Source organism: the organism of the source record quoted next, unplaced genomic scaffold (genome assembly GCF_019419815.1).
Source record: "Pyrus x bretschneideri cultivar Hongxiangsu unplaced genomic scaffold, Pyrus_bretschneideri_v1 Contig17, whole genome shotgun sequence".
Lineage (NCBI taxonomy): Eukaryota > Viridiplantae > Streptophyta > Magnoliopsida > Rosales > Rosaceae > Pyrus > Pyrus x bretschneideri.
This window is the reverse complement of record NW_025999468.1, coordinates 5,789,666-5,930,218: the sequence shown is the minus strand read 5'-3', so window position 1 is coordinate 5,930,218 and position 140,553 is coordinate 5,789,666. Positions and strand designations below refer to the sequence as shown.

At 36.3% G+C, this 140,553-nt stretch overlaps 14 protein-coding genes and 1 pseudogene across 24 annotated transcripts; 5 read left to right on the top strand and 10 right to left on the bottom strand.

The window, feature by feature from the left end:
• Positions 1-8,160: 8,160 nt before the first annotated feature.
• LOC103926918 (peroxidase 43) lies at positions 8,161-10,285 on the bottom strand. Its single transcript, XM_009335797.2, has 4 exons — positions 9,764-10,285; positions 9,473-9,655; positions 9,186-9,348; positions 8,161-8,619 (listed from the first exon to the last, which is right to left on the bottom strand). Exons 1-4 carry the CDS (start codon positions 9,962-9,964, stop codon positions 8,201-8,203), a joined length of 966 nt encoding a protein of 321 aa, XP_009334072.2. The 5' UTR covers positions 9,965-10,285; the 3' UTR covers positions 8,161-8,200.
• Positions 10,286-13,140: 2,855 nt separating this feature from the next.
• On the top strand, positions 13,141-27,276 carry LOC103926554 (probable manganese-transporting ATPase PDR2). The gene is given in 23 exon segments (XM_048581593.1): positions 13,141-13,381; positions 13,540-13,846; positions 14,354-14,446; positions 14,631-14,830; positions 15,543-15,615; positions 15,740-15,912; positions 15,996-16,167; positions 17,341-17,445; positions 17,577-17,608; positions 17,610-17,685; positions 17,776-17,862; positions 17,948-18,130; positions 19,037-19,087; positions 19,175-19,300; positions 20,225-20,304; positions 21,207-21,315; positions 22,143-22,271; positions 23,190-23,255; positions 23,343-23,414; positions 24,320-24,471; positions 24,689-24,800; positions 24,882-24,998; positions 25,813-27,276. Coding segments are annotated over 22 exon segments (3,567 nt in total). The 5' UTR covers positions 13,141-13,381; positions 13,540-13,597; the 3' UTR covers positions 26,923-27,276.
• A 1,345-nt stretch (positions 27,277-28,621) lies between these two features.
• On the bottom strand, positions 28,622-31,297 carry LOC103926543 (putative clathrin assembly protein At1g03050). The gene is made up of 2 exons (XM_009335349.3): positions 30,467-31,297; positions 28,622-30,004 (listed from the first exon to the last, which is right to left on the bottom strand). The coding sequence occupies exons 1-2, from the start codon at positions 31,131-31,133 to the stop codon at positions 28,860-28,862; spliced, it is 1,812 nt and encodes a 603-aa protein (XP_009333624.2). The 5' UTR covers positions 31,134-31,297; the 3' UTR covers positions 28,622-28,859.
• Positions 31,298-36,103: 4,806 nt separating this feature from the next.
• LOC103926530 (NAC domain-containing protein 104-like) lies at positions 36,104-37,515 on the bottom strand. Its single transcript, XM_009335339.3, has 3 exons — positions 37,221-37,515; positions 36,650-36,954; positions 36,104-36,514 (listed from the first exon to the last, which is right to left on the bottom strand). The coding sequence occupies exons 1-3, from the start codon at positions 37,381-37,383 to the stop codon at positions 36,374-36,376; spliced, it is 609 nt and encodes a 202-aa protein (XP_009333614.1). The 5' UTR covers positions 37,384-37,515; the 3' UTR covers positions 36,104-36,373.
• Positions 37,516-40,389: 2,874 nt separating this feature from the next.
• Positions 40,390-47,517, bottom strand: LOC103968140 (dynamin-like protein ARC5). The gene is made up of 16 exons (XM_048581592.1): positions 46,827-47,517; positions 46,587-46,709; positions 46,288-46,509; positions 45,863-45,996; positions 45,678-45,770; positions 45,411-45,474; positions 44,916-44,964; positions 44,681-44,763; positions 44,162-44,319; positions 43,957-44,017; positions 43,603-43,665; positions 43,393-43,493; positions 42,159-42,216; positions 41,224-41,568; positions 40,854-41,018; positions 40,390-40,739 (listed from the first exon to the last, which is right to left on the bottom strand). The coding sequence occupies exons 1-16, from the start codon at positions 47,355-47,357 to the stop codon at positions 40,662-40,664; spliced, it is 2,328 nt and encodes a 775-aa protein (XP_048437549.1). The 5' UTR covers positions 47,358-47,517; the 3' UTR covers positions 40,390-40,661.
• Positions 47,518-48,497: 980 nt separating this feature from the next.
• Positions 48,498-51,593, bottom strand: LOC103968133. 2 transcript variants are annotated; one of them, XM_048581591.1, is made up of 5 exons: positions 51,321-51,593; positions 50,943-51,160; positions 50,666-50,906; positions 49,257-49,316; positions 48,498-49,163 (listed from the first exon to the last, which is right to left on the bottom strand). In XM_048581591.1, the coding sequence occupies exons 2-5, from the start codon at positions 51,146-51,148 to the stop codon at positions 48,816-48,818; spliced, it is 855 nt and encodes a 284-aa protein (XP_048437548.1). In that variant the 5' UTR covers positions 51,149-51,160; positions 51,321-51,593; the 3' UTR covers positions 48,498-48,815. The 2 variants fall into 2 exon arrangements, with proteins under 2 accessions (XP_048437548.1, XP_009379750.2); XM_009381475.3 differs by having other exon boundaries at positions 50,666-51,160.
• A 7,700-nt stretch (positions 51,594-59,293) lies between these two features.
• LOC103968119 (uncharacterized protein At5g08430) lies at positions 59,294-66,680 on the top strand. 4 transcript variants are annotated; one of them, XM_048581587.1, is made up of 10 exons: positions 59,297-59,638; positions 59,860-60,043; positions 61,252-61,331; positions 62,250-62,437; positions 63,669-64,485; positions 64,764-64,870; positions 65,233-65,292; positions 65,534-65,584; positions 65,772-65,842; positions 66,244-66,680. In XM_048581587.1, exons 2-10 carry the CDS (start codon positions 59,892-59,894, stop codon positions 66,386-66,388), a joined length of 1,671 nt encoding a protein of 556 aa, XP_048437544.1. In that variant the 5' UTR covers positions 59,297-59,638; positions 59,860-59,891; the 3' UTR covers positions 66,389-66,680. The 4 variants fall into 4 exon arrangements, with proteins under 4 accessions (XP_048437546.1, XP_048437544.1, XP_048437545.1 ...); XM_048581588.1 differs by having other exon boundaries at positions 59,297-59,644; XM_048581589.1 differs by lacking the exon at positions 65,772-65,842 and having other exon boundaries at positions 59,294-59,638; positions 66,217-66,680.
• A 5,737-nt stretch (positions 66,681-72,417) lies between these two features.
• On the top strand, positions 72,418-73,209 carry LOC125476041 (annotated as a pseudogene).
• Positions 73,210-74,073: 864 nt separating this feature from the next.
• LOC103968097 (hornerin-like) lies at positions 74,074-78,320 on the bottom strand. 3 transcript variants are annotated; one of them, XM_009381434.3, is made up of 3 exons: positions 78,165-78,320; positions 76,924-77,149; positions 74,074-76,419 (listed from the first exon to the last, which is right to left on the bottom strand). In XM_009381434.3, the coding sequence occupies exon 3, from the start codon at positions 76,157-76,159 to the stop codon at positions 74,237-74,239; it is 1,923 nt and encodes a 640-aa protein (XP_009379709.2). In that variant the 5' UTR covers positions 76,160-76,419; positions 76,924-77,149; positions 78,165-78,320; the 3' UTR covers positions 74,074-74,236. The 3 variants fall into 3 exon arrangements, with proteins under 3 accessions (XP_009379709.2, XP_009379717.2, XP_009379725.2); XM_009381442.3 differs by having other exon boundaries at positions 77,040-77,149; XM_009381450.3 differs by lacking the exon at positions 76,924-77,149 and having other exon boundaries at positions 78,165-78,318.
• Positions 78,321-82,521: 4,201 nt separating this feature from the next.
• LOC103968089 (beta-xylosidase/alpha-L-arabinofuranosidase 1) lies at positions 82,522-88,033 on the bottom strand. Its single transcript, XM_018642382.2, has 6 exons — positions 87,118-88,033; positions 84,794-85,081; positions 84,511-84,680; positions 83,947-84,395; positions 83,425-83,835; positions 82,522-83,297 (listed from the first exon to the last, which is right to left on the bottom strand). Exons 1-6 carry the CDS (start codon positions 87,547-87,549, stop codon positions 82,726-82,728), a joined length of 2,322 nt encoding a protein of 773 aa, XP_018497898.2. The 5' UTR covers positions 87,550-88,033; the 3' UTR covers positions 82,522-82,725.
• Positions 88,034-97,898: 9,865 nt separating this feature from the next.
• Positions 97,899-105,978, bottom strand: LOC103968079 (BRASSINOSTEROID INSENSITIVE 1-associated receptor kinase 1-like). Its single transcript, XM_009381413.3, has 11 exons — positions 105,514-105,978; positions 105,288-105,420; positions 105,094-105,165; positions 104,795-104,938; positions 101,754-101,825; positions 101,573-101,644; positions 101,393-101,469; positions 100,790-100,918; positions 100,367-100,708; positions 99,635-100,029; positions 97,899-98,568 (listed from the first exon to the last, which is right to left on the bottom strand). Exons 1-11 carry the CDS (start codon positions 105,614-105,616, stop codon positions 98,254-98,256), a joined length of 1,854 nt encoding a protein of 617 aa, XP_009379688.1. The 5' UTR covers positions 105,617-105,978; the 3' UTR covers positions 97,899-98,253.
• A 1,960-nt stretch (positions 105,979-107,938) lies between these two features.
• On the bottom strand, positions 107,939-113,281 carry LOC103968057 (protein RAE1). 2 transcript variants are annotated; one of them, XM_009381389.2, is made up of 12 exons: positions 113,136-113,281; positions 112,931-113,004; positions 112,723-112,809; positions 112,415-112,492; positions 111,390-111,580; positions 111,099-111,240; positions 110,708-110,788; positions 110,088-110,216; positions 109,273-109,350; positions 109,022-109,093; positions 108,350-108,430; positions 107,939-108,260 (listed from the first exon to the last, which is right to left on the bottom strand). In XM_009381389.2, exons 2-12 carry the CDS (start codon positions 112,985-112,987, stop codon positions 108,213-108,215), a joined length of 1,044 nt encoding a protein of 347 aa, XP_009379664.1. In that variant the 5' UTR covers positions 112,988-113,004; positions 113,136-113,281; the 3' UTR covers positions 107,939-108,212. The 2 variants fall into 2 exon arrangements, with proteins under 2 accessions (XP_009379664.1, XP_048437542.1); XM_048581585.1 differs by having other exon boundaries at positions 112,931-113,032; positions 113,136-113,240.
• Positions 113,282-122,754: 9,473 nt separating this feature from the next.
• LOC103968032 (aminotransferase ALD1, chloroplastic) lies at positions 122,755-125,865 on the top strand. Its single transcript, XM_009381364.3, has 9 exons — positions 122,755-122,992; positions 123,103-123,128; positions 123,277-123,344; positions 123,823-123,939; positions 124,067-124,129; positions 124,359-124,463; positions 124,579-124,629; positions 124,735-125,265; positions 125,346-125,865. Exons 1-9 carry the CDS (start codon positions 122,913-122,915, stop codon positions 125,637-125,639), a joined length of 1,335 nt encoding a protein of 444 aa, XP_009379639.3. The 5' UTR covers positions 122,755-122,912; the 3' UTR covers positions 125,640-125,865.
• Positions 125,145-128,761, bottom strand: LOC103968042 (F-box/kelch-repeat protein At1g22040). 3 transcript variants are annotated; one of them, XM_048581583.1, is made up of 4 exons: positions 128,577-128,761; positions 126,624-128,085; positions 126,116-126,172; positions 125,145-125,271 (listed from the first exon to the last, which is right to left on the bottom strand). In XM_048581583.1, exons 2-3 carry the CDS (start codon positions 128,025-128,027, stop codon positions 126,146-126,148), a joined length of 1,431 nt encoding a protein of 476 aa, XP_048437540.1. In that variant the 5' UTR covers positions 128,028-128,085; positions 128,577-128,761; the 3' UTR covers positions 125,145-125,271; positions 126,116-126,145. The 3 variants fall into 3 exon arrangements, with proteins under 3 accessions (XP_048437540.1, XP_048437541.1, XP_009379649.2); XM_048581584.1 differs by lacking the exon at positions 125,145-125,271 and having other exon boundaries at positions 125,957-126,172; XM_009381374.3 differs by lacking the exons at positions 125,145-125,271; positions 126,116-126,172 and having other exon boundaries at positions 126,388-128,085; positions 128,577-128,760.
• A 5,511-nt stretch (positions 128,762-134,272) lies between these two features.
• LOC103967999 (protein SODIUM POTASSIUM ROOT DEFECTIVE 2) lies at positions 134,273-137,535 on the top strand. Of its 2 annotated transcripts, XM_048581787.1 has the most exons (4): positions 134,273-134,408; positions 134,573-135,008; positions 136,158-136,233; positions 137,133-137,535. In XM_048581787.1, the coding sequence occupies exons 2-4, from the start codon at positions 134,592-134,594 to the stop codon at positions 137,252-137,254; spliced, it is 615 nt and encodes a 204-aa protein (XP_048437744.1). In that variant the 5' UTR covers positions 134,273-134,408; positions 134,573-134,591; the 3' UTR covers positions 137,255-137,535. The 2 variants fall into 2 exon arrangements, with proteins under 2 accessions (XP_048437744.1, XP_009379608.1); XM_009381333.3 differs by lacking the exon at positions 134,273-134,408 and having other exon boundaries at positions 134,421-135,008.
• The last annotated feature ends 3,018 nt before the right edge of the window (positions 137,536-140,553 follow it).

Sequence of the window (140,553 nt, the reverse complement as noted above, 5' to 3'; positions counted from 1 at the left end):
ATCTCATCGGAGCTCAATAGCTCAAACATCATATCATAAATCATATTCATAAATATCTCAGTAAACATAAATTTGATAAGGCATGATAATTCATAAAGCGTAAATCCGATTTACTCATAAACGTAGTCATAAAATCATGTTTTTCTTGTATGCATTTCTAGTAATTAAATCATGCACTTTGAAAGGGGTCCATTCACAGATACTCCGTCACCGAATAGTCGTTCGAACTAGGTAGGACAGAAACGCCACTAACAAAAGCACCTAAGCACATAAAAGGACCAATTAATAAAACTCTACTAAAACAATTGAATTTGGGAAAACAGAGCGCGAATTTGGAATCAGGACATCAAAATTAGTCTAGGAGGGGTCCCGGGCGAAACCTGAAAAAGTCAGCGTTGACTGGAAAGTCAACGGCTAACTCAGCCAAGCCGAGCCGAGCCACCGGAGCTCACCGAAACTAGGGTTTTTGGCCGAAAGTTTAGGTAATTTTCAAAACTTCGTAACTTCTTTGTTTCTTAACCAAATTCAATCTATAATCTATCAAAACGAAGTTAGGAAAGTATAGAACAAGATTATACCTATTTGGAAGCCCAATGGTTACCAGAGATGGTCGAAAAAATAGCTTGAAAGGTGACTGGTCCGCTGGAAAACTGGGGAACTCGCCGGAAATTAGGTAAACTTTAAACGTTCATAATTTCTTCAATACTTAACAGTTGGAGCAGTTATGGTTTTATTTAAATATTCATATATATTTATGCTTTGTTTTATTAGAAAGATTAAGTATATAATTGCTAATTGCTATTAACGTTATCAATTAATAAGGAGTAATTGGCACCACATAAATATGTTTTGAGATTCCTTCTCTGTATAGAGAAGAATAACAAGTCTTTATCCATAATCATTTCATGTTGATTTTTTTCTATTTTGATCTCTTCCGTTTTGTTTTTCCTTTTGATTTCTTACGGTTTTCAAGTCCCAAATAACTCAACCCTTAACATCTATTTCTTTGTAATATTAATATATATATATATATATATATATATATATATTAGTCCCGAGAGTCGAAAAAAAAAAACTACAAGTTTTACATATATTGAGTCAATAGCAAAATATTAAAAGGGTGTGAGTTCGAAGGTTCTTCTGTTGTGCAAGGAAGAACCTTATTAGAAGAAGAAAGTTCTGGGCAGTTTTATCCTAGGAATGACGTGGTAGTTGTGAACTGTTTGCACATATTGGGCAGAACAGCGAAACATCTTAAAAAGAGCGACTTAGTCAGCGACTCATCCCAATAATCATTCATCACTCAAGGCTTCTACATTTTTTCGGGTAACTTCGTTCCTTTCTACTTTAGTTTACAACAATTTTAAGACGTATTCAATCTGCCATGGATTCTGAAAACAATACCACACCCGACCTTAACAAGCCTTCCAAGTTTAAGGGTCTCCACTTTAAGTGTTGGAGACAGAAGATGTTAACTTATTATTTCTCACCACAAAAAAATTGGCTTCCTTTTCACCACTGTCAAACCAACTTTCCCTGAAGAGCCCACTATTGCACAAACCAAACCTTCACAAACTTGGATTGGAAATGATTTTCTTGCCAAGAATTATATTCTTAATGGATTGTTTGATGACCTTTATGACTGCTACTCTGATTATGGCACTGCTAAAGATTTATGGGAGGCACTTCAGAAAAAATATGAGACTGAGGAAGTTGGGGCTAAGAAATTTGATGTTAGTCGTTATTTGAAATATAAGATGGTTGATGATAAATCTGTTGAAGCACAATCTCATGAATTACAGAAAATTGCTCGTGAAATTATTTCTAAAGGCATGGTTTTAGATTATCAATTTTAGGTTGCCATCATCATTGATAAGTTGCCACCAACTTGAAAAAATTTCAAGAACTCACTCCGCCACATGACAAAAGAGTTTTCTCTGGAAAGCTTGATCACTCGACTTCGCATTGAGGAAGAGGCCATGACACAAGAATTGAAGATGGAAATTCTGGTCGTGTCAAACAACAAGAAGACTACCAACTTCAACCAGAACCGGACTCTAGCTGTGTTGAAGCCAAATGGGAAGAACATGAAGATTCAGAACAAGAATCATAACAAGCACCTCAACAACAACAACAACAACAAGGTTCAGAATCGAAATCCCTTTCATCTTCAGAATAGGTACCAACCCCCCTCAAGTGCTGCTTCTGATTTGAGACAGTTTGAATGCTATAACTGTCATAAGCTGGGCCATCTTGCCCAGAATTTGCAGAAATAAAAAAAGCCATGCTCTACAGGCAAATCTTGTTGAAGAACAATTAATTGCAATGATATTAGAAATCAACCTAGTTGATGGATTCGAGGTGTGGTGGGTGAACACTGGCACTTCTCATCATGTTTGCTATGATCGTTCTCTTTTCAAGACCTATTATGTGGCAAAAGGAAGGAAGGTGTTGTTGGGTGATTTGCACTCAACTGATGTTGCTGGTACTGGAGAGGTGGAGTTGAAGTTCACCCTTGGAAAAACTATGATACTAAAAGATGTGATGCATGCTCCAACGATAAGGAAGAATCTGGTATCGAGCTTTCTTCTCAACAAGGTTGGATTCACTCAAACCATTGGAGCATATACATATACTCTTACTAAAAATGGGATATTTGTGGGAAAGGGATATGCTACTGATAGAATGTTTAAATTGAATGTTGATGCTAATAAAATATCTGCTTTTACTTACATGTTATCTTCTTTTAATACTTGGCATGCTAGACTTTATCATGTTAACAAACGCTTGGTTAAGAACATGAGTAACTTAGGCTTTTTACCCAACTTATCATTGAATGATTTTGAAAAATGTGAATATCATAGTCAAACTAAAATCGCTAGAACTTCGCATAAATCTGTCAATAGAGAATCTGAACCACTTGACTTAATTCATTCTGATATATGCGAATTTGATAGAATGTTAACTAGATATGGAAAACGTTATTTTATTACCTTTATTGATGATTGTTCATATTACTACTTTGTCTATCTTACGAAAAATAAAAGTGAAGCTATTGACATGTTCAAAACTTTATTAATTGAAGTTGAAAATCAATTTAATCGTAAGATTAAAAGATTTCGTATTGATAGAGGACAAGAATATGAATCCACTTAATTTGTTAATTTGTTCAAGTCTCATGGAATTATTCATGAAACTACTGCTCCTTATTCTCCTAAAATGAATGGTAAAGCAGAAAGAAAAAATTGAACACTTTGTGAATTGACTGTTGCTACTTTACTTAGTTCTGGAGATACTTCTTATTGGTGGGTGAAATTGTGTTGACTGTATGTTATGTGTTAAATAAAATTTCTAACTCAAAAACGAATATTTCTCCTTATAAAATTTGAAAAAAAATAAGAAATCAAATGTTTTGTATTTCAAAACTTGGGGTTGTTTAGCTTATGTTCGTAAACCTGATCCAAAAATATCGAAATTGGCTAGTAGAGCATATGAATGTGTTTTTATTGGTTATGCATGTAATAGCAAAGCATATAGATTTTATGATTTGAAAAACCATGTCATAATTGGGTCACTCGATGCTGCTTTTTATGAGAATAAACTTCCTTTTAATCTTCGAAATAGTGGGGGTTCTAAGTCTTCTAGAATTTATAAACTTGCTATTGTAGAACATAGTGAATCTGCAATAGAACCTAGGAAAAGTAAAAGAGCTCGAATAACTAAATATTTTAGACCTGATTTTCATGTATATAACTTACAAGAAGATCCTAATACAATTCAAGAAGCTTTAACTTCTTTAGATGCAGATTTGTGGCAAGAAGCTATAAATGATGAAATGGACTCCCTGGAGTCAAATCAAACTTGGCTTGGTGGATCTTCCACCTGGTTGCAAAACAATAGGTTGCAAATGGATTCTTAAAGGAAAATTAAGACCTGATGGTTCTGTTGAAAAATTTAAAGCCCAGCTTGTTGCCAAAGGCTATAGGCAAAGAGAAAATATTGATTTCCTTGATACTCATTCACCTGTGACTAGAATAACATATATTCGTGTATTCTTTGCTTTAGCTTCTATTCATGATTTCGTTGTGCACTAAATGGATGTTAAAACATCTTTCTTAAATGGTGAATTAGAGGAAAAAATATATATGGATCAACCAGAGGGTTTTATTATTCCAAGACAAGAAAATAAAGTTTGCAAGTTAGATAAGTCTCTTTATGGATTGAAATAGGCCCCTAAACAATGGCATGCAAAATTTGATGGTTTGGTTACTTCGAATGGTTTTAAAATAAATGAAAGTGACAAATGCATCTATTATAAGTCTGAAAATAATATGTGCACTTTACTATGCCTATATGAGGATGATTTGCTTATTTTTGGCTTGAACATTCATGTTGTGAATAACGTCAAAACTTTGTTATGTGCTAATTTTGATATGAAAGACTTGGGTGAATCTAGTGTAATACTTGGTTTTCTTTAGATCAATCCCACTACATCGAAAAAGTTTTAAGAAAGTATAATTATTTTGATTGTAAACCAGCATGTACTACTTATGATCCTAGTGTAAAACTGTTTAAGAACACTGGTGACAATGTTAAACAATTTGAGTATGCAAGTATTATTTGCAGCCTTCGTTATGCTACTGATTGCACTAGACCTGATATATCTTATGTTATAGGAGTTTTATGCAGATTTACTAGCAGACCTATTTTGGAGCATTGGCATGCTATAGAGAGGCTTATGAGATACCTTAAAAGGACGATAAATTTCAGTTTACAACTCAATGAAATCAAGTGATTCAAAAACGAAAATCACACTTCTCAACGAGACGAAGAGAATGGTACCTTTCTCGACAACTAACTCGTCGTGGTTTGGCCTGAAAGATCGCGGCCCAACTTGAGTTTTGATCCTGACGATCCGGAAGGAAGTTCGAGTTAAGGTTAGGTGTTCCGGGCTCGTGAGGACGAGACGAAGCTTGTGGTGCTCTAGGTTTGGGCGATAGTGGGAGTGTTGTTGTTGTGTTTGTGTATGTTAAGCTCAAAGAGAGAGTAGAGGTGAGAGGGAGAGAAAAAAAGAAATAGAGAGAGATGAGGTTCACGAGAAGAAGAAGGTAAAAGAGAAAAAGAGAAGGTGGGTAGGAGACCAAAACAAAGGGGTGGGCCCCACTGGCACACTAAACAAGATCAAAAAGCAGACATTTAAAATAAGTATCCAAACCAAAGTGAAATTACAAAATTTCTTAAAATCCGGAACGGGTCGTTACACCCTATCCGCACCCCTAATATGCATCCCAAGTTAAGGGAAAAATTTAGCCATGCATGGCTAGAGATGAAAAATATTTTAGCCTTATAGTATACTTTAAAAATAATTTAGCCCGATAGTATACTTTAAAATATTAATTTTTTAATGACTAAAACAAAGTCAAAGGCTCCATGACTAAAGATGACCTAATTTGGTAAGGTTTTGAGAGGAATCGGTTTTGAGAAGAATCAAATAAGAGAGAAATCAGCTTGGGACAGAGTTTGAACAATGTTTTATAAACTAATTTTGAAATTGGGGAGATAATGCTTCGTGGCAGTGCCAAAAATCAATCATATTTATGCATTCTAGTGCAAGTTTGATCTCCTCCAATTTTTATTATCTCTAACAACTAATTATTTAACTCGTAACGCTATCACTCTACTAAAAGAAATTGAAATCAACTTTTGGACAAAATTGATTGTAATTGTTTGTAAAACTTTTTATTATAAGTGATTTTGATAGTTTTAATAATTGTTTGACAATTAAGGGAAAGTTATTGGGAAATTTGGAAAAATCCAAAATTTAGACTCTATATAGAATTATAGTCACTCTTTTAAGTTTATGATAAATATAATCAAAAGTTGATATGAAATAACTGATATACGCTTAAAATGAGTTTTCCCATAACAACCAAAAAACAAAATCCTACAAAAACACTCAAATGTTGATAGTTTTCATTCTTAGGATTGTAAATACGTGTAAGAACGCAAAATCCAACTGTCTATATATGTGTGTTTTAGATTCCCGGAGTTTCTCAGCAACCAAACAGAGTATAACAAGGACCCAAAAGTCATATTAGTTGATATCTCTTCTCTCAATTTGTGTTACGTGGATTTTTTTTCTGATAGTTTTCTTGCTTTTACTTGTTTGTTCACATGTAAGTCCCTAATGCAGTGCGTCGAGGGATGATAAGCCCTTCTCAAGCTTCTGCAAATGCAGCAATTCTACTTTTTTGGTGCAAATGAGAAGAGAAAAAAAAGCACACATGCATAAAGATATGTATGCAATAGATAGAGAGAGAGAGATAGAGAGAGAGAGAGTGAGAGAGAGAGAGAGAGTTACAAAGACAATGGTGGGCTGTGCGCTAGCTTCGGTGGAGATGACGGTGGCTGCGGAGTTGATTGTATCAACGCTGCTATCCGTGATTGCTTGTGTGATCCGATAAAGCTCGTTGCTTTGCTTTTGGAGATAAATTCCTCTTCTTTTTTCTCAAATAATCAACTCTATCGAAGATTGACTAAATGGGTTTTGAATTCCCTGCTATGTGGTCGGAGAATGACAGTTTTCTGGCTAGATTCGACCGACATGGCAGATTCGATCTGAATGAACATTTCTCGAACCTGAATTTTGGTTTTATAGGAAAACTCATTTTAGGCGTATGTTAGTGATTTCATGTAAAATTTCAGTTATAATTATCATAACTTAAAATGGTGGCTATAATTCAATATAAGGTCCAAAATTTGGTTAATTTTGCAAATTTCCCAAAGTTGTCCCTTAGCACTATTAGGGGCAGGCGACTCATCATGGGTATCAAAAAAATATTTCAAACTTCTTGCTCCAAGCAGCATAGTTGGTTCCACAAAAAAAAAAAGGGTTCTTTAGATATAGACCCTTGAAACTCCTATTTTCCAAATAAAAACCCATCTAAATTTAAACATTCAAATAAAACCCAAATTTCAAATAGCCTACCATGTAGACAAATATATGACCAACTATTACAATACAATTACAACTTATGCCATAGAATCCTAATTTGGTCAATAAATGTTATTACTCATCCTAATTATGATGAGCAATTAAATCCATATGGATATTTTACCTTTCTTGTATCATAAATATTAGCAACATATATAAATTAATTTACCAAATTTAAAAGAGAAAGACAATCTTGTATGGAAAAAATAATATTGTTTGAATTATGTAATTACTTACATACAAATTAATTTACCTACTTATAAAATATTATACTAATAAACCTGCATTTTGAATCATGTAATTACCTACATATAAATATTATACTAATTTACCAACATTTAAATTAATTTACCTACTTATAAAATATTATACTAATTTACCTACATTTAAATTAATTTACCTACTTATTAATATTATACTAATTTACCTACTTATTAATATTATACTAATTTGCCTACATTGAAATTAATTTACCTATTCCAAATTATGAAATTAGTATTATTATTTTTCAATTAGCACGTTATAACAATTTGAAAGTTAATACATTGAATATACAATGAATGGCATGAATTATTTTGTAAAATATATAAAATTAATTAAATGGATATAACAAGTAACTGATCCAAAAACCCCATCCAAGTATTAATAGGGGTAGTTTAGGCATTCAAAAAATACACAATTTGAAAAGTCAAACTTAATTAAAGAATTTGTTTGATTGAAGGTTAGTCAATGGGCTTTATTCAAGAAAACAAAAGGAGATGGGTTTTAGTAGAGGAAAATATAGTTTCAAGGGGTAATATCAAATTTTCAGAAAAAAAAACAAAGAGGCTTGGAAGGGGAGGCTTGTAAAAAAAAAATGCAAGGATGGGTCCGTCTACTCCTTTCATCCCTTTGCCCATGCAAAAAATGATGCAGGACGGGCAAGGGTGTATCGAAAGAATGGGATATAGATGAATTGAGATTTGCTCAGCCGAGAACAACAGAGCTTACTTGACATTCGTTATTCATGAATTCACTCAGAATCAATACAACCAAACCTAATACTTGTTTTAAAGCAGAAAATCACCCTTAGATTAATTTTTCATTCACTAATTATATGACTTGCATATAGAGCCCTTTTGAATAAGGACATTAGCTACATTGATAAAAGCATCACAAAAGCATATGGTTAAATCTTTCTATATATTATACACGAATATCCTTGTACTAAAACCTACCACAATTTCTCCTAATTACGCCTTGGAATCCTGTCTTGACACTAATCTGACCCATTTTTAGAATTGATTCGATGAAATCAGCCTCAAAAGATGGTCCAAAGGGAATATTGAACAAAGGAAAGTAGGAGTCCATTATGCTCCTGGTCATTGCGTCCTCGTTAAGCTTGGCATCAGATTCTAACACAGCGAACCCATTTCTTATGTTCTGCAAAATATGAAGGTCGAATATTTGCTCGCTTCCTTCGTCGATCGGCAGCCGGACGTTGACGTCGCCGTTTTGAGGGCACCTTTGTTTCAGTTGAGGGAGGAGGTTAGGGTTGATGCTTGGATCAGGTCCCCCTCCTGGGAAGAAGTTGTAGAGCCTTCTTGTTAAAAAGAAGCATGCTGTCGTTCCAATTGTATGAGCAGCTGAAACAAGTAACATTACTAGTAAGACTTCTCAGCGAAAAGGCAAAAAAAACATGATTAATATGTCTTATATATTGAACCTTTTATTTTGTTGATATGACACATAACTCGTACTATTAGAGACAAGTCTATATATTATAATAACTTGTTTGGTGGACTGAATGAGATTGGATTGGATTTTAGGGATACGATTAGACTGCAGAGATTAATAAGGTTATATAAGATAAGACTTGTAACGTGTGTATAATGATAGGTTATAAAGTAGATTCATAATACATCATGTCTAGTATTGAACATTTCACATTTTAACAAAACAAACAAACAGACTAAAAGTAAATCTATTTTACTTGGTCACAACATATCCAAACCGGTCACAACCTGTCCTTGAGTCTAATTAATTAGATGTAGGATTATACTATGTACTTGCAGTGATGACTGTTCACTTGGTCGAACTGGTCATGCATGTCAAGTTAACCACACGTTAACTTGGTTTTTCACCAACCTTGGCTATCATCCAACTTTCATGAGAGAGAGAGAGAGAGAGAGAGAGAGAGAGAGAGTAGTACCAGTGAGAAGGACAAGGTCTTTTTCTGTGAGACCCTTTCGCATAAACTTAGCCTTGAGTTGTTGGATTGAATCACTGACATCCGGCATATTGTCAGCCAGAGACATATTTGATACCACACCATCTCTTCGACCTGTACCCACTTCATAAGCAGGGCCACCAGCCTACATGTATATTCATCATACGAACAAAATTAAAAAACAAGAGTTAATCTTGGGCGCTAAGTGTATAGCACACTGATCTAACCAACTGAATTAAACTCAAGTCTGCAAAAGTGAAACTACCTACCAAGGCTATAGCATCTCTAGCTGCCAAGGCCACAATGTCTGCACAAGAAACGACGCCTTGGCATGCAGCCTCCAACTGTGACTTGGCTTTCTCTATCACTTCGAATCCCCCAACGCCTTGGTGACCAAATGCATGTCTCTCCGCGTTTGCACCATCCTCAATAAGAATTGAACCATCACACCCCTGATCTCATCATGGTATATCATATATATATATAACACAAGTACACAACTTAATTAACAATATGTTAACTTAATTATCATAAGAGATGGTGAAAGATGGATGAATCACCTGGACGAAGCAGTCGTGAAAATGGAGTCGGAGCAAGACTGCTGCAGTATTGGCATCGGAGAGAAAGGCATCTCTAACAACGGTACGAACAATGGACTCGGCTTCGGGGCATGTTTCGCCGTAGAAACCCACCATAAGCTGCCCGTCAGCCTGAGATAGACCAACCAGAAAGACAAAAGCCAAAGCCAAAACCAATGCCATAACTTAATTAACGGGGCTGACAGATCGAGCAGGTGCAGTCGGAAAGGCTACTGACTGATTCAGACGAGAAGCAAGGTAATTTATATTAGTCAAAACGCATGCACCAAGCTAAAAGCCTAACATGCATATTCTGCTTGACAAGTTTTTTGAGGATAGGACCGCATGCAATGTGTCAAATAGAATGCATGAGCATTTGTCGCCTTGCTAATCAATTTTTCGTTTTTTTGTTTCTTATTTATAATGAATAGTCATAAATTTGTATAATTATAACCCAGCCTTGGTTATTTTTTCAACTCATTGCGTTTCATGTTCAAATTCAAATTTTTTTTTTTTTAAAATTTTTGCTAGTGTGATTTCTACTTCAATGGGAAGATGTAAATTTGGGATCCCTTTTTTTTTTTTTTTTTTTTTTTTTTTTTCTTTCTCTTTGACTGGCCACACTCAACTCCAATTTATTTACATTTTCCGACCAAGATGAGTATTTTACATCCTGCCTACTAAAAAGCATTTCGACCAACCAAAAATGTGAATGTCAATTGAGCATCCATGCTCTAGCCGACTCAATCAACTTACCTAGGGAAACAGTTTCTATTGATCAACCTCATCAGCAGTGGCGAAGCCAAGATTTACCGAGGGCAGAGGCGAAATTCAAAAGAGTGCAACCTTCAATCGAAGCGGTTACTTTCACATTGAAGAGTGCAAAATTTTGAGTAAATATTCATAGTAGAAAATAGTATCTCAACCAAAGCAGTTGTAAGTAAATAATATCAAAGTCAACGTAAGAAGCTTAAATTGGCTAGGATTAGATCCTAAAAAATGTTAGGTGCTAGTCAAACAACGGACTGTGACCTAGCAACTAGATGCCTAGGCGAGATCTAGGCAAGAGCCTAGATGAATTTAAATTATTGTAAAATAAGCATTAAACAATAGTTACAGTGTTTTTAAAATTAAAAAGTAATACAATATTTATAAATAATGTGAGAGTTTAAGATAAATACGGTGGGAGTCTTAAAAGAGAATAAAAGTACATACAAGAATTATTTTTTTTCAAGGAGAGAAATGAGTTAATACACCACAAAAAAAAATGGTGGGGTCAGAAGAGAAAAAAAGGGGGAGGGGTGGGAAATGGGTAAACAAACAAGTGGGGCAAAAAGATAAAAGACTAGAAGAGAAGTGGTGGGTCAGCAGGATAATACTTAGGTAAGGTGTTAGTACCCAATTTTTACTGACTTAGGTGGCCCAATAATTTTCCAACACTTGTCTTTAAAACTCACACCCAAATGATCATACTTGGATACTGGCTAGCCAATACCCAATTTACTCACCTTCTTAAGTGGCCCAATAAAAATACAATCCGTCTTCCACCGCACACTTGTTATATTGGTAACCAAACACCCTTTCACCTTAAACCATAAACCAAACGCTCATCTTCTTCTTCCTAGATGCAGACCTTCCACATTCCACACACTTTCAAGGAACCTCACTAGTCACCTCCCACTACCCACTCCCATCTCTCCTCCAACCTCTGTCTTCCGTCGATCACACCCTCATACCGCAATCCATCCTCCAATGGTCGAGCCAACCCCAGACCTCCGATATCTCTCCTCCATCTTCACCCTTTTGGACCATTGATAAAAACCAAACACCTATCTACTTACTCCCTTCCCTATGCCAGCCGCTCCGTCAATCCCAACTTCATCCTTTCAACCTCTACCCTCTATCTTTGTCATTCCTTTGCAAATCCAACCAAACTATCACCACTCCTCAACAAATTCGACCAAGCCAGTGCACTGGCCAAAACTAATTTTTTCAAGTGCCATGAATTCCGACGAGAGCGGAGGGGATGAACTAGTGTTCCTAGACGTGTTTTCCGGCGAGGGGAGGGGCGGCCACCACTCCTCAGCCTCATGTAGCTTTGCCACTGCTACGTGTACAAACTAAAAATCCATAAGGAAATCAACACAGTTCAATGCCCATATTATTTGGGTTTGGCTGAAGGCACAAATTAAGATAAGTGTGGAATGTTGGTAAATAACCTTCATTCTTGTCACTCAGTACTACGGTCTGGTAGTATTCCTTTTTACTTAAAAGTGAAAGGTCTTAAGTTCAAATCTCGTGGATGGCGAATTTGATACCAAATTAGGTTGCCCATTGTGCGGCTTAACCGAACTCTTCCTCCCCTTAATGTAAAAATATATCAATGTACTAAAAAAAAAAACTTTCATTCTTGGTGGCCCGTTAATTAACGGGTTGGCCTGGACTACTTACTAATCTAGTCCTACGTTTTGGTCGTGCTGATACTAAATTAAATGAGACTAAATGGGACTCGTGTGGACTAGAGGCCTCGCTAGAAGTTCTTAGTGAGACCCTCCCTAAACCATGAGACTTGTTATGACCCTCTGATTCTCTGCTCCGCTTTGCTATTTCCACCTCGTGCTTAGCCCTTCCCATCTTAGATTTCTTGCCGTTCAGAAAAACCCCAAAACCAACTTCTAGTCATTTTAAAAACTAGCTTCTCAAGGGAAAGAGAGTCGATGTGTGGTCAAGTGTGGTGTGGTATGGGTGAGGTCAAAGTCGAGACTCAATGGATGAATTAGCCATTAAGGGAAAAGAAGAGGTTGTGTTGGGCAAAGCAGAGGAGAAAACGAAGGTCGAGAGAGTCGAGACTGAAGTGAAGCTAAAGAGGTGTCGAGTGAGATAGAGATGGTATCAAATCAATGGTTGAGATTAAATCTCAACCGATTCAGCGACTTTAATAATTTTTAATTTTAGAGAGTTTTAACGAAACACTTATATTACTATTCACTTTTAACGAAAAACCATATTTTTACCTTTCCTTGTACTATTCACTACACCTTGAATTGTCATTTTTCATTAAAACTAAAGTTTTTTTGGATTTTTTTTGTTAGTTTTCCTTTAATTTTATATATTATTTATAATTAAATATATATATATATATTAATATTTATACCAGTTCGGTACAATATTACCGAACAAACACGAATTCTATACTCATTTCCGTACCAAAAGTTTCGTTATTGGTTTGTTTTAGGGTACCGAATAGTTCAGTGTATTCGCTTCGGTATATATTCGGTTTGGTTTTGGTAATTAACATGTTAACACGAAAACGACAAACACAATCGAATTGTGATTCTCGAATGAGAAAAGAGAAAAAGGAAAAAGAAGAAAAAAGAAAAGGAGATATGAGGAAGAACAAAGTGTAATATTTGGGCCGGTAGTCGGGTTAACAAGGTTTAACTCAGAAACTGAAGTGAATTAGGGCTAAATGACTTAGGAATCCGTTTTCAATCGCTGCTTTGATACGCATCACCCTCATCCTCCTCGACACCTTTAAATCCCACAGCGTACAGGAACTTGTTGCTTGCGATCGCCATTGAAATCCAAAGGACTCATCAGGTAATCGTAATTGCGATTTGGGGTCGCAGAAAGATTTGATTTTTGCCCAAACCGATGGAAACCATCAAAGAAATTGATTTCGGATATAATTTTCGTAATTTGTTAATTTAATTTGTCAATTTTTTAATTTTTGTTGAAGAGGGTTTGTTAGTTTGTAGTTTTGTTGAAGAGGGTTTGATTTGAATTGAATGGTGAATGTAGTAGTGATAGGGAGGAATGTCGAGGCTCCATGTGGGAGGGAAGGTGGTGGATAAGGTTGATTTGTTGAGGACTAAGAGCTTGCTGTGGCGATTCGATGTCTGGCCTTTCGCTATCCTTTACGCTCTCTGGCTTACTACCATTGTGCCCAGCATTGACATTGTGGATTCCGGGATTGTTTTCGGTACCCTCGTAGCGCTTCACATTCTCGTTTGGCTTTTTACTGTTTGGTCCGTCGATTTCAAATGCTTTGTACATTATAGCAAGGTATGTATATACTTTTCATGTACGCATCTCAATCCGTGTATGTATACTACTCATCTATGTGTGTGTGCTTTACCGTACAACTATATAGTTGCTCCATTGGATAGTGTAGGTTGTTGGTTTGGCATGAAACAACCACTCTGTTGCGTGTATACGAAAATTGCCACTCTCCTTAGAGTGGGTGTCTCATGCTGCCGCTTCTCATGTGTGTTTAAAATATGTCGTATATATATGTATTTATATACAAGTATATAGCGACGCTCTATTCTGAGTGAGGATTTGGCATGTCAGTGAGGACCGTATACATAATCATCAACAATTTTGATGGCGATAGGAGAGAGTCTGGAAAGAAAGCTTTTTTCTGGGCCTCAATAATAGAGACTAGCAAAATAGCATTACTCTTTAATATATATGTATATCCTAACTGGTATGGGAAGACATGAATTGGAACCTAACTTGATGGCATTCTTTTGATGATTTGTTGTAATTGGTGATTCTTTTGGTCTTCAGGTAAATGATATTCACCAGGCAGGTGCATGCAAAATAACGCCAGCAAAATTTTCTGGTTCTAAAGAAATAGTATCACTTCGTTTCCGTAAGCTTGTAAGTCAATTATACAGTTGAATACTTCAACTATGCATTCTTTTAATTTCATCATAGATATTCAATTGATAATATTGTTCTACGGTTCCTGGTTACTAAGAACTATCTCTATTATTAATTACTTTTCCCCACTATGGGAGCTAGCCCTTGATTTGTCTGGTGATGTAATGCATGAAATTTTCAGGGAGGCTCCTCATCCTCAGTGGATGTTGAAGAGATTTACTTTGACTTCAGAAAGCAACGTTATATCTTTTCAAAAGAGAACGATAACTTTTGCAAGCTTCCTTACCCTACCAAGGAATCATTCGGTTACTATTTAAAAAGTACTGGCCATGGCTCTGAAGCTAAAGTTGTTGCTGCTACTGAAAAATGGGGACGGAATGCGTTAGTTACCTTTCTTATTTCCCCTTTTCCTTCTTGAAAACGTATTTGTTGAATCATCATCTTTGTTTTGATTTTTCTTGCTCATACTTTGGAATGCAGTAATGTTAGTCTTGACCATCCCTTATCCAATTTTTATAACATTAGCAAAAATAGTGCTGGGAAACATTGTTGTCTGTTTCATTCTAACCTGTCAATGTGCATGCTTGCAAACATAAGGAAACCTCATTTGGTTCCCTGTAAATTGAACTAAGTTATATATTTAAGAACTCAAATTCCATGACTGTTTCAAATACTTAAAATGTTTTGACAAAAATTATGTGATGAGCGTATGATAAAGCATGGTCCGTTGAGATGATTCTTACTGCCCCTGATAAGTTAGATGGAATGGTCTCAGCAATTTTCAGAAAAAAACTTAAATGTTCAGTATTTGAAATCTAAGTCTAGAATGATAAAATTTGACTTAAGGGTAAGGGTTTTTGAAGCTTTACAGCTGAGGAGGAGGTGGTGCTGCGGGATAGGCTCCTTCCTGGATGTATTCTTTGGCCCACTTTTAGATAGAATAGCTGCTATTGTTTAGGAATGATTCTGTTATTGTCATTTTTTCCCATTTTTTCCCATTTTTTCCTTAGTGGAGCATGCAGTACATGAGCATGATCCGGTTAATTTATCATTTTTAACTGGTCCTTGTTGTACACTTTTCTTGGTTTTGCAGATTTGAATATCCACAGCCTACATTCCAGAAATTAATGAAAGAAAATTGCATGGAGCCCTTCTTTGTCTTCCAGGTTCTCTCTCTCTCTCCCCCCCTCTCTCTCCCTCTCTCTCTCTCTCTCTCTCTCCAATGTGAGAGTTCCTTTTCGTGCATGCTCCCTTTCCTTAACTACATTCTTTTGTGCTCCCTGCGTGTAGGTTTTCTGTGTGGGTCTCTGGTGTTTGGATGAATATTGGTATTATAGTTTGTTCACGCTTTTTATGCTGTTTATGTTTGAGTCAACAATGGCTAAGAGTCAGTTAAAGACTCTTACTGAGCTAAGACGTGTCAGAGTGGATAACCAGACCCTCATGGTGCATCGCTGTGGAAAGTACGTTGTCTACGCGGCAATTATTTATTTGTCATAATATTTAAGCTGTTTATGCTTTATGCATTGACTGCTGTAAATTTTAGGTGGATAAAGCTTGCTGGAACTGATCTTTTGCCCGGAGATGTTGTTTCTATTGGGCGAGCTACTGGTCCAAATGGAGAAGATAGGGCTGTGCCAGCAGATATGCTTCTATTAGCTGGAAACGCTATTGTCAACGAAGCTATTCTCACAGGCGAGTCTACTCCCCAGTGGAAGGTGTTCACCTCTTGTCAACTTATAAAGTGTTAAATGTCTGTCATTGCAGCACTTTGGTTTCTTAATTTATGCATGTGCACACACGCATATATTTATGCATCTCAATGTGTATAAATTCTTCGTGGCGGTGATTGCTTGGCTAAATTGCTTTGGTATAGTTTTCTCGTTTTATTTAATATTACTCTTAGTCTTATCTTTGTCTACACTTTCTCCTTTTTCCTTGAGGCTTGATGCAGTTACAAAAGCTTAATGTTCTTGTATAAATTTGAAGATGTAGGGTTGATTCAAAGTTTGTGAGGATAATTAGGGTGTGGGTTGATGAATCATTCTTGGCATGAGTTGGACAAGGAAATTAGAACTAAGAGCCTAAGACTGCAAATAGAAGTAAAGGTAGGTGAATTGAGAGGCAGAGGAAGAAAGAAGAAGAGGGACAATATTAGGAAGTCACGACTCATGGTAAACTGGTCCTGAACTGAATGAAACTTCATTCACTGTCTGAAAATAATGGGTTTTAAGTTCACTGTGATCTTAAACCCTATATTTGATGAAATTTGGTTTAGGAAAGTTTGGAGATTCTGTGCGCTGGAACGGGATACAGTTTTGTAAGAAAGGGTAGTAATCAGGACTTTCTGTCTGTAAAATCTGGATATAGGATTTATAGGTAGCAGCAAAGTTTGTAATTTTTATGATTACTTTGGTGGTCATTGTGAGGTTGTGACGAATCGTCCCACGTAGGAAAGTTAAGAAACATTGCAAGGGTTTATAAGGAGTTGGGGTACTTACCCATTGCCAATTGGTTTTGGGGTGGAACCTCAACTTTTTTTGCAGCATTTAATGATCTATGTCCTTTTTTACCCAATCCTTCTTGGATAATATGGAAAGCTGCAGTACCTTGTAAGGTACAAGGTCTTGCTGGGGTAATTTCTCATATGTAGGGATGAGTACTATCCAACCCAAGGAAACCTAATACATGTCTGTTATCCTCTCGTGTATTTTATCTACAAAAGGTAGCATAAAATATTGATAATTTATATCCATTTTCCTGTTGCATTTAGAAAATGGGGCTATTCTTCAGGCAAGCGTGCATCGGCACTTATGGCTTATTGTGGAGACTGTTATTTGATGAAACGTTGTAGCTTTGCTGGAGCAATATAAGTATAGGATTATTTTCAGGTATCAATCATGGCCCGAGGAACTGAGGAGAAATTATCAACTAAGCGAGATAAAAGTCATGTCTTATTTGGTGGGACTAAGATATTGCAGCATACTCCGGATAAGGTAGTTTATGTTAAAAATATGTTTAAGCCAGCCAACAAACTTTATCATTAATGTTTTCTTATTGAATATCATTAATGTTTCATAATCTCATGGGTTCTGTATTTATGCTTTCCTTATTTCAATGGAGTCAGGGCTTTCCTTTAAAAACCCCTGATGGTGGCTGTGGCTGTTGTTCTGAGAACTGGGTTTGAAACAAGTCAGGGGAAACTTATGCGTACAATTTTGTTTTCTACAGAGAGGGTATTTTTGCAATGACTACTCAACTCTATATACATTACTGTTTACTTCACTTTTACTTTATATAGTGTATTTACATACGATTTACTGTAGGTGACAGCTAACAGCTGGGAAAGTGGGTTGTTCATTTTGTTCTTGGTCATATTTGCAGTGATAGCTGCTGGTTATGTACTAAAGAAGGTAAAAGTGGTCCCTTAATAGGTAGATGTGAGGCTTGATGCTTGTGTAGTGTTATTTTCTGACAACCAATACGTCTATGATGTAGGGGCTTGAGGATCCCACTAGGAGCAAGTACAAGCTTTTCCTTAGTTGTTCACTCATTATTACTTCTGTGATTCCTCCTGAGCTGCCAATGGAATTATCTATAGCTGTTAATACATCTCTGATTGCTCTTGCACGCCGTGGAATATTTTGCACCGAACCTTTCCGAATTCCTTTTGCTGGAAAGGTATGTTGCGACTGCATAATAATGTCTTCCTTTTTTTTAATTTCTCTTTCACTTGTTTAAAGGATGCTCTTTTGACTATACCGCTGTAATCTTTTTCTTGGTTTGTAACTGATGTATCTAGTTATAAAGATGAAAAGCACAACAAAAAAATACCATCCACGAAGCTATCTAGCTATCTGATCTACAACTAATAAAGATGATCTTATATTATAATGAAACTTTATAAAGTAATAGTTTATAACACAGAACTCTCCAGTCATTGAAAGTATTGCAAAATGAACTATCCATCAGCTCTGAAGAGAATACTGACGCCCAAAGTGAGCAACCTCCTCATCCCATTCATTTCCAACTGCACCACCCTGAAAATTGTGAGACCAGCACCGGGCCCCACTTTATCCCTCCAATGAATTTGTAACTCTCATACAATAAGGCATTGCATGAAAATTACCCAGCTCACGTTGTTCTCTCCCTGAACAGTTTGCCCCAGGGTCAAAACAATGGGACAATGAAGCAGCAGTTTTTACACATCTAACACCATAAGACTGGATAGAGTTTCTTTATTCATGATGAATTCATTTCTCTAGTGTGCTAGACGACAAATACAAGTTTTGACTGCTTAGCCTGCATCATTCTGACATCTTCCTCCTTTTCAAGCAGAAAATGTGTTCTAGAGATTTACATAATGTGATACTATCCTTAAAATTAGTAGAGGCATCAACCATACTTTACTCTTCGGTTACACATCAACCATACTTATTCGATACTTGTACCTGACTTTTACTACCTTATTTTCACTGTTTGTTTGTACTGACGAAGCTGTTGCCCAATATGACGTACCGTACCATACAGTCTAATTGTGCTGTACAAAGTATATTTTGATACATTTATTTACTGTTTTCCGTGCAGGTTGATATCTGCTGTTTTGACAAAACTGGAACACTTACATCAGATGACATGGTAGTCCATCTTAATTTAGTATATGCTGCTCATTAAATTGCCTTGGATTTATACAAAATTTATTGCTTTTCTCTTGCTCTTCTCCAGGAGTTTTGCGGAGTTGTTGGGTCGACTAGCAGTACAGATTTAGAAGCTGAAACAAGTAACTTGCCTGTGCGCACAGCAGAGATCTTGGCTTCTTGCCATGCCTTGGTGTTTGTGGATAATAAGCTGGTATGCTAGTGTTATCATCCAAACAAGCAGTCTGTTTTAGGTTGTATTCTGTTTTATGTAGCATGTCGGATGCAGTATGATTGTTGATGATGCGAGCTCTTTTAGTATTTGATTACTTGTATTGTTAAAGGCATGCTAATCACAAAGGTAAAATTACAAAAAAAAAGGAAAAACTCTACCTATCTATAACCGCTGGATATCTTCTCCTTTGTAATCATAATGAAATGTTTGCTCCTGGGATTGCAAAAAATATAGGAACTTCAGAAATCAATCATTTTTGCAGTTTGTTAATGACTGGTCAGAAAAAGTATGTCTTATGTTTTTTCTATTGTTCAGGATTCTTGGTCTGTTATGGATATCCTGCATCCGTTTCCCTAATTCTGTTTGTTTATTTTAATTGAAGTCTGTTTCTTATAATAAAATTGATTTTTTTTTTTTTTTTTTTTTTTTTTGCTATAAAGCCTTTCCTAGATTTTCTTCTCTACTGAATCAGTTAGTTTTTTTATGTGAACAAAAAGGAAGGATAAAAGGGATCTAGGCTCTTCCTTTTGTGTTTTGGGTTTGTGTTTCTGGAGTTATCCAAAAAATCTAGTGAACATTTTTCTTTTTGGAATTTTGTCTATTTTTGTTTTGCTAACTGCATCATCCAGTCTGAATTTAATTTCTTGAAAGTGCCTTCTTTATTTAACTGGATTTTCTAACTTTCAAGTCAGTCAAGATCAATTTATCATGCTTGTTAGAAAATTAATGGCTGCATTTACTGAAAGATGAAACAAGAGATATTTCAGTGAAGAGAAATTTTATCCGTAATATTGAATTGGTTCAGGATGGTGTTATGTTTTCCATCAGGATCTGGTGACAGGTGGTATTGTTTTCTCAATTTTGTTTGGAAATTTTTGAGTGATACTGCACAACTCCATGTAGGTTGGTGATCCTCTTGAAAAGGCTGCACTTAAAGGAATAGATTGGACCTTCAAATCTGATGAGAAGGCCATGCCAAAAAAGTAAGCTGAAGCTGCAATCTTTTGTCTTTTTGTTTATATCTATATGTCAGCAGTTATATTTGCACTCCTGGATTAATCCAGAATATCCTGTGATTCATTTGATGTCATATATATTTTTCAACGTTTTTTCTCATATTTTCCCATAGGCTGGTTGTTAAACGGTCATCCTTGACTCCGTTGATTGAATAGTTGAATTCAATGGGAATGATAATGTTTTAAATAGACTGAAAGCGAGCTAATCCTTTAGAAAATTGTTTAACCAAAGAAAACCTTCAGCAGGACATTGATTAAAGTACAATCCAGGATCCATCTTGATATGAATTTGCCATTTATATGGTATTTTTAGTAGAATGTCCAACCCAATCGTTAATCCTTAAGCCAGTTAGTTTCTTAGGGAAACTTTGTTATCGTCATTTGCCCTAATTTTTTTAGTCAATTTTTTTTGTACAAAAGAACATCAAACTCTGTTTATCCTTAAGCCAGGTACAGTATGAGAGGTTGTGGAGAAATTAGATTTACCAGGTTGGTCTAGTGAAAACTCAGTCTGCGATGTGCTAAGATATACAACAACAACAAAGCTTTATCCCACTAAGTGGGGTCAGCTGTATGATCCTAGAATGCCACTGTGCTCGGTTTTGCGCCAAGTCATCCATTAGCTCAGCTGTATGAATCCTGGAATGCCACTGCACTCGGCTGTAAGATATAAATTTGATACTTCAAAAAATGAAAAATGGGCCGACATATTAGTTTCTTATTAATAGATGATCAATAATTTGTTAATCTGAAGTTCGATTATGTTACTGTTCATTCTTCTTTTCTGAGGCAGTCATTCCTCCTCTGTCAATATGTATGAGTGATAATTCTTTTTACATCGTACTTATTGTACTCTTCACTAAACTCAGGGGAAGTGGTCAGGCTGTGCTGATTGTTCAGAGACATCACTTTGCTTCCTACTTGAAAAGAATGGCAGTTGTAGTGCGCATTGAAGATAATTTTTTAGCTTTTGTGAAGGTTTGTCAGTCATTCATCAGTACTGCAGTGCAATTTATGATACCTGACTACCATACGCATCAATCTTGTAACTTCCACAATCAATTGTATGAAGAAATTGTATCATTTTTATTCTTGTCATATCTTGTTATGTCTACTCTTAAAGTCAGATGTGATTTGGATTTCTGCACTTGTAGAGCTCAATACATGTTATTTGACACAGAAGAGGAGACAAATATGTTGGTGTTAAAGTGTAGGGAATAGGGGGAAAGTAGTAACTGATATTTATTGTCTTCTAGCTTTAAGCTTGTGGCTGAAACTATTTTGGGAAGCAATTTCAATCTGGGTAATCCCAAATTTTTTGATTATCAAGTGAAATAATACGGGCTTTGAGTGTGGGAAGAAGGCTAAGGTTCTTTTGGGGTTGCAGTTGTCTGCAATATAAGTTGTTTTGATGCAGAGTAACAGGGAAACTTTTGAAGATTATGGAGGGGTGTGGGTGGAGGATCTGCTAGGTAAATCTGGGAGCCTCAGTTTAAAATGAGTTTGGTGACTGTTCTTGTTGAATGTGAACTTGGAAAGTAATTTCTTAGGCTCCTTTGGTGGTTTTAGCCTGTCCTTGGTGTTGCTATTTGTCTGTTTGATATATATTTTACAGTCTAGTTTCTTTGAGCCTCCTTCTGGTTCACCGTTTTGTACTATTTCCATTTTTTCCAATTTCAGCGGCTATTTCCTATGTAATACTAATACGATACAATCAAATTACTCCCTTTGCTGTATCTTTGCAGTAGGAAAGATGTTCACTCCAGTATTAATAGCTGTAAACAATGATTTTGTCGTCTTTTCAGGGTGCTCCTGAAACTATTCAGGGTAGACTCACTGAGGTGCCATCATTTTATGTCGAAACTTACAAGAAATTTACTCGACAAGGGTCTCGCGTTCTGGCCCTTGCCTATAAATCTCTTCCTGACATGACAGTAAGGTTTCTGGATTTGTTATTTCTCAGTTACTTTGGATAGCATTTTCTTAATGCATAATGTTTATGTAGCAAGCTTACTCGTTTTTGTTTAGTTTTGAAGGTATCATAGTTTTGAGATCTGTTAGAGAGGTCATGTATGAGGGAGTATCTTTGCATTGAGGACACACGTTAGTGTCGATGATACTCTCTTTTTGTTTTTGTTATTATAGGTCCTGGTGGTTTATGTTAAAAGAAAATAACTTATGTATGCTTGGCATACCATGTCATATGATTAAGTGTTGAAAGGTAGCCACACAACATGGTATTAAATTGGGTTGGATAAGGAAGAGTTTTTGAGCCATTAAGTACAGTACTTAAAACTGTAAAAAATTGTTGCCCATCTTATGGTCCTTTTTCACATGTCTTACTTTTGAGTTTATGTCTTGACTCTTGAAGCTATTAATCATAACTACAGAGTTTTTAGGACACTCTTTTTCTTCCTTAGCCAAAATCCAACTTTTGGATTTGATGCTTTGATCTTCTACAAAATGCATGTTAAATTTCAAGCAAACCTTATTTGGCATATGATCAAGTCAAGAACAGACTAGAATCAGTATTTTCCTTACTTTAGAAATTTAACCTTAATGATGAAATGGTTTAAAATATAGAATTAGTTTTGTAATTTGACGTGCATAATGATCTCAAGTAAAAACATGAATTAAACAAAGCTTGTCTATACTTTTCTACAGTATTGTTACATACATATGTATAATATCTGAGTAACTGAAATTAAATTCAATGACACTTCTTATACTTGAAAGGTTTTGGTCCGAGAAGCAAATAGTGTGTTCCTTCTCTCTCTCTCTCTGAAGAAGTTTTATAGGCTTTGTTTTCTATATTGTATTTGAGGTGTTTTATATCTTTTTATTGCTTGAAGGTTAGTGAAGCCAGAAGCTTGGATAGGGATGTGGTGGAGAGTGGCCTTACCTTTGCTGGTTTTGCGGTGAATTAATCGTTTGTATTAGTGTCTGGTGTAGCTTTTGGTTTCTTCCTGCTTCACGTCACTAAATTCTCGTCGTTTGAATTTCAGGTTTTTAACTGTCCTATTAGAGCAGATTCAGCCACTATTTTATCTGAGCTAAAAGGATCCTCGCATGACTTGGTATGTGGTTTTCCTGACTAAAATAGTCTGTGGTCTATCTGTATAAAGGAATAAACTTGTAACTTGGCCTTAACTACCATCACTTAAGATGCTAGACAAAAAGAAACTATGTTTGTAAACCATTTATTGAGGTGTAGAAATCATTTTCTTGATTTAATAGTTATATTTGGCCATAAACAATTAGAAGCGAGTCTATGGAAATATCATGGATCACGTTTCATTTCATGGAACTATTCCAATGAAGAAATATTGCAGACTGTAAGAGCCTTTGTATGGTGATAGCTGCAGAATTCAGCACTATGGACTTCTAGGTTCTGTGTAGCTATTCTTGAATACTCTCATTTGATTAATTCAAACCACGTTTTACTGTACAAGGGTCATTTTGACCCTTTTACAGAAAACCATTCTGCATATCTTCTTAAGGATTTTTGACCAACTTCTTGCTTTTGGGGTGTTGATTCTTTTGTGATGTCTGTATAAGCACTTTGGACTTCTAGATTGGAGTTTGGTGTAGCCATTCTTAAATACTTTCGTTTGATAAATAGAAATCATGTTTACGATTGAACACTCACGCATATCTTATTTTATTTGATAAACTCAAACCGTGTTTTTGCTGTATAAGGGCCATTATTACCCTTTTATAGAGAACCATTCTTGCATATCTTTGTAAGGATATTTACGAACTGCTTGCTTTTGGATTGTCCTGATTGTTTACAGAATTAGTGTAGTTTGTTTTATTGTCTTTGCCCACGGATCTGTGGTTTGGTGTTCCTTTCCCCCGTATTTTGTTGTCTTCCTTTGTACGGTACAATCAGTCTCATTCAATTTTGTAATGAACAGAGCCGCTGTGTGGGCAGATTTAAAATTTAAGTATATATATTTATTTGGAGTTTTTCTTTTGTTAGGTGATGATTACTGGTGATCAGGCCCTGACAGCTTGCCATGTTGCTAGCCAAGTTCATATTATATCAAAACCAGCATTAATTCTTGGTCCAAAGAGCGGCGGGGAAGGATATGAGTGGATATCCCCTGACGAGACTGAGATGATTCCTTACAAGTAAAGCTGTTCTTGTTAATGGATTCATTTAGTTTGGAACTCTCGATGTTTTGCTTGGCTTTAAAACCTACTAAACTTGATTTGGAGGTTGCTCCCCATTTCGGTTTTTATTTATGTTTTTGTAAATTTTTTTCCTGTCTGCACTCTTTTTGCTGATTCACCTGCGTATTTCTTTTTCCTTCTTTGCTCTGACTGGAATTGTTGAAATTTATTTTAGTGAAAATGAGGTGGAAGCTTTGTCTGAGACTCATGATCTCTGTATTGGTGGCGACTGCTTTGAAATGTTGCAACAAACCTCTGCTGTTATACAAGTCATTCCATACGTCAAGGTGCTTGTTTATAACCAATTGTGAAGCTTATCTTTGAGTAGTGGCTTTATCTTGACGTTGCTGACCAGAGTATCTTATTAGGTTTATGCCAGAGTTGCTCCTGAGCAGAAGGAGCTGATTTTGACTACTTTCAAAACAGTGGGGAGGATAACATTGATGTGTGGAGATGGAACCAATGACGTTGGAGCGTTGAAGCAGGTAATATGTTTTATGGATATTCAACTATTTATTGTGTTGTTTTTTCTCAGCAAGACAACCGACTTATTTGAAATAATAAATCCTTAAGGTTAAGTATTAAAAGTCAGTTATGGACATAATGGCAATTAGTAAGGATAGTAGAATTGGATTAGTTTATTTCAGTCCTATGTTTTGTACTCAAAAGTAATAGGGATTGGATAGAAACCAAACTCATCAGTTTTGTTCTTGTTTTATAATTATTCCCACCAACCCTGAACCCAAGACCAAAGAACTGGGTCCATGAACTCGGGTGTTACTAAAACTATCCTATTCTTATACTCAAAAGTTGCATGTAAATTATCCTATCCTTATAAGAAAAATTAAAGTTATCCTATCCAATCTAGTCTATTCCCTTGACAACAATCCACTTAAAGCCTGGGCACCAGACAAGGCTTCAGGATGTTTTCCTCTGTATTCGCTCCAGAACTATTGGGTTTCCATCAAACTTTGAAGTTAGTTATCATGGCTTCAAGCTACATAAGACTAATTAAAGTTCTGGGGGTAGCAATATGTTTCACTCTTCATAGCGTACTCGCTTACACACGTTGACACTTGCACACAGGGTACTCGCTTACACTCTACAAAATGCAGATTAAAGATGAGTTGTTTCACTTTTTCCCTTAATAGCTTTTTAGATATTTATTAGTACTCTTTTTTGTTATTTTAATATATGGATTTAATATAAGAAAATCAAGTTATGGCTGGAATTGTGTATTTCTTTTTCATAATTAAGCTGTGAAATAATAAAGTATGTGTTTTGTTTCTCGCCTGTCAGGCCCATGTGGGAGTTGCTCTATTGAATGCGGTGCCTCCAACTCAGAGTGGAAAGTCGCCCAGTGAAACATCTAAAGAGCCAAAGAAGTCCAAGTCTGCATTAGATGTTGTAGGTAAATCTACTAGTGTAAATGGAGAAGTCTCTTCAAAGGGAAAAGCCACTGCAAAATTGGATCCCACTAGCAACCCAGCTGGTAACCGGAATCTATCGGCTGCTGAGTTGAAACGACAGAAGCTAGTTTCATTGCAAAAGAGACTAATGGATGAGATGAATGAGGAGGGAGATGGTCGCTCAGCTCCAATTGTAAAGCTTGGAGACGCTTCCATGGCATCACCATTCACGGCAAAGCATGCATCCGTTGCTCCAACCACTGACATAATTCGTCAAGGTCGCAGTACTCTGGTGACTACCCTCCAGATGTTTAAAATACTTGGCCTTAATTGCCTTGCGACAGCTTATGTGTTGAGTGTTATGTATTTGGATGGTGTCAAGCTTGGTGATGTGCAGGCTACAATCAGCGGTGTGTTTACAGCAGCCTTTTTCCTGTTCATCTCACATGCGCGTCCTCTTCCAACTCTTTCAGCTGAACGGCCTCATCCGAATGTCTTTTGCTCCTATGTCTTGCTTTCTCTGTTAGGACAGTTTGCAATCCACATATTTTTCTTGATATCTTCTGTGAACGAAGCTGAGAGATACATGCCGGACGAATGCATTGAACCAGACTCTGCTTTTCATCCCAACCTTGTAAATACAGTCTCGTACATGGTAAGCATGATGCTTCAGGTGGCCACCTTTGCTGTGAACTACATGGGTCATCCGTTCAATCAGAGCGTCACAGAAAACAAGCCATTCTTGTATGCCATCGTGGCTGCTGCTGGTTTCTTCACAGTTATCACTTCTGACCTATTTAGGGACTTGAATGACTGGCTTAGGCTGGTGCCCTTGCCAGTGGGATTGAGAAACAAGTTACTGTTATGGGCGCTTCTCATGTTTGTAAGCTGCTACTCATGGGAGAAATTTTTACGGTGGGCTTTCCCGGGCAAGATTCCAGCATGGAAGAAGCGACAACGCATTGCTGCTTCCAGTCTTGAAAAGAAGAAACAACTGTGAGCGAGTACAAGCTTGATGCCGGGAAAAACCACATTGACATTTTTGGCCAATGGGCCGTGCAGAGTTATATACAGCAGATGGAGTTCTATTACGCCACAGCTCACATGACAGCATGAACCTGGAAGTTCCATCCCCCTCTTTGATAGGAAATTTTGATCAAGGTCAAATTCTAGGAGGATTATTTTTGGGACCTGTGATCTTTAAACAAACTGTATTCCTAATTAGTTGCTTTTACACATTGTTTAACCCTTCATCTCCCTTGTAGTTGAAATTACATGTCAAAAACTATATATCATGTAGCCCGAATTCGATCTGGAATTTCAAAAGCTAGTTCTAATTTATAATTGTTTGTCATTTGATGTCAACTTCAAATAATACTAGGTTTTCATGCTCAAAAAGTGAGGTTTTTAGGTTCCATTTTTGACCTCCATGGAACAAAATCATGCATTTAGTGTTGCATTTTAGAGTTGTTGGAATGTTGTGGGAACTAAATTGTTGTTCAATTTGGTTGGTTGTGTTCCGGGCAGGGCAGCCTTTAATCTCAAAAGTCAGCAATCTTGTTACTTTTATGTTTAGTTATAGGAAACTTTAACGAAAAGCTTCCAGTACTATTCACTTTAACGAAAAATTACATTTTTACACTAAAAAGTTAATTATGGTACTATTCACTTTACCTATTATTTTGTTCTTATTGATAAAATTCAAAGTTTTCAAATCATTTTCATTAGTTTTCCTTTAATTATATTTTGTGCTTTCAAGGTGATTTGCTACCCACCCGTGGGGGAGTGGGCGTATTAGATAATATCCTTTCCATTGGCATAGTTACCACCTTAGGATTGGAACGCCATAGTAGCGATGAATCTATGTCATATAAGTCATTTTATCAATTAGAGGACTTGGAAGAAACGGGAAATTTGGAAAAGTAACCAAAACTTAGAGCCTACATAGAATTATAACCACCCTTTGAAGTTTATAATAATTATAACCAAAAGTTGATATGAAAGTACTAATACACCATTAATGCAACAAATTTTATTCCTTGAAGTCCCTGGATGTCCCCCTCCTTTTATTTATTTTCTTTGAACTACAAGTGTAGTGCGGTATTGTTTATTGTGTCTGCTGAGCACCTTGCCATCTATTTCCTTTTAATCCTAGAATTGATGTGCCATTTGCTTTATTGGTTACCATTTTTATTTTTGATAAGTTGCATAGTGCCTCCAGCAATGGAGATGAGGTCTTGAAGGTAGAAGCTGCTGCTAAGGTTCATTCTCGTTCCCTAGGCAATAAGGTTAGAGTTAACAATAGCTCATCGGTTGAGATCCAACTCCAGTTATTAGCATTTAAGGTGTTCATTGATCTCTTGTTGGTAACCAGCTTTTGGGGAAGGGACGAGCTAGTGCAAAGAGCTATTGGATGTTCTAGGTTTTTCACAGTTAAGAACATGAGGAAGTTTAAAACTTTTCACCCATTAGGGGTATATTAGTACTTTCATATCAAACTTTGGTTATAATTATCATTAACTTAAAAGGGTGGTTATAATTCTATATGAGGTCCATATTATGGTTATTTTTCCAAATTTCCCATTCATGTGGGAATTCTTGGGTCCCAAGCAACAACAGTGATTGTTGATAGTTTTAGGTCCCAGGCAACAACAATGATTCTAGTGTGATTCAAGACAATGGTTGCCGAGGGGGTTAGCTACATGCATATCTGTAAATATAAACGTTTCATACATTGAGGATACATCGATTAAGTGAAAATGTGTGTTTATATGTACCAGATAAATGCTACTAAACGAACCTCACCTATACAATTAAAAAGGAAAAAATTAAACAAAATGTTCAAATTAATACACATGCATGCAACCCCTAATTAATGATCTTTAACAACTGAAACTGCATAAGTCTGCTTATAATTAAGTGTTAATTAAGTGATGATTAGTAGGTGTGTGTGTAACCTCCCATGTTTATGTTATGATGAGGGTTATGTTGTAGTTTTGTCAATCCAATCTGTCCTTGCATCCCATCCCTTGCATACTGATGCCACATCAACTGCTCGCCCATCAACAGCTTCTGCTTCCTCTCCAGGTCTGACATTTGCACGTATGATGGCGGCGGCACTACTAACGATGCAGCAAACGGGTCCACGTGTACACTTGACTTGCTTGGATGATCTAACGATGACGATGATGATGATGATGGTGGTGCAGGCAATGCTAGCATTGCAGGCCGTCCTGCAGACCCTAATGCAACACTGCTTGCACTCCCACTCACTCCGTACCCTGGGCCTGCCATCGTGGCTGATACCTCCGCTTGCTGGTACAATCCGTCCAGCAACAACAAGTCAAAACCTCCTCCGAGGGACGCCTTTTGATTTGACAAGTGGCTTGCCGACTGGACTAACGCGGTTTCCCAATCAGCTTCGTTAGCAAACGCTTCCCATGCCGGTGGACCTGCTGGTGCTTGTTCAGTGGCGCCGTTGAACAAAGCCAATGCCAATTTGTCAGCGTGTTCGTTGCTCGACACAGCGTCTTCTCCCAAGTTCAACAGATCGCCTTCTTCTTGTTGTGGTTTCTTAATTTCCTCTTCCTTTACTGGTTCTATCTCTTTGTTATTGTTTTCCTCAACGAAACCCTCGGGCGGTGGCAGGGCCTTCATTGCATTCATGTCTTCTTCTTCGTCTTCGCCATGATTTGATTCTTCATCTTTGTTTGCCTCATCAATCTTCTGCTGGTCTAGTAGTTCCTTTACCGATCTCTTGCCTTGTGCCAAAGCCGACTTGTCGCGTATGTACTCGTCCATCACCTCCAGCTTCTTGGGTGTAATCCTCTCAACCTCTGGGTACTCTGAGGAGCGTGAAATCCCGATTTGTTTGCACCACCCATAGAGCATGTCCAGCTCATCGAATTGCTTTCCGATGCGACAGAAGATCTCGTACACCTTGGCACAGTCGGGGATCTCCAGCTCCATGAAGCGGTCGATTAAGATGCCCATTATTTCTGTTATGTCATAATATACCTGGAAACTCTCTTTGACTATCGGGTATAAGGCCATTATTACAATTCTATTGTTCTTTGCTACGCCTGTGATTAAAATTCATGCACATAACAAAAACAAAAATGTTAGAAATGCTTAATTAATATATTAATTTTTCTACAAGGAATGTGTAATTCTCTGTGAAAAAAGAAGAAAAAGAAAACAAAAGTACAAAAGACGTAATTCTAGAATAGAGAGTGATTGGCGGGTATCGAATGACAATCTACAGTGTATTCAATAAAGTATCAACAAAAGATGATCAAATGTCAATAATACCAAATATAATGTAGTTTATAAAACATGATACCAAAATAAGATTTCCTCTATATTCTAACCGTGTATGTATTTAATAAGTCGATCATATAATGTGGTGATGATTTTCTTGTAGAAATTATACAATAGAATGAAAGAATTGAATATATCATGCGTACGTGGCCATGCATGCAGGGATGAAATATTTGCATGCACGTCTGTTAGAGTTGGGTGAGGAAAAATAAAATTGATCGAACCTGTTGGGCGACATGCTAAAAAGCGCTCAAGGAGCTGCTGCAAATGCTGCATCCTAGAAAACAACTTGTCGGCTTTCATTTCATGCACCGGCGTCGCTTTCGGACATGATTGCTGGTTGGTAAAATTATTGGCCGCCTCCTGAGGATCTTCGAATTCATCTTCATCAAACCCGAATGCACTACGTTTCCCGCGCCGGCTTTGCATTCGGAACTCAAGCCGTTCGTCGAGATACAATGCATACGTCCGCACAAACGCAGAATAGTCCCACGAATTGGAGCGTGAGGTGTCGCGAAAATCAGACATGTTGAGAAAGCGAGTGCCGCGCCTTGTGGAGAAAAATATTTCTTGTTCGTAAGCAGGGTCGCCTTCGGACAGTAGCCGTTGGACTAACATGAGGGTCTTGAGGGCGACGATCCAGTTTTTGGTCTTGTTTAGGCGCCGGGAGATGGTGTTGATGCAAGCGCTGATGAATTCGCGTGAGTAGCATGTTAAGCTGAGAATTTCTCGTATGTATTTCTCCTCGGTTGGGTATTCTTCATGTCTTGTTGCTTTCACAATTGCTATGTCTAGGTCCGCCAAAGAGGCGCTGCTACCAACTTTGGCGAGGCCTATGCTGGTTTGGTCCTTCACGGCCCCCAAAGCTCTTCTAAATTTGCTTGAAGCCATGAATATTCTATATATTTTTCTATGTATACACACCTAGCAGTAGGTGTCACAAATCAAAAGAACCTTATTTGCAGTATTAAAAAGATCGAGGAAAAGCAAAATTATTTGATAAAAATTAAGAAAAGAAGAGAAGATTGTCCTCTCTTCTCCTCTTTTGTTGTTTGTTTTTTGTTTTCTTTGTTCTTCTCCTTTCTCGGTCCCTATTTCCTCCCTTACTGCTCAAAAGCTAAGTTTTTACGCCTTTCAATGTAACCATGCATTCTTGTGCGATATTGTTGCATCAAAATGTGGAAATTCAATGGCAGTGAAAGAGCCACGTGTCACATGATGATTGCCAGTTTATTGTTACTACTGCTTGAGTTTATAAACATAGTTTTTATTTACCTGTCTTTTGTTGGGGGGTCAAAGGACATTCTTAGCCTGTCATGGCAATTTTACCATTTAAACGGTCTTGGGACCAAGAAATGATTGGTGCGTCAAAGGTGGTGTTGAAAAAGCAGCTGGATCTTCTAAATTTTCTTCTCCTATTTTTCTCTCAATTTCCACAAATATTCTCGATTTACATTCAAAAAATCCCTGGGAACCAAAAAAAAAAAAATTCTCAGTAACGAAAACGATAGGGGCCGAGAGATTCAACGGTGATCAGCTACCTGAAAGAAAAATTGCCTGAAAGTTTGAGGACAGGGATTGAGATCTACTTCAGAACTGTGTTTGGAGATGCGAACCGAGAGATCTAGATCATTCAATTTCAATCATACAACCCCTATTAGCTTATCTCACTGATTCACTTTACAAAAACTCAAAAATTTAAATAGCCTCGATCTCTTTTTTTTTTTTTTTAATGGTCCAAATATCTCGATTCGCAGGCTTCGAGCACTAAAATTTAGAGGGGATCTCATTCCGACCTATAAGGACCATACCCTACCCAATTAAACAGATTCAACGGTTGATTGTTGCTGGTTGAGTTTTGTCAACTAGGGACTGAAATTGTCAAACTCGAAGGTTTTAGTGGATAAGAGTTTCTTGCCTTCTATAAGAAGTACTGATAAACATAAATATTGAGTAGATTTATTTATTCAATCATACACCAACAGTATGATGGGGATCCGGGGGGTCTTTGGCAAAATTTTCCTTTTTCGAATTGATCTACTATGTCCGGAATTTTTCAACTTAAAACGTGGATGAACACAAACTACGACGAGAGACGAAACTGTTGAGAAATTAGTTAATATCTTTAGACCAATTTCAATCTTACGAGGAGTACATGATTATTTATTTAACAAGTTAAAGCCCTACTAAATGGGAAAAATTCGCGGAATCTAGTTCAAAGCTCCTTTGATGCCTTCTTTCAACTTGTGAAGGAGCTTGATAAACTTGGTATAAGCTCTCTCAACTGTGTTCGAATGCAGTGACACTCCTAGGATGAGTACTAACTTGGTATAAGCTCTCTCCAACTTAAAACTAATTCAAATTATCATTTAAATTAACTAGTTATGCAAACTAAATTCTGCACAAATATTCAGCATAAATATAAAGAGTGCGCATATGATGTAGGATTTAACGAGGCAAAACTCATCACTGGGAAAATCATCGGGCTACCAAGCCAGGAAGCACTAGTACATAAAGACTTACAAAAACTCATCAACTAGACACCCATACTAGCTGGCAGCTTTGTCTTCGGGCTTTGCTACTCGATTTTTCTTCAGCCTTCAAGTTGAAGTGGCACGATACTAATGCGGTCGTCAATCACTTTTCCCTCGAACTTTGCAAGATACTAACTCGATCATGCATAATGTATATATGATGAAGTGTTTGTTGAAAAACAATCAATTATGAAAATCACAAGGTACATTTTCATAATTGACATTCAATTAAAAACTCAAATGAAAGCAGCATGAAAAATAATATTTTCTCTTAAAAACACATGATGTCGAAAACATAAGATAGCAGTAGTATAAAAATTATTTTTCTTGGTCAAAATACAAAGCTGCTACTTTTTGATTCTTTTGTTAAAAAAAAAAAAAAAAAAAAACCAATGTTCATGCACCCTTTCTCCAAAGACCTGACTTCTAATTTATAGACAAAAATCACCGAACGGCAAAACCTTTTCAACATCCAGATAAACAATAAGTTTATTTTGAAAGCATGCAATCAGATAAATCCCACCAACAAAAGATGTGTTTTAATAATAAATGTAGAAAGGATAACTCATCTTAAAGAGATAAAACACATGATGGGTAAGAGTCTTATCCCAAATACAGTAACATGGGATATCTAATGAATGTAGTTGGATGCGTGCGTGCAAACGTACCTGAATAAGTATCTTGTTTATGTAACATCCTTGCGATTGAAAGTGTGAGAGACATCCTTAGACTTAAACAATTACAATTGAAAATATATAACAAATCTAAGCTATTACAGGCTTAGGCATTTTGTCATGAATTGTCAATTTTGCACTAACATACAGTGGTGAAGCCACATGAGGACCTGATAGGCCTGGACCTTTCTTGCATTTTCTTTATTTTGTAAGCTTTTGCTTGTATTTGTTAGATTTAACTTCAGTTTGTGTGCTTTTGGTTGAGTACTCCATGGTTAATTCATTACTTTGTATGTATAGAGTGTTGTTAAATTTGTGTGCTTTTGGTTGAGTACTCCATAGTTAATTCACCATTTTGTATGTATAGAGTGTTGTTAAAAGAATTTATCTTCAAAGAAAAATCTCACAATTGCAGTTTTAAGTCATAATAATTATTGTTTTTTTGTAGCAAAACTGGTAAAAATGTCGATGCTTATGAAATGACAATCTTTATATTTTGTATCTCTGTTCCTGTCCTTCAATTAAAATTTTTCATTCCTATACAGAACTCCGCCCCCCACCCCCCCAAAAAAACCCCAATCTTTTTCTCGCTTAATTGATTAACTTATTATTAATTCATGTGATATTAAATCTCTTGATCCCAAGTTACATCCTCAATTACTTTGTTCATTTTTTGTTTCCTTCCAAAACTCAAGTTAATCAGTGTACAATTATGACGTATTCATAAGACAAATAAGATGCCACAGGTCTAAAAACTATATTATTACAACTTTTGAGTTTCTTATTCGACAAGTAAGTAAAACATGAATATAAGAAAATTTTGTCTAATAGAGTTTACTAGACTTACTTTATTAAAAATGGAGTAGGATTCTCTCCCCCTCCTATTCTCATCCCCTTCCATCCTCTCCTCTCACACATTACTTTTAGTCTTATTGGCTCTATAAAAAAATCAATATAAGATGTTAACATGGTTTAACCAGAACTGTTCAAGTAGGAGGGAAGGGAAGGGGAGAGAATCATCCTCCATTATAAATAACATACTTATCTTAGCTAATTTACACCAATTTAACTCGAGACTAATCATTCTCTAAAATATGAAGGCATAATATGTACTGATTTTCGAAGATTGTCAATTCTTATTGATGATAATCCTATGATCAAGAATATTTTAGAATATGAATGTAAAAGAGAAAAAGCCTTTTCTATCTAACTTTTTCATTATCATATACATATATATTACTAGAAAATTCATTTGTATTAATATATGTTAATCAATTTAGTTTACGAGTATATTTAATTTCCTTGAAATCTTTACTTACAATTGATACCTGGTTAATTTGACACACAAAATTAATACGTATGCTAATAATTTTTAATACAAGTAGATCATACTATTATATGTGAACCTCACTTTTATTAAAGAATACATCAATCAGTGTATCAATTTTGTATGTCCTAATATATGAGATCGAAATTATTTACCAACAAAGTGTGCATCACTCCTAAGCATGGAATATTTGCATCATGCATGTGTCATGCTCCCCTAAGCAGCCACCCGAAAACTCAATTGTTGCTTGGGATTGTGCAAAATATTACCCAAATGCTATAAAGCAGAAAAAGATAGAGGAAAGTTTTGAGGTATGCTCAATGGCCCTTTGGCTGCAAACTTACACATTACATTACAGTGCTCCCTGGGCTCCACTTCCCTCCCTCACGTCTCTCCTCCTCACAATAATTTCTACAAGTGAGCATTCCAAGTCCCACTAAAGGACGATCGATCGAGGACCAACACTACCCAAAAATCTCGATGCAGCGTGTAATTAAGCACAAGTCAACTCCTCTTGATATTCGTTATATCAGGTTTGTCTTCAAAAGTTCAGCCTATTAAGTAGTCCGATCTTTTAAACAATTTTTATAGTTTAATTTTTTTAAAGTTAATCTCTACCGTTCATTATCTAAACTACTCAGTAGTCGTGGACTATTGCAAAATAACTTAATATTACACAACTTATTATGCCAAATTTTGGTTACAAACAAATGTATCTATTATGTATTTGCCTTGAGTAAACAAGGTTGAGTAGGTCCAGACACAAAACAAAGACAAACACTGCTACATGAGGCTTTCACTGTGAGATTCATATCTAAAGACACAAAACAAAGACAAACACTGATACGAAGACAAAACAAAGACACAAAACATATGTATCCGTTCTGTATTTGCCTTGAAATTTTCTGACCATGAGTGAATGTGGTCTTCATTGTGGGATTCGCATATATTCATGGTCAAATAATGCTTAAGCGGCTGCATGCCACTTCACATCGAGAAGAATATGGTTACTTTAAGAGAATAGATCAAAATATGTAAAACGTGTAGGATTGCTTACTCCTCCCTATGTGACTGCCAGTGTTGGAAAAATAGTAAAACAGATCGATCTCATTGTTGACATACTTTCTAATATCTTTGAGTTCTACAATCAATAATATGGTCCATTTCTATTAAAAATATGTTAGATATGAAATTTGTTGTGTGCAAAGTTTTAAAAAATATTAGGCGCTAGTTGGCCGGCGAACTAAGGCCTGGCGCCTAAACGGCGTTAGACGGGGATATTTAGAACAGTCGTTGTGTGTTTAATTAGCATTGTTTAGGAATGTATGAAGGTAAATTCAATGTATTGAACAGTGAGGGGGCGAAACTCTAAACTTCCGTACAATTTTTTTGCTTCAGTTTGCAACGCGACATATAAGTCTACCCACTCGGAGTGTAACTTATGGAGATTGTTTACAACGTTAATCTAGCTACAACTTGAAGTAATGAAATTATACAATTGGATAAAGCTCATCAGTAATAATGGAGCACTAGTTAGGTCCCTCTCTCTTCTCTAGTTTCTCTCTTGATGAGTTCTCTTAATTACTCTAATTATGATTAATTTGGCAAACTTATTTCATCAAGATCGTCCAAAGATAAGAACACTTCGTCCAAGCATGAAAGCTCTGTCCCATCATCATCATCATCCTCCTCTTCATCACGCTCGTAGACTCGACATAGAACATATCCACTGTATTCCTAGAAAGAAAAAAATATATAGAAATAAGAATAACCGAAAATACAATTTTTTTTTTCATATGTACGCAAAATGATATAATTATTTTGCTTCTTGACGTAATATAGTACGTGAGTTGCCACGCATGCATTACTAACTGTTTTGGGTTGCCCTCTTCTTTTGGAAGATCTGGTGGTGGTGGAAGAAGAAGCACAATCTGAGGCTGACGAAGATAGACGATACTCATGCATTATCCAATTAGTTTTGATGCCTGAATTTGGAGCTTCTCCAACATAAAACGTCAAATATCTTTTCATCCCAACTTTGCTAGTTGAATTAGAAGATGAGCTTGAAAAGATAGGTTCTTCAATGCCTAATGTTTTCCAGTACCCATTACTCGTGACCCGATTCTGTGCCCTCCTGCTGTAGAAATACCACTGCTTGCCCTCGCTCAAAGCCTTACCTATATGTGCATATATACAGTGAAAAAACTCATTAATTAATGTACAAAAATTGTTCTCTTACCAGAAAATTTGACAATATTCACTAATTATATTGCTAGTCTGAATATGTACGTGAATCAATCGGATACTTGCGTGGCAACGTATGTATACAAGTTTGGCAAGAGAGTCATGTAATGTGTGCTAGTTGTATGTACATCAACTATTCATTGTCACCTATATATATTCAATTATTCATTACTATGCATGGTACAAAAAACAAGCATACCATTTAGTTCCCACGGATCATATGGGTAGAGATGGAGATCGGGAATGACATCGGGATGGAAAGGTAAGAGAGTCGCCTTACGTTGAAGGAAATGGACTACAAGTTCTTCGTCCGTCGGGTCAAATCGAAAACCAGGAGGGAGCTTAAACTGGTTATCTCCCATTAGGATCAAATATCAAACAATAACAAGAAGAAGAGAGAAGAAGAAGAAGACGACGAAGTTATGTGATACAGTATCTAAGCTATGGATATATAATTCTTGTAAACGAAGTCTTAGCTGAAGGTGATACTTATAGCTAGCCATAAAGAAAGCAATAATAGATCGAGATGAAGAGAGAAAAAAGATAAAAAAATAAATATAAAAGAGAAGTGAGTGAGTGAGCGAGTGACGTGACGTGAAAAAGAAGGTGGGTTTTCATCAGAAATGAGAGTTGAGTTGATGGTTTGATTGATGATAAAGGTGCTTTGATTGATGATATGCAAGGCGGCGGCCAACGAATGGATTGGGGGTTTGGAGGGACATGTCTGCGTGCAACACCCCCCACAAAAAATAAAATGAAAAAACCAAAAATACTTGATTGTAAGAGTAAGTGGATGTGCCATATACACTTCTTTTGGACACTAACTTATGTAGGAGTCATTCTTCTTTCAATGACAATGTAATATCATTGTATCAAACAAATATTATAATTGAAACTATTCATTTTTTAGGAAAAATTATTCGATTAGAAAATTTTAATCATTTATAAGAATCAAAATAAATTTACGTTTCAGTATAAAGATGTTACTTGTACGTTACGCCAATTTGTTGGACACATAGAAGAATCAGAGATATATGAATTGAACGAATTTTCTTGAAATGATCTTTAGATGGTTGAAGAGAATAGATAATTCTGATTATAACGTTTATACAGTAAAATATGTCACACTGTCATTGAAAAAAAATCATCCTCACAAATAAGGAGCAAAGTCTAATATTTTTATTTGTTTATATATTCAATCATGTTGTATATTTGGAATTTGATAAAATCAGAAAATTTGGAAAATATATTGTGGGTCTTCATCATCCCACTTCATGCTGATATCATGCACCTCATCCACGTGGCACACACGAATGTGGGTTTGGTCGTGGACCAATTTGAGGTTCGAATTCGATGGGCCATCTTCCTTTTGGAGTGTGCCGAAACACCAATAATTATCATTAATAATTATTAAAAAGTGTTTTAACTAACTCGTGGCTTTTGCTTTCCCTTGCTTCTATTAAAGAACACTAGTCATCAATGTCCCCAACCCTAAATTCACAAATCGGAGTCTTCAGAGTCAACGCAAAACTTTTTCTTTACTTTGGGAGTTTCTATTTTTCAAGTTTATCTCATACATTCTCTTTAATTTCTATCATGTAGCTTTTTTTTTTTTTTTTTTTGTTAAAAATGATGGTTTTCAACTCTTTATCTCTAACTTACTTTCACGTATAACTTTATCCGCCTTCATCGTTGGGCTAACCCTAATGGATTCTTCCTCTTTTTATTTTATACTCTCTCTCTCTCTCTCTCTCTCTCTCACATCTGGAGTAGACTCGAATTAGTAATTTTACAGATTTTTTTTTTTGTTAAGAATGATGGTTTTCAGCTCTTTATCTCTAACTTACTTTCACGTATAACTCTATCCGCCTTCATCATTGGGCTAACCCTAATGGATTCTTCCTCCTTTTATTTTATACATGTTCTCCTCTCTCTCTCTCTCTCTCTCTCTCTCTCTCTCTCTCTCTCTCATCTAGAGTAGACTCGAACTAGTAATTTTTTAGATGTACTAAAACTAGCTCATCAAAAAATATTATGTCTAAACATACTTGAAATGGTGATTGAAGTTGTTCTTAGAAGATGTGTAGTAATTTGGAAGCTCAGATTTATTATTGAGGATATTTGGATGCCAGCTTCTAATAGGGTGGTGCAGTTTTGAGATCATCTTATTCCCGTTGGAAACGCCATGACTTAACCACTTGCCTTGTGGTATGTGACCAAAACGGCTACATAACCAAAGAGCCAAACTTTTAAACCAAATTTTGCAAACCAAACAATGTATTACCAATAAAAAAAAAAAGGAGTTTTGAACGAAACACTCCTGGTACTGTTCACTTTAACAAAAAATGATACTGTTCACTTTAACAAAAAATGACATTTTTACTCTAAAAAGTCATTTTTGGTACTATTCACTTACAACACATTTTTGTCATTTTGATTAAAACTTAAAGTTTTCAAGCCTTTTTCATTAGTTTTCCTTAAAAAATAAGCACGTTGATTAATGCTTAAGTAATCATTCAATCATCAACAACATATCATTTAGTTTGCAAATTTGGTTTTAAAAATTTGGTCTTCCTAAAATTACCCTATTTTTTATTTTCTACGTAGTTACAAGAAGTGAGTTTATAAAAATTTAATATTGAAAAAAACAAGGGAGCAAATCTTAAAATCTAGAGTAAATTGTAGCAATAGTCCCTTAACTTCAACTCAATTGAAGCAATAGTCCCTCAACTAAAAATTGATTACTATTGATCCCTCAACTCATCAAAACGTGCAGCTATGGTCCCTTAACTAAAAATCTATTACCATTGGTTCCTCAACTTTAATCCAACTGGAAAAATGATCCCTCAACTTTAACCCAATTGAAGCAATAGTCCCTCAACTTTGACCCAAATATAGCAATGGTCATTCCAACATAACTCATTTTGACAAAATTCTAACGAAGTTGACGAAAATGACCATAGCTGCACACTTTGATAAGTAGAGGGACTCCAATTGTAGCAATGATCCTTCCAACATAACTCATTTTGACAAAAAGAATCATAGCTACACATTTTGATAAGTTGAGGGACCAATGATAATGGATTTTTAGTTGAGAAACCATTACTCCAATTTGATTAAAGTTAAGGGATCATTGCTACAATTTACTCTAAAATCTAATAAGAAATAGGAAATTAATCAAAATCCTTCTCCTATAGTAGAAAAAACGTATGATGATGCCATTGCCAATTCAAAATTCTGAAGCCTGTTCAAGTACAAAATTTCGATGTCTCCAATTAGAAAAGAAAAAAAAAATCGATGTCAATATCAATGAACTTCCGAAAAAAAATAAAAAAAATAAAAAAATCGAAAAAATTATAGCTGTCAACTTAAACTAACAAACAAGTGATGTGAATTGAAGATGACACAAGTCGACATCAATCCATCCTAGATAGCAACGAAAGCATGACTCAAGTGTAAACGAGAAATTATAGTTTACAAAACATGGTCCACGCAATGAAATAGAATCCTCTTGTCCAGATAAACATGTAAGATTGTTCCAATAAACTTCTCTAAGCCACCACACATGTCATTATCATAAGCAAACTATCAAAAAGAAAAGAACTTATCCAACGAATTTGACCTCCGATATCAATGGTAGTCAGGAAAAGGCAGTAATCGCTTGAATCGAACTAAGCTGCTTATGTAGTGATCTGAACTTATCATTGAGCCTCTTGATCTGCAAATTCAACAGTATGTCAGGCAAATGTGTGCAAGCACGCGTGAAGTGGGTAAGAAAGACAGAAATTTGAGAGGTTATAAGTGAAATAGAAACAAGGCATAATTGAAATACCCTTTTAATCTCAATTTCTGCATCTCGCTTTCGCTGGCCTAATGAGCGTCTCAGATTGGTGATATCAAAAATATTATCCAAGTCATCCTCAAAAGCAGATTTTAAGTCTTCTCTAAGCAGTGCAGGCAACTTATCTACAACAGGCATCAGAAGAAAGCAGTTGAACTGCAAAACAAAGGCACAAGTTATTATACAAAACAAAAAGTCCCATTAGAGGGTTGATAGTGTTTATATGTGTGTGTGTGTGTCTGATTTAAAACTAACGAAACAAGTCATTATTCACTTCGCCTGAAACATCGACCAAATAGCATCCTAGTTACCACTTCACTTACTCAGTTACATTTGGAAAGAAGCAGTTTATATTACAAACCTTCAATTCTGCAGAGGCTAAGAAATATTCCTTTATGCCATGAAATATCTGCTGCACCAAAGCATAAACGATCCTTTCAGATGAAGGAGCAAGCCTCCTATTCCAAAGTGTACTATCTAAAAGATCAGCCAGCCTTGTTTCTGTTGAATGAATAGAAGATGTCAAATCCGTGCCAGATGCCACATGACTGAGCTTCACATCTCCCTGTGACTTTGTATCCTTCTCACTGGTGACTGACCCAAAGGATGAATCTTGAGAAAGACCAGCAGATGCACCACTACCACCTGTCGTGGCATGTTCTGTTCCAGTGAAAGAGTCTAAAAATTGACGTAACCCAGCTCGATTCTACTAATTAGGCATCAAATGACATCAAATTATTAGAGCAAGTAGATTTGATAGGGAAAATCATGCAATATAATGAATCCTGTAGAAATAATAAGGTTTGAATGCTCCCTTTTCAGGTTCCACAATATAAAAAAAAATATATACATAAAGCATTCGTATGTGGGTTATTAGCTATATTAACAGCATATTAATTGGAATATTATGTCCATTTCCTTCTGATAAGTTATTTTAGGGGGTTGAGATCATACCTAGCGTTTATATGGCATAAAAGACAATTTTTTTAAATCCCCACGGACTTTTAGTATTTCAGATGTTAATCTATTTATCCAAGTTGGTCTACAACAGTAATCTTCTGTTTTTTTTTTTTTTTTTATCTTTTTCTCAGCCAGAACGTGAGAAAGAAGTTATCTCCTCGTTTCCAGGTAGTTCAACTAGAAATGAGCCTTCGTTAACCGTTTTCACTGCTACATCTTCCTTCTAAATCTATTTCATCACTGCACAATCAAACTCATTCAAAATTTCGTAAACACACCAATTTGAAATTACAGCATAAGACATGTAAGAATGCCTTCATAGTCAACTATAATTACCTTGTTGTGAAGAGACCAGGTCACATAACGGGTGGTGCTTACTAAATCCTCCATGCATCTGCAGCAAAAACACATTTAACAGAAAATGGTTCAGGTGAAGAAGAGCGGGATATACAAGACATACACATTCTTGGGGATTGCATCAATTTTTAATTTCACTTGAACTATAATCAACCAATAAACTGCACATTAATGTTTTCCTGCTGCATTGAATGAAAGAATATCATATTTAATTACCTGAACAATGTTTTTATGTGTCCAGTTTGAAAGATTGACTGAAAATAACCTTAGCGGATAGCATTAGCCATGTACAAGAATTCTAGCTCATCAGTTCCAACCTAGTTGTAATTTATGTAATTTAGAAAATGCAGCATCTGGGGAATCGGTTAGGTGTGGTTCATTGCATCCATGCAGACCAGTAATTGGGTATTCCTCCTAAATTTCCACATTTGTTTCTTGGTTTCCTCGTGCAGGTTGGATGAATGCAAGACATTTCCTTCATGAACTGAGATTAGATCTTTAGGTGAAGCTGGTTTTTGGTAGATTTTAATGGGAGTCGAGATGTTTGTTTTTGGGCACTTTTTCCTCTTAAAATTTCCCTAGCTCCATAGTGACTAAAGGTTTTTCTTAAGAGAGGCAGTATGCATTTCTTGGATCAATGAGTGGCATTCCATTTGGAAACCTCTCAAAAGGCCCTACATTTCCCGAATAAATTTTGATGAATCAGTAAAACATATTACCGAAAATTTTATACGTTTTATCATTTGTGATTCTAAAGAACAGGAAATTTGGTGTAACATACTGTTTTAATGACTAAACGGAGACCTCTGAAAGATGGTTTGGATGAACAGTTAGAATTTGCTATAAAAAGATTAGGTAACGTAATATTTGTTCCTTGTATGTTAGTAGCTGATTTAACTGGTTAATCTACCATGTTGGATGCCTTGCAACTATAATTTGAGACATTTAATTCTTTTAGCACACATTGATCATGTGGTGGCTAACACAAATTTAGAGAAGTCAGCGCTTCAATAGATCCCCCCATAACTATTGACGCAAACTAGAAGATTAACATAAAATCTTCTGTCTATGGTCGTAAACTGATAAATTTTTATTCCTTTGATTTAGTTATGACATGTTTGTTTTTATGTATCAAAAATGAAAATTAAAAAAAAAACACAGCAGGTACTCACTTACTAAAATAGTAATATAAATAAGTAACAAAGTGGCTTACTTTTCACGACAAGCCCTTTCGGTAGATTCTGCAAAGTCATTGAAAGCAGAAGCAACACGCCTCAGAAACACCTCATGGCCACTTAAATACTCACCATCTTTCTGTAGAAAGCAAGATAGAAATTGCAAGAATTAACTGCATAGAACTTGAGGAGTTTATATGCACACAAGATTTGGAAACCGCTAACCTACACAACGGTGTAGTCCATACCTGAAGAAGATAGACTGATATAGGAAGTAATCTCTTCAGAATGTGCAAGAGCCTACAACCTAACTGCATAAGTAGAAATATTAATTTTCTCACAGATGGCTAAGAACATGATGGTCATAACAAGATATTTACTTGTGAAATAATATGTAGTCTGATTCACCAAATATTAATTTTCTCACAGATGGCTAAGAACATGATGGTCATAACAAGATATTTACTTGCGAAATAATATGTAGTCTGATTCACCACAAAAAAAGTATAATTTGAAGCAGCACATCGCACACACAACCTTGTGTATATGGAAGGAATGAAAAATGGGATATTAGTAAATTACTGAGAGAAATTATTCATCACCTGATGAAGGAAAGGCTCAAACGTATCACGTGCCTTTGCAACAGCTATTACACAAGCTGTCCTGATTTATCAAAAGTAAATTTGAAATGGAAAAGGGATTAGTATTAGAAAGGAAAACAAAAACTTCAAGAAAAAATTTGGACCACAAATATTGCAGCTTAAAAATCAGAATCACAAGTATGACATATAATAAAATCATAGATACCTTGAGTAGTTTGTTCCATCATGTAAATCTTCCACTCCACATGAATTTACAATTTCTTCCCTCGTAATTGGAGGGCATTTTATACCTCCAACTACAAAACGGAACTCAGCCATGGCACGATGGTATTGTGCACCCCCATATAGACGCATTCCTGCATTCTGCACAAATGGGTAAACAGTGCTTACATGCATGTATATGAAACTCTATAAAAATCAAGTCAGTTTGGGTCCAGAAGACAAGAAACAAGTCTACATTTTTCAGCCTAGTAGAAACTTTAACCTAGATGTTTACGAGAGAGACAGAAAAGGTAGCATCGCACGGTTTGGTGTTCATATTGGAAAGGACAGCAAGAAGCCAGGCTGACTCCTACATTTAGAAAGAAAAACAAAACAAGCCACAAAACAGGGGGAGGGGAGAGAGAGAGAGGGAGAGAGAGAGAGATTTCAGTGTGGCAATGTTTCTCCCACAAGCCATGCAAACGCAAAAGAAAATTTACACTCTGATAATTCTATAACTTACAGGTATAAGCTTGTAAGGGAACTGAAGGCCATCACTGCCAACAAATGCCCCTCCATTAGTCCTCTCATCTTGTAGCGTTTCACCTTGAGAAAGGAACGGTATATAAATGAAAGTAAAATAGCAAAGACTCCAGCAACACAACATGAAATAAATTCCCATCACTAGTCCTCTCATCCTGTACTGTTTCACCTTTAGTAACCATATGCTTAAATAGTTTGTGATTAACATTATTTACCAAATTTATCTGGAGGTGCAACAACTGTTCCTTTTAGTAGCAATGATAACTGAGGAACAAAGCAAACTTTTGTCAGTAAAAACACACATAAAACCAAACAATAGTTTTTAAAACATAAAATTTCAAATGAAAAACTAAAATCTAAAACAGCCAAACTAATGAAAAAAAATAAACGATAACACAAAAGGTTTCATAAAATTATGAGACTTCTATTGTAAGCACAAACCAAACACAGCTGAGCATTATGAATAGTCACATGAATTTTTCCGCCCCAACAATTTGAAGGGAAATAAAAGGAAGACCCTAATCTTCTTTTGACCGATGTACTTAGAGGGAGATCTCAATGTGGTCCTAACCTTTAGAACAATTGCGTGAGGCCATTCTACTGCCCGTAGATAAAGTACAATACACCAGCCACAGAAGATTCAGATACTAAGATATGAATAACAATAACAAATGACTACTCAAAAATGACAACGTCTAAACTACAGTAACCTTTGTCAAGAACAGATCATGAAATATTCTTCCTTTCTCCTTTAGTTTTGGTTCATCCAAAGTGCTGCATAAAAAAAATAACACAATATAACCAACCAATATACAAGAAATCAATGAGAAAACATTTATAATATCAGAGAAAACAAAATTTGCTTAACCTTCCTGGTCAATGGTCTGATCAAAGTTTAAGCAAATAAAGTGCCATAAATTTCATCCAGTCTGTATACTGCCCTAAAGGAATGTGCTTTGTAAGTTAAAACTGTGGACCTGAGTTCTTGATTTATTTCATTCATCTTTCTTGTTGCGCTACGGAGCTCCTTCTCAAGAAGTGGAATGATTAGTGGCACATTATCCATATACCTTGCAAAATTTGATTCCCAAACTTTTAGCCATGGAACTTAGCAAGTTGTCATTATTATTATCAGAATAGGAAGGACCGAAGCATTAATAACCTTTTCTGTAGCAATTCTTCCAAAAACAACCTAAGTTTGCTTACACCTATTCGATTTCTTTCTTGCATTGACAGTGACCGGCCCATTTTCTCCTCCAAGCTTGCAACATCTTCCATCTCTCTTAATGATATTGCCTGCATAAGAAAATGGTGCAAACCGGCCATCATTTAGAGCCATAAAGAAGCAAACTCTGACTTCAAACGTTGCTCTGAGGATCAGTGGATTAAATTATCACGCTCAATGAAATACAGTTACTAAATAATACTGATCTACTTTAAAGCTTAATGTTTGTATCATTAAATGATAAAAACAATAATCTGCAGCGGAATATTGGCAACCATCAATTAGGTTGCCGAATGAACATCACAACCCTTCCTCTCTTTTTTTTAACTCTCCGAAAATGAATAGAGGGTGAGCATGAATACCTTTTTGAACTCGTCATTAGATCTGTAAACCGAATCTTGGCCAACACCAACTCTTCCAGAGGGCACAGAAGTGAAAAAGGGAGAATCACCCAAGATACACCCATCGAGCATACAAGTGGGAGGTGAGAGAAATACTTCCACGTCCGAGGCACGAGAAAACTGGGGTATTTTGGTATCAAGTTTTGTTGAGACAATCACAGTCCTTGAGAGCTCGGGATCAATCTGCACACAATGACCAAGGTAAAGCTTGACCGGAATCAATACAACACAATACATAAACAGAACAAAAGAAGCAATACCTGCATTACAACCCTTCTTGTAGTTGCATTACTCCAGTCACTGCAATCTTCAAGACACAAAATTATAAACTCTTTATGCTGCATTTTCGCTCGTACAAGTGCTTCGACAGCACGAGCCTGGCCCTGTCATCATCATCAATTACAATTTACGATGCAACATTATCGAAATTTGGAATACAGTCACCAATGAAACCATCATGTTTTCGACTCGAAATTCAAACATTATTGACAATGGGAAACCTGTAAAGCTCGATTCTTTGGACCAGGAGCAGGAGCGATTAGTCCAGGAGTGTCGATAATGGTAAGATTTGGGCAATACTTGTACTCCAATCGAATTATGATCTCCTTGGAGGAGAAGAGACAAGGCTCCGTCTCCAACCTCATGTTCTCAGCTTCAATGTAGGCTTGAATTTCTTGGAGCGAGAGAGGCTTTTCGTAATCGGAACTGGAATCCGAGGGGAGGAGGAGGCGGCAGACGGGGGAATGGGCGTGGGGATCGTACTTCATGTGAAGGGTGATGGGGCGGCGGGTCTTGGTGCCGCCGCCGACGTGGTTAAACTGGAACCCCATGAGTGCTTCCACCAAGGCGCTCTTGCCGTCGGTCTGGTGGCCCACCACAAGCACCGCTGGAGCGTCGAATGGAGTGTCGAAGGCCTGCGCAAGGCCGTGGAGTTCGTTGTAGGCTTCGTACAGACGGCACTGCTCCTCCTCCTCCTCCTCCACCCCCCAATTATTTTCATTTTCCGCCGTTTCCGCCTCCTCCCTCGACATTGCTGCGCCGCTGCTTCTGTTACTGGTAGAGTGAAGTGGCGTCGGCCAGTTGATAGTGTACGTACGGTTATTCAGATGGAAACTCGGAGTCGGACGTTTCAAACGTTATCTCTTTCTACTCGAAATGATTTTGTTTTTGTCTTGTTTCTGTCTCTCAAGTGTCGACTACTTTTTGTTTTATGTTTTTAGCTTAATTTTCGACACAGCATTATAAAATATTAAGTATAAAAAATATAAGATATCGAAAAGTCTATTGAGAGTTTTATTTTGAAAAAGTCTTCTTGGTATTTCTTGAAGAAATTATATCATTAAATTATAGTGTTCGAACTAATATTTTTATTACCGATTATGTATATTTTTCATCCATTAATAGTAGTTTATTTGTAATTTTCTTATTTTGTTGGACTAAATGCAAACAAAGGATTTTCAAGGGGAAATTTGGAGCTTATATAGAATTATAACAAACTTTTTAAGTTTATAATAATTATAACCAAAAATTAATATGAAAGTACTAATATACTATTAATGCATCAAAGTGGAGTTTTGAGATCTTAAAGATGGTCTTTGTACATTCAAAGTAAGATCTCGAGATATCAAAACGATGTCTAAATCTGACAATTTGGATACTCTGAAATGTGAGGGTTTATGATTACTAGTGGGCTGTCATTTATTCATCTAGAGGAACCAAATTGAACACCATATATGGCTGGAAAGCTAAAGAAGTCTTATTTTCAGTGGTGTTGGAATCATGTCAATCTGATATTCCTACAATAAAATATGATCGTTTTAGTGACTACTGTTCGAATTTCTAGACAAGGTTAACTTTGGTGATTTGAGCCAAAGTTGTGGAGTCCATTTAGTTGGACTGCACAATATTATACTTGGTATTCCCCATCAAATTGGCAAGTAGACGGTAGAGATTTGACTCACCATCGTAGTATGGTGGTGAGCATGACCACACTGAGTGCGATTAGATGAGTGTCAATTAATTTATTGGGGCATAAAATGTCAAATTTAATTTCATCCAATGGCAATCAATGTCGCAGTAATGCTCACCAGTCACCGTATCTCAAACCGCGGTGAGCAGAAATATTTTCCTACCACCAGTGCCAAAAAATAAGGCAAGAGTCACGAAGAAGATACAGGCAGAAGACCTCATTTAACGAATATGGCCTAGAAAACCAATTAGTTTTCACAAAGCGTAATTACACTGGGAATTTGAAGTTTTTATAGCTAATATATCATCCATTGTTGTACAGTGTACTGGGGTAACAGCATCGATAATGCCCCGTCAACAAGTATTTCGTTGACAAGAATTCGTGCTCGATCGAATCCTGTTCCGTACTACAATATGAGCAGCGAGTCGGAAAAAAGTTGAGACTGAAAGAAGAAGAAATCGGAAGAATGTACATTGTTATGCCTTCGGTCTTAAGTGGAAGCTTCTCCGTACCAATCAGTTCACTGCACTGCATAAATCTCAGCAAACACTCGTAATCTCCTTCCTTTAGTGGGACCACAAAGAACGCCGCTGATGTAGGAATCTATATCTTCCCTTGATGGAGGTGTTCCAGTTGATGAATGCGGCAATACAATCTCAATGCCGTCATCTTGGGGTGACCAGTCCAGGCAGATGGTGGGGGTAGCAGGGATTGATATGGTGTTTTTGGGGGTAGTCAATGAGGCCGCTTGTGTTGTGGCTCCTGCTGCTTGTGTAACTGCAGATGGCATGACGGGATGGATAAATCGGGACTTGGGGCTGGGTGGGCATGGATAACTTGTGGCAGTGTATGACTTGCACATATGTGCCTGGACAAACCAACACACAAGAAACAATGGCATTTTCAGTAGGTGAGCTATATCAATAGCCAACAGCTAAAAATGCACTGCACAGCTGTTCACCTCAGGTTTGTTCTTGACAGGGCAACGAGTTGGACGCTGCTTTTCTTTTCCATGAGCATACTGAAAGATAAAAATGGTAATTTATCAATACAAATCTGCAGCAAATTGTATTCTGGTTACATACTCACCATCGGGAAAGAAATTTCTGCACAAATCATCTTGAAACACCAAATACCATTATCATAAAACATACAAGCAGCAGGAGCCAACATATTAAAACACACAAATCACCAAAAGTACCGCAACACAAACCAATTTGTAACAATAACTAAAAGTACAAAAAACCAACATCTCAAATAAAGCACCAGCCAACAAATCAAAACAAAACCAAGTAGAAATTAACAGCTTTCATTTTTCTGCCAAAGATACCAGCTTCCTTTCACTATCGAAAAACTTGTTCAATTAGTTAATTCCAAGACTGTATGATGAAAAAAGGTAGTCATGTCGACAGCAACCAACACAGCTCTACTTAATGAAATATAACTTTACTGCAACGTTCATATGAGTACAAGGAAAACACTCGAACACTAGAATTGACTATGGCCTATAAAGGCAGAACCAAGAATGCAAAACTTACAGTACTTCCTCATTTAACGAGACTGCAACTCAACCCCAACTGAACCTTTGTTCATTTGCATAATCCAATGAGAAAGACGTAAACTTTAGAGTTTAACTTCATCCAAACAGTCAATGTGGAACAGTAAACCGGCTAAGTTTGACAAGTACAAATCTTCGAACAAGTCTCAGACTTTAACCTCCACTTTGGAACTATCTGCTACTTCAATATTTATAACAGATGGTCAAATTTAAGTTCTTTTTTGTACACACCTTCCAACATCAACGGAAGTTCATAATGCATGGACCATCATTTTGATTAACCATAGCATTATCTGCAATCTCAAAGCATTTTTAATGTTGGAAGATATTTTTCGTGTATGTTTACCTATTTCGAGGAAGCAATTAACAACATTTTCTGCTTTAGTCCTAACATATTAATCAAGCGAATATCGCTTTTCTAAGAATTTAGAGTTTCTCAATCTAATCCAATCCTAGAGACTGAATGAGGCCTTAGATTTATTCTACCAGTTAATAAGTACATGCACAAAAACGGAGGCGAGAGTTTGAGGAAACTACCGAAATCAATACGCGAAGAAGCAAGAGGTGTGGCATGGATACAGTACCAGCATACAAGATTTGTCGAATTTCAATTCCAAAAACAGAAATCTTTTACTCGAAAACAACGAAAAAACAACAACAAAAAAAAGTAATAATTTCACACCAATCTTCTAAAGAAACAATCATAATGCTGCTAAAACAATAATCCAGGCATTAAACATTCCTCCTTAGCAAATAAACAATTAAATATTAAGAAAGAATCGATGAACAAGAAGAGAGAGAGAGAGAGAGACCTGATATTTGGAAGTGTAACTTCGAGAATCCTCCCAGGACCTGTAAAGATCAGTCTTGCACGGAGTCTTCCCCAAATAATCCGAAGATGATGCGGACCTCGAACTCCTCCCTCCTCCTCCGGTGACCAAAACACCGTCCATCACCAAAACCTCCTCCCTCTCCACCGCTCCTATCGGCGTTCTGTAAACCGTCGGAGGCGGCGGCCTCTGCATCAGATTCTCCAGAGGCGAGAGCGGCGACCTTTGCATCAGATTCTCCACAGGCGAGAGCGGCGACCTCTGCATCAGATTCTCCAGAGGCGAAAGCAGCGAGTGGTGGCGGCGACGTTGCTTCAAGGTGTCCGTCGGAGAAAGTGACGGAGAGTGAGACTGAGCGCACAAGTACCTGAACAACGGCGTGTTGACGTCCACATTCTCCAAGTTCCCTCTGAGCAATCGTGTGTCCAATTTCGCCATTTTCGAGTTGCTGTGAAGGTTTTCCATCGAATTCACACTCTGCGCAAAAACAATCACACACTCAACACATTAGATTCAACGCAGTTCATACGAATTTCCATTCCCGCCAAATCTCCGATTATCTTGAAAGAAAAAAAAAGAAAGATAAATTGCAAGAAATTAAAGTAATAAAAATCGCTAAATCGTTTCCGATTCGTACCAATTGCAATCGGAAAATTAGGGTTGTGGACGTAAAATCGCAGAGGAAGAAGACGGAGAAGAGAGGTGGCAATGGCAGAGAAGAGAAGAGGCTGAACAGCGCTAGGGCTTCGTTCGTTCGATTCTTAGGTTTAGGGTTTGAGCTGGAAATGCATCGCCGTCGTTCTCAATTGGCTCGTCTTCTCCGGCGAACAAGTAGTCGTACTAAAGTTCTCATCTTTTCTATTTCTTGGTGAAACCCTAGACTCTTACCCGCCCTTTATACGTTCGTTCAAAAAAAAGGACCGGGATGCAATTTCGGGAGAAATAAAACGGTTTTGAAGGGTTTTTTGGACCTGAAAAGGCGATTTTACCCTTCCCTTATAAATGACAGTAAAATCTATGAGGTTTTGGCCACGTACCATATTAATTAAATAAGGGGAAACTTGATATAAGTCCAATTTTTTGAGCCAATAGTAGGAATAGTCCAGTTTATTAAAAAAAGTCCAATTTGTTATATTTAATTATTTAATTATCAATAGTTATCTGTTCAATGATAAGATTTATTATAAAAATCAAATTTCTTCCCAATTATCTCTTTGCTTATTTCTTTTTATTTATCTTTTTGTTATTTCTCGTTCTTCCTCATACTTTAAACCCCATTTATAGATTTTATTTTTAATTTTTGTAATCGACCTATATTACAGGTTAATTATATTTATCTACCTATATGACAGATTCTTTTTTTATAATCAACATGTCACATATTAATGTGTCTTACTTGTAGGTATGTTATGTTTTTTCTACCCTTTAATTAGGTTTCATATCTCACGTGTAGGTATATTATATACATTCATATATTTGTTATAATTACTTGAGTTAGGGTAGAATGTTTTGCAGATAAATTTATTTTAGTTGTTTTACAAGATATTAAATATATTATTTTGGAGTTGGAAAATGCATAATATTAGAAGATTTTAATTGATTTTTAATATTTTTAGAAAATATAAAATGAGTATGAAAGAAATAAAAACATATAATTAGATAACTAGACTCACTCCTAAAAACACTCTACTTTTTTGGACCTGGATCTAAAAGCCCCATTAAATAATGACGTTAGGAAACTTTAATAGAAAGGATTTGGCACAAATTTATTTTAACAAAAAAATCGCTCTAAAATTTTCTTTAATCAAAAGGGCTTAAATATTAATAATAAGGACAAATTCTAAAATTTGAACATGGGCTGAATTCTCTAAGCCCAAAACATTAAAAAATCAATTTACCAAAACATCCCTAACGGAAAATTACAGAGCCAGCTAAAAGTTTCATAAGTTTACAATACTGTCATTCTCTGAATTCGCACCATCAATTCCCACCAAACTCAACCCTTAAAAATACCTAAAATTTGAAAACGGTTGTTCTTCCACTGTAAACCAACCAGAAACCCTAAAATTTGAAATTTGAAGCTCGAAATCCAGCAACGTTCAGTAATCGGAAGAACAAAATCAAGTTGAATACCTCTAAAAGTCGAACAAAAGCCAGAATTTTCATCCGAGCACACTGTCGACGAAGAGGTATATATTTGAATGTTTGTGATTCCATAAATCTATGAATTTTACTTCAAAAAAACACTACAAAATCGATTAATTTTGTTTTGGAGAAGATGAGGATGGATTTCCACAGGGACTTGGAACTGCAGAAGAGGCAGATTATGGAGAGAACACAGGCTAAGATAGCAAAAATACAGCATGGCGATGAAGAGGAGAATGATCTCTGCTAGGTTCTTCTAACTGGATGATCTAACAAGATTTGAATCACATATTTTTAGAGGTATGTAATCACCAAGACCTGCTTCTTATATCATATGTTAGCATATCTATACAATATCACTGCAGCATGACTTGTTTTGCAGATTCAATGCAGTTGTACAAGCCGATGCTTGAATAACGCCAAGATATATGCCAACAGTCGGCAACAACTCCATTTTGAAGTCTCATAAAGCTTTATATGGACGGTAGTGTATAAATCAGTGTTTCAAGCCTTATCTTGAGGCTGATCAAAAATACAAGCCACCTATCAAAGGTATATGATCATTGACACTGATGTAAATCGGTTTTTCAAGCTTTTGTTTTTATACACTATCATTGAAGACAAAAAAAATGGGCAAATTCGACCTCGAGAGTTTATCTGGTTGAGCGTAGACTCTGCAGTAATAGAAGTATCGACGGATACACCACTATAAGTAAATTGAGCTAGTTTACCATTCTTCGTTCTTTTTAAATTGAGCTAGTTTAAACAGAATGATGTATATTATTTAAACTGAAATCACTAACGGAAAAATACAAACATAGAATAAAAAGTCGTTAGGGGTAAATTTGGAAAAACAACAAGGTTGTTTATGTTGGGCCATGTTGATTTGACTCATTAAATGTTGGACTTTGTACTAACTATTACATAAATTTATGGCCCGGTTTTTTTGTTAAAATATAAACTTTTTGAACTCTTTTCATTAGTTTCCTAATAATTAAAGATCAACGATATATGCTACTCCACTCGGGCGCAAGCACCCTCAATAATTGGTAAGGTGACTGGCTAGATGAGCATATGCCCTTTACACAATTGCCCTCTCATTTTTTCACTGTTGGAGCAAGTTTTTTTGGGGAAAAAAAAAAGCAATTTCACTCAATTACAAGGGCAATTGAAAATTGCCGGAGATGCTCTAATAACACCTAGCGTCAACGTTTAGGAGACACTTTGACATTTGAGCACTAAATTTACCTACTAAAATATTTTTTATTACAAAAAAAACTTAGTTGGTGAGTTTGTTTGAATGTGGTCATATGCAAGGTAAAATTCTCTATAGCCTCTCTGAATCCGGAACGGATGGATAATGTAACTTGTCACCAGTTGTCTCCCTTTTTCAAAAAAAAAAAAAAAAATCTTCTATATTTTTCAAAGTTTTATATACGTTATAATATTTTAATTAATTATATTATTTAGGATTAAATATGTAAAACCTCCAACTTTTTTTGGTGATTTCAAATTAGTCCCAACATTTTCAAACATTCCAAAAGAGTATCCAACGTATAGGAAATATCACGTCTGTTAAATTCCAAGTTAGGAGAACCGTTAAGTGTTTACGTGGCATTCTTGATCATTTTTTTTAGGGAATTTTAACGAAAAGCTCCCGGTACTGTTTAGTTTAACGAAAAACCACATTTTTACACTAAAAAGTCAATCCTGGTACTATTCACTTTACTCTTTATTTTGTCATTACCATTAAAACTCAAAGTTTGCAAGCCTTTTTTTATTAGTTTTCCTTTTCTTTTTTTTTTCTTTTTTTTTTAATGACGTGATGTGGCATTCATGGTCAAATTTAGGGGTGGGCAAACGAGTAGGTCGGGGCTGGTAATCAAGGTTCAGGGCGGGTACGGGCTAGTTCCTAATTTTGTAAAAACAGAAACAGGGCGGGGCGGGCCTTTGAAATTTTTGGTTCGGGCCGGTTCCTGAAGTATAAGAATCGTGGGTACCCAAACCGGCCCGTTTGTAATTAGAATAGACAGATGAGATTGATCTCCATCCAATCTTAATTGTTGATTTTAGGTTTCCTCGTCCTCGACCCATCAAATTCGACTCTGTCACTTGAGACTCTCCTCGCCGTCTCAAGTGCATCGTCCCCTTCCCTTCACCACCCCGACATCATGACAGCCCTGGCAACCACCATCTTCTCGATTTGTCACCTCTCTATCACCTCTCTCTCGCCATCTCGATTTGACATCCCAGACTTACAGAACCCAGTCCCCCCATCACCCATCTTTTCGATTTGTCACCTTTCTCTCGCCATCTCGAGTGCATCGTCCCTTCCCCTCCACCACCCTGACATCACGACGGCCCAGCAACTTTGACGACATCCCAGACTTGCAGAACCCAATCACCCCCACCACTCATCTTCTCGATTTGTCACCTTTCTCTCAGTCTCACAGGTAAGAACCAACCTCTGTGTATATAATTGATTTGCATTTCGAGTTCTCTGCTTTATTTCGGGTGTTAAATTCATAAATATTATATGGGTCGAGTTTGATTTAGTTGTTTTTCGGCATTTCGTTGTAATTTGAATCACTTATTGTGTTTATTATGCTAACTAATTACCAGATTAGGTCAATTTTATGTGATTAGTGCCATCATTTTAAGGATCTGAATCTAATACTCAGTCTCAAAGGTAAAAACCAAACCCTTATTTTCTTCTCTACTTTATCAAATTTTGTTTTGAAATCAATTGAATTAAACCTGTATTTGTTCATCCAAAATGTGGATGGATATGTGGAATTCTTGATTACAAGTTTTAATAGGAATGTAAGCTGTTAGAAATGTAAGTTGTTACCATTGTTATTCAACTTCTTGTTAGAAATGTAAGTTGTGTTGTTTCTTGTTATTCAATGCCTTTGTATTAGTTTCATGTGTCTTTGTATTAGACACATGAAACTAATTAATACAACTGTGCTGTTTCTTTTCATCCTTTTTTCTGGTAGTTTATTAGTGTTGGTTGATGATGCCTTAGGGCATCAACAATATTATTTCATAGACAAGTTTGCAACTTTAATGAGAAAAAAAAAAGGTGCAAGAAAGACAAAACAAGGTGTCATCTTACTTAATAGTACCATAAGTCTATATTGATTACATTGAGATTCTGACCATTCTTCTTATTTTGGGTTTTTTCAGTTTGCCACAACCTTAACAACAAATGATATTGATGAAATACAAAAGTTTCTTGATGTTGCTATGAGTTCAAGGTATTCACTCCATTCTTTTGACTTTTCAGGGGGCAAATGGATATGAATGTTATTTTGAATGTTTCGGATTTAATTTATCGAACGATGTTGGACAATGTGATGTTGTTAATCTATGAACTTGGATGTTGGACTTTGTATTTGGATTGGATGTGATTTGTGTAGGGAGTAGTGCAAAATCTACACTGCACTGATATTTGATAGTGAAGTGAACTGTGAATCTATGCAAATGTGAACTGTTGGGAATGAATTTGAATATATGGAAATGTTAGTTTATATATATATATAACAAAAAAAAAAAAACCAAGGACCCGTGGACCCGGCCTGTTTCAACCAGGCCGGGTTAAGTTTGGTTCCTATATTAGAATCTGTTATCCCTGGTTTGGCCTGGCCAAGATTCGGTTCGGTCTGGTCCCTCCAAAATTCGGGACGGCCTAGCCCGTGCCCAACCCTAGTCAAATTAGTCTCAACATTCAAAATTTCCTCTCTCTCTTTCCCTTTTCTCCCAAACAAGAGAAAATTCTTTTCAAATTTTAGTCTAATGTTATGGTGGCATCATCTCCATGCCTTGTTAAACAATATCAATTTAGCTATGTACAAAACTATTTCAAGACAAAAAAAAAATGATTGAAATGTCACGTAAGCACCTAACGGTTCTCCTAACTTGGAACTTGACGGAAGTGATATTTCCTATACGTTGGATACTCTTTTGAAACGTTTGAAATGTTGAGACTAATTTGAAATCACACCAAAATTTTAGAAAGTTTTAAGTACTTAATGCTATTATTTATGTTTCGTTAAAAAATTTACTCACGTGACCAGTGCATGCATTATTGACAAAATTTGGTTGATATGTTAAATTATGTAAAGTCCCCATTGAGCTATTTCAGAAAAAAATAATCCCTAAATATGCTGAAAAATAATTTCAACTCCAGTTAATACTTATAGGGGTACTTATTCTTAATATCTCTTTTTTTTTTAAGTAAATTAGGCTTAACATCCTTTGAAACCAAAATTTTACACTTTTACTTAAGGGTGGTATTGGTACGATTACCGTAACAAAACCCATATACCAATTATCATACCAAACTTTTGGTATAACAAAATCTATTACCATTACCATGCCAAAATTTTGGTATGCCAAATAGTTTGGTTGGCATGGTATGATAATGGTAATTACTATTTTGTTTTGGGCCAAAATTTGATTTTTTTTCCAACCCAATTCAAAGCCCAAACGTGTTTTGACCACTTCATTTGGATTTCTAAAACTCTTTTATTTAATTATGAGAATTTTATAGAGATTCATTTAAGAAACAAGAAGTAAATAGAAGGAAGAATTGATGAAAGAACCAATATCCCTAAAAAAATGGTACAAATATTCCTAAATTTCATCTCTACATTCTTTAAAATTGTAAAAAAGTTAGCTTGATAGACGTAGCCAAGGAGAAAAATATCCCACGTTGATGAAGGAGAAGATGAGATGGACTTCGGAGAGAGAGAGTCGTCAGAACTGGAGCAACATAAATGAAGTCGGTGGCGAGATGAGTGAAAAGATGAAGAGTCGTAGCACAAAAAGGTTTATTTTTTTAATTGGAAAAGTAGAGGTTAGAGGGTGAGATGATTGGATAAATGACTAGAAAGAAAATATAAAATGCATATATAATGATAATAATATCTAATTATATATAAATGAATAAATAAATGATATAATATTAATAGTTGTGGTACGGTATAGTAGCCCACTGGTAATGATTTTGAATACCATTACCGTACCAAAAATATATGATACAAATTTTTTAATATAACTTTAGTATGGTAGGATTGGTAATTTGATTGGTATAGTAATTTGGCAAAAAACTCTATCCCTACTTTTACCGAAAGAAAAATTATAACCTTTTAGACTTATAATTTAATGCTCTGGAAAAAGACAATTTAATTCGAAAACGACCCTGACAACTGGATTCCTAATACATGCGTCATAACTATAGTATTTCTTTCTTAATGGAATTGAATTTCATGGGAATTCATTTTGTTGGGATCCTTAGGTTTTGCACATTTTAATCATTCATCATGTATTATGCGATAAAAAATTATTTGATTTTTTTATTTAAAATTAAATATAAATAGTATCTAATGAAAACTGGTCACACGATGTATAATGAACGGTTAAGATGTAAAGATTCCTAGGATTTCCACTAAGTGGATCCAAAGAGAATCCTTTTCATTTCTTAATTTAGTTCGTGTTCAATTTACAAAATTTTGTATTTATAATAGGAATCGTGTATATATATATATATATATATACATTATAAATTACATTGTAAGATTATTTTTTATAAAAAATTAATTAAAACAAATATTGTTTAGTTAATCAACGATAGCAAACAAATTGACCATTCATAATGCTTTTACTGATTATGTTCATATGATTTTGTGTGGTTTGACAATTAAAATTGATTTTTTTGTATAAGTGATCAAGATAAAATGATTTATAATATCAATGATTTTAATCATAAACTCGAAGTTTCATAAATTAACCTCAAAGTGAAATGGAGGGGAATTCCTTTTCAACCATTGAAGAGCAAATTAATTCCGTTATGTGGTTATAATCGAAATACGGATTTCTGAAGTATAATAATCAAAATATTTAAAATATAAAACACTCAGAATATCTCATTTCCGACAAAATCAAAGACGTCCTCAGATGTAGTCGTGTAGTGGGTGCATTGGAAAGGAAATATTGAATGGATAGGGGACTGGACAAGACAGACAATCCGAATGAGATTGGATTTAGAAAAAATAGGTTGAAGATTGAAGAGACATTCACTTTGGGAAGAGCAAATAATGTCAAATCACAAACTCTCTAAACAGTAATTAAGATGATACTATCTACATACTCATTTTTACATCTCATATATTACTCTGAACTTTCAATTGTCATATTAAATTAGAGAAAATTAATAAACAAAAATTAAACCTTGTATCTCAATCAACAAGAGAAAATTTTTGATTAATCTGATACAAGTTGGTACATCTCTACACTTATATTATGACATGTAAAGTAGAAGAGGATCATCGTCAAATTTTTTTTTTAAGAATTCCTGAGATTCTTCGTGGTAATCGTTTACCGTACATCGTGCTGTCAGTTTCCATTAGATACTATTTATATTTAATTTTAAATTCCTTTTTCATTTTCCATGTAAAGAATCAACTTCTACCTCAAGTACTTTGGAAAAATTTCTCCAACCAAAGACCAAGGGGGTACTATTTGGGATTCTCAACAATTTCCGTTTCTTCTTTTTTTCGTTTTGTTGGAATACGCAACCTCGTTTCGTGTCTAGCAAGAGTGCATCAATTTTTTCCTTTTTTTTTTTTTTGTTTGTTTTATTGGTAAGAAGGGGATATAATAGGTAGTAAAATTAAAAAAATAAATAAAAACTAGTTTGAGTTGTACCCAGGTTTTTTTTCCAAAAAAAACTCCAAGCAGCTCTCTGTGTTGTTGTTGATTACTTCCTTCACTGGGGATTCTGCAGGAACATAGATTCAATGCATGGTACTGGTATACAGTTTCTCTCTCCTCACCTTTGTGTTTCTGCATGTATCTATGTATCTCTCGCTGTATGTATGTATGTATGTATATGCCTTTTAATTTTTCGGTTTCAAACGTTGAAAGCAAAAGGTAGGATTGGATTTTATTTATGCGAGCTTTTTAAGCAGTAATTTACTTAATTTATTTGATTTTGATGGTGTTTTTTGGGGGGATTTTGTGTGTAGAGACTAGAGAATTAGAGAGATAGAAGGGAAGGATGAAGAGGCAGAAGAGCAAGGAGGAGGAAGAAGAGAAGATAACAAACAAGGAGGAGGAGGAGGAGGAGGAGGAGGAGGAGGAGGAAGATGCAGAAGAAGATTGGTGCTTCGTCTGCAAAGATGGTGGAGACCTCATGTTATGCGACTACCCGTTAGTTCTTCACTCTCCTTTCCCTTTTATTTTTCCTCATTGAGTTTCAAAAATATGTGTATATATGTGTGTGTGTGTATGGTGGAGACCTCATGTTATGCGACTACCCGTTAGTTCTTCACTCTCCTTTCCCTTTTACTTTTCCTCATTGAGTTTCAAAAATGTGTGTATATATTTGTGTGTGTGTGTGTGTGTGTGTGTTTGCGCGCACGTTTGGTTAGGGCACCCCAATTTGAATTTCCCTCGCTTAAAAATCAGAGACATTTCAATTTAGATAAAGGTGCTTTCGTGCCCGCGTGTAGACGTACTTAGGCCACCCAAGTTTGAATTTCTATCGCTTGAAAATCAGAGTAATTTCAATATATATATATATATATATATATATATATATATATATATATAGGTCTTTGCACATCGTGTAGATGTTGGTTAGGCCATCCATTTCGAATTCTCCCTGTTTGAGAATTAGAGTAGTTTAGAATATTATTCCGTTAGACACAATAAATAAATAAATAGATAATAAAAATCCAACAAAACATAGTGATGGGTTTGTGTTGTACCATCCTAGTGACTTGAATATCACTTTTAACTTAACAGTACAACATTCCCTTTCAAGAAGATATTGAGAGAGGATCATCCAAACGACCTAAGCAACAACCTCTTCATATGTAACGGAGTTCTTTATGAGGGAAAATAAGCTTGTATTTTTGTATGGAAATGTTCTCCTTCTGGTCCCAAACTGTCAAATATGAAACATCAATAGGTGAAATCAAGTCCAAATGTGCGGTTCTGATTATTATGTGCCAAATATTTGGCAAACGATCATCACAGAGAGATGAAGATACTGTTTCCATAGCATTTATTGTTGTCAGAATTTGAATTAAAAGCTATATTCAAACATGCTTTAACTTAATCGATTGTCTTGTTGATTATTTGATAACGTGTCAATAATCGAGAAAGAAGAGAGCATTTGCTTGTGTGTGTGTGATTTTCGATACTAGAATGTTCTCATGACAAGTCAATTCATAAACTCCTTTCTCCATTTTTCTTGAGTTTTATGTTTATCTAAAGCAAAGACATTTCATCTTCTATCGATCCTCAACCTGTACATTTTGGTTCCTTCTCGCATTTCTTCAATGATTTATTTCTTTGCCTAGACGTAGAATGTCTCTCTACTTCTATATTATTAACAACCTGACTCATTTCAGGGGCTGCTTAAAAGTATATCATGCTCGATGCGTGGGCAAAAAGAAATCCTTTGCTGGGGCCGGAAAGCGCTGGATTTGTAGTAAGAAACTTCACATTTATCAATGAGGATACATGAGTGTTTCAATTGAAATCATTGCACATGGAGTATTATGCATGCATGAAGGCTGATGAACCATCACTGGTTTCATGTTAAAAAATGCTCGTGTGATGCTTCTGACTGTTTTGTCTTTCATTTTGTTTCGTTCCAAACCAACTTGTAAAATCCATGAGTCCCTTTCTTTGTCTCTATCAGTTTTGGGGTGCAGAGTGGGATGTGGGTAAAAGACAGATTTTGATGCAACATGTATATATAGAACTAAAGGAATTATATCGTGCGCTCAATTCTTTGGGATGCTCTTCATTAAGCAGAACCATGAAGCTTTTCTGTTCCAAGTGTTGAACCACATAAAGGGCTTCAGCAACCAAATTTTTGTCGTTCCTACCCAAATCCATAGAATCGAAGAGAACTTCTTGAAGCAGAGTAAATGGCACTGACCCCAACTTCAAACTAGTGTTCAGAGTTGAAATTTCAGGCCCTCTGTGTGGCCTTTAATTAACATACAATAGCATAATTAACTAACCAAACGGCCACCATACACTCATTAGTGCTTGTCTTCCGAAGTCCCCCATAAGAAGGCTCTTGTATGCAAGAAATTCTTGTGCATCTTTTAATTTGAATGTTCTAGCTGTTCATCTACTTCACAAGTGTACATATCCATATTATTTACGATCTTTTCATTTGGATATCTGATCATGATTGGTATACATGGTACTACATCTTTGAAAGAGTTCTTAACATTTAGAATGGTATAAATGCATTTTTTATGTCTGAAAATTTCCTGTCACAGAAATGCACATGGTTAAGCACTTCCATAAAAAGATTTTTATCTTCATATTTGCAATACTTGGGAGAATTTGTGTATTGAAGTTTGAAAGATGATGCAATTTTATGTTTCAGGGATGCATTCTTGTGCATTGTGCCTTAGTACCCCAAAGTTTTACTGCTTCTGTTGTCCGAATTCAGCATGTCGACATTGCATAAGTGGTTCTAAGTTTACACAGGTTAGAGGGAAGAAAGGGTTTTGCAAGGAGTGTTTGGAGCTTATTCTACTGGCAGAGCAAAACTCAGAATATGGTTTAAATGGAGTAAGATAATTAATCTCACTTTGTTAATTAACTAGTTCAAAAATCTCCAAGTTTATGTTTCCGTCTGTTATTAATTATTATATTTGTAGGAAATTCTAGCATGTAGTTCTATAATGTTGCATCTTTGTTTGGGTTATGTCAAGATTTATGTGGAAGGTTATATTGTTTTAGAAATTACATTATTGTCATTTACCACCGAGATAGATGCTTTCTTGAAATTGCAGACAAGCCAATACTCTCCTCTCGCTCTCTGGGAACACCTCTGATGGGAAAAAAAATTTACGACAGTTTCAGATTGCACAAGAAAATGATAGAGGTTTTTGGTGTTTCACTAAGGTTTACTTTCAGTATCATAATTTGTAACGCATGGACATAATGTTTATTGTCCGAACTCTTTCCACATGTATTACTTGCTGTATAATTCACATTCTGATTAATAGCTTTCACTTTTCCTGTTTCTTGTTTTATTATTTACCAAGTATACATTGTGTATCCTTATGAGCTTCAGATAAGAACAGCTAAACTAAAAGGGGAAGAAACAGAATATGAATTGATTTTATTTTCGCTGTTCTTATCTGAAGCTCTGATACACGGTTTACACTTGGTAAATATTTAAAAAAGGAAAAGGGAAAGCAGTATAGAGTTAATCACATTTTGGCGTGTATCTATACGGCATGTAATACATGTGGCATGAAGTCAGGCAATAAATGTGATGTTCATGCGTTACAATAATGAAGGTAAATTCTCGGAACTACAAAAACCTGTCTTTTTCTTGTGGAATCTGAAGGGATGGTATATTTTTTTTCTCTCATCTGAGTTCACAGAGTGAGAGGGGAGAACGCTTCTCTGCAATTCATCTGGAAGGCTCATCGAGTTTTTACCTCTTTGTAAACCAAGGTACAATTTCGCCTGATTGGAACTTCTTGTTTCACATCAAAGGTATAGATTTTGTCTGATCTGAACTTTTCTTTCACATCATTAGAATTTTTTCTTCCGATCTATGACTGTTCTGTAGTTAATTCAAATGGTAGATCCTTATGATTTGTTGTACTTGAACATGATATACGTTCTGTATGAAGTAATGGCAGGCATTGAGCTAAAAGCCTAAAAACCGCAGAAAACATATATTCATCTCCTTTATTTAAGTTTCAGCCTCTTGATTATATGTCCATCTATCATATAGTTAATTATCTATGCTTCCGTTTTTGGTTGTATGGTTGTTGAATTTCAGGAAAAAATAGACTTCAAGGATCGAGATACATTTGAGTGCCTATTTAAAGAATATTGGGAAATCATAAAGGAAAACGAAGGTTTGACTTTAGATGATGTCTATTCCGCAGATTTACTGTTAAAGAGGGGAGAAAATAAAACATGCAGGTTTGGTTCTGTAAAAGCTGGTGAGACTGAAGAAGCTTTTGACCTGATATCTGATAGTGACACTTCAGACACAGAATTTCAGAGACCAATGGGAAAAAGGAAGGCGCAAGAGTATATCGGATGGGCATCCAAAGCTCTTATTGAGTTCCTGCGATCTATTGGTATAGATACAACCAACAAGTTATCGCAGTATGATGTGGATTCAATCATCTATGATTATATCAAAGAGAGAAACCTTTTTGATCCAATAAAGAAGAAAAAGGTTATATGTGATGAGAAGCTTTATTCTATTTTCCGAAAGAAGTCCCTGGATAGGATAAAAATATATGGTCTTCTGGGGGAACATATGACCGAGAACTTGGTTATATCAGATGAAGATGATAGTGAGCTGGAAGACAAGAAGAAAGATACAGTGATAGCAAGCAAGAAGCGAAGAGAGAGCTCAGGTGTAGCATCTATTGAAAAGGAAGCGAGTCCTAGCATCCAGAAAAGTTGTTTTGCATCCATAGTTCCTGAAAATATCAAGCTTGTCTACTTAAGGAGGAGTTTAGTGGAGGAGTTCTTGAAGCAGCCTGAAAATTCTGATAGCAAGCTACTGGGAACTTTTGTGAGAGTTAAAAATGATGCCAGGCTTCGTCTGACAAATTCTCACCAACTTTTACAAGTTGAAGGTATTGTTTTTTGGAAATATATAATCTGTTATTGTGTTAATAATGTCAGATTGGAAAAATTGTTAGCCTTGTAGTCTGATCTGTTTCGATTCAATATATATGTAACATGCTGATCCATCAATGATTGGATATGCCCCTCCTCGGCATACAATGTAAGATTGATCTTCAAACATTACGGTGGTGCTATGTTGACGGGAATGCTCTTATTTTCTCCACAGGCTTTTAAGGTGCTGAAATTCCTTGATTTATTCAAGTTTTTTTCTTTTATATCCTCGCAGGCATAAAGAAAGGCTCAACAGCTGATGGAATGGATGGTGAAATTCTCCTGCAAGTTTCCAATAGAGATATTCCCATTTGTAGGCTGGCAGATTCAGACTTCACTGAGGTAATTGACCAGTATAAGAACTATTCAGTTTTCCGTATACGTAACATAATTTCCTCAGAAGGTTTAGTAATTGGAGAGCTCTCCACTCCTATTAATCAAATCCTCAACCTTACATATTTTGAGGGGGAGGAGTACGACTTGGTTACAGAGACCAATTTCTATCAATCCCCTTTGGTTATATAGAGATTTAAGATTTCAAGCATCAATGTGTTGAACATTTGGTACTTCATATACACATTTGATAACTGAGAAACTAAACTTTTTGTCTTGTCCACATTTAAGCTATAAATATTTTGTTATTCACAATTCTGGAAATACACAGATCGGTTTGTTGCTTTGATAATAATATGTGCTACTTGCAGGACGAATGTAAGGAGTTGCGGGAAAATGTGGCAAATGGCCTGCTAAGGAAACCTACAGTTGTAAGTTTAAGTTCCCTTCTTGAATCTGTCTAGTTAGGATAACAAGTTTTCTTTGTTTTTCAGTTTAATTATCTTCTTTCTGGTTTGTGTGGCTCACCATGATCTGTATTCATATGGACAACTATATATATTTAAAAATCGAATGTCATGAAAGTTCGTTTAGTGCATTATATACATATGTATATCTATCTTTTGTGAACGATGGTTTTTCAACCTTTAACCATAATTTATTGTTCGACAGGCCGAGCTTGAACAGAAGGCAAGACTTCTGCATGAGGATATAACTAAGCATGTAAGTAGTTCTACTTTATGGCATTAATTTCTTATATCTGTTTCCTATTCCCCCTATGCCCCCACTCTATAACAAAATGTGAAAGCTTTTGTCATATCGAGTTTATCTGGATAGGACTAGTGCACTGCCATGGAGGCAAATTGCTTGCTCATCATTTTTCTGATTTAAATTGACATATTGTTATCAGTGGATTGAGAGAGAGTTGGTCAGATTACAGAACTGCATTGATCGAGCAAACGAGAAAGGACGGAGAAGAGAATATCCTTCCATAGTCTATACAAAACTTCCATAGTTAAATTTTCATAGCTTTGAGTGCATTAATCCAAGTTTGTTTTTTTAATAGATTGAAGTCCTTCCATTGGTTTTCAGTTTTTTGTTTTTTACTTTTTACTCTCAAGGAAAGTTACACCTCAGAGCCCAGTTTTCAACCATGAATGGCATCTAGTCAAAAGCAGTGGTCGAACGAGATGCCAAATTTTCTAGTTATTGATAATATTTTCTTGGAAATATCTGGTTTTGGTTCTTCATGCATCACTTTTACTCCATGCACACACAAACACAAACACGCACAAGTGCTTGAGCATCTGTCAACCTACATTTGTGTTATGCCAATTTGTCTCATTGAACGACAGAGGACCTTAACCAACTTTATGTTCAACGCTGTGGGAACTTATGGAGAAGAGAGAGATGCTAAAGCAACCCTCTGTTCAAGTTGGTCTACTAAAGGAGGTGCCAAAGGTCACTGCGGAGGTTTTAGAGGCTGAATCTGGTCCTGTGGATGCCGTAAAAGCTGATAATCGATGAAGTGTTTCCTCACTAGGCTCGACCAGCATATTGAAATGAGACTGCTGTGTTAAAAGGGCTGCAATGTGCGTTGTTAGTTTTCCAGTCTGTATGTCGTTTGTCCTTTTAAGCTTGGAATAGAACTGCTTTCATTGCAGTTTAAGACATGGCCAGCAAATCGACTATCGTTACTGTATTGATATGTTTGTATTTTATGTTTCTCATTTTCTTGTCAAGAAGCTAAAACAAAGATCAAGTCTGTGGTTCCTTTCTGCCACAGACGATTGTGTGAAGTGTTAAGTATTCTTTCTCAGTTAGAAAACAATCCACTATGCATTAGTCAAACAAATGCAAAAGAGGGATCGATGCAGCGTCAAGTTACTAGACTCACACTAGAAGGTAGTCGCCTTTGTAACACCCCAACCTAACGTGGTAAGTCAACTGTAGAATGGAAGTAAGAAAAGAGGGAGGAGCGAATTAGAGAAGCGTGATCGCACAAAAACCCTAAAATCGAGAGTGAGTCCACACTAAAGGAGAGGGGGTGCGCTTAGGTAAGTCAAGAATGGAAGTAAGAAAAGACGGAGGAGGGAATTAGAGAAGTGCGATCGCCCGAAAACCCTAAAATCAAGTTTGAGTCTACACTAAAGGAGAGGAGGTGTGCTTAGCCTCACAATGAACTAGCAATAATATGATTCAAATTCGTCTTTGACGAGAATTGAACTTAAGACCTCTCATTTACAAACGAAGAGGAATACCATTAGACCGTAGTACTAAGTAGCAACAACTATTTTATTTGAATGTTAAAAGTGATTAGGTAAATCTTATATGACAAGTGTATATGCATTGGTGTTGTCTAAGCTGAAAAGTGATAACAATATAAGAGTTTTGTGATGTTATCAGATCCAATATTGCTTCAATGCAATCATCATAGAGCTACAATGATATGCCCTGGGGTTGTGCTGGTGCCACCGCATAAAGAGTGTGAATGTAACTGCAGCCTCGAATTGCCAAACAAAACGGCCGGATATATATCTGGATTCCCAATACATGCATGCGTTACAAATTACTGACTCACTAAGCAGGTTCTTTCTTTTTGTTATTTTATTCAATATATGTGTAGTAATGCTCATTATCTTATTTATTATCGTTAGATAATTTAAATTTTAAAATTTGTGTCTATACACTACATAAATTTTGAAATTTAAACTCACTTAACGATGGTAAATAAGGTGTTGAGAAAAAATGTTCCCTAAATTTTCCTAGTGGGTGGATTGAAAAGGAAATATCGATTGGATAGGACTGGACAAGACAATCGGAATAAGCGGGGGAGACATTAGGTAATAAAATTAAATAAAATAAAAAACTAGGCTGTAATTCTTTTCAAAACAAAAAATCCCAAGCTGTGTTATTATTTGTTGATTCCTTCCTTCCTTCACTGGGGATTCTGGAACATGCATGGTAGTGGTAAAGTTACAATTCTGCAATTTGGTATTTTCTACCTCTCTCACTACTCACTTTTTTGTTTCTGCATGTATGTATGTATGTATGTATGTATGTATCTATATATATGTGTGTGTGAGCTTTTTATTTATGTTAAAGTAAAAGGAAGGATTGGATTTTGTATATGTGAGCTTTTATAAGCAGTAATTTGTTTATTTATTTGGTGTTGATGGTGTTTTTTGGGGGATTTTGTGTGTAGAGACCAGAGATCTAGAGAGATAGAAGGCCAAGGATGAAGAGGCAGAAGATCAAGGACGAAGAAGAGGCAGAAGGTCAAGGACGAAGAAGAAGAAGAAGAAGAGAAGATAATAAACGAGGAGGAAGATGCAGTAGAGGATTGGTGCTGCACCTGCAAAGATGGTGGATACCTCATGCTATGCGACTACATGTCAGTTCCTCACTCTCCCTTCCCTTTCACTTTTCCTGATTGCGTTTCAGTGTATGTGTGTATTTTCGCGCGCTTGGTTAGGCCATCTAAGTTTAAATTTCTCTCGTTTAAAAATAAGAAACGTTTTAGTCTAGTTAAGGTGCGCGCGCATGTGTACATGACCTTAGGCCACTCAAGTTTGAATTTTCCTCGTTTGAAAATCAGAGTAATTTCAATACATATATACGTATGCGTATGTTTTCGCTCAGATGTTGGTTAGGCCATCCAAATTCAAATCCTTTTGATTTGAGAATTAGAATAATTTAAAATTGTTCCATTAGACACAAAAGTAAATAAATAAATAAAAATTCTAACAAAACATGATGACGGTTTTGTGTTGTACCATCCAGTTGACTTGAATGTCACTATCAAATAATATGCCTTAAAAGAAAGTATAACAATCATAGATAGTCAATCATCCATCCACATCTCCCAACATTTCTTTCTCCTTGTTTTGCATTAACAACAGAGCAGTCACACATCTTAATACCATAAGAAAAATTTCAAATGATGTGAAGAAAAAAAAGTTCAGATTAGGCCAAAATTTATACTTTGGTTTATAAAGAGTTAAAAACTACGATGAGAGACATTCTTTCAGATGAACTGCAGGAAACCCTATACTCCTCTTTCATTGTCCATAAACAAATGAGAGAAAATATACAAAAATGACAGAGATTTTTGTAGTTATGAGAAGGTTTACTTTCCATATTGTAATGCATGCACATCACATTTATTGTTTGACTTCATTCCACGTGTATTACATTACATGCCGTAAAATTTGCAATCTGATTAATAGATACATGTGAAAATGTGATTAACATTATATATACTGCTTTCACTTTTCATTTTTCTTGTTTTATTATTTACCAAGTTTAAATCGTGTACCTTTTTAGGAGAAGAAACAGAGTAGGAATTGATAATAAGCTCATAAGGATATACGATTTATATTTGGTATATATTAAAACAAAAGAAAAAGGATAAGGGAAAACAGTACAAAGTAAAACACATTTTGGTGTGTATCTATTAATCAGAACATGATTTATACAGCTTGTAATACATGTGGAATGAAAGACAATAATATGATGTGCATTCGTTACAATACGGAAATGATAATGTTAGAGAGACCATGTATTTAAATCATATTTTATAAATCATATAATGTGTTTGTTGATGATTGAATTATTATTTAAGTGTTGATTAAAGTATTTATTTTTTATTGGGACACATGACATGATTTTTGTCACATCCCGGTCCGGGACGGATCACTTCCCGGGTCCGCTCCACCACCGTAACACGATATTGTCCGTTTTGGGCTTACCATTTCCTCACGGTTTTGTTTTTGGGAACTCACGAGCAACTTCCCAGTGGGTCACCCATCATGGGATTGCTCTAGCCCCCTTCTCGCTTAACTTCGGAGTTCCTACGGAACCCAATGCCAGTGAGCTCCCAAAAGGCCTCGTGTTAGGTAGGAATGAGAATATACATATAAGGATCACTCCCCCTGGGCGATGTGGGATGTCACAATCCACACCCCTTAGGGGCCCGACGTCCTCGTCGGCACACATGCGGCTAGGGTTAGGCTTTGATACCAATTGTCAAATCCCGGCCCGGGACGGATCACTTCCCGGGCCCGCTCCACCACCGTAGCACGATATTGTCCGCTTTGGGCTTACCATTCCCTCACGGTTTTGTTTTTGGGAACTCACGAGCAACTTCCCAGTGGGTCACCCATCATGGGATTGCTCTAGCCCCCTTCTCGCTTAACTTCGGAGTTCCTACGGAACCCAAAGCCAGTGAGCTCCCAAAATGCCTCGTGCTAGGTAGGGATGGAAATATACATATAAGGATCACTCCCCCTGGGCGATGTGGGATGTCACAATTTTGGTCTAAAAATTTGGTGTACCTAACATTAACTTTCTCGGAACTCCAAAAACCTCTGTCATTTTCTTATGCAATTTGAATGCAATGTATGATTTCTTTCATCGGAGTTTTTCCAAAGAGTGAAAGGGGAGTATAGGCTTGTCTGCAATTCATCTGGAAGAATTTAGCTCATGTAGTTTTTAATAAACCAATGGTATAATTTTCGCCTGATCTGAAATTTTTATTTTCTTCTCATCATTTGAAAATTTTCTTATGATTAAGATCTGTGAGTGTTTCTGTTGTACTCATGCAAATAGGAAATCCTTACGATTAGTTGTACTTGATATATGTTCTGTATAAAATTAATGACAGGCCTTGAGCTAAAAGCCACAGAAAACATAAAATTCATGTCGTTTATTTCGGCTTCAGTCTCTTGATTATACATGTTCATCATGGTTTAATATTGCCAAAGCTTGTTAACGTTGTAAGAATTTAATGTCCCAAATATAAATAGAACTAAGGAATTGTGTGGCCTTTACTTCATGCAATAACATAATTAACTAGCCAAACGGCCACCATTCGGAGCACTCATTAGTGCTTGTTGTTGAGAGTGTTAATCCCACCTCGAGGAAGGAAGAGACCTTGCATGTACTAGAAGTAATTGAACTACTCTTCATATTGCCAATTGGTTTTAGGGTGAAACCTCAACTTTCTTCATTCGTCTTCCAAATCCCCTATAAGGAGGCTCCGTATGGTAGAAATTCTTGTAGTGTCTTTTAATTTGAATGTTCTAGCTGTTCATCTACTTCATTCGGATATCTGATCATGGTTGGTTGATTTGGTCCTTTATCTTTGAAAGAGTTCTTAACATTTTGGAAGGTATAAACTCATTTTTTTTGTCGGAAAATTTCCCGTCACAGAAATGCACACGATTAAGCACTTCCAAAAAAAAGACTTTTATCTTCATATTTGCAGAAAACTGGAGAATTTATGTCTTAAGTTTGAAAGATGATGCAGTTGTATGTTTCAGGGAAGCATTCTTGTGCATTGTGCCTTGGTACCCCAAAGTTTTACTGCTTCTGTTTTCCGAATTCAGTATGTCGACATTGCGTAAGCGGTTCTAAGTTTACACAGGTTAGAGGAGAGGGAACAAAGGATTTTCCAAGGAGTGTTTGGAGCTCGTTCTGGATAGATGCTTTCTTGAAATTCCTTTTCCATCTATCTGCATTAACAACAGAACTGTCATATACATCTAAATGTCATAAGAAATTTTCAAATGTGTGAAAGAAAAAAAGTCCAGATCAGGCGAAAATTTATACCTTAGGTAAAAACTACAATGAGAGAAATTCTTCCAGATGAATTGCAGACAAGCCTATACTCCCCTCCCACTCTTCGGGAACAACTTGGATAAATATACAATACTTTCAGTTTGCACAAGAAAACGACAAAGGTTTTTGGAGTTCTGAGAAGGTTTACTTTTAGTATTGTAATGTGTGCACATCACATTTATTGTCTGACTTCATCCTACGTGTATTATATATTGTAAAATTTGCGTTCTGATTAATAGATACATGCCAAATGTGATTAACTCTATTTATACTGCTTTCACTTTTCCTTTTCTTGTTTTATTATTTACCAAGTTTAAATCGTATACCATACATGATTTATACTTGGTAAATATTTAAACATAAAGAAACATGAAAAGGGAAAGCAGTATTGAGTTAATCACATTTTGATGTGTATCTAATGAGTAGAACACGAATTATACGACATATAATACATGTGGAATGTAGTCAGACAATAAATGTGATGTGCATGTGTTATAATACAGAAAAGAAACCTTCTCAGAACTCCCAAAAACATTTTTCATTTTCTTGTGCAATCCGAAAGCATTGTATATTTTCTCTCATCAGAATTGTTCCTGGAGAGTGAGAGGGGAGTGTAGGCTTGTGTACAATTCATCTGGAAGAATTTCTCGCATCATAGTTTTTAATAACCATAGGTATAAATTTTCACCTGATCTGAACCTTTTTTTCTTCACATCATTTGGAAATTTTCTTATGATTGAGATCTGTGACTGTTTAGTTGTTAATGCAAATAGGAAATCCTTACGATTTGTTGTAATGTTCTGCGTAAAATTAATGACAAAAGCCTTGAACTAAAAGCCACAGAAAGCATAAAATTCATCTATTATTTCAGTTTCAGTCTCTTGATTAAACATGTTCATCATGGTTTAATTATCTATGTTTCGTTTTTCGGTTGTATGGTTGTTGAATTTCAAGAAAAATAAACTTGGAGGATCGAGATACATTTGAATGCCTATTTAAAGAACATTGGGAAATCGTAAACGAAAATATAGACTTCAAAGATTCTGCAGATTTACTGTTAAAGAGGGGAGAAAATAAAACATGCAGGTTTGATTCAGCAAGAGTTGGCGAGACTGAAGAAGCTAGTGAACTTATATCTAACAGTGACACTTCGGACACAGAATTTCAGAGACCGATGGGAGAAAGAAGGGCACAAGAATATATCGGATGGGCATCCAACGCTCTCATCGAGTTCCTCCAATCAATTGGTACAGATACAACGAAACAATTGTCGCAGTTTGATGTGGAGACGATCATATTTGTTTAGGATAAAAATCTATGGTCTTTCGGAGGAACATATGGCCGAGAACTTGGTTATGTCGGATGAAAATGATAGTGAGCTGGAAGACAAGAAGAAAGATACAATGACAGCAAGCAAGAAGCGAAGAGTGAGCTCAGGTATCGCGTCTATTGAAAAGGAAGCGAGTCCTCGCGTCCAGAGAAGTTGTTTTGCATCCATAGTTCCCGAGAATATGAAGTTTGTCTACTTCAGGAGGAGTTTAGTGGAGGAGTTCTTAAAGCAGCCTGAAAACTCCGAAAGCAAGCTACCGGAGACTTTTGTGAGAGTGAAAAATGACGCCAGGCTTCGTCTGACAAATTCTCCGTAGCTTTTACGAGTTGAAGGTAATTGTTTGTTAGCAGCATCCAGGCTCGTCTGGATATTGCATACTGTTAACTTTTCGTCGTGACCAACATTTGAGCTATAAATATTTTGTCATTCGCAATTCTGGAAATACACAGATCGGTTTGTTGCTGTGGTAATAATAATTTTGATCAGAAATTTCTGTCCATAAGAGTATTGTGGAATTCAATTGTGCTACTTGCAGGACGAATGCAAGGAGTTGCGGATTTCCATCATTGTAAGGATTCTCATTTAACACTATAAATACGTCGCTCTAGGGCTCAAAAGGGGGATCAAATATCTAATCCAACACAATTCTCATATCTCGAGATAATACACGTCATATTCAACACATCTCTACATGCTCATACATGGAACTACACGTGATTTGATTCTTCCTCTTCAATGTGGAGATATGTAGGCAATCATTCCTGGGATCCAATCACACCACACAAAATATCCCCCTATTCTCTGATGTTCATGGGATTCCAGCAATTGTTCGTATACCAACGGTTGTGCACGAATTTGGTTCCAACATTTCTCGTTTGATGTCTAGAAATGGATTGGATTAGATAACTCACTAGATTGACGTATAGCTAGATGAAGATATTAATTTCAACTTTCAAATTTTGTGAAGTTGAAATTAAAAGATGAATTAGTCATAAATAGAAGACTCCTCCCTCTCAATCCCCACAAAACAGGCAAAATTGGAACAAAAAAGCTTCCCTTGCAACTAATCCATACAAAATTGAAAGTCGCATCAACTTCTTTCTTTCAACATCACATTGCATCTACTTCTTTCCTTCAATCCAATCTAATTCAATCTTCGACACCAAACGAGACTTTCAGTTATTGTATGTCAGCTCGGGATAAAGAAAGAAAAGAAACTGAGCTGAGTTTTAAGCCTACAGATTTAAAACATGCACCACACTAATCTAAACACTCATCAGAATAACAACAAACCAGAACAAATATCCATAGCATTACAGTAAAACACACAAATTATATACAAGTCTTTGAACAGGAGGCAAAGCTATATACAATTCCACCAAAATATCCTAATAAATCTAGACATTAAGACACAACATTACCACTCAAACACCATCGATAGCATTTTTCAGATCTCCACCAAATAGCGACATGAGAGGTCCTCCGTGGACTCTCCCTTCCGGGATTTTGAACTCAAAGCTCTTTATCCCGCTACAACTGCCAACACCGACGCCATACCCATCTCTTCCCTCCTCAGGCTTCTCAGAACTCGAGAAATGTGAATAGGATGATGAAGACTTCATCGATAGAGGAACCAATACCTGCGAGGGTATGAGATGTGTTTTTTCGGGCTTTTCCAGCGAATCCATGCTGTCAGAAATGGCACTGGTTCCTGAAGAAGAATGATTGTTGTCAAAGCTGCTCCCTGCAGTTGAAGCCGCAGATACAAGCCCATGGAAAAGTCCTGGTCCAATGAGACCTGCCTTATCTATCCCCCGGTCCTGAACCATACTGCTATGAGCGGCACATAAACCACTCTTGCCCCTGGCGAATTTTTCACATTTACCCTCTCCCCAAGTGCATCGCTTTCCCCCACCATGGGCCTTGCAGAAGTCTGTGCTCCCCTGGGCACTTTTTCCACAGTTATCAAACTTACAACGCTTACCTCCACCATGCCTAACACAACAATCAGTGCGGCCACGGGCACTTCTTGTGCAGCCTGGCACAGAACACCTCTTTCCGCCACCATGAGCAACGCAGAAATTAGTGCCTCCATGTACGCTCTTAGGGCAAATCCCACCACCATCAAAGAGACAGCGCTTCCCCCCACCATGTCCCTTGCAGAGTGGTGTGCTTCCTTCGGCACCCTTGGTGCACCCTTGAAATATGCAACGCTTTCCACCACCATGTGCCTTGCAGTACATAGTGCTCCCTTGTGCCCCCTTTGCACATGCCTCGTGCTGGCAACGGCGACCACCTCCATGCGAGATGCACAAACCAGCCTGTCCTTCAGCACTACGAGTGCAGCCATCCACCTTACACCTTTTCCCTCCCCCATGTCTGATACAAAGCCCTGATTTTCCTCGTGCAGCCTTGGTACATCCACCTGGATAGCCACATCTTTTGCCACCACCATGAGCTATGCAGTACTCTGTTTTCCCCTCAGCACTTTTAGTGCACCCCAAGTGTTGACACCTCTTCCCTCCACCATGTGCCTTGCAGTACGCCGTTCGGCTCTCAGCACCGTTCTTGCACCCAGGTTTTTGGCATCTCTGTCCGCCCCCATGACCAATACAAAGACCTGATGCCCCTCGTGCTCCCTTTCTACAGCCAAAAAATTTGCATTTTTTTAGACTGCTAATTCGGTTGTCTGAAGATGTCCCTGTAGTTGTCTGCTCGGATATTGATTCTGTTGAGTAATCTGTTGTAACAGAAGGTTCATGCCTTAGCTCAGTTAGCTGGCATTTGTCCCTGAGGTTTAAAAGTTCTTTACTGTGCAGAGAAAGATTGACACTGTCACTCCTAGGAGCAAAAAGAAGTGACGGCATATAACCACCTGATTTCCTGGACGAAGTAGAACCCTCATCAACAAGTGGAATTGGCAGTTGATTATCTTCAGAAGATACACGAGTAATATTAACATCAGTCTCTCCCGAAATTGAAAAATCAAGCACGGTTGAAGCTTCAAGAGTCCCACCAGAAAGACCGAGTTGAAGGATTGAATCACCATCAGAAGCAAATCCCTGAGATAATGCAGTGGTTGATCCTCTATTCTTTGGGGGTCCAAAATTGTAATAATCATCGCAGTATGCACTCGGTGTCGGGCCCAATCCAAGTACCAACTTACAGCCATCATCGGGAGCACTGGAACAGTTGACCCTAAAATTGCTTTCTCTACACCTATACCTGGGTGTGTTGCTTCCACCGGAGCCAGGACTATTCAAGCATAGAGCAGTATCACCAAAGTGGTCATTTTTTGTGAACTGACCATCATGAGAAAATAGTATACTCTTCTTGTTCAAATCCATTTTCTCAAAACTGGGCGCTAAGAGACACAAGTAACAGATCACTCTTTACCACATACAATTACCAAGTCAACACAATGGAAATAAACGAAGTAGAAGCTAATGCGCAACCCCCAGCACCCCAATCAATAAAATCTCACTTTGAAAAAATCTGACTACGTTCCTTGGATAGAACCCCTTTATAAGAATAGTTAATATTGGCGTGCAGAGATCGTTGGAGCTTGTTGTGCTCCCTGCTGTAAAATCATTTAGCTTCATTAACCCTGAAGTAAGAGGAAACAGAAAACACAACTGAATTAATGAATAAACCCAACTGATGGTAATGATATAAACTGGAAAGATAAAACAATGTCATGCAAATCCACTGCAGGAATTTAGTTCTAAAAGAAAAAAAAAAACAAAGGAAAATATTCTAGGTTATGGCCAACGTCAATTCAAGAGGAAGAAACAAAGTTTTCAGAAAATCCAATATGACACATTCTGATAATATGTGACAGGATAATAAGTAGAAGCAAGAGAGTATGAATCTAACTGAAGTGCAGAGTATGACAAACAGTATCTAGTTTTCCATGTATTAGCCAAAAGAATGAAAAATTTGGAGAAACTCAAAATTGGAAAATGCATTGAGCTTGGAAAGAATTTGAATGACAAAAGTTTTCTGCAAACCAGCAAACTAAGTATAAAAAATTTGGAAACATCCAATCTAAAATGCCAATACATATAAATTTTCCAAAAAATAAGAAACTAAATTCCCGATATAAACTCACAACTTGTAACCCTGAACCCATGATCCAAAGGTGCAGCAGCAACAGGAGATCGCACAACTCAATAACATAAATTTGACATTTATAACCCAATACTTATAAAGCATAGATGAGTTAACTGTTGTTAAATTTTTCGCCATGATGCAACAGAGTTTGACAAGAACAAAGCACTTCCAAGCCCTGACAACTGTATCAGGTTTGTTTTGATTTGCCTAAGGAAAACAGCAACCTTCAAAAAAGAACAGAAAAATAACTCAATGTCAATAATCTTAAACCCAAAACACCAAAGTTTAAACTAAACAAGTAGCAGATCAAGGTTTTTCTAGAGTTCCCTGGCAACCATAGGATTTCGACAAAATCAGAGCATCTTCTCAGTACCTACTCGTTGTCACTCCAGAGACACAATCCCCATACTCAGTGGTTACGCAACCTCAAACATAATTAAATTTTCATACGGATACAAGTTCTATTCAATTTTTATCTGTACTACGAATTCATCCTTTGGAACAACTAAACATTGACTTCAATTCAATTCTAATAACTCTTAACTGATACTTATTTGGTATCATATTAATCGTCGGTATTTCTCCAATTTATCATGTTAGCAAGTACCAATTCCAGCAACAGCAACAAACAACGATAACAACAACAAAGCCTTATCCCACTAAGTGAGTTCGGTTGTATGAATCCTAGAACGCTACTGCATTTGGTTTTGGGCCAAGTCATCCTTTAGCTCCAAATACTATGCCTAGCGAGTGTCAATTCCAGATGCAATATATTTCTTTTAGTACATGTCATTCAAACTTTCCAGACTCTATTCCGATCGAGTTGAATTCTTTAAATTGAATTCCTGGCTCTAGTTGTTACTTGTTTGAAATCACTTCCATTCAATATCTTAGTCAACATCCATAATATAATTTCAACATCCAAATATCTTACCTAATTCAGATTTATTACTCTCCTTCCTTCACAAAACTAGCTGTACAAACTAGCAAATCCTTAATAAAAATTACAAGATCTACAACAAAAATTAATTTAGAAAAATACCCAGTAAGTCAAACAAACAGAAATTAACTCCATAATCTCCAAAACCATCAAATAAACAAAACAGATGGTAACTATATGATCATCCATCAATTACTCAAAGCCAAAACCCAATTTTCTACAGTGAAAAAAATTGAAAGAAACGCAGGGAGATGAAGAAATACATGAGCAATTCAGCAGTAGGAGGCAGATGTAATTACCTTGGTGACAAATTCAAAGGAAATTTGGAGAGAAATGGCGCATCTGGGCAGCTGCGGGAGAAGATGCATCCCAATTTTTCTTCCAACTAAAAAAATAAAATATGAAACAACCAGAGTGCCAATTGCAATTAGGTATTTTCAAATAATGTCGGCACTATTATTTTATTTTATTTATTTATTCAGACGGCTCTCCAGTTCTGTATTTTTCTTCATTTCCTATATTTTAATTTATTTTGTAATTTTATTTACTTGGTGAAATACCAGAAATAGCCTTTAGGGTCACAACTGTCGGGACTCGGGAGCGTGGCGCTTCCTAATTGCCTGGGACGACCCATATACTTTTCCTTGAAAACGACGGCTCCTGAAAAGTCAACATTGCCCTCTCGCCCACAACCAAGTAGTGTGGCTTTTCGCCAGTAGTTTTGGGCAAAACCACGTCGCCGTTCCTAAAGTTGGAGAGATTTTTTCCGTCCAGTCTATAATACTACAGTAAGTATCATAATATAAGTGAAAAGAGTAAATTTTACAAAAATATAATGGATTATGGGAGCGTGTGGCTTAATGGTGAAGGTGATGGCTGGATCAATAGGAGGCAAGCTCAGGCAGTAGTCCAAGTTTGTGGAAGGATTGACGCGGTGGCATCATTTCGACTTGGGATTTGGACTGAAGCGGCTTGGCTTCTCGGCTCAGTTTGGCGGCGTGCCTCGTGGTAAATGTTTCATGCAATCAAGTCTGAAAACAAATCGAAACTTGAATTCATGTCTTAGAAGTGACATAGATTGCAATGATGAAAATTGTGAACGGGTTTGTAACAAAATAATCTAATGAGAAAGTGGAGTGTTATGGCATAGAGAGAAAAGAGAGTAATAGGGGAAATACTTATCGTAAACATAATGAACTTACTTCTCATACAAGTAAGAAAGTCTAATATCTTATCGATTATATAAAAAAACTTAAATACAGTATATTTGAATTTATATAATCACACAAATACTTTTTTTAGTACATTGACATTTTTACATTAAGAGGAGGGAGAGTTCGGCAAAGTCCCAAAATGGACAGTCTAGCTTGATATCGAATTCGTCATCCACGAGATTTGAAAATAAGGCATTTTATTTCTAAATGAAAAAAAAATATCATCAGACCGTAGTACTGAGTGGCTAATCACACAAATACTTTAATTCTAATCACAACAATCGTCCATAGGTTCCACTCTGTAAATGTATTTTGACAAAATTGTCCCTCGATTTGGTTAAACGAATGAGATTTAATTGAGCGTTTTCTGGTGGCTTCATTGCCAGTTTGCTGCAGACGTCCTCAACTGCAATTCTTGGAATCTAACAACATTCACACGCGTCGTCGTCCTATTGGCCAGCACTTCCCATAATAGTTCAGTTCCCTATGCTGATTCGATCCCAACTACGTTGGTTTCATTGGAAAGTGTGCAGCATTTAGGGCACGTGTGACACTCTGTGCTTTGTCTGGTTGTGCTTAAGTTGTCTTGGCCTATTATTAACAAAAACTTAAATGGCACGAATCGACCGTCACATGAGTTCATATTAGTAAAATAAGGTTATGTAGATAAAAATTTACGCGTCTTTATTTTACTACTATTAGGCGCCATATTAACGGTGTACTAGTGTTGTGTAAAAATAATTTGTATTGCATGGATACACCTCTACAATAACTTTACGTGCTAGTAATACAAGGACATGTATAAATTTCTCTTTTAGTGTTTATGTATGGATAATGCTTGAATTTCCCCTCTGGGATATGGGCTCATTTTCCCACTTGAAAATAATGTAACTTCATCCTAGAAAATTTATAATTGGAAGCCGCTCAACTTTTTAATCTTCATTTAAAGATTGTCCTTACAAAAATTCTTTCGAGATCGAGATTATTTAGTCATCCAAATGTATCAGATAAATCAACTGCTCATTATTAATAGCTACTTGGTACATATAACGTTGATTCAATTGATACATTTATATGACTAAATGATCTCAGATTAGAATGAGTATTGGTAGGGATCTTTTCACTTTTTTTGAAAACTAAATTCTTATTTAGTAACAACAACTTTGGCACCGAGTTTTTAAAATTTGGCACTAATTTTTCACATTTTGGTTTTAGTTTTTTTTTTCTTTTTTTTTTTTAAATAGTTACCAAACAATATTTCAATACTAAGTTTTCAAAAAAGTAAAAAATGAAAATAAAATGATTATCAAACGATCACTAAGTTCTTTAAGCAAACATCGCATAGCTCCGTGTCACATTATTAGAATTAGTATTATTTCTTCTTTTCTTTATCAGAAAAAACAAGTTCATTGGTTGATACGGATCTGTTGACTTTCGACATTAGACAACTTGATCATTTCATTCACTAGCTTGTTTTCTATGCTAATCATGATTAGCAACTTAACCTTACCTGGGTTGTTCAATAGGTTGGATGTTTCCTTGTCATTTTCTGTTCCCAACCAACACCTTTGTTTAATCAGAAATGACCACAAAATCAGGTTTATTATATGTTAGCATGCATTCATAAGATGGAGAGACATCTCATTAATAGTAACATATGGTAGGTCTAAGTTTTATATTTCCTTGGGTAATCTTGTGTCGCTTTAGGACACCCTAAGTAGGCTAACTAAAATTTAAATTGAATAGCTTGTAACTGCTTTGAATCACACCATATTATAGTTTATGTAAGTACAGGTTGTTACTCCTGGGATTGATGCGACGCTACGGAAGTTATAAATAAAGGAAAGTACGAATAGTTATCTTTGAATAGATTTTTCAAACGCCATAGAATCGAGAAAAACTTTCGAATTTTGATTAATAATATGATAAGATGAACAAAATGCAACTCTAAAAGTTGTTTAATAATCTTAATAAACCCTAGCACCAGATAGAAAAAATAAATAAACAAATAACAAAATATCAAAAAAGATGTTAAAATATTAAAATCTTGTTTTAGGCTAGTAAAAACTGAAATTCAGCCAAATTCTGACTAGGCTTCTTGTCAAACACAAGACTTGTAGATCTCGTCGTTTTCCTCGAATCCATATATAATGGTACCAAAACTGACAAGTCAAACAAAATGTACGTTAATCTGAACAACCTGAAAAGTCCAAAACATTTACTTCCGAATATGCTAGCAATGAATAACTTTTTAACCCATAAATTACCAATTCTCCAATCACTTTTCTTGATTAAAAGTTGCTTCCTTCTTTTAATTTTTCCTCATCTAAAGCACCGATTTTATTCTACATCATGATTACAACTTAATACTAATCGATTAAAGACACAAAGATAAATAAATAAATAAAACGTAAGAAATTAATAACATGACAATAGACGGTAAGAACCATCAACATAGTCGAGTGACGAACATGGAAAAGTTAGCAAATGAATTTTGAAAATTAACAAGGCAACAAGAACAAAATCGAAACTAAATAAACAAGGAAAGATAAGCAATAAGCACTAGGGTTTCATATGCCACCACCAAGCTTCATACTCAAACATTAGAGGCAAGTATCGAATTCTAGATTTAGTCACATATACATACACTACGTACGCAAGTTCAAGTACTTATAGCATGATCCATAAAATTTAAAAAAGTAGAAATTCATTAAGAGTGTAAAATGTAATTAGCCCAAAAATCTAATTTTAAGGATGGAATAAATGAATGACTTTTCACAAGTTAAATTTAATATGTATCTCATTAAAATAGTTCTTTGTAAAGTGTAGAGAAAATAAAATAAAAGGATAGTAAGAGCTCGTTTGGTATGTAAAGCTAGACCGTAATAGATAATTTCCTTATTTCAAGGCATATTGAAGGTAAAACTGAATGATTTTTCATTTAGATGGGATTAGAAAAGGCTTATGCATGAAAGGAACTCATGCCTTTTAATCTTACGATTTTGGAAAGGATCGAGACAAATAAATTTTCTTCATGAGTAATCCATATTCTACCCTTCAGTTAGACATCATGTTTTCATTTCTCCACTCAACATCTCCTTTAAGTTAGAGAAGTCTCATTCCCAATTCAATCCTCATACCAAAAGAGGCCTAAAACTATTGCTTATTTGACCTAAGCCTAGTTAAGTGATGTGTGATGATCTTGTTAGATCCCCCTTATCCCCACACACCAACCAAACCACATTCTAAATTAAAATATCAAAAGCAAGATCCTAATTGAGTAGCAAGCCCAACTTTAAGTGACAGGCCTTGTGACATTGGCTGGGGTCTAATGTATTAACTGCTCTACATTTAATAATACGTAGCATTGTAGCGGAATTCTAATTTTTTTTTTGCGAATTTGTTCTTATCCAAAGAAATATTGCAAGGCAAAGAAAAATAATTGAAGATAAACCCAATACTTGATTTCATTTTTCAAATTAGTAATTCTTTGATTTTGAACAAGATTTGAGAGAATTTTGACAACTCTCCCAACTTATTCATTGCTCAAAATTTTCCATTCCGCTATCTCTATCTCTCCTCACGGAAAATGATTGAGAAGACACTGAAAAGAATTACAGCAGCAGAGAGGAGTTGAAAACTTGTATCAAATCCTAACGCTGAAAGAGTGTTTCAAGCTTCCCACATGAAGCACATGCTCTCCCAAAGCAACCTTTCTGTTTCCAAGCTCATCGACCACACTCAGGTGCTTGCAAACATCCACGTTGAACTTAACCAATGCTTCTCTCTTAGCACTCACGAACACCTTCTCAAAACCCAACAAGTGCTTCTGCGGCGACTTGTGCACTGCTGGAGGACTCGAAAACAACATCACCGTATGACTTCCACTCATCCTTCCCATGTTCTTCACCCCCAAATGTATATCAAAAGCTAGGTTTTCGCATCTTTCTTCCACAACGTCAAGTGACTTGCAGCTTGACGAGTGACATACATGACCCTCTTCTAAGGGAATCGATACCAGCTTAGGCGCTCGAACTAGTTTGTGATTGAAGGCAGAGTAGCCTAGTCCGTCTCCAAAGGAGTAAACGGTTTCACCAGTGTAAAATCTGTAAGTCCGGCCAGGGTAACCGTTCGAAGGATCCGGTCTCATGTTCATGTTTGTCATTGGAACCTTGTCCACATACGATTGTGGATACCATGTCATAGGTAGTCTCCCGCCTGCAACAATAAATATCATATATGTCATTTAGCTAGTTACGATTAGGGTATATAATTATATAACTATATATGAGCAGTGCAAATTTTGAAATATTAAGAAAATAAGGACTATATATAGCTAGCTTACTTGGATTATATTGACCAAAAACTACATCAGCTACCGCAGCTCCACCAGCTTCGCCGGGGTAACCAACCCAAAGTATGCTTGTAATTTTAGTATCGTTTTTGGCGAATGTAATGTCGAACCCTCCGCCAGACATTATGACAAGGATTACTGGGCCTTTTGCTGCCTTTGCAACTTCTGTTACGAGGAGTGTTTGCTGTCCCGGAAGAAGCAGGTCAATCCTGTCAAGACTCTCTCTCTCAATCGATTGATCTGCACCCATGACAAGTATAGTTGCATCTGCTGAGGCTGCTATCTTGGTAGCATCATCTACCTGCGCAGTACCGCAAGCCACATTGGCGCAGCCGGCAACATAATTCGTTGTAACTGAGGCACTTAAGCCTTGCAGAATAGTTGTATACTTGCACGGCGTGCCTGCAAAATTGTAATTCAGAACAATAACTTAAAGGCAATGTAGTTGTAGTTTCGTTTGATACAAACTAGAAAATTAGTTTAATTTATCATGCATTGCGTACGTATTGGTACCTTCGTAGTTTCCGATCATTGTCTTTTGGACATTGGCATTGGGACCAATGACTGCCAAGGATTGGATGGCCGTGGGAGACAGAGGCAGTGATCCCGGACTGTTTTTTAGCAGTACTATCCCTTGCCTGGCGGTTTCACGGGCTAGCTCCTGGTTCTCTGAGGTACACACATCTTTTGGGCCAAGCTTTCCATAGGGTTTGTCGCTGGGATCACCATCAAAGAAGCCTAGACGCATCAAAGTAGCAAAATTGTTGGAGATGGCCCTGTCAATGTCGGCCTCCTTCACAAGTCCTGCTTGGACTGCACCTGGCGTGTATTGTCCGAGGAAAGATCCGCAGTTGAGATCCAACCCTGCCAATATAGCCTTAGCTGCAGCTTCCTCTGGTGTTTTTGTGTAGTGTTGCTGCTTGTAGTACACATCTATTGAATCACAATCCGTAACAATGTATCTGCACCAGTATCCAATCCAATCCAATGTTACTTATGTAACTTCAACTTCAACACCTATATATTCTCAACCATCCACAGTAACATTAACAATCATACAACCGAAATAATACGTACCCATTTAGTTTCCATTCGCCTCGGATAACTCCAGCAAGAAGGTCGGGGTCTGCACAGGTTGGTATCCCATTAACCTGGTTGTAAGAACACATGACACTCGCGACATTGCCATCGATAACACAACTTTTGAATGGCGGTTGAAATGTGTCGTCCAGATCTTGTTTCGTTACCTAACAATCACAAGCAACACAAGATAAATTAGTGGGACGAAAACTTTGTGCAAATTAAATCAAGTACATTAGAATCGACACTCAAAAAAGTTGAGAAAATTTGGTTTCTTTACCACTGCATTAAAATGGTATCTGTCAACCCCTTTCCAATTGTCTACATCGTAGGCTGTATAATGTTTGCAGCATGCAGCAACCTTAAGCTTATTCTTGTCACCATCGTCGGTTTGTTGAAGGCCTCGAACATATCCGGATCCGTATTTACTCGAGAGCACCGGGTCTTCACCCGGAGTCTCCTGGCCTCTTCCCCATCTGGGGTCTCGAAATATGTTAATATTTGGTGACCAAAATGTCAGTCCTGCCAATCCCACATTGTACATTGCTCTGGCCTCCGTCGAAACCACCTGACCGTGCAGAAAACAGCTGCTTAGGTAACATGTATGTATGGCATTGGTAATTGCACAAATACAAAATTAATCATATTAGCATATATCAAGTTTATCATTCTACGCATTAAAGTTCAAGTGACTTACCATGTACATATATATACGTATATCATCTTCTTAGTAGGGATCTCTTTTACGATAGTAAAAACAGAATAGGTATATGATCGCTGTATGAATGATGTATATACTATGCAAGACCTCTTTTACATTTCACCTTTCACCCTCTCTTTTTTTTTTTTTTTTTTTTTTTTTAGTAATATGATGGTCAATATACAGTAAATATATAATCTCTACGATGGTACTATCGTCCTATTTTTTGTGAAAGTTGAATGAGATCCTTACTAAGAAGGGTTGAAGGGTTTTAAGTACAGAATTTTCACTTTAGAGCTTAGGGTTAGTGATCTGGTTTATGGTTACCTTCATAGAACTCGATCCTATGGATGCTATCCCTCAATTTTTACAATACCAGTAAATGAGTTGATCATTTAATGCACCGACCAAACTCATGGATATTAGAAAAACATCTGTATAATGGAACCAAATGCAACCAGACAAGTCCTTGTGTAAAAAAAGTAAAAAAGTGTGACACATTCAAACAAAATGGTCAATGTGCAATTATTTCAATATATTATATAATACACACACACACACACATACTTGCTCAAATTTGGATCTATGCATCCGAATAATCTACTTTATCATTTTGGATTATACAAAGTAATTAGTATACAAAAAATTATGTGTATATTTATATTGTAACAAAAAAAATGCGTGTATATATATATATATATATATTCTCTTAATGATTGAGCTTGTTTTTCATTAAATTATGTTCATCATTTGTCCGCTCGTTTACTGTCCAAAACATGATATAATTTTTTAATTTTGTTTTATTATTTTTGGGGGAACGCTTTCCCTTTAAAAGATGTGATAAGTTATATATGCAGTAAGTAATCCATGTTCACAGGCAGTCGACCAGTACCAGTATCATCCATTCAACCCCCTTATAGTACGTTTTCTTCATCTGCAAGCTGGAATCCCTTAAAAAGTGTACTTACTTGGGGAACCTGTGACCCCAAAAATCAAACTTTCTCACCAACTCGGCAACTACTATTATTTTCCAAGAACTAACTCCAAAAATCAAGGTCAAATCTCTCATGTTCATGAAGCAGTAAAAGCAGATGATATTTATTAAACTAACCTCCTCAATTTTTGTTCAATTTGGAACTAATCTCTAACAACTAATCTCCAACTACGATCCAATCGCAGATTCTTTTTCAACAGAAAAATTTCGGTGTGATATTTGACTACTTGACTAGGACACCTTTTACGCCAAGTGCGACCGGAATCTAATTGGGTGAACCCAAAAAAAGATAGAGTACTTATGTTTGTGAAAGGTACCTGCGGATGCTGTTATCGGGCAGCCCTACCACTAACAATTTTTCTCCTATTTCATTATATAAAAGGAAAACCACTGACGGATGCTACTTTGTTCAACAGCTGTAAAAGCATTTTTCGGATACAAAGTATGTGTACAACATTACATACATATTTCTGTCACAATTTATTAGCGGGTTTAAGCAATTTGACATTTAGTTTAGACGCATCCACTCAACCATAACAAGAGACAAACTAATAAATACACTAATCTAATTAGTAATGATTATTGATGATGGTGAGGATGACAGTGACACAAATGGCAGTGAAAGATTCAAGACGTAAAACAAAATTCATGATTAATCGATTGAACTTTGATCAGGTGCCGGAAAATTGCTAATTAGTTATTTTTTAGCCACCAATAACCGTGTGCATCAAATTTGAATGAAAATTATATCCAAAGCAAACGAAAAATGATGCAAATAATTAGCAATGTTTTGCATGGCACGAATATAATTTGACAGAATGAAGGTGAAAGGGATGGAAGTTATTAAATAATTTGACAGAATGAAGGTGAAAGAGATGAAGTTATTAAGTAGTGTCATTTGCGTGCTTACCCTGCCAATGGCTTCAAAGAGAGAAGTATTGAAAGAAGCGGCAGTGAGGATGACCTGAGGGAAGCTGGTAGCTCCGGGAACGAGACTCGAAAACTTGGTGCCGGGGCCGACGTATGAGACGCCGTGTAATGCTTCCGACCACCACTCGTATTTGGGAATTCCAAGCCTGCTCACACTCCCTGCATTGTTCACCAAAAACCCGATTTTCTCCGGCAATGTCAGCCGCTTAACCAAGTCCGCCACTCTCGCATCGACCCCCAAGGACGTGTCGCAGAAGGCGAAGCTCGATAGGGTTGCGTTGCTAGCGACATCGCAAGCAAAAACCGGCGACGATTGGCCTAAAACACCCTTAAAATTTGGCGAAAAGAATAACAAGTATTGAAACAAAAAGGAGCAGAGGAAAACAGAGAACCAAATGATAGAGGAAGCCATTGTTTGTAATTGTGAAAGGAGGGATGGGGTGGCTTCTTTAAACAAGTTCCCAAAGAAGCAAAAGGGTTGTTATTGTTGCCTTAATGCATTTCCTCCATGCCTATGCCTTTTATGCCTCCTATGCCTTCAATGCCTCATGGGCTTGTGGGTTCGTACTAGCAGGTTGTTACACACACACACACATGTGTGTGTATATATAATGATATAATAAAAAGAATATATTGTGGGTTATTTTAAATAATTAGAATTTAGAAAGTAGGTAAGCAATGGGAAGAAAAGGAAAGTACAAGTAAATAAAACCACGTTGTTTTTTAGCAGCCCGTGAAGGGCAATTGGGAGGACTAATAGCAGCTTCCATTAAATGGAATAGTGCATGACATGCTGGCAGTGGCAGGAAGCAAAATTTGCCATTTGAGAGAATCTAGTGCCATGTTTTGGTGCTGGCTAGGCTGGTATTTACTATTTGGGACTTGGTAGGACGGGTTTGTCCGAGTCCGTGAAGGATTTCCCCTTTTCTATCTGTTCGGGATTGGGTCTTCTGCTTCTGCGTTTTGGGAGTGTATACTGTATAGCATATATCCCATGCATGCATGTGAATATGAGAGAGAGAGAGAGAGAGACAGAGAGAGAGAGAGTCATAGGATAGGACTAGTAGGAGGATAATAGGACATATGGTTTGATGCTTACGTTGTATAAAGTAGTGCTGCAGGTTAATTTGAGCTCGTTGTTTGGGATTGAGAATTGGCCAATGGGGTCGGTTTTGGCATACTCGGTAACATACACTCACGTGAACCGGCCGGTGAGAGAGATTCTCCCGTTCATCATATTTCGGCTTTATACTAACCCAAGCCAACCCTAGGAAGGTAAGTCATGCACTTGATACAGCCCTACAAATCACAATACTCAATGTGCTGCCTCTCAATCTTTTCATCCATCGAATAGGACGTTTTAGGGTCTTTTTAAGAATTTTAGGATTATGTTATGGTGATATTTTTCTTTACTTGTAAGTGATCTTGTGAGTGACAAGTTTGATACTAATTTATTCTTTATATATAGTGTAAACATATTGCTATATCACAAAGCCCAACGAATATGTAAGAACTTGCAAAACACCAAATATAAACAAATAATTATAAAACCACACGTAGAGAAGGTGGGACAGAATTGTAAGCTCAGAACCCACAAAAATTTGACCGTAGAGGAGAGAGTATAGCTCTAAATTGGCTAATTGGTCGTCAACAACATTTCCTTCTAGAAACATATATAAGTGAGCAACGAAAAATCCTATGATGTAAAAGAGAGAATTTGTCTAGTGAGTCTGAAGAGACCAAGGGTTTAGGGCTTAGAGAGACTCGCTAACAGCCCACTATCAACCACATTCTCTCTTTAGAGTAGAGAGACCCGCCAACCACCCACTATTAATTACACTGATGTTGTACCTCAACCTGCTTCTTAATTATCACATGCATAATAGGGCAGCTGTGAAAAACTTTGAGCGGCATCTGTCGTCCAAGAATGAGGGGTGATTTTTGTGTTTCTTGTAATTTGTGTGCATGAGAAAATACTTTGATGAGGAAGCTCTAAGTTTGTTAGAGGCAACTCAGCAATGCTTCTTTGCCAGTGATTGGAAGATCCTCAAAGGGTACCTCGTGGTACCTGTAGGTAGTTTCATAGGTTGCGTGGTATAATTTTTGTGGGTGTTATTTTTCATGTTGATTGGACGTGAGTCCTCTATGGTTAAGAAATTGTATCGTATCTTTAATGAGTTTTTAATTGTGAAATCGTAGTGTTTTGTTAATGTGTGTGGGTTCTTGATTATGTTTGACATGAATGTGCACTCTACGTTCTTGATCCTTCTTAATAAAATTTCGGTTGGCTTCAATGTAATTAAAAATGAAACAACTCAATGTAATTCACATTTAACTTTGTCAATTGTTCGATATCCCATTCGTAAATTATTCAGCACAATTCTCATTGGTGAGCAACAGTTGGTTTCAAAGCATTTTCTCCTCCAATATGGCTCCATGCTACAAGCTAAAAAGTGCAGTGCACTATAATATTGGACCAATTTTTTTGTAAAAGAATATTAGTTGCAATCATCGAGCGGCAATTATATAATCAACCATTTGTAGGCATCCCCACATTTGCATTATCCATCTACGCGTGGAGTCTACTTACTCCTTATAACTCCTAAAAGAAACAACTAAGTATTATCGAGTGAGGCAGGCAATTTGGTTTCTGTTAAATTTATTTGATTAGTTTACGCGTACTTTAAGAAAATATATGCAGTATTTGGAGATAACGAAAAATTTGGTGCAAAATCGAGCGTAGTGACATTCTAAAATTCATACAACTGATCCCATTTGATAAAATAAAGCTTTGTTGATGTTGTATTAATTTACACGTACATTACAGATTGAATAACTGAGTATTAACTATATGTGTAATTGTATAAGTTCCAAATGCTTTTTGCTTCAGCTAGATGTGCATGTATATGGACATTCGGTACAGAACCTCGTGACTTTGAACTTTGTCTTGTGGCTTGAGGATATTTTGATGCCAGCCATGGATCCAGATGGATATTAACAAGTATATAGCTGCAGTGCAACTTCTTTTTCTTTTTATGCAAAAATTAATTTCATGTGCATAAAGCAAACAATTTAAACTACATGATTTTATGAATTTATATGATTTCAATGATTAAATCTTTAACTTGATTTTAGTGTTTAAAATATCGGTATCGGTGGAAATATCAATAAGCAAATTTATGGAAATATCAATGGATATATCATATGTCGATATTGATATCGATTATCTTCGATGGAAATGATAGAAATTTGCTCAAAAACATGGAAATTTAAAATTATTTTTTAGGGAATGTCATATTAAGCCACAACACATGTATGAATCAAGAATTAATGATTAGATACTGTGTAAACAATAAGTATGTGATATGTGAGAAGAAAAACTTCCTTAGAATGACAAGTAATAAAATAAAGCATTTCACTAGAAATAATAAATTATACATAACTGAATTGAAATTTTCGTCATGAAAGCTACACAAGTTTTATTGAAGTAAACTAATACCATAAAGAAAGAAATTAAAAAATAAAGAATGCATAGGCTCATGGATATTTCGTGCAAACTTTTTGCAAATTGTCTACAAACACTAGATATTTCTTGAAAATATTTAAAATATCGAGAATATTGACTGATTTTCGGAAATATAGTGGATATGGGGTGAAGTTTAGACTTCACCCCCTCTTTCCATATCGTTCCCTGAATTTTTGGATATTTCCTTCGAAAAATCGAGCATATCCAGGATATTTCAAACGCTGCTTGATTTACATTATGAAGTTGAAGTTTTAGGCACACCCTTATAAGTGAGATCTTTATTTTTTGTACTTTTAAAATAGGATTAAGTCTAGATACGTACCTAATCTTTAGGTGTGATTTCAAATTTGTCGTAATCTTTTAAAATATTTTAAATAATTACTTAATATTTAAAAAACTAGACATTTGTAAGGTCATCTGCGTTAGGTGATGACTTTAATTACTAACGGTAAGTGATGATATTTCTAGCATTAATTGACGAGGTGGACAAACACTAGAGTTGGTCTCTTCTAATTGTCGTCTTTGGAGCTCTAATTCTCCAAATTGACTCCTTTTAAAACGTTGTAAATAACTATCTAACGTTTTTAAAAATAGACATTTGTTAGGCTCACTAGTGTTAAGTGACGATGTGGACAATCATTTTTTATTTTTTTGAACAAATGATATTATCTACACTAAGAGAGAGGGGTGGGCTTATCCTCACAATTGGCTAGCAATAATGTGATTCAAATTCGCCTTTGGTAAGAATCAAACCTAAGACTTCTCACTTACAAGTGAAGAAGAATACCATTAGACCATAGTACTAAGTGGCAATGATGTGGACAATTATTAAAACGGGTTTTACTCTTAAGTTGTATACGGATCTTTGAATTTTCAAATCGACGTAGTTTAGTTATGCAAATTTATGACTTAAATTGGGTAGTTATTCGTACTTAACCCTTTAAAATATATATAGTTAGTTTTTTCCAATGATGAGAATATTTTTTTAAAGGAACTTATTATGTGTCTGTTTTGTTTGTAAGATAATTTGACGTTCACTAATCTAGACCCACTTCAAAATGTATTTCACGATCTGTTTTTAAACTATCAGTAAAAAACATCTTTAGAATAATTCATTCAAATCAAAAGCGACTGATTATCTTAATATGATCATACGATGAACCAACACAATATTTTCAATACATGGTAAATTGGTTATGACAACAATCAATTTTTTATTTTGATCAACTTTTACAGAGATGATCCTTAAATGAAATTTTTTTAAAGATTTGAATTGCATAAGAAACGATTATTAGCACCGTATCAACTTACTAAGATGCATATATACCACTATTTGATAAATCTCTAAGCTCTAGTTATTACATTCCAATTGAAAAAGCATCTCTGGATATTATGTTACGGGACAAACACGGCATAGCAGTTGATCAGAATGCAAGCTGTCCCAGCTGAAGCCTACTTTACTCTCCAAGTAATCATTAATAAAAGAACTTTAATTCTATGAAGAAAGAGGCACCCGCATGCAGTTAAGAAGATCATATACAAACATAACGTGCACGTGACCACGTCGGTGTCAATTGGCCGTGATTAGATTGTCACTTGGCTTTCGACCAAACAAATAAAAAGGACATTCTCATTCTATTTCTTACATCCAACTTTGTTGATTCCTTTGGACAGTCTGAAATACATACCGAGGATAATAGTACGAATATGACACCAACAAAAGTATTCTGTTAAGGATTCACGAACGATTCTCCTTTAATATAGAATTAAGAAAAGTTCTCGTTTAAATTGATAATACGATGAAAGTAGACTGAATACAGCCCTAACAGTTGAATATAAAGTCATTGGGAAAACCCTAGCTGCAAAAGAAATTAAAAAGGGAGATTAAAAAATTACTCAAGCACCCAATAAACTTAAGGAAAACTAATGAAAATGGTTTGAAAAGTTTTAGTTTTAATAAAACACCATGTTATAAGTTTTGTTTAATGATTAGTACAAGGCCCATATTAAAGCAATACAACTAAAAATTGCTCAACTATAATAAATTATGATTTGTCGATTTTACCCCTAATTTTTTTAGGTTGAGTTCCAGATTTTTATCATTAATGGAGTTCATAGTTGTTTTGCAGACGTTCTTCTTTTTCTTTGAAACAAAAATATAGATCCTCATACTATTTAATTTATGTTTTGTATTATTTTGTTGAAATGTGATTGTCGTTATTATTCATAGTGGATTTGAGGTAATGTTTTTCAATTTTCTTCATAAGTGGAGTTCATCGTTTGTTTCTCCAGAAAATAAATTTGAGATATGCATGCTATTCAATAACAACGACGGGTCATTGTTTCTAGACTGTAAAAATAAATTGTTTTTGGATTTTAAGTAACATTGTTTCTGGAATCTAAGCCACTGTTTCTAGAGACAGTGTTAGTTTTTCCAAAGACAGTGTTAATTTTTCCAAAGACAGTGTTAGTTTTTCCAAAGACAGTGTTAGGTTTTTGCAGAGACAGTGTTAGTTTTTGTAGAGACAGTGTTAGTTTTTCCAGAAACAGTTACAGATTCAAAACATAACGAGTTGCATTGTTTTCTAAAAAAAGTGGCAAAAAAATCATACTATTTCCTAGAAATGTTTAACATTAACAGTGTTATGAAAATTGAACGCCATGGTTGAAGTCACTTTTCTCTCTCTTTCTCGTCTACTTTTTCTATTTTCTTTTTTTTCTTCTAGATTTTGTAATTGGGGAAGGTGATTTTATCACAGGTAGAGATATATTTTTCTTTCTAGTTTTATGGAGAAATGGGTGCAAGGAATTGGAATTTTTGGGTTTTTCCTGTTCCATGGAAAATGGATTCAGTTTGAGTGTCCTCCTCCTTGATTCAATTCCACAACTCTTTTCTTGTTCGTTTCTTTTTAATTGTACTTTTGGAGATTGGATTCAATAATTTGAGATTTTTTTTTCTTCTCAAAGTCTGGTTATTCTTCAAATCTGAATCTAATTTGGACAAGGAAATTCAAAAACTGATATATGCACCGAGAATGAAGGAAGAAAAACCCAGAAAACGAAACGTTGATCGACGCTCTACTTGGAGCTGACGTGAGTTTTCTCCTTCATGAGAACAAACAAGTTTCAGACATGCGCCTCTTTGTTGAGGTAATTTTGGAAACTTATTTTTGTTTCTGTTGGGCTTTGTAATTCAGCTCATGTAGAATTGGTTGCCTCTATCTTTATGGTTAATTTTGAAATACTTTTGATTAAAGAAAACTATAGGATGATTTTTTATTAAAATAATCTTGATCTAAGCCCTTTTCATTAAAACTCGCATAAACTTAAAAGGCTGTTTGTAACCCTCTAAAGACGATGTTAAAACGTCTAAAAGCGTCTTATGTAGAGTATTGACCGCAAGTCTTCGTCGCTCGCCGTTGGAATCACGTTTTCCAGCCCCTTGCCAGAAGATTAATGCAAATTATATATATATGCAGTATTTAATTATTGGTGGCAATTGTTTACAATTTAAAAATGGGACCAAGTGATTTATTAGTTTTTGTATTCTTGTTAAATGCCTGAGGATAATTCGTGGTCAAGATTATTTCTGGCTGTCGAGGTCCCGCAATCGCTTAATTAACATGAAGAAGATGATAATTAGCTTTATACGATTTGGTGCCGTTGAATGAGTACAAATCCTTTCTGGATTTACAAAAATTGAGCTTAAGAATCAAATGATCCGAACCGTTAAAATTTGATCCAACAGTTACAATTATTATAACTTTAGAGAGACCCTCTGTTTATAACTGTTAGATCAAATTTCAACAGCACAGATTATTTGATCCTTAGACTCAATTTTTTTAGATCTGGAGAGGATCTGTACTGTTGTTGAATATATTAAAACAATAAGCGTGTATGTATTTTGATACGATCAAAATCATAAAGCAGCAATCAATCAATCAATCAATCAATACAATATATAAAAGTTGGAAAAAAACAGTATTCATAATTCCAAATATAATGAGTCTCTATATGCATGTTTATCGAGAACAAAATATAGTTGTAGATAGATAAGCTTTCGTAGGATATTCATATGACCATACGTATTTCGTTTATTAATTTTCTTCTTTATTGTTGTCTAGGTTAAACTTTGACATACTCAAAATTAGGATCCGTATATAGGATCCTCGTTGTAATTTTATTTCAATGTTGAAAAATAAAAAAGTTTAAATTATTTTAAAATGTTGTTACTTGTGTGCCTGAAATACAATTCGATGTACAAAGTATTATAATACAAGTGTTTGGATACTTAATAAAAAAAATCCAACCACTTATATCATGGTAGTTGATGTATTTGACCATGTTTTCGACATATTGAAAAATCTCTCTCAATTTATAAGTAGTTCTGCTATTACTATATGTTGTCAAATGATCACAAGCTACTGATAATTAAAGAGTAAATTGGAAGCCAATTAATGAAGGAGGATATAATTAGGTTTGAGACAAAAATGGCGGCAGGCATATCATTCATCATACATGATGGCCTTTTCCTTTGCTTTCCATTCACTCGAAGGCCGAAATGGAAGATCATTGCTTTTGGATATTTGAAGCTTTTTAAGTGGTTGGAAGGTCAGTTTCCATACCTTGGACTGTATATCCAGGTTTTTTATTTTTCTTATCAATTCTTATCAATACCAGTTAAGGAGTATATTTTGAAGATAAAATGATAGAAAATTGGTTAAGATGATTTAGAAACGTAAATTAAAGATGTATATATGTTTCGGTTAAAAAATACGATTTTGCGAGACGGGATCAGGACAAAAGGAGTGGACGAAGACCTAGGAATACTTGAAAAGAGGTTTTAAGAAAAGATATGGAGTACTTGAAACTAATAGAAGACTTGATACAAAACTAAGCATGATGACGATCTAGGATCTATACAGCAACCTCACTTAGTGAGTTAAGACTTGATTGTTGTTGTAGCTTTTCTGCATTCGAGTGTGTAAAATACTTCGAACTAAAACATATGCACTAAATGGAAGTGAAGTAACGAGTTTTGAGTAACAGTTTTGACACTTCCGATTCTTTGTGTCACTGCACTAAACTTGGGGCACTTAACTGTCAAATTAAACCGAGAGTATGATAACAACTACTCACTAATTTAAGAAATTAGAGTTCTTGGAGATTTCTAACGATGTTGGCTTATGATTCCATTGTGAACTAGTTATACCCTCGTTCATAGAACAAGAACTGGCAAATACTCTTTTACAGTCAACGTCTCTCGCAACTACTATAAACATAACTCCTATAAAATCAGCATGCACGGAATCTCGCATATGTACATATATACTTTGTTGATGTAAAAAATCAAGTTGATTTTGGAACAATGCAAAGTGTGAGGTTGTTTCGGTCACCTAGTTTATTCTGATGTTGATACGTGCCGCGTTATGATTGGTCTCCTAGTTGGACAAAAGCTCTTGTGCTTCGGCATGGGTGGTTCATCACAAATTCTTCAAGTGGGACTTTGAAGGTATAAAATTGACCGATGCTAGTTTTAGGATTGATGAAATATGATATTGTTGAGAGTTGTCCCACATCGGTGAGGTACAAGATTTGCTATGTGCTTATATGGTCTTGGGTCACTCTCCATATTGTCAATTGGTTTTATGGTGGAACCCCAATTTCATCATGGTATCAGAGCCAGGCTATCCTCATGTGAAGCCAAACGGCCACACGCGCTCTACGTCACCCAACGGCCACACGCGCCTACGTCACCCAATTGTTGTCCACATGTAGGCTTGAAAATTCACCACATGTGCGGGGGCGTGTTGAGAGTTGTCCCACATCGGTGAGAGACAAGGTTTGCTATGTGCTTATATGGTCTTGGGTTACTCCCCATATTACCAATTGATTTTATGGTGGAACCCCAATTTCATCATATACAAACATAATTCAATACAAATTCACGTGAATACATACGTAAGATATGCAAACATGAGGTGTATAAATTTTAAGGAGGACAATAATTTGCAATTATGTGTAGCTTCAAAGTAAAAGCATAAGAGAGAACGCTTAGGCATGAAATATCAAACATGAATGATGAATAGAGGTTTAAGGAGAGAATTAGAATCTATATAAGTAGCAGCTGCAGGCTGTTGCCTGCAAAGTACTGTAGGGGGATTTGTCATTATTATCATTGTTATCATTTTCGTTGGTGTCTTCCTTCCCAAAGTAAGTATATGTCGGGGATTTGTCATTATTATCATTTTCATTGATCGTTCTGTCTTTACATAGAAGTTTTGGCATAGTTTCTTCGTTTGTATCTTTTTCTTTTACTTTCATCTTTATCAATAAATTTGTGAAGTGATCCTCATCCTAAAGGTAGGTATCTCCACGTGATTATTACTGAAAAGCTAATTTCATCTAATTTTTTTCTATTTGAAAAAAAAAAAAAAAATATTGTGTAAGGGATCCGCGGTGTTGGATAAGACATGCTTATTGACTTGGCACCAAAAATTGTCCTACTACTTGCTCTAACCCTAGCTACTCAGAGAATCAGTGTGCATCATATCAACTTCTAGAATTTTTATTTGCTTTGTGCTCTATAATTTTAGGGTTAAGTGTATCACAAGTACGGTTGATATCATGCATGAATTGCCAGGTAATGTGAATGTTAACCGTGATCACAAAAATGGATATGGTAGAGGGGTGGTGGGCGGCGGAAGCGATAGCGAGGGCAGGGGTTGTGATGGTAGCGACAATGGTGGCAGTATGATGGTGGTGACAATATTGGGGTGTGGTGGTTCAGGTGAAAGGATCACAATAGTGCTATGGGCAATGGTAGAGGCAGTGGTGGCAGTTATGATTGTGACGGCGGTGGTGTCGATTATCGTAGTGGTGATCGCGCTAGCGACAACGATGGCGGTGGATATGGTGGTGGTGTTAGTGGTGGAAGTGGTGGTGGTGGTGGTGGTGGCGGGGTTGGTGATGATTGTGGTTGTGATGGTGGCAACAATGATAGTGGTAATGACCGGGGGTGTTCATAAAAGGTTTTTTTTTATATACTTACAAGTTGTTTTTAAAAGTTGTTGTCTGAAGACCATTGTTTTTAAAATAAGCAAGATATTTTATTTTTACCAAACACTTATTTAAAGCTTAACTTTAACTTTAAAATAAAGCAGCTTCTGATACAAAAAATCCATACCAAACAGAGCCGTAATCATACAAAGATAATTTTAAAAGTAACTTTCCCCTTAAAACATTAAGTATATAGAATAAATAGACAATTTTTTCGTGATGTTATTTACGTAACAATATGAACTAATTTCTGGATAGATAGGTACATAAATTATAAGGAATGGGGTGCGCTTTCATGGCCCTTCCTAATTCCTGCTAGCACCATACAACTTCGTAATGCCAGTTGACCCTATAAAAATTACAACAACACCAGCTCCGTTTTGTGATCTAAAAATTACATGAGACAAAAATAAAATCGAAAACAAAGAAGAAACATGTACACAAATGTGGTATCACTGAAATACAAAATGGACCTTCTCACGTCCTCGGAAGGCTTCTTACATGCATACGGGGACGGAACCAACGACCATATCATCTAGGACCAGACAACTCATCCGGAGGAATATGAGAAGTCGAGTCTATGATCCAATTACTATTTGGATGATGAATAGGGTTGAAATCTTGGCGGAACACCTCCTCTTTCTGCCACTCCTCCCATCTTTCAGCCAAACCATCGCCTTCAAGCATTCGGACAACCTCTGACATCTTGGGCCGATCCCCTGGGGTGCCTTGTGTGCACAGTAGAGCTACTTGGATCAGCTGCTCCACTTGATCCTCAACATAATTTCCATTTAGATCAGCATCAACAAGTGTTTCCAACCTCCGATCTTTCAGTAGTCCTTTGACCTAATGTTTTTCGTTAAAACAAAAAGGAAAATGTGAGGTAGTTCTATGATTTGAAACAAAAGGTGAGGGCACCTAGGAGAGTAAAAATGTGTTGTAATGTTCAAAATTTGAAGGGCCGCAGTTCTCTCCAGAAAATCAAACTGCTTACAATAATGTATCGTCATGCAAATATTGATATGATGCAAAGATAAGACAAATGAAAATAGAGAGAAAAGAAAGAAGCAAGGAGGCCAAATAGCGAGAATAAAGAGATGATGAGGAAATTAGGATCGACACAAAACACATGCCAAATTCTTCAAGAAATCACAGTAAGGCCAATATATCGGCAAAAGAAGCAACAACAATAGTAACAATAATTCCTAAGATAATGTAATAAATTAGTCTCTTTAACAGTTTAAACCTTAGGCTGCTATAAATAAAGATAAATAAATCTTCACAGCTTAATCATAACACTAACTAACAAAAGGTAATTAAACCAAACTTATTTTCTAAACGCTAATTATAATTTTGTTTCTTCGATCCATGATTCTAACTGTTTTCTACATTTCGACCAAAAAAGGCAAGTGATTTTTACAGTAATCAAACAGGAACTTGCCAGCCGCATAAAGAGTAACAAGTTTTTAAAGTATCCTTACAAAGAACAAACTAAAATGATTACAGAAATGTTCCATGCAGAATGATTAAGAATGTCATAAGAGATTAGCGGTCTGAAATAAAATCATAAAGTGTGGAGACGCATCATTTTCGGCTAAAATAAATAGCAACACTGGTACTGGGAGATGCACCTAATTAACAGTATATTATATAACATTTCTTCATAACTTTGAGGTATGAAACTTTGATAATTTCCAAGATTTGGACTTAGGGACACAAAATAAAGTGAAGGAAGAATATTGCTGAATTTCAACAACATTATGTCTTTTTGATAAAATACGAAAGATATTATGGAATATAGAATGATAAAATATAATCAGAAGGTGGACCTAATGCAAATATTGTTGGGAAATAATCTTGCATATAACAATAAATTAGCTACATAAACAGACAGAAAGACAAAAATACATACCCAATCAAGTAACATGACATCATCGTCATTCGCAAGCCGAGCAAGATCAAAAGCCCTCTGCCCAGTGATGAGTTCAAGAAGCATGACTCCGTATCCAAAAACATCAGTTTTCTCGGAAGACTTTCCAGTTGAAAGGTACTCTGGTGCTATATGACCAATTGTGCCACGTACAGCTGTGGTAACATGTGTATCCTTGTAGTCCATGAGTTTAGCCAATCCAAAGTCTCCAACAACTGCTTCAAATTCCTCATCCAACAATATGTTTGCAGCTTTCACATCACGGTGAATAATTTTTGGATCACAGTGATCATGTAAATAAGCAAGGCCTCTTGCAGAACCCAATGCAATGCATTGTCTTTTTGGCCAATCAAGTGCAGGATGTCCTTCTGGACGATCTACAATAATTTATCGACATAATTATGAAGTAGAATTTTAAATTACCAGCAACAGGTAGTTTCATTTTACACATATTATACCACCCATCCTACCCAAGAAAAGGTCACCTTGTTATCCTTTTCAAATTAAACAGAAATAAAATCAACATAAACGAGGTAACTTGAAGAAAAAAAGATCATTAAAAGAATTGAAGAAAAAAAGATCATTAAAAAAATATCTGTGTGATACTCCAAACCAAGTTGGTCAGGTGTATAAAATTTTATTAATGTAATCCAAATAATTTTTAATGTCGTGAAACAATATTTCATCAACGCAGCAAATAATTTAGAAGAGTACCTCTTAAACATGATGCCACACTTCCATTAGCCATATAAGGATATACGAGCAGCCTTTCTGTTGGTGTCATGCAAAAACCACGCAGACGAAGCAGATTGCGGTGGACAGCCATGCTAATCATTTCAACTTCCGTTTGGAACTGTAGCTCCCCGCCTTGGGTTCTCTCCTCTTTAAGTCTTTTTACAGCAACCAGAGTTCCATCAGCTAAACGTCCTTTATAAACCTTACCAAATCCACCTCTACCAAGAATATTTTTGTTGCTAAAGGTATCCGTTGCAACTTGTAGCTCACGCAAAGAAAACCTTTTGAGCTGTCCTAAATGAACTTCTGGATCCTCCTCAGCTGCAAATACATTAGATGAGTGAAACCTACATCCCATACTACAACACAATCAAGCTATATTACTCTTAATAGTTCACTAACCAGGTACATCAAAGAAATGATCCTGTGGTTTTCTTCGTCGCCAATAAGCAAGTGCAATTGCAGGTGCAGCAAACAGCAAAGCGGCACCAGCAGCAACCCCTCCAGCAATAGCCCCAGTAGCAGTGGGGCCTAATATGATTCACCAGAGGTAAAAATGGAAGGGTTATTTGCGTAACATGAACCAGATTTAAATGAAAAATCCTTAAGAGTCAGATGCTCTCTCTCTCTCTCTCTCTCTCTCTCTCTCTCCCCCCCCCCCAGTAGCAGTGGTACTAATATGAATCACCAGAGTTAGAGTCAGATGCTCTCTCTCTCTTTCTCTCTCTCTCTCTCTCTCTCTCTCTCTCTCTCTCTGTGAAATAGTACACTAAAAAATTAGGAGTATCCCCTCAGATCCGCAACCCATTCCTTTCCTGACTAGCATCTTCTTAGAATCTTTACAGCAGTGATTCCAACAATAATGTTATATTATGAAAAAAATTAACAGAAAAACACCCAAAAAATTAACTATCAATATCACAAGTGTATGTGAAACAAAATAGAGCCAGCTCTCAAAATAAATTTGAGGTAATATCACAAGAACAGAACGGTATTTGTAAAAACCTGGAGAACTTGGTGGGGGAGAAGGGGGAGGAGGTGGAGGGACTGCAAGTTGTTTCAGAAAAGGATTATTGTTAAAACTGCAAAATGAAGAATAGCAGTCAGCACCTCATTTAGATCATCAGCTGGGACGGCTACTGCAGGGAAAAGGTAAAGAAAAAGAATAAAGTTGCTTCAACAAACCTGATGGGAGTAAAAAGTGAAAAAGATCCATTGACAGGAATATCCCCTGTCAGATTGTTATTTGAAAGATCCCTGCATTCCATGGGAAAACTACACGTTATTTGGATTCTTTGATGGCAGATAAATTAGTAACCTTTCTCTCTACACACTTCTTATTGAGATGAAAGTACATGAAACTCACAGGACTTGCAATGATTCGATTTTAGTCAAAGTCATGGGAATATTCCCCACCAAGGTGTTGTTGTTGAGACGTCTGTTTCATGGAACAGAAAGTGTTAAATCACAAATAATCGCAATGACAACAAATATTATATTTTCAATACATAATTATTCAAACAATAAGGGACGCAATTAATAAAATGTGAACGGAGTTTTGTGATAATTCATTTTCCTTTACCATTTTTCTAGTCGCCATAAACAACAGAAGAGTATGTGAGTTCTAAGTGTGCATAAAGTACATATGGACACAATAGACAAGAGAACAATGAGCTAGGAAACTTTCAAGACATCCTACTAGATATGAGAGTTCACCCACTCTGGTTACAGAATTCCTTTCTATTTCCCCTAAAATATATTTCTGCAGATATTAGTCGACGGATTTTCCTCTTACTAAAAATTTTATTGTTGCCGATATTAACATCCGCGTGTTAAGGCCCTTCACTGTTTAGGACTCACTCCTAGAAAAAGTCAAAACCTTTCCTGAACACACACATTCTAGCTCAGCACCTTACATAATATGAATCTCATAACTGTTACTGCTTGAAATACAAACGAATCATTCTCAAAATTTCTGGAAATTTAAGATGTGCTCTTTGTAACGTACACTCAGTATTCATCTAAATAAATAAAGAAATCTCCTTAAAATTCCACATGAAGTTTCAGGGAAGCAAAAAAGAGAGCAAAATAGTTTACTTAGGGTAACCCTAAGAAGATGTTACAAGGGTGGCTCAAAAATTAAAAAGAAAACAATAATACTCTCCAATTAAATCTTAATGTTATACTTCCATTTGCACTATATATGAGTGCAATCAGATATATACACAAACCTTTTCGATAAGATTTTGAAAACGAAGAAGATGCGAAATGAGTGGCAAAAAAGCACTTTGCTGCCTATCAGCAAGAATAAGGGCAACATATAAAATTGCATGAGCTATGCGGGTATTAAGTTAATGGGTCATACAATGAAGCTTAGGAGAGAGTAATTGAGCATCGATTGAAGCAAGAGACACGGGTTTTAGACAATTCGGATCCATGCTAGGGCACTCGACTATGGAGGCAATCTATCTCTTACGAAGATCTATGGGACGATATAGAGATATGCAAAATGATTTGCAAATGGTCTTTATAGATTCAGAAAAACCGTCTGATAGAGTCCCAAGAGAAATTCTTTGAAGGATTCTAGAGAAGAAATGAGTGCAAGTAGCATATATCCAAGCCATAAAGGATATGTATGATGGAGCAAGGATTGCAGTAAGAACTCATGAAGGACAAACTGAAAGCTTTCCCATATCCATAGGGTTACACTAAGGCTCAACTTTAAGTGCTTACCATTTTGCATTGGTAATGGATGAGCTCACGAGACATATTCAAGATGGTATCCCTTGATGTATGCTTTAAACAAATGATTTAGTGTTATAGATGAAATGCATGAGAGAGTAAATGCTAAGCTTAACCATTGGCGGAAAGTGTAAGAATCTAAAGGTCTTCGACAAATTATATGGTGTGCAATTGTAGTGGGAAAAGGGGTCCAAATGGGATACGAGTAAGGATTGGAGATCAGGAAATCCCAAAGAGTGAACGCCTTCATTATCTTAGATCTATCTTGCAAAAGAACAGAGAATTGGATGGAGATCTCAACCATAGATCACAAGTTGAGTGGATGAAGGGGAAGAGTGCATCAAGTGTGTTGTGCGACCGTTATATGCCACTAAAGCTCAAAGGAAAATGTTAAAAGGATGGCAATAAGGCCAACAATGCTTTATGGCACGGAATGCTAGGTGCTCAAGCATCAACATGTGCAAAAATGAGGGTAGCGGAGATGAAAATGCTTCGCTGGATGAGTGGGCACACAAGCAAGGACAGGATTAAGTAAAATAGGAGTGGCTACAATTGAAGATAAGACCAAGAGAAATCGGTTAAGGTGGTTTGGACATGTCAACCGAAGACCTACAGATGCTCTGGTTAAAAAAATGTGATTACGAGACAGAGACTCAGAGCAAAAGGAGTAGAGATGAAGACTTAGGAAGACTTGGAAAGAGACTTTAAGAAAAGACATGGAGTACTTGGAGCTCACGGAAGACTTGGCACCAACCCAAGCACAATGACGTTCTAGGATTCATACAGCCACAACCTCACTTAGTGGAATAAGGCTTTGTTGTTGTTGTTGTTGTTGTAATTTGATATATACACAGACTAGATAGTGTTAATCATAATAAATAGAAACTTCACAGTCTCACTTCATACTCAAACTTCATGAACATGATTACCAGCACAATTAATCTCTTTTGAGGCAGTCTTAACTCTATAGAGAATTCAGAAGCACGGCACTCGAAAATACTTAAAAGATTAATGAAGGGGCCTTTTCAAGGCTCGAGCTATTATATACCATGCAACCTGGGATTTCACAATTGTCATGGTAAAAGCTATGCAAAATTAAATTTTTCTTCCTTTCCTATTTTTTCTTCCCCTTTTAGGGTAGAAGATCTATAAAAGAGGAGAAATAAAAGAAAGATATAAAGTATAACAGAAACGGGACGCTACAAATGTAGGAGCTCCTGTTAGATCTTTAGAATTTTTAACCTGGTGATTATAGCTTAATGCATCTTTGCATTAGAGTTCCAAATTCCGATCACCAAGCTAACTAGTCTCCCTTCTTGTGAATCTTGAAATCAGGGATCATACTATAAATTATATGCATCCGGCATAAGGAATATTTGCCTTCAAGGTTCCAGTTACATGTTTTCCTATATTTTGTTGACGTTTTGCATATTGTTCTATCACTTGTTTAATTGTGTTCCTTCTTCAAAATTGTTAAAACTCAAGCTATAGCCTATATGCCTTGACGTTAATATTGAGAGATCATGGTCAACCTAAGTAATATTTTGGGTTCAACCGAAATCCTATCGTGGACTTTTAAGGAAGAAAGTCACTCCAACGGAACAATTAAAAACAGTAGATTAGCATATCGAATAAAAAAGAAAGACAAAGGATGGGGGTTCATACAGGAAACGTAGTTTTCCAAGGTTGCCAAGCGTCTCTGGAATGGTACCATGTAAATTGTTCAAGTAAAGATCCAAGCTCACCAAGTTTGACAAACCCCCAAGCTCTGGGGGAATGGTTCCAGTTATGTTATTACTGTAAAGTTCCCTGTCAAGAAAGAGTGTTTCGATATGTCAAATGAAGTAGGTGAATTCATTCAGCAGTGTATCGATACCAATTTCAATTCGAATGCATACTGATGGAACAGTGATGGAACAGTTGGATAAGACACGAAAAAAAAGCAGAGCGAAAAACACACTTACAAGTACTGCAACTTGGAAAGCACACCAAGCTGTGCCACCAGTTGACCAGAGAGATTGGCATTGCCCAGATCACTGGGCGGAGCAAAAATGTTAGAAATTTCGTGTAACGCAATTTTCGCTATTACAAGTGAACTGAACAGAATTGAATTGAACGGAATTGAATCGAAAAGGAGGTGTTCGCTGGGTTTGCTTACACTCGAGTAACGCTATTTTCGCTATTACAAGTGACGTGAAACCAGGTACAGGGATTGACGAGAGTCGGATCCCAACTCTGCAGAACATTGTTTGGATCAGCTAGATTGCTCTTCAAAGCATTCAATGCGTCACCTGTCAAATCCAACCAGGCATTCAATCATTCATTCATTAGTTCGTTCCAATTCCCGCAACCAAACACGCCCAAATTCACAGACACTGACGTACCTTCGACGTTGGCAGCAAGCTTCTGGAGGTGAAAGAAGCCAAACAGCAGAATCAGCCAAAAAGCAGAAGCAGAGGCGGAGGACGTCATCAGTGTTGGGTCCATTGGAGCTGAGCTCAGCTCATACACGAATCCCTAATTCCAATTCTAACAATTGGGGAAGCAGCTGGCGTTGACCGATCAAAATCTGGAGCATCTCTGCGTTGACCGGATTCCAGAAAATTCGGTGGCCTTTGCTTTTGCTTTTGCTTTGGCTGTTGATTAACTTGCAGATTGCGTTTGGCAAAGCATGCTTCTCACTTCTTACAGAGAGAGCTTAGAGAGAGAGAGAGAGAGAGTGAAATCTCAGAGCCTCAGTAGTTTTGGAGAAGAAGGAAAGAAAAGTAAAAGGTTTGGGGGGAGAGTGGAGGCGCTGCGGGTGGAGGGCTCTCAGTCAAAGTCGCAGCCCACCACGTTGGAATTTCCTTTCTTCTTTACTTTGTATTTATTTTTTCTTCAAATTTCTAGTCCATGAAAACTAGCAATATTCTACACTATGGGAAAGTGATAGGTTTAAATTTGAGATACAATTGAAGGTGAGAGGTATTAGATTTAAATCTCGTAGATGTCAATTTGATGACAAATTAGATTGCTCATGTGGTTTAACCGAACTTTCCATATTCTTAGTGTAAAAATATCTATGTATTAAAAAATATTCGAGATACGATGAGTTAAAATAGAAAGACACTAATTATTAAGATGAAAGGTTATTCCGTGTCGAGAACAAGTTTAATATTATGTGTTATAATATAAGAGATTGAATATTTAAAAAAAAAATTAACTACTCATAATATAACATTTAATATACTGAACCGTGTTTTCGATGCATTGAAAATTTCCTCTGCTGTAACAATTCACGCATTCGAAATTTCCTTTCTTCTTTTGTTTATATTTATTTTTTCTTCATTTCCAATTACTATATTATTATTTTTTGGGTGAAAATTGTTCTTCAACCACGATTTGTCCCCCGGCCCCACCATATGCCCTTCTTGACTTGATGACATTCGACTGCACGTACAACATTATTCTTTTTTTTTTTTTGAACGCCAGCACAACATTATTCTTCACCTTGAGTAAACACGACTAGGGAGTACAAGAATGGTTGGGAAATTGGAATATATATTATAAATATGAGTAATGTTAGTAAAATTAATTTATAGATAAATTTTTGTAAATAAAATTACATGAAAATTGATGGTTAAATTATTACTTAAGCGTTGATAAGCGTGTTCAATTTTTATTGATGACACATCATTTGGTTTACAAATTTTGTCTCCCTAGTATTACTCTATAAATATATGTTGCTTAAGTAGAAAGATCGACACGAGAATTATAGATAGGATAGTGTTATTCACTCACTCATTTTGACATTTCACACATCCTTGTTTATTTTTTGTCATTCATCTTTTTTAATTTCTTCGATCTAATGGCCAAAAATTGAGGCAGATATGTGAAAAGTAAAAGTGGATGTGTGAATAACAGTACATTTATAGATATTATATTGTGATAGAATAGAAATTGTTCATACGATGTTTATCTAGAGGTGCAACTTGAGTTCGGTCAACTCGAATCAGCCCATGCCCAACTCAATTTCAAACCCAATCAAGCAAGTTAATATGAAGTAAAAACTCGCTCAAACTCTACTCCACTCAACCCATTCATTTATTAGGTTAGGTTTGGGTTGAGTTCTTGCCTTCCCATGTCAACCCAAACCCAATCCGATTTCCAACCCGAATTTTCTCATGACATATCACACATCCCGATTGGTAATATATAAGCAAGGTACACATTTAGGGATGACAATAATTGAAGTTTGTTGTTGGTTTTCATTTGAACAATGAATCATAATGTTCATTTACGTTTCTTTTGATTGAAATTTTGGTATTCTCTTGTTATTTTATTTCAATTTCACATTGTTGAAACATTAGAAATGGTCTCCACACCATTTGGTTTAATTTTTTATGTGAATGATGTATAAAATTAAATTTCAACTGACAAAAAAACCCAACTCAATGGGTTTGATTTTTCTTCCAAAAATAAACCGAACCGGCCGGAAAAAACAATTACCAGTGCATGAACCGTACTCAGTTGTTTGAGTCTGGGTTTGGTTTCTCTAAATAGTATGCGCGCGGGTTCGGTGTTTAATGGGTCTCTTCTTGTATTTCTAAAATCAATTAAAGCGTTTTACTATAATAACGAATTCGATATCAATTTATCTTCTAACTAAATAAATATCGTTGTATTTAAGAAAGAAACTAATTTTAGTTTTAAAAATGACTGTTAATATTTAACCGTAACCACTAGCATTTGAAGTAGTTAAGTTTAGGAACAGTTTAGGCACGACGTCGAGTAAATGCCTAATTTAGAACATGTAAGGTCGCATCAGAATAACAAGAAACCTCAAGCTCATTGAAATTTAGCAAAGAAATTTATATGTTTTGAATTCTCAGCACAACGGAACAAGAACGAGATCGTGTCGACAACCCAGCCGCCTCTTCGGAGATGGCAACTCAAAATAGCACCAGAACAACAATCTTCCTATCTAAACTAGACAATAATCTTCCCATCTAAACTAGACATACAGAATGCAGCCTTGATCACACACGTTTGCCAACTAAAAAACGTCGTATGCACAAAATAGCTCATACCCGACATGACAGCTTCACCGTTTTCCAGCGTTGATTCTTGGCTTGCCTTTAACCTCGGCTTCCTGCAGCCACAAAAAGGGTAACAATGCAGTTTGAGTATTTCCAGGCCTTCATCAACAAAATTACTGGAAACGTACCGTCAGAAACATACCTGGGGCACGTGGAGGTAAATGTAGTTCTTTGCGGTAGCAGGATTATGATTTTCAGCGCCCTTGCTCCAATCATAGCAAACCTAGAAACATACGTCGGAAAGGATCTTCAGTAAAATATTTAAAAATTATGAGAGTAAAATATAAGGAATTTGCTCAACCAGTTTTCAAGTCGAATTGGCTCTCAAAGATTAGAACCATAAACCAGCAGTCACTTGAATACAGAAAGACACAACTACAACGGCACAAGACCACAAATAACGATGGCAAGCCATGCAGTATAATCTCGACAGAAACAATAGTGAAAGACAAGCAAGTCTACAGAGCGAAAGGTTCATTGGAGGTATAATCAAAATTGCATGAAGGTTGTCATCATTGCAAGAAGTACAATAAAAATGCATACGCAAAGGTATTGCCTGAAGTTGCAGTGGATACAACCTACTTCTACCACTTTATACCAGTTGAAGAACACAACTTCTATGGATGTATACAACTTCCAGACTCCATTCATTTCCAACCCAGATTTAAAAGAGGAAAACCACAAAAGTATGGATGGTATTTTCCTTTTTCTAAACAAGTTGTACACCATGAGTCAGTCCCATGAAAGTTTGAACGACAAACCTCAGACACAGAACCCTCGTATTAGTTGCAAAATCACAAAGAAAGAGACTTACTGCGTATGCAAATATGGAACCATCATTGTTGAAAGCACTGCAAGGTATAGGTTGACTGCACCTCGCCATTGCCTGAAAAAATCAGAAAACCCTCTATTAGACACTTGTACGCATACAAAACAAATTATCAGTAACCAAATATATCACCAGATAAGCGGTAACTTGAACTGATCAGAACCCAACAGTCAAGATGCTCATCGTTTAAGCATAATACAAAAACAAAAACAGTAGAAAATAGATGTGGAAGAAACCTTTAGTCTCTGTTTGCTATCCTTATCCCAAAAATTGAAAGAACCGTCAGAACCAGCGGTAGCAAATGTGTGATGGACCTGATCGAGGAACACAAAATAAGCTCTAATGTTTGACAAATAATAGAAAACCAAAAATGAAGCCTCAGAATTTATCCAACATCTCACTCAACAACCTAACAATAACCATAATGAACAGACTCTGAACATTGTATAAACTGGTTGGATGGAAACTGTCAAATAATTAGGCATTCCAAATATTGATTCTGAAGTAAACTCATTCCTAAAAGAAGACAAATTCGAACATGAAGTAAGATTTAACTTGACCAAAGCCACTATTCAGACAAAATAATCCAGTAAACATAGCAATGTAACTTTACAGATTCTCATACACTAGGACAATCCAACAACCAATTTAATCCAGTACATGATATAAAAGATAACTTCAAAACAAAAGAAAAATAGTAATTCAAGGTTTATTTAGAAACATTTTTGCTTTTTATCTTTCAGAATTGAAGAGAGTGAAAAGAAACAGGAAAAAGGAAAGAGCAAGATGAGACATTACAGAGGTGAAGAAGAATGCATGTAGCGAAAACCACAAACATTTCACTTCGAAGTGTTTTGACTTTTGAGTTTCAAACTCTAATGTATTTCTCTCTCCTTCACCCCATCATCTCTCCTCTTAATGTCCTTTCCTTTTTCTTATCTATCTTAAATTTTAAAACAAGAATATAAACAACCTAAAATAAATACGTTGGACCCTCAATACACTGTCCAAACATAATTACAAACAAAGGAAAAAGATAAAGGAATCTTACTGGATGGAAGTTCAGAGAGTTGACCGAGTATATCTCATTGCCCTCTCTATGGCACTTGAAGGTAAAGTTTTTACTTTGTAGTCCATCATCCAGATGATGTACACCAACCCTCCCTTCAATAGAACCAACCTGGTCAGAGAATAATGTCAGAATCATAATTAATATAATTCAACAATTATTCAGACAAGATAAATAGGTTATGAATCAAAAGAATAGAAAGAGAGTATGACTGATCCTATGTCATGTTCAATAATCAAGATAGTTAAAACAGAAAGTACAATGGCAAACGGTAGAACTGATGGCAAAATGATATATCAGTTATGGTATATCAACATCAAATTTTCAAAAAGGCTATAATACATTTGAGCAAATAAATTACACAATCTCCCCTGTGCTTTAGTGGAAGCACGAAAACACCCATCTCATAGTGAAAAATTATAGCACTATAATCAAAGTCAAAATTTTTTAAATTAACTTGTCAGCGCTCATATTTTTCATGGTTTCCGCCTCCCCTAGATAACTAAGAGAACAACTATACTTTCAGACAGAAACTAAACAGAAAACTACAAGGACAAAAAAATAAGTAAATAACAACTTTGAAGGGAAGATCAAATACTTACCAAGAATCCTTGCTGATCAGGAAATGCAGCAACACACCTTGTTTGATACTTTAGGGGTGAAACAATTCGCTTGAATTCTGTCTGTTGGTAATTGGAAATAATTGAAATCAGAAGCAAAAAATAGCATGTCAATGAAGGTCACGCAGTCAAATATTAGAGTCTTTTAGATAACAAATCGCAAATCCATTGACTGGACTTGAAAACTTAAAAAAGAACAACAAGCTTATCCTCAGGGTACTGCAAAAAATAATTAAAAGCCTAGACAAATGTTAATTTTGGAAACTAGAAGTCTTGCTGAAGAACTAAGCAGCTTTAATTTGTCAATGTATTCTTGCTGCATCAAATTGATAAAAGAAATGCTATCTGATAACTCTTACATATAAAATGATACCTGTGGGTTTTGCAAGTTAAAAACGATCAGATTTCTGTCTGCAGTGCCAACAACCATTAGAGGGTATCTCACTGATAGAGTGTAGCAGCGCTCAGGTAGAGGTTGGGTATGGATTGGAGTTTGCTGCCTCAGATCCCAATACCTGAATATGGGTAGCAAAGGTCATACATTAAAAGAAGAAGAAAAAAACTTCTTTAAGAAATTAATTTTAACAAGAACCCCATAAAATTTCTGGTGTACAAATTCAGATAGCTCAAACTAGATAAAAAACAACAGGTATGTTTAAATTACTTCAAAGTCTTGTCCCAGCTTCCTGTGACTAAGTAGTTCATCTCCGGGATCCATGCAATCTCTTTTATGGGTGCTTCATGCATGGCAACGGTCACTGGTTGGTTACCAGCCAAAGGCCACATCTTAACTTGCTTGTCACACCCTCCGGAGAACACTGTCGATCCATCATCCTTCCAGGTTGAGCACAAAACCTATATAGATAGACATACATCACTCCACATTATATCACAAAATTTCCTTAGTTGACATACATTGATCTAATGTGGTCTCAAATTAAATGCACATGCTTGTGCATGCACAAACATATGTATTTATCAATAAATCTTTGAAATAGTGGTGATCCTTACTCTAAGGACTTTATCTTTTTAAATCAGATCGTATAATAACAGTACAAAAATTACTTCCTTAAAATCAACAACATAAAACAATTGTAAAGCAATTGACCTTGACATCTTCATTGCAGAGACATGTCTCAGACGTCCCATAATTACAATTCCATAATTTGACCTTCTACACAGAGATTGCACTGTTTTTTACCCAAACAAAATTTTGAGTCCCATTGTAACCTTAAAAAAAATTTGCAACCAATGTATATCTCCCTGTTTTTTTATATTTAGTATCACATAAAACTACTCTTATCTCAATTCCTGAGTAATCCATCTGGAAACAAACAGCAAAACTTTTGTTTGTTTTGTATTCAACCAGAATTACCCTAAGTCACTATGAAGAGCAGAAGTTAAGGATCATATCAGAGGGCCATGGCCAGATGTAAACTCCCCTAACTCTGCCAGTGGAGCAGACAAAAGTTCCAAGTTTGAATTCCACAAGTAAAGGCAGGCCATCTAGCATTTATAACCTCAGGTATTTCTAATTCATACCCTAGTTATAATTAAAAACTATAGTTGACACATTGTTGTGTACGTATCCACAATTCCACAAGATGTTGGAATTCAAACTCGCGAAACAAAATAAGTTGACTACCGAACTAGTTTCATGTAATATGGAGAGAAAGAGAGAGACGATACCGGTTGGTCATGCGATATGGATGCCTTGGGCACACTAGCAAGATTTTGTCCACTCTGGTGTATCTCCCAGCATCGCACCTAAACACGGGCATACCACCAGTCATTACTTAATAGTTAATCCTACCAATAAACTGTTCGTTTGGTTGCAAAGATAAGAAAAGAAATTGTAAAATTCAATCCAATGCCCAACGGTGTATTTACATAAGCAATAAGCATAGTGTAGTCTGATGACAGAAATCCAATCAAATCCTATAGAAAAAAAACTTTCTCAGCAACCAAACAGAATGTAAGGCCACATACACACATACCTGGTTATCCCAGGAGGTGGCGACCAGAATGTTACTCTTGGGACTGAAGCTTAGGCTCGATATCGAGTCGTTCGGTGGAGGGGTGACCTAAAATATTACAAATTAAAAGAAAAAGGAAACTAAATTAACGAAGAAAATCCAAAAAAATCAAAACAAAAAGCAAAATCGAAGAACAACTGCAGAATAACTGCAAGTGAATCGAATTCACCTCAAAGGACTTGTTCGGATTCGTATTCTGATTCGAAGCAGCCATGAAATTCGACATTGAACTCGCACTCAGAGCTGTAAAGTGAAAATCGCTTATCCAAATCTCAAAATTAAAAAAAAAAAAAATATTATTGTAAATAAAGAAATTAGCGAGCATTCATCAGAGAAGTACAACTGTAAAACCCTAACCCTAGAGAGAGAGATACCGTTAGCTGAAGGAGGAGAGAGGAGAGGAAACTGAGCGGAATATGTGAGAAGAAGACTGAGCCTTGAAACTTTGGTCCAAGAGGAAAGAGGAGATGAGTACTTATATATAAAGACGGTCGTGGATTTTACGCACGGAGCTCTTCCACAAAGATTACCGACTTAAGTATCCGACCATTTAAAATTTTATTCAATAGCTAAAAATTATTATAGTTTTTAAGAGGTCAAAACAGATCGGCCGTTGGATGAAATTTCAAAGGTTTCATCACTTGATCCGGAAAGGATCTCTTCTTCGCACGGCATAGGTCTTAAGCATTCTCAGATGTTATGGCGGTTGTATTTTCTTTTAATACTCATAAGGGGCGTTTGTTGCACTAGACTATCTCGGACTGGATTAGCTTCAAGGACTAAGCTGGACTGGCTTAGACTAGACTAAACTGGATTAACTTAGTGAAGCGTTTGGTGCAGTATTGGACTAAGAAGCTGGATAATAACAAATTATAATATTATATTATTTAATATATAAATTATTAATATTTTATTATGATCTTATCTTTTTCTTCATTTTTTCCTACCATTTCCTCGTTAAATTGGATGAAGTTAGCACCGCCAAAAAATTCATCACCATCCCTGGACCGAGATCTTAGCTTTGAATGCTCGAAGCTGTCATGGATTTGAAGAAGCCCAAACAGGCCGAGACTTCCAGGCCATTTTCCAGCCACATTCGACCACATTTTGGCCTCGATTAAGGTAAAATCGTAATCTTGTCACTCCCAGCTTCAATTTGGTATATTTTGTATGAAAGTTGGTTGTGAAATGAATCTGAAAGAGAGTCGGAAAGTTAATGATTGATCTAGGTGACCGGAGATGAAGAGGAGTCTGTCGAGAGTGGTCGTTGAGCATGACGAGGACAAGAAAGAGAGGATAGTCTTAGCTAGTTCCATGGTTATTGGGGGGTCTCGCTAAGACCTCTTAGTGAAGAGTTTTGTCCATGCTAGTCCCCTTTAGTCTCATTAATGTTAGTCCCAGCATGGAACAAACATAGTATTGGACTAATAGCTAGTCCAGTCCAGTCCAGTCCAACTTAGTGAGGGCAAACAAACGCCCAGTGTATACGTATTTGTACGTAACACCCTTGTTTTTTTTGACAAAAATGATATTTTTTTTAATTTCGCAAAATATTTTTTTAATACACGCGTGACTTTCTCATCTCACTTTGCATGTCAAAAGTCCGTCTCATTTTCTATAAGTTGAACCTGCCTTATTTTGCGTGACATGGTTCACCTCGTTTTGCGTGACCTGAGTCCGCCTCGTTTTGCAAGCGTCGAGCCTACCTAACCCTTATGTTTTTTTGACAAAAAATGCAATTTTTTTTATTTTTGCAAAATATTTTTCTTGAGCGTTAAAGTTAAAACTTTTTAAGGAATTTGGAAGCAATTTTATGATTTATTGAGCAAGAAATGTATATTTAGTAGAATATTTAGCTGAAAACTACAAAAATAAGTGAAAAATATAGTAGTGAGGCCTAGAACATTGTCAAATGGGGTTCTTTGCACTCAAGAATCTCAACGGAAAGTCTCACCTTAATTTTCAAAACTTCACAGTGAGGCAAATGTGAAAATAAAAAAGATTGAATGGTGATTTACAATGCGAATTTGCAAAACCGATTGAAAACTATGAGTGTTAATCCACATTTTTTTGTAAAAAATGCAAAATTTTATTTTCTCGAAATATTTTCTATACCACTAGGGAAATCTTTATAATGTATTTGGAAGCGGATTTACGATTTATTGAGCAACAAGTATATATTTAGTACAATATTTAAGCCTAAAAGGAATAAAATAAGTGAAAAATATAGAGATGTTAGAATGTAAAGTTAGTGTATATTTATTAACTTTTTTTTTTTAAACTAGAGATATTAAAATCACCTATAGGTGCGGCTTAAACAAAAAAATAACAAAATTTTGTTTTATTAAATAGTCTTTCATCACTTTTGGTTGACAAAGAGTGTTCTATTAATATGTAGTTCAGATTTAGATAAAAGAAAAATTAGCAAAAAGAAAAAAAATTCAAATATATTTAAATTTAGGTTTTAAATCATTGATTACAAGTGTTTAAATAAGAATTATAATAGATTTTGCACGGAAAAATATATTTTGAAGAACATGAATACAATAGTTTGTCGTAGTGGTAAGAGAAAGAAAAGAAAAATTAACAAAAATTTAAGGCATTTTTGTAAATTTTTCTTTTATTTCTCTTACTACTACGACAAACTATCGTATTCATGTTCTTCAAAATATATTTTCTCGTGCGTGGAGCCCGACTCGTTTTTTGACCACCCGAGAGTTCGCCTCGTTCTACGTGCGTGGAGCCTGTCTCGTCTTATGTGACTGGGTTCGCCTTGTTCTACTTGTGAGGTGTCCGCAACGTTTTGCCTGCCAGAAGCCCGCAACCTTTTGGCGTGAATGAAGCAAGCATCATTTTCCATGTGCACATCAATTTGTGCGTCGTATCTAGCCTCGTTTTTCGTACCCAAAGCTCACCTTGTTTTGTGTGCCAGAAGCCCGCTCTGTTTTCTATGAGCCGAGCCTGCCTTGTTTTGCGCACCATGGTTTACCTCGTTCTACGTGACTTGAGTCTGTCTCGTTTTGTGTGCATTAAACCTGCCTAATACCCACTTTTTTTGACAAAATTGCAAATTTTTTATTTTTGCAAAATATTTTTCATGAACGTTAAGCTAAACTTTTGAAGGAATTTGGAAGTTGTTTTACGGTTTATTGAGCAACAAATGTATATTTAGTAGAATATTTAAGCCAAAAACTAAAAAAAATAAGTGAAAATATAGTGAGGCCCATAACATTGTGAAATGGGGTTCTTTGCGCTCAAGAATCTCAGCTGAAAGTCTTACCTTAATTTTCAAAACTTCACAGTGAGGCGAAAGTGAAAAAAAAAAGGAGATTGAACGGTGAATATTTAAGCCCAAAAGTAACGAAATAAGTGAAAAATATAATGATGTTAAAATGTATATTCAGTGAATATTTTTTATTTATTTTTAATTAGAGATGTTAAAATCACTTGTAGGTGAGGCTTAAACATAAAATAGCAAAACTTTGTTTTGTTAAACAATCTTTCACCTCTTTTGGCTAACAAAGAGAGTTATATTAATATGTAGTTCAGATTTAGATAAAAGGAAAATTAGCAAAAAGAAAAAAAAAAAAAGGTTCAAATATTTATAACTTTAGATTTTAAATCTTTGATTACAAGTGTTTAAATATGAATTAAAATAAATTTTGTACGGAAAAATATATTTGAAGAACATGAAGACGAAAGTTTGTTGTTGTGATAAAAGGAATAAAAGGATGATTCAAATTATTGGGTGCCAGAAAGTCAAGTTTGACGTTTTGGCACCCTAAGAATTTGAATCATTTTTGTTAATTTTTCTTTTATTTCTCTTACCACTATAACAAACTATCGTATTTATGTTCTTCAAAATATATTTTTTCGTGCGTGGAGCCTGACTCGTTTTCTGACCACCCAAGAGTTCGCCTTGTTCTGCATGTGAGATGTCCGCAATGTTTTGCCTGCCAGAAGCTCGCCCTTTTTTATGTCCACAGAGCCTGCATCATTTTGGCATGCACAGAACAAGCCTTGTTTTCCGTGCGCACCTCTATTTTTTAGTCGTATTCCGCCTCGTTTTCTTTGTGCGGACTCTGTTTTCTGTGAGCTGAGCCCACCTTGTTTTGCGCACCATGGTGTACCTCATTCTGCGTAACCTTACTCCGCTTCATTTTGCGCACGTTGAGCCTGCCTAACACCTATGTTTTTTTTACAAAAATGCAAATTAGTTATTTTCGAAAAATATTTTTCATGAGCATTAAGTTAAACTTTTTAAGTAATTTGGAAGATCTGTTATGGTTTATTGAGCAACAAATGTATATTTAGTAGAATACTTAAGCCTAAAACTAAAATATAAGTGAAAATTATAGTAGTGAGGCCTAGAAGCGTGACTTTCTGGCACTTTCAAGAAATTGAAACATTTTTTTTTTCAAACGTTTTTGTTCATTTTTCTTTTATTCCTCTTACCAATACAGAAAATCACGCGCGACATTTTACCAACCAGAATGGCTTCACACATCCAACAAATTTTGTCTGACTTCGGGCATAGTTCACAATTTATCTTCACCTGTCACAAATTGTCTCAGCCACTTCGAGCTCTCATTTGTTCCGTCTTGATCTTTCGAGAACGGTTCGACCAATAACATGCTTGTTGCGACCCATTCTCAAAAGATCAAGACATGGATTATAAAAAAAAAAAATCACCAAAAATACATTTTGTAGAATATGAAGATTATAATTTGGTGTTAGGGTAAGAGAAAAAGAGAAGTTTAACAAAAAAAAAAATAAAATAAATAAAATTGATGGTCTAGGTGCAAGAAAATGCAGCAAAAGAAGTGAAGGCCTATGAGGTTTAGGGTTTATGAGCGTGTGAATAATAGAGCATGAATAGTAATAAGTGAATAGAAGGGGAATGCAAAAATAACACCCTAAGTTCGGCACGTTTCAGCGTCCGGCGTACTCGAATGTTTTTAACCTCACCTCGTTTTACGTCCCAGAAGACCACCCGATTTTTTGTGTGCAGGCTCGCCTCGTTTTGCGTGCCAATGTTTCCTCGTTTTGTGTGAGCTGAGTATGCTTCCGCCTCGTTTTACATGTGAGGAGATCATCTTGTTTTACGTGTCAGAATACTATCCTGATTTTGTGTTCAGCTAGCCTCGGTTTGCGCGAGGTATCCGGCCTCGTTTTTCATGAGTGGAGCTCGACTTGTTTTCTGAGCACCCGGGAGTTCACCTCTTCCTGCTTGCGCAAAGCCCACCTCATCTTGTGTGCGTGGATTCGCCTCACTCTGTATGTGAGGATTATGTATCGTTTCGCTTGCTAGAAGCCAGCCCCTTCCATGTGGCTTGCATTGTTTTAGTGCGCACAAAGCCATCCTCGTTTTCTGTGTGCAAGGCTGGGCTCAATTTGTGCGATGTATGACGCCTCATTTTTTGTGCGTGGAGCTTGCCTCGTTTTCTGTGCTAGAAGGTTTTATGTGAGTTACATGCATCCACTACTGGAAGGAATTGCCTCACTACGCCCCGTTTTCTATGAGTTGAGCCCGCCTTATTTTGCGTGTCATGGTTCGTCTCGTTCTTTGTGAGCTGAGTCTAGCTCATTTTGCATGCTCGAGCCCGCCTAACATCTATGTTTTTGACAGAAATGGAATTTTTTATTTTTGCAAAATACTCTTCCTAAGCATTAAGTTAAACTTTTTAAGGAATTTGGAAGCAGTTTTATGATTTATTAAGCAACAAATGTATATTTAGTAGAATATTTAAGTCGAAAACTAAAAAAATAAGTGAAAAGTATAGTAGTGAGGCCCAAAACACTATCAAATGAGTTTCTACACTCAAGAATCTCATGGAAAGCCTCATCTTAATTTTCAAAACTTGACAGTGAGGCGAAGATAAAAATAAATCGATTGAGTGGAGAAGTTCATAATTCATTACACTTATGGATGTGACTATAATATGAAGGTAATATGTTCGAAAAGCTCTTACATACTTTTATGTGCAGTATCTGTGGAGAAGAATGATGAAACTTTTATATCTGACAGTTTGATTTACTGCCCAATACGTGTCTTTAGTTTTCAAGAAACGAGAACTTTCAGCTCTTTAATGTCTTGTTTTGATTTTCTGATATCAAGGTGAACTAACAGCTGGTTAGTTCACTTGATGGTTTACTGCTTATTCAGTTTCCAAGGTGATCTAAAGAAATTTGCCCCTGCTTATTCAATCATTTCACTTGATGATCCAATACAAAAATGATAACACATGCTTTCTCCTTACTACGCTTTGAATTATATAGTGATTGATTCGAAATTGGGCTTCGAAAGTAAATATTCAACATAAATAAATAAAAATAATTATGTTTAATTCGGTTTGATTTGGTCAAAAATAAATATTCAGCATAAATAAATAAATAAAAGTAATTATGTTTAGTTCAGTTCGGTTTTTTCGATTTCGATTCAGTGTTTGGATCTTTTTTTTTCATTTTTCGATTTTTTCACCCTAGCCCCTACCTGTAATACCCTTGCTAAATAAAAAAAAAAAGTTTTAACGAAACACTTTTGGTACTGTTCACTTTTAACGAAAAATCACATTTTTACCTTTTCTTAATACTATTCACTATACTTTTATTTGTCATTTTTCACTAAAACTAAAATTTTTTTTAAGACTTTTTGTTAGTTTTCTGAAGTAAAAAGTGCGGGGAGAATCATGCAAACAAAGACATCCCGTCACTAGTTTTCCTCTCTCGATCAACATAAGCCCAAGTCTGTGGGCCGAGCTGGACTTTGGTTTCTTGGGCTTGGCCGGGTAGTCTTTGCCCACTTTCACGTCAAACGGCAAAAGAAGTGGGAACCAAGGGCCACAAAATAATGAGACAAAGTAGACTGGTCCGAACTACTTCTCCGGGCCGAGAAAACCCAATTGGTATGTCGGGTTGGATAGCTCTCTAAACTAGGCCCAACAAATGGGTCATGTTTGTAGTATTTGTATTTGTGTCTTACCCGTTTCATGTTAAATCCGTTATCTTAACGGGGTCTTAACATGTGACCTAATAACCCAAATCGTCAAAATGTTATGTTGTTTTGTGTCGGGTTACTGATCTTGCAATGCAATGCCTAATGTCTAAATAGGTGACCCGTTAATGACACGAAACGTTATCGAGTTCCTAACAGGTGATCCGATAACGACACAAAACGTTAACGGGTTCTTGCTGGGTTATCCGATAACGACTTGACTCGTTAACAGGTTAATCCGAAACTCTTATTTTCGTGTCAGATTAACGGGTCGTATAAAAAATTGTCAGACTTACTCTTTACTTCTTTTTAATCCCCCAATCTTAAGAAGATTGAAATTGATAACTTATTTTAATCTTTCCCTTTTCTCTAAGTTGACCACAAAGTTTCAGTTTTTTTTATTCAACATATCATTAAAATATTAAATTATCCATTTCAACCTGATCCTCAATAATAAACGAGGCCAAAGAGAATCTTCAACCAGAAAATGGAGACAAGTTGGTTCATATCCAACACAAGAAAGAGATCAAATTCATTGGCTTGCTCTCTAAGTATACCTATTAATGTGGAAGGATTATATTAAATTAAAATAATGAGACTTTAATTGAATAATTCTTTTTGTAGTTGATGCTACTTTGTTTAAAATAGTACAAATGATATATATTTGTCCCCGTGCGAGAACAAAGGCAGCTAAGGCCTACTGAGAGCAGCTGTGGGCAATGAAATTTTGTGGAAAGTTAAAAATTACGATGCTTACAGAAGGGGCAGATAAAATATTTGCCATATTAGTCATTCTCCTTGAACTGATCGGTTTTTCAAATAATTATGTATAATAATAAGTGATAACTATGAGAAAAATGGCAACATGTTGACGTAATGAAATTTGAGAACAAAACAAGGTGATGAAATTATAGAAGATATTTTATTCTCATAAAAAAAAAAGATTTTCACGTATGACTAGAGGTTAAGATCGCCCCCGCTAAAATATGATCTTGCTCCGTCCCCGTCCCATGCCTATTTGATTTCATTAATTTTAGTTGTTTTGTTAGTTGGAAAATCTCATTACATTTTCGAATCCTTCCTTCCATTCATAACCGATACGAGACCAAGTCGTTTTCAATGCATTTAATTTCCTCCTATTCCGCATGCGGTTGCAGCAGTTCATATGGTGGGTTGATGTACGTCCTAATTTATTATAATTTCGTGGAAAAAAAAAAAATTAGACTTGTCAATTGTAGTAGGTGGATTGCAGATGGCGTTTATCGTATTAGTGGAAATCAATCATATTTATGCACATTGATAAGGATTTGATCCTTACAATTCTTCTCCTTCTTAACTAAGGGATTGTTTGAAAGTGTTTTTAAAATATCTGAAAGTGCTTCAGTAAAAAAGTTTTTCAGACCATTTCTTGGTAAAAATATAAGTGAATCTTAGAAAACATTCTAAGTGTTTCTGACAAGAAGCATATTAAATAACTAATGCTTCTTACATGAAACACTTCAAGTACTTTTAGAACCCAATTTTTTTTTCTTTTCCAAAAACGTTTTCAAACGAACCTTAACTATTTAACCCATTTATGTTATCGCTCTATTAAAAACAAAATTGAAGTATTTCAAGCGACAATATGTCTTGATGCAGAGCACTCTCAAGGGTCAAGTGACTGTGAATTATTCCGGTCAATATTTGAGAACTGTGGCATATCGTATGCACCTGGCTATTACTTGCTTCACAATTTCTCGGAAAAACTGTGTATGTTTCTTGTGCGACTTTCGCTTAAATTTGAATGGCATTAACTGGTACAGTTACGGAACGACGAATGAAGGCCGCCACGAGAAATTCACCCTATGTTCATACATGTCGATTATTCATATATACATATATACACGCGCGTAGTGACGGTTTCAGGATTTGAACTTTAGGAGTTCCAGTATTAAATACAAGTTTTTTTTATATAAGAACAGAGCGTGAAGCGCGCAAAAAAACAAAAATCATTTTATTCAGTCAAACCATGTTGCGCACATGTCAATAGATATCGGCATATGCAAACAATCTGATGAGTGATAAAGAGTGAATTTGTCGAGTGCTGTTATGCTTAGTAAGCTTTACATTAAACATATAATAGGCACAAAAGGAATTTGTATCAAACATTTGAAGGGTCATCAGAAGACCTTCACATGTATATTTTCCAGACTTTAGGTGGTCATGAGATCACCTTTCCCTATTTCCATCCGCCCCTGCACATGTGCGCACACCTATGTATGTATGTATGTATGTATGTATGTATGTATATGTGCAAGTTTGTCTTTGTGATTTCTGATCAACCTGAACAAACATGTATATGACAGTACGTACGTATGTATGTATAGTAAAGAAGAAAACATGTACGTACGCTTTGACAGGCACTGAGAGTTTTCAAATTTCTTCATCTTCATCTTCATCTTCTCTTACATAAAAAGACAACTGATCAACGTAAGCATCAAGGAAAGAACCTCAAATGCAGTTTCCATGCATTATACAGGTCAATTTCCATATGGTCACTGCAGAAAGTTGTGGAATAAAAGGAATTTAGGTGGTTGGTGGTGTGGAAAATAGATTTTGTATTGTTATGTTATAATATGTACAACAACAACAACCAACCTTATTACACAAAGTGGGATTGGCTGTATTCATCCTAGAACGCCACTACAATTCCATTTTGTCCCATGTCTTCCCTTAACTCCAAGTACTCCGTATCTTTTCTTAAAGTATCTTTCAAAGTCTTCCTAAATCTTCCTCTACTCCTTTTTGTCCTGAGTCTCCGTCTCGTAACCCTATCTTCTAACTGCAGCATATGTAGGTCTTCAGTTCACGTGTCCAAACCATCTTAATTGATTTTCTCTCCTTAATCCTATCTTATTTTATAATACATATTCACACACACATAATTGTGTGGGTGTGAAAGAGTACGTACAAATATTGGATGATGTTGAAATGTGGTGTGAACCAATGGATCTCACATGTGATTGCTTATGAGAACTGCAGACTGCTGCAGACTCTCCTGCTCTGGTCACCTCCTTTGCCATATAAATATATGTCAAAATTTTAGATAGACTAGGTTTCTGGTAGACGCATATTTCACTATAAGTTTGACTGGAGCAATCAGTAATCCAAATCCAAAATGTACAAGTTTCCTACAACTTTGACATCAATGTCCGCTGCCATGACATTGCAGCCTGTCATGAGAATTCAGGCCTGCAGGTGCACTGCTCTTTGAGCTTTTATCTGTCACTCACTTTTCTGCATTCACAAATACTTGTGCTCCATTGTAACCTTTCTTTTGTTTGTCATTTTTTTTTGTTATTACGCAGTTTCAAGATCGAAAAGGAGCGATTTGGTATGAACTTTACGATTTCTACACTACGCGATTATCTATTCCACACACACCTTGTATCATACCATGATTGTTCAATCTTTACATCTATCACAACTGTCAGACCGAAGTTTCAGAAACTGATCACGAATATGAACTGCTGTAAAATCAGGTTGTCGTACGAATGTACCTCGCAATGCAAACATGGAGAAGCTGCGGAATGGCTATTTGTTTCCTGAGGTGGTTTCATGTTATTTCATTCAGTCTTGTTAATTTTGGCAATTGGATTAGTTTCTAAATACACTAGTTTAGTGGTTAAAATTCTTTCGACACGGTTGATATTTTCTTAGAAATATAAAAACAAAAAATTAGACAAATATATGAAAAAAGAGTGAAGTCTAAATTTCATAAGATATCGGATACACTCTTAAATTTCAGCTAAAATCGACATATTCGGTATATATATTCAACATATCGGTTAAGTATTGACAAATTATCATATGAGAATCCTTACAATTTCATTCTAAATGTCCACGTTTTTTAGCAAATTTCTATCATTTTTATCAAAGACAACCAGATATCGGTATCAATATATTTTTCGATATTTTCATAAATTTGCGTATCGTAATTCTACCAATACCGATATTTTAAACACTGCATCGGTCAGAATTTCATGCTAACAATATATACATACATGTATACGTATGTATAAATTTAGATTTCAAGGCTGGAGCTTGAACACATTGAGAAGTACCCGAATGCAAAGTTGATAAGCCTCGGAATCGGCGACACAACGGAACCAGTACCCCAAATCATCACGTCGACCATGGCTAATGTTAGTAATTTCCACTGAATCATACAGATTACAGAAGAAGAGGAGCAATAAGAAAAGAAGAGAAAAGATTTGGGTGGATTTTATTTTCAATGTCTTAATATTTTAGGGGTTTTTGGTGTTTTTGCAGTATGCAAATGCCCTTTCCACTGCTGATGGCTATACAGGGTATGGACCTGAGCAAGGCCACAAGGTACTATACTAATACCCTTAACTGCTTGCTTGCATTCACCATTTTTTCTTTTGCTTTCCGGCCCGGGCTCCGACCGTTGTTCTCTTGTCAGATTGTGAATCTCAAATATTGGTTACGTTAGTTTTTACTAGAGTCAAATATAAGTCTAGCGAGAAAACGTTGCTCCTTTTTGTCTCACTCTATACATATATGTTTGCGCACGCGCTTGCTAATTACCTAAATTGTGTAGGCATTGCGGAAGGCAATTGTAAAAGCCTTCTATAAGGATCTGCAGATAAAAGACACAGAAGTTTTCGTATCCGATGGAGCGCAGTGTGACATTACTCGGCTTCAGGTACTTGATTACCATCTAAGTTCGGTGGATGAAAGCTCGTTATCATATTCCGTTCAACGCTAGAAGCAAAGGGCATTGCAGTAATACAAATTTATGAATTGTTTGTGTGTTACAGTTGCTGCTGGGTTCCAAAGTGACCATAGCCGTGCAGGATCCATCCTTTCCGGTAAGTTGTTATGTTAATCTTGTTCACAATCAACGAATGCGTAGTTGAATTATTCCGAAGGAGGAATGAACGAATGGTACCTGATCCGATACATGGCACTGGCAGGCTTACATCGACTCAAGTGTGATAATAGGTCAGGCTGGAGATCTTGAAGGCGATGGCGGGAGGTATGGGAGCATCGAGTACATGAACTGTGGACCCGAAAATAACTTCTTTCCCGACTTGGCAACCACTCCAAGAGCAGATGTTATCTTCTTCTGCTCTCCAAACAACCCCACTGGTCATGCAGCAACCAGGAAGCAATTGGAGCTTCTTGTCAACTTTGCCAGGGACAATGGATCCATTATCATCTTCGACTCTGCTTATTCGTCTTATGTACAAGACGATCACTGCCCTCGTTCCATTTTTGAAATCCCTGGTTCTAGACAGGTCGCAATCGAAATATCATCATTCTCCAAGTTTGCTGGCTTCACCGGTGTCCGTCTAGGCTGGACAGTTGTGCCTGACGAGCTCTTATACTCAAATGGATTTCCTGTTATACATGACTTTAATCGCATTGTCTGCACTTGCTTCAATGGGGCGTCCAATGTTGCTCAAGCTGGTGGACTCGCCTGTCTTTCCTCGCAGGGCTTCAAGGTAAACCTTTATATATATAAAATAAATAAATAACTTCCAAACAAGGTACATGTCTGCAAATTCACATTTTGCGGTTTCAGGCTGTGAATTCTCTGGTTGACTACTACATGGAGAATGCAAATATACTGGGTGAAGCACTGGCTTCTGTTGGTTTACAAGTATACGGCGGTGCAAATGCTCCCTACATTTGGGTGCACTTTCCAGGCTCAATTTCTTGGGATGTATGCAAAGACATTCTTGAGGAAACACACATAATTACAGTGCCGGGATCTGGATTTGGTCCGTCAGGTGAAGGGTTCCTGAGACTTAGTGCTTTTGGCCACAGAGAGTGTATCCTAGAGGCCGCAGCTAGGCTTAAAACCCTATTTCTATAGGAATTAGGAACACCCTATTTCTCACTTCATCTATTCACAATCAGTATGCATGGCACCACTGGGATGGCTAGGCCCGCTAGAAGTTCTACGTTACAACTTAGAGGCTTCATTTTATGAGAGGGAATAATTACTAAACCAATAATGATTCGTGGCACAGGCAACAAGTTGGATGAGAATGTGATTTATCATATTTTCTATCTAATGTTAAAGTTATATATGTCGTTGAGAGTGTGTGTGGGTTTTTCTAAATATTAAGTTGCTTGGCTACAGTTACCCTTGAATTAAACAGTCTTGTCACAGAAGTAGAGCAATCAATCTCAAAGGAACGAGGCACATGGTTAAGCAAAACTTTGACAAAAATATTCATTACCTACTTTCGTACAAAAGAAACCGACCGATATGAACAACTAAAACCACATATATTGTTTCTCTAAGAAAATGTTACGAAGATTTGCTGACATATTTATGTCACTCACCATTTTAATTACTGGCCACATCGCTTCAACTCACGATAAATGCCAGGGGATGAAGGTCTGCACCTCAAAATAAAGTAATTCTTAAATAACTTTACAATCTATGTCAGTAGAAATGCATCAACAATCCGATGCACCGCTATCAAGATAAAGAAAATGCTAAAAAAGTGTTTTTAATGCAGCCTAGAGATAATTGAACTAACTGCAGATCTGGGGAAATTAAGTCAAAACAAAATTCATCAAACGGGAAAGAAAATAGCTTGAGACAGCAGGTCTTATATACACTATATCCTGAACCTTTATAATTTTGAACATAATGGTCAAATATAGAATGATTACATCCAGTAAGGAGCTATCACAATGCACTGATACTAGTTTCAAACTTCGACGGAAAAAAAGAGTAAGATAGCTTACAGCGATTACATCAACCGAAACATTTTTCAAGTCTTGAGCCATATTCAAAATCTTAAGGGAATCCAAAACATCAAACATCAAGGACTAGACAACTAACCAGTTCAGCAGCCCGTGCACTCCTTGTGGCAATTACTTTCCAGAGATCTTGTTCTGATTCTGCTGGTCGTTCAACATCTTCGTGGGGGTCATTGTGTGATGAGGATGAAGCTGCTGAGCTTGACACAAAATGGTCCTGGACTGAAGCCTGCAGAACAGCAATTTTGTGATTTGCATCCTTTGTGATTACATGAAGCTTCCCCAGCAATCCAGCAAGCAAATAGGGAGACTCTGATTCAGTGAAGTCACGAATTGGAACATCTTCTGCAACAACCTTCCAGGCATCAGCTTGGTAATCGTATACCTTGATCTTTGCACTGTCAAGAGAACTAGAAGGATCCAGTGCATACAATTCGCCATCAACTGTGACACTCATTTTTGTCCCTGCCTGCCTCGCAGGCCAACCCTCGCCCATACCAATTGGCATTTCAACCCATGAATTTGCCTCTGGATCATAAACCTCTCCTCCAACATCAACAAAAAATGGCCAGCAGTACAAACTCTGGGGAACGAACAACCTTCCCCTGTATGAAGTCATTCCGGTAGCAATAGGCTTCAGCAGATCAGCCAAAAATGCAGTTGGTAACACCTGAGCTTTCATAAAAGGCATGCTTGGTATTTGAGACCACACACCTGTTTTTGGATCCAATACTTCAGCTGATTGAAGAGGGGTCAATCCACCATGACCCCTTGTAACACCTCCAACAACATAAAGCTTATCGTTTAAGATGCCGGTCTTACAATAAGCTCTACCAATTGACATTGGACTTGATTCACTCCAAGTATTTTTAACTGGATTGTACCGCCATGTGCATCTCAGGGCCGAAGCCTTGGAAAATCCCCCTAGCACATAGAGGCAGCCATCAATAGCCCCAATAGAGCAACCACAAAAAGGCATTCGATCTAGTGAATCTTTCCTCCCAAGCCAACCCATGACGGCATCCGCAATTCTGATACTGGAGCCTGCCATATTCCACAATCTCTGGCCAGTTAAACCTTTCCTAGATTCATCTTCCAGAGTAACATTAGGCATAGGTGGCAACCTTTGCCACCTTCCGGCCATAGGATCAAGTGCATACCATATGAGCTTATCATTTTGGACCTTTGTTAACATGTAGAGCCATTCCTCCGTTGTTCCTAGCTCTTTTCTCAAAGAGAAGAGTTCAGCACTTGTAACGGTGGCTTTCCAGGTCCTCGAAACAGACTTTAGCTTCATATAGTGGATCCTAGGAATTCTAGCAAGAATTTGAATAGATATCTCGTCAGGAAGGCAGGGAATCAATCTTGGGTTTTCGTCGTAAAAGCCTTGGGACAACCTCGGCCTCTTGCAAGATGCACTACGTAAATCTTGAGACGGTTCACCGACCCTAGTCTTGGAATGGTTCAAGCTCAATCTAGCCCCCATTAGAGTACCTTCCTTCAACCTCTTCAATTACAGTTTTACCAATCCTATATACCTACAACTACAAGCACACCGAACAAACAAATAAAAAAACTTTGGCACGAGAAATTGAGAATCAATATCGAATGCAAATAATCATAAGTAACAAAATGCAATGCAGATAAATGAAAAATTGACCTTAAAACACTAAATTGCCACCTTGAATTCAAGACACCAAATCATCGAAAGTGCCGATTTCCGGCATACAGGTCAGCTTAATCTATGTAAGATATATTTCCGTTGACAATATCAATGGTTGTTAAGATTTTTCAGGCCGAAAATTGGTTCACAAGATCTAATTTTCAGGCCGAAATTCGCAAACAAATTCACAAATTCCCAATCCTTTTTGTTTGCCTCAATTTTTCTCGGCCACCAACTAAAGTAAAAAATTTGATGCAATTGGAATCAAAATTCAATCGTTTCACTTCACACAATCAACAAAATTGGAAGAAAAATTAAATAAATAAATCAAATAAATAAAAAGGAGAAAGGGAATCGAGAGCAGTGGATCACCTCGGAAATGGAATCTGGGTGCTTCCCTCCAACCCCAAGCTTAATAGTGAGGTGAAGCAAAAGTCATTGGAAACCCTCAGTTTCTTCTCCCGCGTCTGTTTTGCTTTGTTTGTCACTTTGTTTGCGTGCGCCGCGAAACGTATCTGATTCCCTGCAACGCGGTCCAGGTCTTAGGAGCTTATGTCCCCACCTTTGCTCTAGGACTAAGACGATCTCAAATTGAGAAGGGGTTAAAGGGTCATATTTAGCCTTATAGCGTTGTAATCAATTATTTTTTTAATAAACAATATCAAACTATATTTTATACCATCTTCAAATGAGGGGGTCAAAGGGCTATAGGCCAAAACATAACCTGTTTGACAAAAATACTCATCTCCAAGCGAAGGGGGCTATTTTTTAGCCTCTTCAATAATTTATTATTTTAATCGAATTAAATTATCATATTAAAATAAGATTTTTGAACATATTTTGAGTGTCACTTGCCACTAAATGAATAAGCATCCAGATTTTTATCTTTATATAATGAAAAGGATGTGCAAAATTGGTATAGAATTGAAATAAAATGAAGTAAGATAGTATGGAATGGTAAAAAGGATGTGAGAAATCGTGTAGAAATGACTTAGGTATTTATAGAAAAAATTCATCTAAAAAAAAATTCCAACACTAACTTGACGTAAGGTAGCATGTGTTTGGGCTAAGGGAATCAGATTAGCTGGCTGATTATGGCCAGCCCGCTAGCCTGGTGGAAGGGGGTATAGCCGGATGGGGCCCACAAGACATTTGGCCTAGCTCTCAGTTGAAGATGGTTTTCATGTCAAAACTGGCTATTTTTTTGCCTATAGCCCTTTGGCCGGGTCAGTTGGAGAAGGCCTAACCGAAAGGGGGTCAAAGGACCATGTTTAGCCCTATGACCCAGCAAGAAACTATGAACAGTGTCAGACCATATTTATATACCATCTCCAACCGAGAGGGTCATAGGCCAAAACATAGCCCGTTTACAAAAAATCCATCTCCAATTGAAGGGGCTATTTAGCCCTCTCAATAATTTATTATATTAATTGAATTAATATGATTAATTGAATTAAATTACTATATTAAAATAAAGTTTTCGGACATATTAAAATGAAGTAAGATAGTATGGTGGTGAAAAGGATGTGAGAAATGGTGTAGAAATGACTTAGGTATTTATAGGAAAAAAAATATTATAATTCTTTTTTATTTATTTTAAATTTCGTCAAAAAAAAAAAAAAAAATCAAATTCCAACGATAACCTGATGTCAACTAGCCGTTGCTAGCTGGCGTCATGTTGACGCCAGGTTACTGTTGGAATGGGTTTGGGTTGCTGCAATCGGGCTGGCTTCTTTTGGCTAGCCCGCTGGCTTGGTGGATGAATTATGGCCTGATGGGGTTCACAAGCCATTTGGCCTAGCCCTCGGTTAGAGACAGTTTTTTTGTCAAAACAGGCTATATTTTGGCCTATGACTCTTTGGCCGGGTCGGCTAGAGATGGCCTTAGGTTACGAAATAATCTGCTTACATTTCTTTAGGATAATTTTAACCCAAGTACAAACTAAAATTTCGTTTTGTTGGTACTCTAAAAATGTTATTGTGTACTCATCTTGATATAAAAAAGAATTTTCTTGTGTTTTTATAAATTTGAAGTGTTAATGACATCTTCCTCTCGAAAACTCTATAAAGTAGTTTAATAAGGGTGTAGAAATCACTTACAACTTAAGTGATTAAGGGAAAATGTTGACAAACTTTTAGGTTAAGCATAATCTACACATAGCATGAAGTTTCTCGTTTTTAAGACTTTGTGTTGAAACGTTATCATGTCATGTTGACGTGCGTCAATGTACCATAAGGATTCAATGTATGTTTAGTTTAGATCATGTTGGCATGAGCCAATGCACATTAAAAATTCAATATATATTGGCGCGATTCAATTTATCATAGCGATTCACGTCCTTTTATCCAGTCCGTCACTCAATTTGAACGCTTGGAAAGGGTTCAAGCTGAGCATATTAGTTGTAGTGCGCTCGACTCGAGTCCAAATTCATCTGATTCCCCGCAACACAATCCACATCTTAACTTATGTCTCCATCTCATTCGTTGTTACTTAGGTTAGGAATTAATCTGCTTGCTTCCCCAATTGTAACTAAACCCTATACATTCACTCTTAATCTCCTTACATTTCTTTTAGTTAATTTTAACCCAAGTACAAACTAAAATTTGACTATTGAATGGGGGACAACTAGTGACGAATTAGAGTTATTCATCTTTTCCAGGATCGGAGGAGGCTAGTTGAGAATTGTACCATATTCGTGTCACGATCAAGTAGATTCACAACTTACAAGTATTGAACCTAGAATATTCTGTTATTTTCTTTAGGGTTGGTACTCTAAAAAGGTTATCGTGCACTCATCTCTATTCAATTTCTTTTTCTTGAGTTTTTATAAATTTGAAGTGCTAATGTCATCCTCCACTAAAAAAACTCTATAAAGTAGTCTAATGAGCATGTAACAAATCCTTGCAACTTAAGTGATTAAGGGAAAATATTAATCTACTTTTGGGTACATGATCCACACACGTAACGTAGAGTTGACACTTGAGTAAGCCTATCTTTACAACTTTGTGTCGGGAAATGTTCACGCTGAGCGTTCCACTACTTTGAAAACCTCAAGGTGCGGGCGCTCGGTACTGGCGCTTATTGGGTTGGTGTTGAGGGCCTCATAGCTAGGCCCTGTATTCTTGTAGTTGTTTGTGGACTTCTTCAAGAGGTCCTTATACGCTAGTAGGTAACAGTTGCATTGTTTAATGAGGCTGAAGAGGTTTTGTGTTCACGCCGACTATCTCCCAACCACCATTTCCATCACCACCACCACCACCGCCAACCCCGTTCCCCTCTTTTACATGTCATCGTTGCCATCACTCCCACCAACATTAATTGCTTCCTCCCAGACTTTTGTAACAAAAAAAATCCTACCACCAGGCACCACTGCCCCGAACCACCGCCATGGCAACCACCATCCTAACTACAAGCGCATCTGTGCTAAAATTTATATTACAAAAAGATTGCAACCAACCACTACTGCAGATTTTAATGTACATGACGCATAAGATGCATCATCCTCTTTCCTTCACGACGCCAAGCGTCATGAAATTCGTTAATTTTTTCCATTTTAGATTTTGATACTGGACACGTTTTTAATGTTACTCTCTCATAAAATTATTCTCAGATTACACTACCATACATATTTTCTTATAAAAATGTTAAATTCTAATTGTCGTCTTCATTTTACAAAACGGTTTTTTGAAAATCTTTTTGTAATACAATTACAGACATGTCCTTATAGAAATCTTAAATTTCTTTATCCAAATTGAAGGTAAGTATTTTGACTGCTCCGGTAACACATGTATAATTAATTTGCAAACTAAGTCGTCACTGGGGTCGAGATTATGCTTTCAATAGAACTTTGTTTTAAAATTCAAAAATTAATATTTACTAGGGTCGAGATTATGCTTATTGATGGGATTTTTACCACCTATAAAAGTAGGGATAAAAACAAATGAAATACTTGCAAGAATACAAGGATGTTTTAGTACAGATGCTCATGCAAGGTCGTTCTCCTCAAGGACTATTTGGATAGTTTATGCAAAAATAATTCCTAATTAAATACTTAAAATTCAAAGTTGAGAAAGAGATTTTAGACTTGAGTAATATTAAAAACGAATTTTAATTACAAACAAATATGATAAAAGAAAAGAGTTTTAAATACCAATTTATAAAAGCACTAGGGTTCCACTGTCACCTAGCAATCTTATGTATTTTTACCAATTACTTATGATCTACACGTGCCACCTTGAAGGTTAGGTTTTCCTAATTTATATTCTACTCGGAACCTCCAACATAGAATTTATATCTAACATGCAACCCGTCCGGACATTCGGATCAAATCTAAACATGAGAGACTCATTATGCTTTATGAAAACCCTCTGAAAAACTATGCAACCCTTAAGACGTGGTGTTCATCTTAAGTGAAATTACAATTATTAATCACAAGAAGCCAGCGTCAATTTCAAGGAACCTTCTGACCAAAATTGCATCAAATTACCTTTCTAAAGATCCTAATGGTGATTAGGCATTAAGACAATTAGATAGTTTTAATTACGGTGATTAATAATTCAAAGTATGCATGCAATCAATCATAAGCAATTAAATAAAAATTACATATTCATGCTAAGGCTCAAGGCTTCGTCCTAGCAAAAGGAATTAGTTATGCATATTCATAATTGAAATCATAGAAAATATTATTAAGAATAAAAGGAATGAAAACACCTTAAAGTAGAAAATCTCCAAGAACCCTAGCAATTACTCTTTGTCTCCGAAGTTGCATAAAAGGAAGCGTAGAAGAGACTAAGAACGGCAAAGCAATATATTTGCTAAGCCATTGCACAAACCCTAAAAACCAGGTCCTTTATTCCAACTAGGAAACTAAATAATAATAAAATATCTTAGAAAATAAAGTCCTAATTAAACTAGGAGAATCTACACAGACATTGTCCAACCACGTTTTAGCCTTAAATCCCCTCCAAATCCAGCCCATAATAGCTTGTTTTGAAGATCAAGATGTTTTGAACACATCTCCAAAAGGCCACGAACCTATCCAAGGTCATCTTGGGCTCCAAAAACGCAAGTCAAGCCCAAAACGTCATTATTCCAGCACTGTGCATTGCTCCTTTATTTTATTGCCAGAAAATTATCGCTTGGTAGAAAAATCTGATATTTTGATACAATCAAGCTAACTGACTCACGAACGTCCTTCAACTAGAATTACTTCAAAATTTGTCCATTTGGCCATGTTTTGCTTCAGAGGAAGTTGAAAGTCCTATATTGAAAATACAATTCAAAGTATTAAAATTCTTCCAAATTAATTACAAAAACATACTAAGAATAGGGTAAAATATATAATATGAAATTGACTCATCACTTATGCTTTCAGTAGTTACTATTTTTTTGAACAAACGATATTATCTACACTAAAGAAGAGAGGTGGGCTTAGCCTCACAATGGGCTAGCAATAATTTTGTTCAAATTCGTCTTTACACGAGAATCAAACCTAAGACCTCTCACTTACAAATGAAGAGGAATATCACTAGATCGTAATATTAAATGGCAGTAGTCACTTGTTAACCATTAGAACTTTGTTCAAAAATACAAAAATAAATATTTAAAACGGTTAACAATCCCTAAATACAGTACGCCAGAGCACCATAGAATGTTTGTACTAGGGTTGGCTGTAACTAGCTTACCTTTCCATTCCATATATAGTCATCAATCTAGCCCCATTCTGGTTTTGCTGCGGGTAGCATTTAGTGAGGATGTGGTACGTTTACACAGCAAGGATACGTGATATGTGGGTATTGGATGGATGCAGGAAATAGCCAACTAGCTCTGTAGAGATATAACAAATTTTTTTAAGTATTTTAGAGTATATACTACGTCGGATGCTATAAACGTTAAATTTTAATTTTTACATTTTTAAACAAAAAATTAATAGTTAGAGTATTCAGAAAACTGATACTATGGAGCACTTAAAAAAATCCCGAAATATATATACAACTTAAGATAAACAGTGAATTGTGAAGTACATTAAACAGAGAAAATGACAGGGTGGTGAAGTCATTCAAAACACAGTGCCTGGTAGGCTACATTTAGTACTAGAAACAAAATTACACCGTCTGGCAGAGGCAGTTGCAGACTTGCAGTGCAATGCCTGCCAAAATCTGTTAGCTAAGTCATAAAGACAGCATGTTACAGTACTAGTGTTACGTAAGTTTTTCCCTTTCCTCCGCGCATCTCTCATCTATATTATTCACTGCTACCTTTTACAGAACTTAGTTATCATACACACAAACGCACTCCCTCTCTCTCTCTCTCTGTTAGTTTGCGTTACTAATTAGCAACCAATTATATATCATGAACATGAAAAGCAGCAGCAGTACTAAGGAGAGGATGAAGAAGAAGATGATGATGAAGGGGTTCATGTGTCAGTCTCAAGCAGCAACTGCGGTGTGCATGTCTGATGCTCGCTCAGTTATCGTGCCACCGCCGACAAGACCAGCTGCAGCTACCAGTGTCCGCCACAATCACAGTGCTGGCCATGTGAATTACATGATGATGAGAAGATCAACTAGTACTAATAATGGTGGCGGCGGTGGTCACTACTACGACTCCAGGCTCCTCGATACTACTCCTCCAGCTCATGGCCATGAGACGTCCCACTACCACAGTCGCAGACGAAGCGCTGGTAGTACCAGCAGTATTCTTAACCACCAAGATCAGCGGCCAATGTCAAAGTCGACCCGGAAACTACCATCATCTGATCCAGATTTACTACCACCGTCGTCATCCGCCGACAATGTCTTCCAGGTAAAATGACATATTTATTTGCAAACCATCAGCAACTTTTAATATTTTTCCAACTGTAGAGTCTTAGACAGTCTAGTCTTACGCAAAAATTCTCAAACACCTTTATCCCAGATTTCAATCAATCAGTTGAAATAGATTAGGCCCACAGACAGATCCAGTACTGAATTGAAAGCAAGCAACCATAGACTGCAAGGCCAGGCCCTCCACAAGAACTTTATTTTCATTCTTTTGTTTTTTGGGTAACAATGACTATATGATCTGTAGATAGTATAATATAGAGTTGAGTACTGATAACTACTCAACTTTAAAAGGTAATTCTAAAGGATCCAGATCCTCTCTGGATCTAAGGATCCGGGATCAATTGATCCGGCCTGTTGAAACTTAATCCAACGGTTACAAACATGGGGTTCCACTAAAAGTTATAATAATTGTAGCCGTTTGATCAAATTTCAACGGGCTGGATTAATTGATCCTTAGGCTCCGGATCCATAGATCCGGAGAGGATCTGGATCCAATTTTAAATTAGTCATACATTTTCAAAACATTTTGAATAATTACCTAACGTATGACAACTTAAACATCGATTAGGTCTACAACATTAATTGATGACCTGAACAAGTATTGAAGCGAGTTTCACTGTCACGTCATCTATAGAACTCTAGATCCCTAAACCGACCCCTATTAACAAGACAAGTTTAGTGTTTGTCTTTGCTAATAGGGGTCCATGTTGCAGATTTAAAACTCTAAAAACGACGTGTTATTGAAAATAAGTTTATATTTGTCCGCGTCATCACTTAACATTAAGGACATTATATATTAATGGTATTTACATCATCACTTAATATAGATGACCTAACGAATGGTTCCAATGATTATATAATCAAAGCAATTTGTAAAATAATACACTTACACCAATCCTACGCGGTGAAATGCAAGTTATGAAGTAATTATGTCAGCGTCATTAGTAAGTTGTTGTGAGTCTTGTGACCCGTTTCTCACAAATCTTGACCTGTATTGTCAACCATAATTACTTTCCTTTCTGCCCAAAAAAAGAAAAGAAAACAAAAGGTAAATCGATAGTCAAACAAGTTTATAAGAAAGCAATTAAGGGATAATGTAGTTTAAGGTGTTGGTTACATATATATGCAGGTGGTTGTTATGAGAGTTTCTATTCATTGCCATGGATGTGCTGGTAAATTGAAGAAACATCTCTCTAAAATGGAAGGTACGTTTTAATATTTTATCGATCTTAAATGAATATCACATTAATAATATGTAGACTTTTTTTTCTTAGGGTCACCATCAAAATTTACCATTTGCTTGACGAAATTTTGCCCAACGAATCGGGCCAAGTTGGTCAACGCCCTCTGCTTAACGAAATAATGTCGTTGAGCAAACTTTGTTTACTCGAAGAAATTATAATTTCGTCAGGCAAATGCCTAAGTGACGTGTTTTGTGCGACAAACATTGCCTGACGAAATGTTGTAAGGCAAAATTATAGGCAACCAGACCTTATTTTTTTTAATTTTTTTTTGTAGTGGTCCTCCTTAATTCTATTGTGTTTAATTTTCTTTTAGAAGGTTTGGTTCACTTTATATGTCCTTCAAAGGGAGGGACCAATCTTAGTTACGAGTTATTTCAATTGGAATAGGATCCCATACGGATTCTATTTGTGTGGATCCAATGGATTAATCAATCGTGTCCATTCATCGTACATTGTGAGGTTAGAAATCATTTTAAATTTTTTATTTAAAATTAAATATAAACAGTACCTAATGAAAATTGATCGCACAATGTACGATGAACGGTTGATCCTCCAGATCCCCACAAAGAGGATCCGGAGAGGATCCTCGACCATTTCAGTTGACACCCTTTAAAATTTATCATGTTTTTTCAAAACTTTTGTAAATTCGATAAATTACACTAAAATCTCCTAAAGTTGGTTTACTAAGCGTACTTTTCACTAAACAATTTTTGTTTCTTTTTTGTTTATCCTTGCAATTTATTATTTAACATTTTCAAGAAAGGTAATGTTAGAGAGACTAAATTTATAGATAAAATTTTGGAAATTAAATGATATAGAAGTTGATGATTGATACTTTTGGGATTCTGTATATATGCCAGGGGTTACATCATTCAGTATAGACCTAGAGACAAAGATGGTAACTGTTAGGGGACACGTTTCACCAGTTGGAGTAGTGGAGAGCATTTCAAAAGTGAAGAAGGCAGAGTTATTAACCGGTTGAATCCCATTCAAAGGTTACCCCAGACAGAAGGAAAATGGGTCAATTTTAATATATGTCATCAGCTTCTGTTTAAGGGTAACTACTCCAAGAGGTAGGTCTTCCAAAAATAAAAAGACATAAATGTGGGTGCACATTTTATCATGTGAGCTATGGCCCTGTTGATATTGACATGTTATTTTTTTCTTTTTCATTTTTTCCTTTTATTTTCCTGGTCACGAATTGAAAGTGATGGTGATGTACAATGGTTTGACAATCGAAGCACAATTTGTACTGTTTCTTCATTTTATCTTTGTTCTGGAAAACGAAAATTCATGAGTGGTACTGCTCACAATATAAATTATGTGAAAAGTGTTATAAAAGGGTTAAAGTTTGAGAGATAACATTTTAAGTGGTAGGTGCAAGGTAGATGTAAAATGCCACACAAAAACTATAGCACAGACAGATAATAAAAGGCAGAGGAATATATGATGTTATTGATATTTCTCTCTTGTATTTCTTCTTCATCTCATTTCTGTTACATGCGGAGTGCTCTATTTATAGAGCAATTCGAACTGATGCAGTTAATGCATCTTGAAAATTAAAATGTACATCTGACACTTTCATTCAGCATGGGCATTGAAAACTTTGCCCATGCAGATGACTAGCTTTGTGGGCATTCATTGCCAACAGAAGTTTGAGACTTTTCAACACTCCCCCTTGGATGCCCACATATCAACATGAGTTGCCTCGTTAAAACCTTGCTTGGAAAAACCCAGTGGGAAAAAAAAAACCATAGCGAAGGAAAAAGAGTACAACTTTTCCTGGATTGTTGATATAGTGTCAAGTATGCTTATGTTGCCTCGTTAAAACCTTGATAGGAAAAACCCAGTGGGAAAAATCCTAATCGAAGGAAAAAGAGTACAACAAGCATGTATCATGGATACTCCCCCTGATATGTTTCTCCCCCTGATTCCGCATTTTCCAAATTTAGCTGTTTGGTAAGTCGACGTAATCCGATGCCTTGCACTAACTTCTGAAATGTGCACTTTGGTAGAGATTTGGTGAACAAGTCTGCCAGATTTTCATTTGAACGGATTTGTCTGACTTCAATAACTTTAGCCTTCTGAAGCTCATGAGCACTGAAAAACTTTGGAGATATGTGTTTAGTCTTATCGCCCTTGATGAATCCTTCCTTCATTTGGGCAACACAGGCTGCATTATCTTCATGGATGACAGTTGGATTGTCTGTCTTCGAAGTTAGACCACATGAATTCCGGATATGATGGATCATTGATCTTAACCAAGAACATTCACGACTTGCTTCATGTAAAGCAAGTATTTCTGAATGATTTGAAGATGTAGCAACTAATGTTTGCTTGGTTGAGCGCCATGAGATTGCTGTATCTCCATTCTTAAACACATATCCAGTTTGTGAGCGGGCTTTATGCGGATCAGAGAGGAAGCCAGCATCTGCATATCCAACAAGGACCTGGTCATCTGTGGAGTTCTTTGAGTAGAAGAGACCCATGTCTGTTGTCCCACGAAGGTATCGCAATACATCTTTGATACCTTTCCAATGGCGAATTGTTGGAGCAGAGCTATACCTTGCTAACAAATTAACTGAAAAAACTATATCTGGTCTAGTACATTGTGCTAAATACAACAAAGCACCTACTGCACTCAAATATGGTACTTCTGGACCAAGGACCAGCTCATCATCTTCTTTTGGACGAAATGGATCTTTCTTAATGTCCAAAGAACGAACGACCATTGGCGTGCTTAGTGGATAAGCCTTGTCCATACCAAATCGCTTCAAGATTTTTTCAATGTAAGCTGATTGGTGAACCAAAATTCCACTAGCACAATGCTCGATCTGCAGGCCGAGACAATATTTTGTTTTTCCAAGGTCTTTCATTTCAAATTCGCTTTTCAGATATTCAGCAGTTTTATTGAGCTCTTCAGGAGTCCCAACTAGATTCATATCATCAACATATACTGCCACTATAGCGAATCCAGAATTGGATTTCTTAATGAACACACAAGGGCAAATAACATTGTTGATATACCCTTCTTTGATCAAATATTCACTGAGACGATTATACCACATTCGTCCAGATTGCTTTAGACCATACAATGATCGCCTTAATTTGATCGAGAGCATACCTCGTGGTTTATTACTTGTTTCAGGCAACTTAAGTCCTTCTGGGACTTTCATATAGATGTCAGTATCTAATTCTCCATATAGATACGCAGTGATGACATCCATAATTTGCATGTCAAGTCTTTCTGAAACCACTAAACTTATTAAGTAACGGAACGTAATTGCGTCCATTACAGGAGAGTATGTCTCCTCATAATCAATTCCAGGTCTTTAAGAAAAACCTTGTGCAACGAGTCGTGCTTTGTATCTTGCGATCTCGTTTTTCTCATTGCGTTTCCTTGTGAATACCCATTTGTAACCCACGGGGTTTACACTAGGCGGGGTTTGGACTACTGGTCCAAAAACATTCCGCTTTTCCAAGGAATTTAATTCTGCCTGGATTGCATCTTTCCACTTAGGCCAATCCTGTCTCTGTTTGCATTCATCAACAGAGCGGGGCTCAATATCATCACTTAAGATGATTTCAGTGGCTACTGCAAATGCAAACATATCATCAATGATTATTTCATTCCGATCCCACAATTCATTTGTACATGCATAATTTATGGAGATTTCTTTGCTTTCATGTATTTCTGTCTCTTCAGGGACAGATGTCTCATCAAGGACATTTTCATTTTCTGGAAGTCCAGAATTATGAATTGTGGATGTATCATTCATTTTCTCTTCCTGAATGATTTCATTTGGATTCAGTTGTGCCCTCGACTTTCTCTTTCGAGGAGCTGAATCTTTTGAACCTGGGGGTCTACCACGCTTCAGGCGTGCACCAGATGAATCATTTGCTACCACTTTATTTTGTCCAACAGGGACATCAATTCTTGCAGGTGCATTTGCAGCTGGTATATTTGATTTTGTCACTTTCATAGCATCATTAAATGCATCTGGCATTTGATTGGCAATGCTTTAAAGATGAACGATCCTTCTCACTTCATTTTCACATTGAATGTTGCGATGATCAAAATGAGACAAGGTGGGAACAACCCATGTCAGCTCTTTCCGTTCTTCTGGAACGGTCTTTTCTCCCCCTAACAACGGGAAAATTGTCTCATCAAAATGACAATCAGCAAAACGAGCTGTAAACATATCACCTGTCAAGGGTTCCAAATATCTAATGATAGATGGTGAATCAAAACCCACGTAAATTCCCAGTCTACGCTGAGGT

What these genes read in the sequence shown, in the direction of transcription:
- LOC103968032 (XM_009381364.3), top strand. Translation starts at nt 122,913, where the DNA reads ATGTACAAGTTTCCTACAACTTTGACATCAATGTCCGCTGCCATGACA. An exon ending in GTGACATTACTCGGCTTCAG is followed by an intron (nt 124,464 to 124,578) that starts GTACTTGATTAC and finishes TGTGTGTTACAG; the next exon opens with TTGCTGCTGGGTTCCAAAGT. An exon ending in TGCAGGATCCATCCTTTCCG is followed by an intron (nt 124,630 to 124,734) that starts GTAAGTTGTTAT and finishes TGGCACTGGCAG; the next exon opens with GCTTACATCGACTCAAGTGT.
- LOC103968079 (XM_009381413.3), bottom strand. Translation starts at nt 105,616, where the DNA reads ATGGACCCAACACTGATGACGTCCTCCGCCTCTGCTTCTGCTTTTTGG. An exon ending in GAAAATAGCGTTACTCGAGT is followed by an intron (nt 105,166 to 105,287) that starts GTAAGCAAACCC and finishes TGCTCCGCCCAG; the next exon opens with TGATCTGGGCAATGCCAATC. An exon ending in TCATTTCTTTGATGTACCTG is followed by an intron (nt 100,709 to 100,789) that starts GTTAGTGAACTA and finishes ATGTATTTGCAG; the next exon opens with CTGAGGAGGATCCAGAAGTT.
- LOC103968057 (XM_009381389.2), bottom strand. Translation starts at nt 112,987, where the DNA reads ATGTCGAATTTCATGGCTGCTTCGAATCAGAATACGAATCCGAACAAG. An exon ending in ATCCGAACAAGTCCTTTGAG is followed by an intron (nt 112,810 to 112,930) that starts GTGAATTCGATT and finishes GTAATATTTTAG; the next exon opens with GTCACCCCTCCACCGAACGA. An exon ending in ATAGCAAACAGAGACTAAAG is followed by an intron (nt 109,094 to 109,272) that starts GTTTCTTCCACA and finishes TGATTTTTTCAG; the next exon opens with GCAATGGCGAGGTGCAGTCA.
- LOC103968042 (XM_048581583.1), bottom strand. Translation starts at nt 128,027, where the DNA reads ATGGGGGCTAGATTGAGCTTGAACCATTCCAAGACTAGGGTCGGTGAA. An exon ending in GTGCACGGGCTGCTGAACTG is followed by an intron (nt 126,173 to 126,623) that starts GTTAGTTGTCTA and finishes TTTGAGGTGCAG; the next exon opens with ACCTTCATCCCCTGGCATTT.
- LOC103967999 (XM_009381333.3), top strand. Translation starts at nt 134,556, where the DNA reads ATGAACATGAAAAGCAGCAGCAGTACTAAGGAGAGGATGAAGAAGAAG. An exon ending in CCGCCGACAATGTCTTCCAG is followed by an intron (nt 135,009 to 136,157) that starts GTAAAATGACAT and finishes ATATATATGCAG; the next exon opens with GTGGTTGTTATGAGAGTTTC. An exon ending in ACATCTCTCTAAAATGGAAG is followed by an intron (nt 136,234 to 137,132) that starts GTACGTTTTAAT and finishes TATATATGCCAG; the next exon opens with GGGTTACATCATTCAGTATA.
- LOC103968133 (XM_009381475.3), bottom strand. Translation starts at nt 51,148, where the DNA reads ATGGAAAACCTTCACAGCAACTCGAAAATGGCGAAATTGGACACACGA. An exon ending in GTTACACTTCCAAATATCAG is followed by an intron (nt 49,317 to 50,665) that starts GTCTCTCTCTCT and finishes TTTATCTTTCAG; the next exon opens with TATGCTCATGGAAAAGAAAA. An exon ending in CTGTCAAGAACAAACCTGAG is followed by an intron (nt 49,164 to 49,256) that starts GTGAACAGCTGT and finishes TGGTTTGTCCAG; the next exon opens with GCACATATGTGCAAGTCATA.
- LOC103968097 (XM_009381434.3), bottom strand. Translation starts at nt 76,159, where the DNA reads ATGGATTTGAACAAGAAGAGTATACTATTTTCTCATGATGGTCAGTTC.
- LOC103968089 (XM_018642382.2), bottom strand. Translation starts at nt 87,549, where the DNA reads ATGGCTTCCTCTATCATTTGGTTCTCTGTTTTCCTCTGCTCCTTTTTG. An exon ending in GATACCATTTTAATGCAGTG is followed by an intron (nt 84,681 to 84,793) that starts GTAAAGAAACCA and finishes TGTGATTGTTAG; the next exon opens with GTAACGAAACAAGATCTGGA. An exon ending in AATGATCGGAAACTACGAAG is followed by an intron (nt 83,836 to 83,946) that starts GTACCAATACGT and finishes ACAATTTTGCAG; the next exon opens with GCACGCCGTGCAAGTATACA.
- LOC103926543 (XM_009335349.3), bottom strand. Translation starts at nt 31,133, where the DNA reads ATGGCTTCAAGCAAATTTAGAAGAGCTTTGGGGGCCGTGAAGGACCAA. An exon ending in TTTAGCATGTCGCCCAACAG is followed by an intron (nt 30,005 to 30,466) that starts GTTCGATCAATT and finishes TTTTAATCACAG; the next exon opens with GCGTAGCAAAGAACAATAGA.
- LOC103926918 (XM_009335797.2), bottom strand. Translation starts at nt 9,964, where the DNA reads ATGGCATTGGTTTTGGCTTTGGCTTTTGTCTTTCTGGTTGGTCTATCT. An exon ending in TTCACGACTGCTTCGTCCAG is followed by an intron (nt 9,656 to 9,763) that starts GTGATTCATCCA and finishes TGATGAGATCAG; the next exon opens with GGGTGTGATGGTTCAATTCT. An exon ending in AGACCTTGTCCTTCTCACTG is followed by an intron (nt 8,620 to 9,185) that starts GTACTACTCTCT and finishes TACTTGTTTCAG; the next exon opens with CTGCTCATACAATTGGAACG.
- LOC103968140 (XM_048581592.1), bottom strand. Translation starts at nt 47,357, where the DNA reads ATGTCGAGGGAGGAGGCGGAAACGGCGGAAAATGAAAATAATTGGGGG. An exon ending in CAAAGAATCGAGCTTTACAG is followed by an intron (nt 46,710 to 46,826) that starts GTTTCCCATTGT and finishes TGATGATGACAG; the next exon opens with GGCCAGGCTCGTGCTGTCGA. An exon ending in TAGCCTCTGCAGAATTGAAG is followed by an intron (nt 41,019 to 41,223) that starts GTTTGTAATATA and finishes TTTGTTTTGCAG; the next exon opens with TTCAACTGCTTTCTTCTGAT.
- LOC103968119 (XM_048581587.1), top strand. Translation starts at nt 59,892, where the DNA reads ATGAAGAGGCAGAAGAGCAAGGAGGAGGAAGAAGAGAAGATAACAAAC. An exon ending in CCAACTTTTACAAGTTGAAG is followed by an intron (nt 64,486 to 64,763) that starts GTATTGTTTTTT and finishes ATATCCTCGCAG; the next exon opens with GCATAAAGAAAGGCTCAACA. An exon ending in CAGATTCAGACTTCACTGAG is followed by an intron (nt 64,871 to 65,232) that starts GTAATTGACCAG and finishes TGCTACTTGCAG; the next exon opens with GACGAATGTAAGGAGTTGCG.
- LOC103926530 (XM_009335339.3), bottom strand. Translation starts at nt 37,383, where the DNA reads ATGGGAGATAACCAGTTTAAGCTCCCTCCTGGTTTTCGATTTGACCCG. An exon ending in TGATCCGTGGGAACTAAATG is followed by an intron (nt 36,955 to 37,220) that starts GTATGCTTGTTT and finishes ATGCACATATAG; the next exon opens with GTAAGGCTTTGAGCGAGGGC. An exon ending in GAAGAGGGCAACCCAAAACA is followed by an intron (nt 36,515 to 36,649) that starts GTTAGTAATGCA and finishes TTTTCTTTCTAG; the next exon opens with GAATACAGTGGATATGTTCT.